This window comes from Lacerta agilis, chromosome 4 (genome assembly GCF_009819535.1).
Source record: "Lacerta agilis isolate rLacAgi1 chromosome 4, rLacAgi1.pri, whole genome shotgun sequence".
Classification (NCBI taxonomy): domain Eukaryota; kingdom Metazoa; phylum Chordata; class Lepidosauria; order Squamata; family Lacertidae; genus Lacerta; species Lacerta agilis.
In genome coordinates, this window is record NC_046315.1 from 75,844,016 (window position 1) to 75,988,194 (window position 144,179).

A 144,179-nucleotide genomic window follows, 5' to 3' on the forward strand; every position below is an offset into this window, starting at 1 on the left:
TCTCCATCTTTCTGCCAACATGTAACTTATTGTAGCAAAAGAAATGTTCCAAAGTGTCACTCTGCACTACAGCACTAGATGTTTAATCTTTGTAGCAAAGAATACAGAGCTTGACAATTCTGCAGTGCAGAATACTGTCTGAAGTAGAATATCCTTGCAGATTTCTTTAAAATAACCTGAATATTGCTAACTTCGACTTTCCTGTATGATCTCTAAGAGGAATATGTTCCATACCATTCTATTTTTAAATGTTGACTGTCTGCCATATTTAAAGTACTGGTATAGCTGTCACAATGTTGTATTTTTATAGGTAATGTATTTAAATGTTGATCTAAGAGTTAAATACAAAAAACTTGCATATACTGTTAGTCTTTAGTTTTTGATTATAGAGATTTTTAAACTTTTAGATTCTTGGAATGTTGTTACTTATGGTACGATAGCAATTTCAACAACTTTGTTCACTAGCTAAGGGCTCAGTCATAAACTAGTGATACAATAATTGGTAGATATTATGTGAAACTGCATCATAGTGTACAATTCCAAAAGTTTACTAGTAAAAATCATTAAGTGCAACAGTTTGATTCTAAACACTAACTACTGTGGGGCTTTCTTGCATACAGTATGTCCCTTCTCCCACAACTGAAGGGGAATTTGTCACAGGGTAACTTATGGTGAAGAACTGGCTTTTGGTGTCATAGTATTGAGGTTTCTATTTCTATGGCTGTGTTTGGACATAACACTAAGTCACAACTTAAGCTTTTTTGAATCATACTGCTCCCAATTTGCATCTCCCTTAGTTGTGTGAGTAACAAACCACAGATCAGCCAACTTGGTATTACATCTAGACCAGCATTCATGGTTTGTTCTTTCTCCTAATGCTTCATATGTGTGTTGGCTCAGATGCAATGCTAAGCCTGCTGCTCAGTGGTTTGTTAACCCATTCAGTTAAGGGAGGACTAAAGAAGGAACATTGCATTCTGCTCCTGTTCAGTGTGGTTAGACAAATCCTATTTGGGAGCCTAGTAATACAGCTGAGTACAGCTGAATTATGGGTGGAAGATGCACATGAAGATTCTTCCCTTTTTGTAGTATGTTCAACAGAATTCACTCAGATTGACTTCAGAATTAAATTGCATAATTAATGTAGAACACTAGCAAAGTTCTGCTTTAGACATATTCTATATTTATAGGTTGCCAGCATATACTTTACTTTCCCATTAAATTAAAAAAAAATTACCTATTGACTTCACATTCCCTCTAGTCACTGCATTTAAAAAGTGTTTCTTCAGATCAAATGCTTCTGCTGAAGAAAACAGTTGTATTGTATTGGTATTTGTGGCTTTACTGGTACACCAACACTTAAATGTTGTACAGAACATGTCACTGGGTATGGTGTGGTACAAAATTGGAGTCTAACCTTAATAAAAATGGTACACATTTAAGCTATCTCTTTCTGATGGAAGTGTGAAATGATAATAGTTACAAATTAATGTCTGCTAACTTGGCAAGTCCCAATGAAATAATTGGAATTTTATTCTAAACAAGCATGTACAGAACTAGATTGTCATTATTCTTACCTCGTACCTGAATCCTTTGTGGTATCATTGTCTCTAAGACTATTGATGAAAACAAATTTTAATATGTGCCTGAATGAATGGTTGAGTGAAGAATCACTGTAAAAACATCACTTTCAATGAAATAAAATGTCATGGTTCTTTTTATTGTGGAGTTATGCTTGTATTATTACACGTTCTTAGCTCAGATCTGGGTTGGAGTATCCCAACCTGGATAAATTATGACCCCCCCCCACTCAATTAGGATATGCAAGGTGCTATTATTTTCATGTTTTTCTTTAGGTTAAGCATCCTATATGGAGCTTTTTGCTCAGTGTCTGGCAAGTCAACATGTGTGGTGGGGTTTCACAACATGGCTCTAAGATTTGCTGACCTGGTTTCACAAATATTAGTCACTCCCCTGCCACTGCCACCACCATTCTTGGATTATCTGTTATGTATTTTTATTTAGAATTATTGAGTTGATACTATCTATATACGTAGATTTCTTAATACTGAATTGTCTGTAAAGGTTAGAATGTCATCTTTTCTCACCATTATTTGCTTCAGTTCTTTATACATTCCTGTCAGTTCACACACAGGTATCTGTCTGCCCCTACATCTTCTGTGATTAAGACAAAGAATTCATTCAGTATACTGTAGTGTATCTGCATCACTAATGCACATTTGAAAGGAGCAACACTTGCTAAAGTGTATGTGTTCCATTCTGGTTTTCAGCATTCAAAAATTAGGTCACTGGTTTTAGATTCACATGTACTGTTGAGTGCAACATGGTTCAAGCAATTATTATTCAACATTTATAAAGTACATTGCATGCCCAAAAATGTTCAGGTAATCCCTACCCATAGACGTATCATAACACAAAGAAAAAGGAAGAACAGAGGAAGGCAAGCACTGGAGCAACAGCTCCTTCACTGGCCAATGGATGGGACCAGGTTGGTCTCTTGCCATGATGATCTTCATGATGAGATGCAGGGGGTGCAACTTCAGTCCCAAATCACCTGCCTGGAGGAAGAGCTCAGATTCAGCTCTGCAGTCCCAAGCAACTGGTAGTTGGAGCAGTGTGTTCATTCTCATTGGGGAAGAGGAAGCAACCTCCTGGCAGCTGCTCCTTCATTGGCTAATGGATGAGTTAAAGTTGTTGTCTACTCTGGCCATGGAAATCTGTTGGGGAAGCTGTGTGTGCAGATTGCCATTGGCCTTTAGCACATTGGCTGGTGGCAGAAGCCAGAGTATGTCTCCCTTTAGTTCTGTATTCCTAAGGCAATATACATCTAAAAGCCATATTTAAGCATTAATTCTGTATTAAATAGAATGCATGAGTCACTGATGAAAAATGCAAGCATTCCCTAACATGCAGGCAATGAACAATAGATGTTTGATATCCTAGCCAAAGGTTGAATAGCTTCCCATTATGTTAAAGGTCAACTTTATTAAATACATGTGTGTGTGTGTGTGTGTAACCCTGATTAAGCTCTAATTCATTCTACTGTAAATTTTACTGAAGAAAGCCACAATAAAAAGCTCCAGCTCACATTCTTTCCTAATGAAACTATACGGTGTGTTTTGGTCAAGTAGCAACCTGGAAATTAGTGAAACCTGCTTGTCAAGAATCTAGGAGTCTGACATGCCATTGGCCTGATCTGGCAGGCACTGCTTAAGTCGGATGAGCAACCTGAATAGGCTTTTAATAGCAAGAAACTGAATTTTCTACCTGAGCTCTCAATAAATCTAATGGAATGAGTCTGGGAAGCTTTTTCCCACTTCCTTTTGTACTAATAATTTTGGCATCACAGATGTTAGGAAAATAAAACTACAGTAGTAGTAACATAGACTTCATCGTTCACATGTAAATAAATAGGATATGTGAAACTATGTACTGTTCTAACCTACTTTCTTTGCCAAAGTCAGCTTGCATGTTTTCATTTTTTTCCTGCTACATGCTCTCTAAAAATACCTGGTTTTTTGTTTTTGTTTATCACCAGTGATTCAATTACGTGTAGGTGGTAGGTGCTGGAAAACCAGGGAGAGGGAACATCAAAGGGAGAAGTTGTTGGAGAATGAAACAAAACTGAAATTCCCCTAAGTGCAGTTGTAAAAATCCCCACTAAGTAATCCATACGAACTTCGTTGATAAGGGTTTATTAAGCACCTGGGTTTTCTTTGTTTGGTCTCTTGTCCTGCAGGCAACCGCATGTCCCAACTATTTTGATGATATAGGACTGCATTGCTAAACCACACACCAAAAAGGAAAGTCCCAAAGGTGCTTAGAAATTTATTTTAATAGAATCTTATGCCTGATATGCTTTGAGTGTTGCTGGGTGTTCTGTAAGGAATTTCAGGCTGAATTGATTCCTTTTCTCTTTTCTTATTCTTTAGCTGTCAGTGAAGAATGGGTGTAGTGCAGTGGCTAATAGATTGACATATGAAAAAAGTACCTCCTAATGCCTAATTTGCCTTATCTCTGCCATGAGCTCACTAGGTAGTCTGTGGCCTTACAACTAGATGGTGCACAGAAACTGCTTTGGAACAGCTGAAAACACTATACAAATGTTAAATGTGATAATAATCATCATCATCAGCAGGTAGTTTTTGAAGATGATCCATCTGGGTTCAAAACATGTTTTGTGTTGGATATTGGTGGCTTTTTATGATTAAAAAATCATCCTGATCACACCTGGGATTTTGTGTGCATATGTACACATGAATTCTTGTAAGAGCCATAACCGCCAACCCAATTTTCAGAATTAAGAATCAGCACTGCCTATAAGAGTCTGGAAATATTTGAGGTCAGTAAATGAATACCAAAAAGCAGAAAAAAGAACACCACTCATGTTCCAGACAGAAAGCATTTGCTGATATGTTGCAATTCTGAGCTGGAACATGCAAAGAGCACTCATATATAATGCAGTTACTGGAATGTGTTGATTACGACTATTTGCTGTTCAGAAATCATTTTGTAAACTCACTGAAAAGGTCACAGCTTATCTTTCTTTTTTTTAAAAAGGCAGGGATGGGGGGGGGGGTTTGAAGCACAGTGTTGTTGTTTTATTCCCTAGCCTACAATTACTCCTTCTGCAGCAGCCTTAGCCAACCTGGAGTCCTTCATATATTTTAGACTACAGCTGTAAAGCTGCTGGAACGCATCAGGGAATGATGAGAATTATGCTCTGAAACATCTGGTGGGCACCAGGTTGACAAAGGCTGTTCTATACCAGAATGGTAGCCTCTGACTATGACACTTCAGTCAAATGACATATTTTTGTTAGATTCCTCTGCCATGTGCACAGGTTCTAAGTTGGCAGGCAAGTAAAGCATGGTTCCTCAAAGGCACAAAGTATAAAAACCACTGAGATGTTGTTGTATGAGCTATTAATGCTATAAAATACACATATTTTGTGGGTCATACTTTTAAAATATATATATATATAATCTAATTTGATGTCACAAACCTAATATTTATTATATACAAAAATCAAATATGTTAATGCTTGGCATTTGAGAACGGCTGGAGACAATCTGAAATCAAAATGTGTAAAGGAGAAGATGATTAGGTAGCAATTTTGGTCCTTCTCTAGTATGTATTCTGTAAACTGACACATCAAATAACCGACCTCCTATTGTATGATGTTGTGTATATTAAAATAATAATAATAATAATCCATAACTGTAGAACAAAAGGTGATTGGCGCTTCAGGAGAGTAGCTGTTTTGGAATCAATTGGCTGATGAGCTCACCACTATTAAAGAACTAATCTGAAGAACACTATTGCCTATTACTATTGCCTTTGATTGCATAGTAGCTAGTCTTGGGATGGTGGAGCTTGCTGTTGGGAGTGACACATACACAGCTTTTGTCCAGCTAGCATTTATCTCTCAAGATTTTCTGATTTTCCACACCTTTTGTAAGCTCTTAAACCATAAATATGTGTGTGCTCTGAATTGGTACAATATCTATTTGTATAGAGTACTATAGTTACTGCATGTGCACTTCCAATATTTCTGAGGATTATGTCACTGTGTTCCATTAGGATCATTTCAGCTGCCTAATAATACTCACTGTTTGAAACCCCAGAATATTATAGGCAATCAACTTGGCCAAAGGATGGATATTCAAAACGATGCCACAACCTCCCCGACTGCTGAAATCTGCCTTCAAAGGACTGGTCTTGTGTGATATTTGCATAGATGCTTCTTCAGATTCCCATAATGTTATTTAAAGGTGTATAAAGCCAATCAGTGCACATTCATTTACATATTCACATAATTCTTTCTTGTTTGATTTGAAGTGACAGCTGAAGCCCAATCTCTGTTTTGTTCAAACTTATGAGAAAGGAGAGTTTTAAGGAGGGAAGCAGCACAATATTCCTCTCCAAAATAAAGCTGGAACCCTCAGGGAAAGGCACACAAAGCTCTTAAATAGATCTGTGATGGTTTGGGAGTATTCAAAAGAGCAAGATTTGAGAAGCAGGCTTCAGCAGCCAGGTCCCTGCAGTCATTCGATAAACCCCAGATACACCCCATATGACAACACAGTGAACATTCAAAGCATGACCTGCTAGAATTGGTGGGATCCCCCAGCTATTTAAACAGACACAGGGGAAGGAAAAAAAACACGTTGTTGTTTGAAAAGGTTTTGCATGTGGAAGCAATTCTGAAAGCTGCTATGGCCACAACAGCCTTTTGGGAAAGCTAAACAGAGTAGACAGCTGGTCAGAGTCACAGAACCATCAGCATGGAATCTGGCATCTCGCCCCCAACAGCTTTTAAATTACCGGTAGATAAGCAAGCCTGACCAATGCTTAACTCTTAATCCATCGCCAATAAGCCCCAATCCCTCTGCACTGTTATTTCAGTGTTCAGTATGTGCTGGTGGAAATAGCCACAGAAAGGCCGTGTGTGTTTGTGTGTGTGCACGTAAGAGCAAATTGCAAAAACAAAAAAGGTACTATTTGATTGACATTACTTTTTTGTTTAGATTTATATTGGGATAAACATTTTAAGAGCTCCTGTTGTCTAAACTACCTACCCTAAATGATAGCCTGCTGTTACTGAGCAATAGAAGCTCTTGAATGTTTACAGTGAGGGTGATTATCACATTTTGAATTCCTAAGGAACCTAGGTCAATGAAGTCCTACTTGCTGTGAGCAACTTTAGTTTGCTTCACCTCAGAGTAGTGCAAAATGGTACAGAAAACACATCCCAAATGTGGAAAACCATTCCAGGAGTGTGGGAGTTGATTTTTCTCAGGGGGAAAAAATATAGCATATTCAATTAGTCTTGTATTGTTGCCATCTGGGCGGGGTATAAATAATAAATTATATAATAAATAATAAAAGTATTATTAATTATTATTATTACTTGTATGACTTGGAAGACAATGGAGAAATGTTTGCCTTTAGTGAGGTCTTACTGTTGGAAGGTTCCAGTGCCTGCTCTGGCTGTAGAGATCGATATGGGAGAGACATGTTTTGTTGCAGCTGGGGCAGATAAAGGCGTCCGGTTTTGCTGCTACTGGTGCACCATGGCGTTCTGCGCTCCTTCCAATGGTCATTCCTCCTCTGGACATTGCTATGGATACACAACCTGACTTGGCAAGTGATAAAGGTTTCCCTGTGCTACGTGCCTCCTCTCTTTGGCTGTGCACACACTCCCATTGACTCTGCAGCTTGTGTGCTCCCACTGCTGCTATAAGAAGCAGTATACACATGGCATTAACCATAATTAATATCTATATTGTTTTTATTATTGTTAAATACTGCACGTTGATGCATTCCCTCCCCCAAACCAGCTTCAATCTGAAATGAGAAAAAGAACAATACTGTATACACTATTGCTTTAAAGCACATTTGAAGTTATTGGGGTGTAGGGAGGCTGTGTACACATTAAGAGCTTAAAATGCATATACACTATTTAAGGCACTTTTTTCTTCTTCAAATAATTCTGGGCACTGTAGCTTGCCCCTTACAGAGTTGCAGTTCCCAAACTTTTAACAAACTACAGTGCTCAGTATTCTCTGAAGGAAATGTATGCCAGAGTGACTCACACACAATATGTTATAAAACTTCCAGTTTAATTCCATGTATGTATCTGAAGAAGTGTGCATGCACACGAAAGCTCATACCAGGAACAAACTCAGTTGGTCTCTAAGGTGCTACTAGAAAGAATTTTCGATTTTGTTTTGTCCATGTATGTATGTATGTATGTATGTATGTATGTATGTATGTATGTATAATTTACTTGATTTCTTACCTGCCCTTCATACTGAAGTCCCAATGCAGGTTGCAACAATTTAAAAATGTTGTGAGCCTGAATCCCTTCCAATTCCTGGATCCAGCAAGAATTCAATTGCTGGAATTGCCAGGACAGCTTCTTGGCAATGGCCTAAGTATGGGTTGTTAAGATAACAAAGGAAGCTCCCTCAACCGGCTAGTAATTAAAAAGATAAGTGTCAGTCAGAATTGTGTGTTTGAGCTAGAACCAGGCTGCAGTCTGAAGCCAGTGAAGGAGAGACATGCTTGATTTCTGCTGGAATCCAAGGCTGTGGCTAGAGTAGAAGCAATACCTTCTTGGGATGTTTTATGTCTCAGGTTAGGCTCAGGTCGTGTAAATAAACCATATATCTTGAAGGCACCACAGTCTCCACGGGCCCTCATTCCGAGGGAACCAAACCCTGGAACTCCTGGAATCTAGCACTGCTCAGAGATTAGGGTGGCGTGCAACAATACAATATTAAAACCAAGTTGTAAAAGGTATCCAACTTTCCTGAAAAGATATGCATGAGCTTAATGTGCATCATTAAACTGAGGAACTTGCACGTTTCTCCAAGATGATGTCACAGTTGCTGCTTCAAGACATTATGCTAGAAACACAAAGCAGCTGAAGATACTCCCTGACAGCTTTCAGATAAACATGGTTAGTCAACAACCATTCAAAGATTCAAAAGCAGGCAGGTATGTGTGTGCTGTGCAGAATCTTCCTGAGGCTTCTAGCTTTCAGTCTAAGAATAAAGCAAGATTCCATGGCTTTAGAGAAAATTCTGATAAAGTGTAGGCCATGCTTCTCTCTGCTGAAAGCTCAGAAACCCAAAGAACTTTGGCTTACACCTTATAGTAGTCAGAGAGCAAATCCATTTCCCATAGCTTATTCTGAATGCAAAATTTTGATTTACTTAGTCCAACAGAGTATGCATTTAAGAGCACAATGGTACTGATTAAAACAAGGGTTCGCCACAGAATTTATAAACAGTGAAAGCAGAAATGCTCTTACAATTCTCTCACTCCTGCCCATCTCTGGGAAACTACTACTACACCTACTCTCTAAACAAAGACAGCATTTTGTTGTTAACTGGTATGGGAGGAGGTGGGGAGCACTGCTATGGGGAGCTTTTGTCAAGAGGAAAAGTAACAGAAAAAACCCAAGAGAAAAGAGTTCACTGTTCCTTTAGCAACCAGTGTACCTTCCTTGGGCCCCGTTTAACATATTTAAGAGATCTGCATGCTGGTTACACTGTGAACGCAGAAGAGTTTCTTTTCCCCTACACTTTTTGAAAGCAGTGCTGAAAATATGTCTCTGAATTATAGTGACTAACATGTTCACTGCTATTGATCAATAGCAAGATGAAGCCAGCCTTGTTTGTTCTTCACATGTCTGAATATGAGGTGAAAGGTGCCCGATTTTTACCAAAGGTATGTGCAGCTGAGGGGAGCTCAACCCTCACCTGCATCCCCTTGCTATGGCACCATACACAGTTGCATAAAGTATTTCTCAGCCAGAGCAGAGGAGAAAACTACCTCAAGTGGTAAAGTAAGGAGAGGGAAGGGGATGGTTCAGCTTCCTCACCTACATACATCCGAGAAGAGGAACCTGTGGCCCTACAGTTGCTGCTGAACTGCAGCCATCATCATCCCTGACCATTTGGCAAAGCTGCCTGGGGCTAGTGGGAGCTGGGAGTCCAGCTGAAGGGCCACAGGTTCCAGACCTTGAGGTCCACAACTTTTATTATAAAAAGTAGACCACTATTTCTTGCTTTTAGGTGTGAATGGAGTAGAGACATGAAAAAGCAAATGTGGCTTGGCCTGTTGAATCTAATTTGCTTCTAAGACAAATAGGATGTGTGTCAAAGAAAGAAGAAAGGCATATAAATTCCTCAATTAAGTCAACGGTTCTTAAAAGTGCTTAATTTTTTTAAGGTTTGTGGCAGAGTTTTTGTTGTTACATAAAACCACATTCCTCTTAAAAGTCTTGAGATGTTTGAAATGATCACTACAGTAGTTTAGAATTTGTTTGGTTTTCTAATCTGTTCCAACACAAAATTTCACAATGGGATAATGCACTTCAACATTTCAAAATTCTGTCCCTCCAGCTTTATATACAATTTGGATAGATACAAAATGCCCTGCTTCTTACAGCAGTATAACCATACTGCATAATCTCTGTGTTAATAAAAGATTGGTTAAGTAAGTTGTGGGGTGACTAATCTGCATTTTGGTTCCAGTTGAGCAAATTCCTAGCAAGGTGAGTCTCTAGGCAGAACCCATTATTTTAACAGGGCAAAGAAGGGAGGCTAAGGCTGCAATCCTATAAATGCATACCTGAAAGTAAGTTCCATAGAACTCAATGAGGCTTACTTCTGCCCTGCATTAACATGTATTGGATGGTTCGTGCAATGCATCTGGTACAGTACTTAACTGTCTTTCTGGGTACACACCCAAGTTATCTAATGGACAATAAGTGGAGTTATTCAACATGCTTGTAATCTCCCTATGACAAATACTGGGAGGTGGCTCTTATTTATTACTTTAGCCCATGATTTTAAAAATTGTGCCAGCAGGGTGTTTGTGTGAATGGGGTCTATTGACAGATCCAGAGTGGTAGATTGGCAAAACTTCTTCATTCTGAATTAATATTCTGTTCCTTAATTCTACCCACATTCGCTTCTTTGCATTGGCTTCATTGGTGGATCTTGTGGCCCTAGTAGAAAACAAAGTGGATCCCACGAGCCTGACACTTGCCTAACTCTGTTTTACACAAGCTCCCTGTAGATTGGGAGTGGAGGGATATCATAATAACAGTACAAAACAAGTTGAAGTCCTGAGTCAGACTGTGTGGTTACCATAGTAACTTTTAATGTGCTCCACCCAAGCAGCACAGTAGCCTCTGCTGCATGAACACACCAGTGGCATGACAGACATGATGCTACTTGAATGCTTCCTTTCCCGAAAATATTACCGTAGTTAGATTAACTTCCCAACCACATGGTGAACTGACATCCCAAATAGGGCCAAAGTTCATTGTATCTTTATTCATTCACACTGAGAAACAAGATTGCAACACTTGGGGGGGGGGAAATCTCTTATTCTGACCTTTCCACTTGCTGCTTAGCCAACTTTCAGTATCGTTCACAAGTAGGAGAGACTAACTGATGACAGCCTCTTAATAAATCATAGCACATAATCTTCTAACGATGCTAACTGTGATTTGTTTGGAACATTCTAACTTCCTCTGTTTGCTAAAACAAACAAACAAAAACAACAATATTTATATATATATATATTAGCTTTATGTAGAAGAAAAGGATTTAGCTTTTGAAACTCTTACTACTGAAACTTCTTTCCAAGAACAGAACTTCAGCAGACTAGATTTTTCTTTTGCCTCAGCAAACCTCAAGGCCATGCAAAACGCTTAGAATAGCCTGTAGAAGTGTAACTAACTGCAGACAAGCGCCAGAGATTTCTCCAGCTCCTTGACACATATGCTGCCTATATGTCTCCCATATTGGGTTCTCTCAGTAAAGTCATTGTTTTTTCAGTGTTTTTGGCTCCAACAAGGATTTTAGGGATGCATTTAGGCTCTCTCAAATTATTCTTAAGGAGAAAAGCCAGGCATGTGTTTGGTGACACCTAACACCCAACCCTTATTTGGAAGTCAAAGCAGTTTCAAATCCTTCACCTTCATCCTAGGGTCACACCCACACCATAAATTTAAAGCACATGGCTTCTCCCAAAGAATACTGGGAATTGTAGTTTCAAAAGGTGCTGATAATAGTACCTCTGTAACAGGTATACTACAGTTCCTGGATTCTTTGGGGGGGGGGAAGACATGCTTTAAATGTAGATATTAGGGATGTATTTAGGCTGTCTCACCCATGCTCAGAGGTCTCCCCTCTTTATTATTTGGGTCTATGTTCTTGAGAGTCCTGGCTCATATTAAACTGTAACTGCACAATTTGTGATCCACCAAGCCAAGTGAAACCCACCAGTCATGTACAATGCCCCATCACAACTCAATAAACCACCAATCATTGCTTTGCCTAGATTATTTCAAAAATAGACTTACTTAGCATCTAGCTGGCCACAATGCATGAGTGATGTGATGCATACAAGGCGGAGTTTCACGGGTTGACATTATTTTGGCTGAGGTGGTATGCTAAGATTTCAGAACAAGCTAAAGGAGAATGCACTGAGCAAGGGGGACAGCCTTAAAGCAAGGAATGTGTTCTGAAAGTTCAAGGATGCACAAAGTGTTATCTGGCAATCAGGTGACATCAGGAACACATTCTTCAAAGCTGAAGGAGTGTATGAAGTGTGTGGGTTTGCTGCTGATTAAGCGAGTTAGAAAATGATTCAAGTTATTTATTCCTCTGGATATGTACACCTGGAAGATACAATTTTGAAACCATATTTAGAGTCCTTAAGGCAGTACAAACGGGATAAACCCTCTTGATTTATTCCACTTTTATGTCAGCTTGTGTCGAGGCAGTAAAAGCTAAAAATTCACATGGATATCTGCCCCCCCCCCCAGCTCAGTACTTTAGCACTCTTGACTGTGTAAACAGCGGAGCTTTTCTCTCAAGCCCTGTAGCTTCACAATGGTACAAAGAACTATAAGCTTCCCCTTTTTTTCAGCATGCAGCATTTTGTAAAAGCTCCTCTGACTGAGAGAATAAAGGCTTCTCTCAAGGGCAGAAAGGGTCTTCTGTATTTCTTCTGACAAACTTTGCATCATAGAAAGTTGTCATCTTTACTAAAATATTTGTTTCATATCACCCATTTCCCCTCTGCAATATTAATAAAATGTTTTTGTGCCTTGAGCAAGGCCCGTCTTGCCTTCTGTGCTCCTCCTTCAGCAGCCAGTGCAAAACAGCTGGTCTGGGATTCCCATTCAGCCAACGGTGGCACATTATAATGGATGTAAAGATGGAAGTTTTCTGCTTCCACAGATAGTTGGGCCCTGCTTTTACTGTTCAGAACAGTGCTTGCACTTGTGAGCCTCTCGATGCCAGCATGATGGGGTTTACAGGGGACATGCCCATGATGATTGCAGCAGTGTACTACTGACTTGCAGTGTAAAATGGACCAGTTTAAGGGAACAACCGAGTGCTTAACAGGCAGTGTGGTCAAAAACTAGAGAAGTCCTGTTTTGAGGGATCCCAGCTTTGGCTGCCCAAGTTTTATGAGGCAGTAGGAAAAGACAGATAACTTTCAGGATGATCCAATGGCCCTTGCACCAGGGTGTCAGAGAGTTAGGATTTACATTGGTCATTGCAAGAGCCATGAGATTTTCCTGTTAATTACTGCGCAAGAACTACTGGCTCCCAGGAAAAAACTGCCACAGATACAGGATGTAACCAAGGAGCAAAGCATGCTTTATGTTCATTCACTTTTTTTATTTTTTTTTACTGCGGGGTGCCTGACAAGGAATTTGCGCATTTAGAAAATCTGCTTTTTAAAAAACCCTCAATCTTGAAGTGCAGATCCTGCAGCAAAATAATCCTTCCCATATGACCTTGGAGCTTGTTGAATCTTGATTTTAAAATCTTATAAATTGATGACAGCAGTGCCAGGGATCTAAAGTTGCTGTTGCCGAAACTTGTAGTGAGTTTTGCTCCCATCAAGTTGCAGCTAATTACTCGTCCTTTCCTTATTCTTGGCTCAAGGCCCAATGGACTCATTTCTTATCCCCTCCAGCTACGACTTGGATTCTGCTGCTCGGGAACTTATTACATTAGACACCATCAGCGTGGTGCTGATAACACCAAGGTTGCAAGTTAGAGGATCCCCATATGGGGCAGCTGCATATTCCTGCATTGCAGGGGGTTAGACTGGATGATCCTCAGGGTCCCTTCCAACTCGACAATTCTATGATTCTATAATTTGATTTCAATCCTTCCCTGCTTACCCTGACCTGCCAAACACACACAACACAACACAACACAACACAACACAACACAACACAACACAACGTAAAGTATTTCTTTTGACTGTTACAGCAAGCATGTAATAATAATAATAATAATAATATTTATTATTTGTACCCCGCCCATCTGGCTGGATTTCCCCAGCCACTCTGGGCGGCTTCCAACAGAAATCAAATACAAAAATATCAAACATTAAAAACTTCCCTAAAAAGGGCTGCCTTCAGGTTTTTTCTGAATGTCAGGTAGTTGTTTATTTCCCTGACCTGTGATGGGAGGGCGTTCCACAGGGTGGGCGCCACTACCGAGAAGGCCCTCTGCCTGGTTCCCTGTAGTTTTGCTTCTCGCAGTGAGGGAACCGACAGAAGGCCCTCGGCGCTGGATCTCAGTGTCCGGGCTGAATGATGGGGGTGGAGGCGCTCCTTCAGGTATACAGGACCGAGGCCGTTTAGGGCTTTAAAGGTCAGCACCAACACTTTGAATTGCGCTCGGAAACGTACTGGGAGCCAATGCAGATCTCTCAGGACCGGTGTTATGTGGTCCCGGCGGCCACTCCCAGTCACCAGTCTAGCTGCCGCATTTTGGATTAATTGCAGTTTCCGGGTCACCTAGAGTCCTAGGGTTCCTTAATAAGGCCGGTAATGACATTCACCCTTCCTATTTCTCAGATAAGAGGGTATTGAACCAAGCAGTCGTGTTTTTATAGGTTTAGCTAAGAATTGCCAACAAAGCATTCCTACTTCATTTTTACATAATTAGGTGTACGGAAATGATTTACTAGAAAAGGGAGGATAACACAAAAATAACTGCCCACAGTCATGTTAACTTAATTAAGATATTGTTGAATGAATGTGAAGGCCAAGGATTCTAGTGTATTTATACTTCAAGATAAGTGCATGTGAATTTAGATCCTTCCTCTAGGTAAAGGTAAAGGTACCCCTGACAGTTAAGTCCAGTCGCGAACGACACTGGGGTTGCGGCGCTTATCTTGCTTTACAGGCAGAGGGAGCCGGCGTTTGTCCACTCTGCAGTTTTTCCGGGACATGTGGCAAGCATGACTAATCCGCTTCTGGCGCAACAGAACACTGATACCAGAGCAGCACACGGAAACGCCGTTTACCTTCCCACCGGAGCGGTACCTATTAATCTACTTGCACTTTTGGCGTGCTGTCGAACTGCTAGGTTGGCAGGAGCTGGGACCGAGCAACGGGAGCTCACCCCGTCATGGGGATTTGAAAGGCCGGCCTTTTGATCAGCAAGCCCAAGGCTCAGTGGTTTAGACCACTCCTCTATTTCTGTTTAAATGATTTTAGAACAGCTGCATATATGTGTGTCTGTGTGTACTATTTTTCTAGAAAAAGAGGAGCCGGAACTCTCCATGAATGCCTCCCTTGTTCTCTTATAATGGCAATGGCGCCCACCTGAGATGTGCCTGAACTCAGTTCCGACAGGTTCTGGCTGAAAAAAAGCCCTGGTGTGTGTGTGTGTGTGTGTGTGTGTGTGTGTGTGTGTTCCGACTTTTACAATAATTAATTACAAGATGGATTGCAAAACTCAAAAGCAATGAAAGCATCACATAATCAGTAAAAGCAATTCAGTCACAAAATGATCTGAAACGTGCCAATAAAATGTCTTATTAGAAATCATGCTAGCTTGCACATATTAAAGCTAATCATTAAAGGTCCTCCCAAGTGAAATATTTCCTAAGTGCTTATATGTATAAAGAGGGGTGCTACTATAGAAAAGTTGTGTCTGTGTTACTCACTTTGGTTAGCAGGACACCAGGAGCTGGAATGAGTAACTTTTTCAATTATCACAATGGACAAAAGTCAGCCAAAGACAAGTGCTTCTAAAGCCTTTTGAAGAAGAAATTTTAATACATTCTTAATGAGTGCAAGTTTGGCTGAATCATACCCATGTTTCCAGTTTGATGGAAAACCATAACTAAATTTCCTCCTTTCATATTCTAAATTGGGTTTATTGTTGTTGAATATTTCCTCCAGTTTCCATTTGAAAAAAGGAGAGTAGCTCAGTTAAAAACAGAAGAAAACAAAATGAGCCATGCAATATTTTCTGAGCATTCTCTTTGTGTACGACCGATTAGATTTATTGCAATGCCTGTAGTTGGGTTTTTCCTGGTAAAAGTGTAACAAATTTATTCATAAATAAAGAGTTGGCAAACTTAGCAAAGTTATAAACAATGGATAATTATATAATCAACCTTGTTTTCCTCTTGCATGTTGGTCAGGTGTGTTTACTGAACTGCCTAAAACCAGGTGGTTATGTAAAATGCAGAAGAGTTGTCAGGCCAGCTTCTAATTTTGTAAGATGCATACCTTAAATTATATGTATATTTAAAAATAACCAAGAATAGCCAGACAGCACTGCAGGCATCCTACTTCCTGTTCTGTTTATGTTAAGGTTAAGTAATGTAGACTTGATTAAAATGATTACCCAGAAGCATGTAATTCTCAAAATGAAAACCAAACAGATTAAGGGGTTGCCTCTCAGTGCTATTATTCTCTTTTATTAAGTATTGTTATTCATATCTATATTCCACCCTTTCCCCAAGGAAATAACACAGCATGCATGGTGTTTTCAGTTAATTAGGAAATGAATTCACATATTACAGGAAGGATAGGTATACACTGTACATATCATGGGCATGATTCAGTCAAGGTTAAGCACTGTCTGTTCTGTTAAAATCAACTGAGTGTTAAGCACATACCTAATTGCTCCAATGGAATTTAAAATTTCCTGAACTATTACTGGATTATTCCGTTTCCCCTCCAAAAAAACAAATGATCATTAGTATTTTTCACACAGCTTCCAAACAAATAGAATAGGGAGAGTAAATGTTTACTTCTTTTTACAATTCCTTACATATTGGAGAAGAGACTGGGACTCAGGATAGCAGAAATATATTTCACTGCAGCATGCCTTCAGCTTTCCACCTTAACAACTGAAGCCAGAAAATTTAATTGGAAAGAGACTTCCTCGGGCAGCAGCTGTAGCAGTGATTAGGATGGTTTAATTCGGTGGTTTCTCAAACATTTTGCCTTCAGGAAACCATTTCCACATCATCTTATCTGCTGTAAAATGGCTGTACAATTATTCCTGGGCATGTTTAAGGGTGCACAGTCAAGTTTACAGTTTCATAGCTTGGCAAGCCTCTCTGGTCACATTTTTGCCCTGTGTGAACTGAAAGACCATGTCCAGGACTCTCTCCTGTGATGTACACTGCAGGAGATTTGTGTCTTTCAAGAAATGTGTCGTATCATTACTAAACTTCTCATTCTGCTGGAATACCAGGGTTCCTTGAAACAAAGTTTTGGCTATGTGTTCCTCATTTTCTCTGTGGACCGTGAGTGTTCAAGTCAGGAAACTGTGGGGTAGTTAACACATGTATATCCATAAAGTTGAAGACAGCAGCATGCAGTGATGACTTGCATGTATGAATGTGTCATCCTTTATGTAAAACCACAATCTTTTCCATCTCCTTAAATATGTTTTTCAGCTTTCAGTCACCAAGTGTATGATAACGAGTGCAGAGAAATTAAGCTTGTAGTTCTATATGTGCTGACCTAGAAGCAAATCCCATCTTAGATTTACTTCTGAGAAGACCTGCACAGGATTGCACTTGGAATAGCACATGTGCATGTGTGAATCAAGCCTGTGGCTTTTGTACTTGTTTAATACTGTTGCTTCCCCTGAGCCCTTGGACAGAGCAGGCTGTGCAAACCTAATGTAAGAAATGCCAGTGAACAAGTACTGTTGATCTTACTGTTTTTGCAAAATTCCAGCAGACATTTGAGTTATTTGGATTTTAGAAAGAATCTTTACATTTGTGTTGTTTTTGTGCATGTGTTTAAATACTTTCATATTCTGAGCTGTCTTTCCATTTTTCAGGCTGCCAAGCATTTGTCTGCTGCCTAAGTCAGGGCCCCACCCATGGAAGCAAGGCTGTGCTTGCTTTGCATAGCCGATGGAAGCTGTCATGCCTAAAAATTCCATTATGGCAGGATTTATTGGAAATGAAACTCCTAATAACTAGCTACCATGCCAGCAATTTTTTTTTAAAAAGGTCAAGGCAGTGTTCTCTGTTAACTATAAATAAGATGGAAAATAAAGAGTGTATTCAAAACAGGAAGAAGAACCATTCTGTTTGACCTCAAACATACCCTGTAACATTAAAATTTTATTCCCATGTGATAATTCTGTTTAAGTTAGCGGTCTGCTCTCCCATGGAGTTTTTCTACAAGTCAATAATTCATCTACGCTATGCAAATCTTGTCTTGATATGTGTGTTTGTGTGTAATTAATCATTTGGGTTACCTTCCACGGAAAGAAAGCCTTGTGATCCAATGTGAAAAATATCACTGTCCAGATTGGCTTGCTGATAATTGGTGACACACTGAAGTTATTTCTGCTGAGAGCTGTAGATGGCAACAAGTAGTATACACCAGACATTCCCAGAAGAGTGAATATGGACCTAGCAAAGAATTGTGAGAGAAATTGGGGTGTGCTGTTTAGGGAATATTTTGTGCCTTTCCATAGTTACAGGTAAAAATTGCCCCAGGCACTATAGTGCCATCGGTTATTACCTTCCTATGTAATAAAAATGACGTTCTTGTCAAGGAATTCCAGGAACTTAGCAGCCAAATCAGGAGTAGTGTATGTGCAGGTTTGGGGATGGTGCAAGATGGGCAGCCAATGGTGTTGTCTCTCTCCCATTTGACCAACCCAAATCAATGCTGGGCCTACACACTGGCAAGACAATGTACTACCAGTACCTACAGGGGAGATTCCAGGAAAACTTCACTTAGATAGAGACTACGCCCTTGTGGACAGAGGCCAATAGAATCAGTCACACGTGTTCTTGTGCACTCATAATAGACAATTTGATCTAAGTTTATTAATCAGTTGGTTGCTAGTAGGGAGTAAAATTCAGAATGCAAGGTAGCCTTCCTTATGTTTACTCAGGATGGGGATAGGATGGAGAGTGTAGACAGGTTTCTGCAACATGCAATGAGGATTCATGAATGGTATACAGCACTAACTTAAGTGTTAGATGCAGAGTGTTTTTTTGGGGGGAGTGGTGTTTTGTTTGGGGGGGTTTTGGTACTGAACAATACTGGAATCTTGTACGTTTGCCAATAAAAGTTTAAGAATCTAACATTCTTGTCAGTCAAGTAGCGCCAGCCTAAGACATTTTGGCACCTGAGGCAAACCACAAAATGCCTCCTGCACCAGGGAAGAGGGGAGTGACGATCTATATGGAGAACAAGGGTGGGAGGAGTTTAGCAGCACCTCTTATTCGCCAAAAGGTCACTGTATTTTGGTGGGGGGAGGTTGTTGAGGAGGCAGCAGATCTGGCCTCCAAGGAGTGTCCCACAGCTGTCACTGCTACTGCAGCATTAGCGGTGGCGGCAGCAGCAGCAGGTGATACATTTCTTGGAGTCTGGAACTGTTACCCCTATGGATCCTGCTGCTCAAGGCATTTGATCAGGGCCGTCTCATCCATTTACTCTGGTGGCGCGGTGCACCAGGGCACAATGGCCTGGAGGGCGCCTCCGCCCTCCAGCCCCGCTGGCAGCGCCCGCCAGCAGCGCCCGCCAGCTGCCTGGCGGAGCGCGAGCTGTCCAGCCGCGCTGCACCCTCCGGTTACCCGGTGGAGCGCGAGCCGCCTGCGCCGCGCCCTTTGGCTGCCCAGCGGAGCGCGGGAGCGCGAGCCGCCCGCCCTCGCCTCCCATCCCGGAAGCACTGGAAGGGCGCGCAGAGCCCCGCGCCGCTCCAGTGCCACGCCCCTCATCCCCCGCTCGCCCACCCCCCTCCTGAGGGGCGGCAAGCGCGGGAGGGAGGCAGCGGAGAGGCGGCATGTCGGGGGCGCCGGAGGGATCGCTGCACCACGGCGGCCGATCTCCTTAAGAGGGCCCTGCGTTTGGTTCTCCTTGCATCATAGGTGGGCCAGCCCTGCAGTCAGGAGTATTTGTACACTGTTTCTCAAACTTAGAATAATGAAGCTTTAAAAAGTGAATAGCATTTTTTTTTAGCCTTGATTAGCTGGGGTAAGTGCGTCAGAAATATGCACCAGAAAGAAAAGCCAAAGCTGGATGAAGAATGCATGGTGGAGTGGTGAGTGTGTTTGTGTGCAAGTTCGTTTGGTGGTGGTGATCTTGCAGCACTATGAGAGCTTAGGAAAATATTTTATCTGTACTGTACAATAAGAATATTAATATTAGAGTTTTCTCAGATAAAAGGATTGAGTGAAAAATTAAGAAAATTGTATTATGAGTGTAAAGAAGGGTCACCCCTTCAGGTTGGTTTTTATAGAAGCTTTGATTTTATGTACATATTGATTGTAAAACTGAATGAACTGGTCGCTGCAATATTTGTGTAGAATTATCCAAGTACTCCCTACTCCAAAACAAATGCTGGCTTGCTAACTATCCTGGAATGCTTCACATTAGAGATGGCAATGAGACAGCACAAACTGGACACATTCCTTCACACAAAACTGCATCTCTAAGCAGATGAACTTGTCTGCTCATTGAACAAAGAAGGTCACCATTATTGTATATTCCTTCCACAGTTTGCTCTAAAGACGGCTCATGGACACTCTGAAGGCTGCATTTGGGACATTGTTTTAAGCTATATGTGTAAACAAAAATAAAATGCATAACACAATATGGAAGAGTTGCATGGCTATATTTCTTCAAAAGAGGGATGCAAAGTTAAAACTTTAAAGCAGAAACACATTTATTTGTCTTTTGCTATCTACTTTTCTTTTTGTTCTTGTCAAGGAATGTTTCTAGGGACAATCTCTCAATGTGAGGACACAAGTTCAAATCTCTAGTCAGCCATGAAGTGACTACAATCACCATCTCTTAACTAAAATAGCAATACTTCAGCTGCTCCTTAACCTCCCTGCTTCCTTGCCATAGCATTGTTGTTTCCGTTTAACATTTATGTTGTGTTGGGGACAAGGCCCTGAATCATACAAGTTTTGGGAATTATCACAGGAGCTGCAACCATACAGAGTTGCACCTGACAGGAACCCTGTTTCAGTTACTATTGATGATGATATGCAGCTAGTTCTGACCTATAGTAGTGAACATACTAAAAAGGTATCAGTAAAGACTTGTTGGTTAACACAGTTAATTACGCTCTCTCTTCTTTCCTAGAAACAGGATCTGACTGAAGGATACAAATTTACCTTGAAATAGCACTTCAGATTTCTGAATATATTTGAATATTCACATTTTGATCTGGAGCCAGATTAGTTTATTCCGAATTCCCCACCATACCACACAGGAAATTTGTGCTGGTCTGTTTATAGCACTGATTATATTCTTAGCTTAGTTGCCAGGGAACAAAGCCTGGCTAAACCCTTGTGTAAATCAAAATACAACCTCTTTTCTAATCCGGTTGCCTTACTCTTTATCACAATTCCTGAACCAGCCTTTACACATACTATGAAATTTACATGGAACTATTATTTCATTGAAACTGAGGAGGATCTGTGCTATTCTCATGGTGTATATCCTCATGGCATACCCATTTTGAATGAGGCACCAGAGCACATTTCGTATTCTTATTACTACTACTGAATAATATTTATTTATTTATTTACTTAACCTTTTGTTACAAGCTATCTGGGCAGAATTAAAAGTATCAAGTTATATATACAACAATAAAATAAGAATACAATAGAACATAATATATGAAGAATTAAGCTGCAAAAAAATGTTAAAAGCTGCAACATGGTTTAAAAAGCTTGTGATTTTTTTGCTGGAAAGTAATTAGAATAGCCATTTATAATAAAAAGTAATAGTAATATAATAATTTATCAGGGCTACGACTGTTATAGATACCACTAAAGTTACAATAATGTTTAAATGCATTTTGCTTAAGCTTGCCTAATTCCATGAGAATTATGGCCTGAAGCTGATTAACGAGGCCACTTTTAAATCACTGAGCCTAAGAGTTAAGGGTATCTGTGTTTCACATTTTTATCCTATATTTTCTTTCTGAGAGTAAAACTAGACCAAAAATAGGATAAAAACCCACATTTTGCTCTGTTGTAGCCCAGCCCAGATTGTGAGCCAGATACTGATGACATTTCAGCAAGTTACCTAGAGTGCATGAGATAGAGAAGGGTATAAATAGTAATTAAGTCACAAGCTGAACTTAACCATCAAAGGTAATCAACTAGGGAAAAGTGAGGGTGGATACATGTACACCATGCCCTCAATACACCGGCAACCGCTATTTAAAACTCACTTATCAATATATTGTCATAACTTTTCTCATTGTTTTTTAAAAGAATTGGTCAACTGAACCCTGAATAAGAATGTCATTTGTGTTTATAATTTCCTTTGCTCCTTAAAATAACATTGTAAATGTTCTTGGGAAGCCATGGTGCAATGGTTAAGTCTGCTGTCACCAAAGCCTCAACAGCATTCTTTTTAAAAGAAAGAACAGCGAGAAAGGTCACCAGAGACAGTACCATATTGTTTGTTGAGAATTACAAAGGACAAAAGAGGAGAGTCATTTGACTTTAGCACACCTACTGAAATGGTTGCCAGTCACATAATTAACCAGTCCTAGCAAGAAAAACAGAACAGTTTGACAGGACAGATGGTATCTATTAAAAGTTGTGTATTTATTTCACATACATTCTAACTAGCATTTTAAAAAATACTCCATAATTTGAAATGACTATCCAGCGATTTCTCTTTTTAAGTTCAAAACTTTTAGCTGATTAAACTATACCTAATTAAACTATTTTATGCTTTTTAAAAAAACATATAGACCCTGTCAACAATCTCCATGCACAGATTTCAGGATTTATTTTCAAGCAGGTGTTATTGAACAACACAGGGATAGACAATATGGTTGAGAGGCTGTTGATATGAGATGGTTATGGTGAATTAACACTTTGCTATAATCAGAAAGCAAAAGCCAGAATGTTTTAGATGGGTAGGCAGGTATATAGAAGTTTAGGACACTGCAATGTCATGCTGTTAGTGCAAGGGCTTTTGCCTGTGCAATGGGACTTAAGTCTCCCTGCCTCCAACCCAAATCTGATCTGGTGGGGAAAACTCCAGTACCGATGGAGGTGACTAAGGAGGGTGTGCAGGGAGAGGAGAGGTAGAGGATCTCCTTGTTGCACAAACAGAAGTCCTTTATTGGTTAAAACCCTGTGCCTTTAGCAGTTGCTACAGCCAACAGCCAGACCAATTTTGGTTTATGATCCAGCCCTAATCTCTGCCAAGGAATAGATGCTGACAGTATGGTTCCAGGAGGCACACAAGAAAATATACCATCCCTTTATAGCTGATGTTTCACTCAGTACCCTATATACCATCATTCTTTCCTTGTCCCAGAAGGATGAAGTTGTACCAAAGAAGGAAGGATAGCATGTGTGAAGGAAGACAGTGAACATTCATCATCAGGTTAGAATATGTATCATTAGCGAAACAGCTTTAAAAAAAAAACAGCAAAATACACAACATTAGGATGATTGGGCAGAAGGCTTGTTCTGATACCCAGTTAAATGCAGTCCATTTCTTTGCACTGAGAATGTATGTACTACATGTACACACACATACACTCAAAGAACCCATTATTGCTATTTCAACAATCCCAAAAGCAGACCTTGCTGGACTTTGACTTTAGAAGCACTTGGCTTTTGAATGAATTCAAAGCATTATTTAAACTGTGAAAAACAGAGGTGCACTCACAGATGGAGCGGGAGCCATTGTTGTCCCTGGTGACCCAAGTAACTGTAGCATTTCCCTACGTGTAAAGTTCCATCCTGTGTCATTTCTTGGTCGCACTAAGAATATGATGGAATGCTGTGAGCCAGATTCATTCTATAGCTAATTTGCATCTAAATATATTCAGAAAAATAATGAAAAATACTGGTATTAGTTTTTGCCTTTCCATCAGCTCTTTTAAATCCTAGATTGTGAGCTGAAAGTGGAAGATGGTTGAAGAGATTGGCCATGCTTAGTAACAGAAAAGTCAAAACATCCCATGTTTTCTTTGTTTAAAAGGACTTTGCTGGACCATAAAAATGAAGTCAGATTGTTCTGACCCCTTTAGATAATGCTGTTTCAAGCAAATATGTGTCCACTGCCACAGCTGAACATTCTTAAGTGCTCTGGCATCGCCTGCCTAGAAATTCCTTTGCAAGAGACTCCCACGTTCTGGCAAAATATTCACTATTTTGGTGTCTGCACATAAAATAATTTAAATGGCAGTTATAAGAAAAATACTGTGTTGTATGAATAGTTCTAAAAATGTCTTGAGTGATGTTAACAATAGTGCCTAAGAAGCGAAAGGCTGCTCAAATAGCTCATTGATAAAGTTTTTGCAGGCTTTTAACATAGGCAGGCTAGAAAAAGTCTAGATCACCAAAGTCCTTTTTTGTTGCAATTTTAAAAGGGAACACACTTGAGACATAATTACCGGTATGTCTTCTCATCAGTGGAAATGGAAGACGGCTATAGAGGTATATTAAAAAGAGAAACACCTGGTTCAGGAGAGCGCAGCGTTTAAAATAAAAATGGGAAAGTAGCTTGAATTTTGGAGATTGCCCTGTCAAAACATAACAAAGAAATAGGATCTGAGCAAACCCTACAAAGGCCTAGGAAAAGATGCCACTGGCAGAACTGTGAGAATTTTTTTTTTGTCTAAGTTAACGTGAGAGCATGCTGTTTGCCACGGTTGCCAGGGCTGACGGTTGCCTGACACATGCACATTCAATGACTGCAGCAAATTGTGACTTTGTATGTGTCAAGGAGCCATTAGGGATCAAACACCACAGACAGAACTTGCATATCACTTCATACACAATGCTTCTGAATGATACAAATGTGATAAAGTAATACATGTACATGTGTCACGCATGTACATTATGGTCTGCCTCGTTTTCTGCTATCAACAATAGATCAACATCTTCCTAGTTTTGTAAAAAAGAAAAAAAAAGTTAGGAAGCAGTAGATCAACTCCAATGCAAGCTAAATGCTAAATACTGCTGCCATCTAGCAGCTGAACTTAGCCACTATCCTAGAGGACAGCAAAAGCAGAGTATCATATCCAGGTTATTTTGTTCGGGGCACAATTAAGTGCTTCTAATTACCTTTAAAGCCCTAAAGGGTTTGGATCCAGAATCACCTACGTCTTTCGCCACTACTCTGCTTTGCTGCCCAAGATGTGGAGAGGCTCATCTCTGCCTCACCTATGAAGTAAGATGTGTGTCTGTGATAACTATGTCTATGCAGCTCCTCTTTAACCATCTTCTGCTCAATAGTTCAATATTTATTCCAGCAGGTTTTTGCCTGGCCCAGATGTTTTTATCTGTTTTTATTCTGCCTACCTCTGTTGCATAATATTGTTTGATATTGTTTCATGACACTGTGAATTTAATTGTTGACAGCTGCCCTGAGTAATAGATATGCACAAGAAGGGCAGGCTAGCTAGAAATTCTGTTAATTTTTTTTAAAAAATAACTTTTGTTCTCTCCCTGCATCAACAGTTCATATCGTACAAAATGTTACAGATTCCCATCATTAAATGTATTGTGGGATATGGAAAAGATTATTAGACATTATTAACAAAGCTCCAGTCCAGTTAATGCAAAGGAAATACTGATAAATTAATATATGTTTTCACCTAGCAGTGGTTAGTTAGGTCATGGAATACCCAAATTCAATCCATTGAGCTCCCTGAAAAATAGAGCTGGCAAATGTAACCACAAAGTGTCAAAATGTAATCCCATCCATGCTCTTGCTTTTGTTTTGTAAGCAGCTGTGTGTGTTTCGGAAAAAACCCTATTCTAGCAGGGCACAAATGCCAAAATAATACATATTTCTCTGTACACATTTTCCTGTCATGGAACATCCTACTTCTATATACTATAAATACAATATAATTCACTTACATCTGTTAAAATCATAGTAATGGAAAAATCCAGACCTGCAAGTTTTTACTTTCCCCAAGGGCATATGTCCTTATATACTTCAGAAAAACTAATCTATGATGAAAACAAAATGCAGATTAGGTGCTATTCTTATATAAGGGATCACACTGACCTTTTGGGGAATTCAAGCCATGTAAATATGTTGGTACACAGACAATGTTTTTGTTTCTCATTTAGCTAAATTAATTTCAGATTCAATTTAATTCTTCTACATCTTGGCTAGAGTATGCTTGGAATGGGCACCTCCAATTATTTTTATACTTCTACATGCAAATTTTAAGGCAGGAAACAGCCACAATTTTTTTTAGCAAAGCTGAAGAGCAGATGAAACAACTTATTTTCAAATACAGGTGAAAGTTTCACCTATAGCTGCTTGTATTGCACCTCTGAAAACTCAGGCTGCAATTTAAGCCACCAGCTTGTCTCTTCTGCAGAGAAAAAAGCTGTAATGAGAGCTTCAAACAAATCTCAGGCTGTCCAAATTCTCCTATGTACATACAAATCATGGGATAACGTCTATGCACTGTAAAGATAATCCCCACTTCATGTTGGCACACTTTTTAAAAAAATATACCAGTAATATTTAACAATGCTTACATTGGGCTGAATTAAATTAATGCCTTTGGAACTTTTCTATTTTATTACACCTTACATGATAAAGCAAGAAGTGTCAACCAGAAGTTACAAAAAAAAAAAAAATTTTTTGGTAAAAATCTATCCAGTGCCATAATACATAGGTTCTTTAAGAGTTATTATGCTCTGCTTAACCAAGAGGCTGAATCAGCAGAACAGTATCTTTGGACTTCATTTCACCTCTGGTAAAATAAAAGGCTGCACAACATGAAGGATGAGATATGACACCTTCACATCTCAAACAACAAAAGGATAGAGGCACCAGATTTCAATTGCTATGGGTCATGAACATAAGTAGTACTGTGGACTGGGAAAAACTGAACCAATTTATCTACCAGCTGAATGGCACAGCTGCCACTTCCTACACAATTTTGTTGACATCTAAATCCATTTCTCATGTAGAACAAGCAGATCATGTATGATGTAACCACATGTGGTGTTGAATTTGAATCACAAGAGATTTGTATAGATTACCATTTAATTTTCTTTTAAAAAATATTATTTACATTGTAAATGCACTTACCTGCATTAGAGAATGCACAGAAATCTGTACTAATTCCAGTAATAAATATCTGAAGTAATAAAAGCTGATGAAACATTACCTAATACATACAATTTAACAATTTCAATGCAGAGATTATTTTTTATTGTTAGAAGAATAGAATACAATGCTTAAAACACATTCCCCAAATTATAAACAATACAAGACAGCATATATATATGTCCAATACATCTGACATTACTCCAGCTATTTCACACACATTAATCTGCACTTCAAACAGAGTGAGAGCAGAAGCACAACTACTTAAAAAATCTAAACAAGCAAATTTATTGAGGTGCACAGATTTTTCCTTGCAATACTTATAAAAATGGTCACTACTTATGATTCAAGACAAACTACTATACTATTCCATGCACAGTTTAAAACAATTTCAGTTTTGTGATGTTTACACTAAATATTGAGCTATTCAATATATTTCAAATAAAAAACTGGATTTGGAGAGTTAACTGATTGGGCACATTGCCACATTTCTGCTATTCTAGCTGCTTATTTTAGTAATTTAGTAAATCATAGTGCAAACCTATGATGTTGGGAGGGTTAGAAAAGTGCAGGCAAGGTATAGCTAGCAGAATCTGGACAATTTAAGAACGTAACAAAACATATTGAAATTAAATTTCAAAGTGTTTGTGAACATGTCTCACAAGGTCTAGTGAAACTGAAATATTGCCCCAGTAAGAATATTGCTGACAGCATGACCAAGGCTTTCAAGTTTCAGAAACATGAGAAATGTTTGCAATTGGGTCTGAATAAGCATACTGTGTAAGTTTTTTGTATATGCTCTAGTTCTGATAAGGACTGAGCGGGGTGTTGGTATATGTGAAACTGAAACTAGTAGTCATTCCATATCTACACAATATAATGTAAAGTTTAAACAATATAGAAGCTGATGGCTTCAAGGTCAGAAAAACGAGGTAATGTTCACGTGCAGTGTGTCTCTGGGCCTAGATAAGACTGAAAGAGTGAGTTGAGTTTTTCATTTTCTCTCTTTGCTCTTCTTCCTGCTGTGAAGGGGAGAACCATCTCCAGATGCAGCATGCTAGTGACTGATGTATGGGTTAATGATGTACAAAATCAGGGGTCGGCAACCTTTTTCAGCCAAGGGCCAGTCCACCATCCCTCAGAGCATGTGGTGGGCCAGACTATATTTTTTGGGGGGGAAATGAACAAATCCCTATGCCCCACAAATAACCCAGAGATGCATTTCAAATAAAAGGACAGATTCTCCTCATGTAAAAACATGCTGATTCCCAGACCGTCTGTGGGCTGGATTTAGAAGGCGATTGGGCTGCATCTGGCCCACAGGCCTTAGGTTGCCTACCCCTGTACAAAATCATTAAGCTGCAAACCAGAAATAAACCTTACTGCCTCTACCGTGGGTGTGAAGTGAGTTTATTGCATCAGTGATTGTCTCCACAAAAGGCTTGACAACGCTGTGCAGAGTGGAGCATGCAGAGGAGCATGCTGGACACCTTGCGAGTTGGAAAAGATGCTCACAAATATTCAAATATTGCAGTGGAGAGGGCAAAAATGAGCTGTTTGTGGGGGCGTGTGGATCAGGGAATAAAAAGCCCACATTCCCTGTACACACCCCCAGGATGTAGGATGGAGGGAGATGCACACCACCTCTGGGCTCTGCCCCTTCTGTCTCTCACCACCTATAAACTTCTGCTCTGGGTAGTGAAGTACTGTCAGGGCTCAGAATCTGATAATTCTGTTGCCAGAGCATTTGTAATAAACCATTGACTGCTCTGTCCATGACTTAATCTCCATTTTTTGTTTTAAAAACAGCACTCCAAACAATCCAGTACAGACCTATTACTTTGGTAGTTCTGTGTTAACTATTTCTGCAAACTAATGGCTACAATATAGCACAGTTAAGCAAACTAGGGCCCATTCAAATAAATGAGTTAAGTGCACTTAATTTTGCATTTAATTGTGGCCATCATGTTTATTGTGACATGCTGATATAATTGCATAAAACAGTTCCACCGCATCACTGACAAGCTAATATTTTTGAAGATTCTCCAAAATAAATATGATTAAGTCTGTGGTTCAGTAAGTGATTCGATGAGTGATTCGTTCAATGGTTCGGTGCTATCAACTGGCACCTTACTGGCATCTTCACTCTGAGTAGGTGGCTCAGTTATGGTATCCATCTGTTTTTTATTGGCCTCTTCATTATGACGACTTTGGCAATGGGTTAGATGCTTCTTAAAGCCTCTAGGAAAGTTTGATTCAAAACTGCAACGTGGACATTTAAGCAAACTCTGACCATGAGCAGCAACATGGTTTTTAAGGTGAGATTCCAAGAGAAATGCCTTTCCACATATATCACACTTGTATGGACTGTGAACGTTATGCTTGTTAACCAAATGATGCAAAACAGCACCTTTTTTCATAGCCCGGCAGCAACAAATTTTGCAATAATATTTGCCTTTGCCACGCTTCATATATTTTGCTATTTCTTCTTCCGAGATAAAAGCTTCTTTTTCTTCAGTAAACTGCAGCACACACTGAGGCTGAGTAGGAGTAGCTGCATCAATTTTAGTGTCTTTATTGAGGTCAGAAGTTTCTGTATCAAACTGTTCTTGATCACTGTTTGATTCCTGCTCCTTAACTTCAGAGGTATCCATTTCATTATTTCCACTCCCACTGTTATTTAGGTCTATATTTTCAGTTTCCTGATTTTCCTTCTTCGGTTTCTTCTTTGGACAAGAAAATAATACTTCTTCTGTAGCTTCCTTGGCTTGTATAGGCTTCTCCTTTGGAGATAACAGACTACTGAATGGATTATCACCTTCTGGCTGTTCGGTGAAGAAATCTTTACCAGTTTCGGAATGTGCCTGCAAGTCTGAAAATATGGGTGTAGCAGACTGACTGAAGTCAGAGACAGCAGTTTTGTGAACTTCTCTGCCTGCTGTTTCCAGTGGTCTGTGGACATCAGAACCAAAGTTCTGCTTTGGATCAGAAGACATAGGAGCAGGTTTTTGGAGCTCAAGTGAAAGAGAACCCTTTGAAGTCTCAGCAAAGAAACCATGACGTTGTTTCTCAGGGGAACCAGGAAGTGCCTTCTGTGGTTCAGTGAAGCTTGCATGTTTCTGGATTTCAGGAGAAATTGAAGAAGCCTTCAACACTTCATGAGTAAGAACAGGTGGTTTCTGAGGTTCTCCAAAGGAAACATGCTCTGGAACTTCAGGAGAAACTGCAACATGTTTCTGGGGCTCTGGGAAGAAGGCATGCTTTGGGGCCTCAGGTGAAACAGGAGGTGGTCTGTGAGGTTCAGAAAACAGGGCATGTTTTTGGACCTCAGGAAAAGACATGTGAGTTTCATGGAAGAATGGACGTTTTTGCACATCAGTAGGAGGAGGAGGAGGAACAGATTTCTTAGACTCTGGAAAAAGTGCCCGTTTTCGGGGTTCGGAAAACAAAGCACGTTTTTGGAACTCAGAAGAAACAAAAGGAGCAGGCTTCTGAGTCTCTGAAAAGAAAGGAGACTTCCGAGAGTCAGAAGGGAATTTCCAAGGATCAGGAGACACAGGAGCTGGCTTACGTTGCTCAGGAAAGAATGAAGGTTTCCAAAGATCAGGTGACATTGGGGGAACAGGCTTTCTAAGCTCTGTTGGCATGGGATGTGCAGAGGGTGGTACTGCTGGTGATGATCTCCAGGTGTCAGGAGACAAGACGGGTTTCCAGCCTTCAGGATAAACAGAAGAAATGGGTTTCCAGGGCTCTGAGGAAACAAGACTAGGTTTCTGAGACTCAGGCAAGGAGGTAGATTTCCAAGGCTCTGGCACAAACTTCTGAGGCTCTGGGGACATCAAAGAACCTGGTCTTCGAGGTTCTGAGGCAGGCCTCCTAGACTCCATTGACATAGATGTGGGAGGTTTGGGGGACCAAGGTGACACAGTAATAGAAGACTTCTGTTGTTCGTGGGAAATATTAGGAGCAGGCCTCCAGGGTTCTGGAGCAATACTAGGAGCTGATCTCCAATGATCTGGTATTGGTGGTTCAGGTTTTCTTAGTTCAGGGGAAAGCGCTGAAGCAGGCCTCCGCATTGGAGGAATATGCCTGCGAGTTTCTGAGGATATAGCCGATGTAGATTTCTTTAGCTCAGGAGACACAGCTGGAGAGTGCCTGCGGGGCTCAGGAGATACTGCTGGAGAGTGCCTGCGAGGTTCAGGAGACACAGCCGGAGAGTGCTTGCGAGGCTCAGGAGACACAGCTGGAGAGTGCTTGCGAGGTTCGGGAGACACAGCCGGAGAATGCCTGCGAGGCTCGGGAGACACAGCCGGAGCAAATTTCTGTGGTTCAGATGCAGCCACAGGTGGAGATGCAGGCACAGCAGACTTCTGAGGTTCTGGAGATACAGGTTGTAGGGGTTTTTGTGGTTCTAGAGAAACAAGTGATGCAGGCTTCTCTGACTCTGAGATAGATACATGCAGTTCTGGATGTACATTAGAGAAGGGTTTCTGTGGCTCAACATATGTGGCTGTGCCAGGTTTCTGTGGCTCAGGGGAGATAGCACATACAGGTTTTGATACATCTGAGGACTCCACTGGAGTGGGTTTCAGGGGCTCTGGAGCCACAAAAGTGACTGGTTTCAATGGCTCTGATGACACCACTGGAATAGGTCTTGGAAGCTCTGGTGATGCAACAGAGATGGGTTTCTGTGGCTCTGGGCATGCAACTGGAGCAACCTTTGGTTGCTCCACAGATACAACTGAAATGGGCTTTTGTATCTTGGAAGATAACCCAACGTCAGGCTTGAGGGGTTCAGAGGGAGCCAGCTTCTGAGATTCGGGAGAAACAGTGGGTTTCAGTGACTCAAGAGATGGAGAAGACTTCTGAGGTTCCACAAACAGAGGTTTCTTTACAGTTTCTGCACCTGTTGCTAACAAAACTTTTTGCTCTTCTTTCCATTTGTCAGGCATTGCATGGTGTGCTGTGATGTGATAATAAACATTGCAATACATTTTGCTGGTAAAAAAACATTTGTGGCAGTGGAACAACTTTGCACTTTTCTGATAAAATATAAGTTTCCCCAGTCCTGCAGTATCCATTTCATCACAAAACTCGGGGTGGATAGTACCCATATGAATCTGTATGTTTTCATAGTCAGACCCTCTGAAACTGCAGTGATCACATTCCAAGCGCTCTGTTGTTTTACGCAGGATCTTCAACACATCCATTTTTCTATTGTCAACTTGCATAACACTACACATGTTTCAGACTGTAAGCTCCAGTATTCCTGAAATAAAAGTTAAAAAGTTAGCACATAACATACAGAAAAGTTTGTTCTTATTAAAGTAAAATTAACTAAATGAACACTCAGCTGAATAATTATATCTCCTAAGAAAAATCAAATCATCTAACCTTGTTAAGCTGTATATCACAATCTTCCACTTCGGAGGGAAATCACCCTATGTACAAATACTTATGAATATAAATCTCTTCATTGTTTACAAAACCATTAGTTGCTGAGGGCAATTTAATCTGTTTACCAATGCCAGATGGTTCTTTCTGTTGCAGAAAGCCTAACAAAAAACACAATCTGCAGAGAATATCCTGCTAGTTCTAGACCCTTTTATCAGTTGTAAGGTACGGAAAAATAATTTGTATTATGAATATTTTGCTTTGTGCCAGTAACATTCACTCTTAAAAGGGTTAAACTTATAGCTCTTTGCAGGTGTTACTATCTCCCATGTTCAGCAACATGGAAGCAAGGAAATGAGCCACGCAGATAAGTCCCACTCCTAATGCCACACACTCCATCTAGTGCTTCCCCCAAAATTTATGCATATAGCATAGACAGCTGCAGTGAGTGGAGGGGTCTTAGTCACAGCTGGAGCAAGGCAAACCATAAGCCCAGGTTCAGATGCAATGCTATGTCAAAGAATGACTTTGTTCCGGAGGTAGCATGGAAGCAGGAGGCCTGGGCAAGGAGCACAGTGACTGCAATCTTCCCCCTAGGAAACTACCGTACATATTTTTTCATTCATGCTAAGCCACGGGGTCACAGTAACCTTCATTCACTATTCCATCAAAAATAAAAACTAACCAGAACTTTTGATTTCCATGTTCACTGCTACATGGGACACCCCAGGATGCATCCTTAATGCCATTTCTCAAGGCACCATATACTACTCAAGAGTATTTAGAATATTAAAATATTTGCATTGAAACTATTAGCAATGTACAGTGGTACCTCGGGTTACATATGCTTCAGGTTACATACTCCGCTAACCCAGAAATAATGTTAGGAAAGATGGAGGGCACAAGGAGAAGGGGACGACAGAGGATGAGATGGTTGGACAGTGTTCTTGAAGCTACCAACATGAGTCTGACCAAACTGCGGGAGGCAGTGGAAGACAGGAGTGCCTGGCGTGCTCTGGTCCATGGGGTCATGAACAGTCGGACATGACTAAAGGACTAAACAACAACAAATATGCTTTCCATGAGACTATTTAAGCAATGATATTTCCGCCAACAGAATAAAGCATGTCTTGAAATGTGCACCCCACTGCTGCAAAATCCAAGTCGATGTTGGCCTTACACCAAGGATGCGGTACCTGTGGTTCTCTTGATGCAGGTGGTCCCCAACACCCAATGGGGCCCGATAACCCCCAGGCAGGAATTACTCCTAATCCCAAATAACTGAGCCTCGTAGTCCAGCCTTCAGGAAACAGCAACGACCTGCTACTGCGCATAAACGTTGCGAAGGGCGAAAGATCTTAGGGCCGACAAGCCCAGTTGAACACGGGGGGGGCATAAAGTATTTGATCGTGTGCACGCACGTTTAGCAAATTTGCCAGCAACAAGCTATTTGCAGAGACGGTAGGGGAGGGAGAGGTATCAATGGGTGAGGGAGGGAGGCGACAGACAAGAGGAGGTGTGTGTACGCGCGCGAGCAGAGAACGGAGATGGGGAACGCGCAACCGAGCGCGCGCAAAACGCTATGTGAACGGAAAGGGGGAGGGGACAAAAGGCTACTGTGGTGCGTTAAAAAGAAAATAAAAAGGGCGGGTAAGCGAGCCGAGCTTTTCACACATGAGGTGAAAAGACGTCCCTCTCCATCACCCTTTTAAACTGGGCGGTAAAGGTGGGGGAGGAGTAGAAGGAAGAGGGGGCTGAAGAAACGGCAAAGTACCTACCGGGGAGAAAACAACGGCTACGGGGAGAGAGGCGCTTCCCTACAATGGCGGCTGCTCTCACAAGCCAGGGTCCATAGGGATGCCGGAGACTGTGGCGCGCGCAGGGTAGGGGGGGGGGAGGGCGGCTGAAGGCGCCAGGCGACGGTGCTGAGGCGGAGCGGTGGGTAGGCCGCGCGGCCACACAGGCGCCCTTTCATTGGCTCGCGCCTTCCAGCTGCTGCCCAACGGCTGCTTGGAGTTCGCCCCGCCCCCGGCTGTAGAATTCAGCGCAGGCGCGTGGCTGCGAGTATCGTCGTTTGGAATGACGCTGTTGGGGGGGGGGGAAGAGTCTGCTGGAGGCGCCATGATGCCTTCATCTCCCTGTGCTTCCCGACCCGTGAGGAGGAGATGGGAGTGGGACTCCTCCGTCGTGGAGTTTACGTGACAAGAGATTGCATGCTGCTTAGTTCTCGTGACTAGGTAGTCATCCTACAAGTTGGGGGCTCACGTGATCGGAATTATAGTATAATGTAATATAATATATTTTTTTCTAGCATTTGTGTGTTGGTATATATGAATAATGATAGAAAAGCAGAAGGTTAGCTCCTTGTTCTCTGATGTGCTATTTTTCAGTTTCCAACGCGTAGGAAATGCAGGCGAGAACTAGACATAAATTGTATGGCAGCCTCTCCATATATAACAACCGCAGGGAAGTTTACCTGCATTCACCAGCCTGCTGAGGAAGCCCTGGGGTGCCACAGCATTTGTTGCATTTTGCAGAGGATTCTGAGGGAATGGGCACACGTTTACATCCTTTCATTTGTATGCTGCCTTAAAATCGTGTTGGAGTCTGCTTACAACATTTTTTTTTTTAATTACTTGATTGATTGAATCTTTATACGGCCCTATACTATGGGGTCTCAGAGTAGTTCACAGAATAAAATCAAGATATAAAACCACAAAATACATAATAAAAATAAAACCAACAACCCAATTTGTTGTTGTTTAGTCGTCTTAGTCGTGCTCGACTCTGTGATCCCAAGAACCAGAGCATGCCTTGGAAACTCTCACTTCTCAAAGCTTCTCTTTTTTATGTCCATGGAGTTTTCTTGGCAAAATACTGGAGTGGTTTGCCAGTTCCTTCTCCAGGTGGATCACATTTAGTCTAAACTCTCAGCTATGAACTGTCCGGCTTGGGTGGCCCTGCACGGCATAGCTCATAGCTTCTTGGAGTTATTCAAGCCCCTTCGCCATGACAAGGCAGTGATCCATGAAGGGGGAAAACCCAAAAGGCCCCCCCCAAAAAAAACATTTTAAAAGTAACCAAGGTTGTCATAAACACTAAATAAAACACCAAAAAGTACACAACCAAACTGAATGCATTTCATTTGTTGGGGGAGGGGAGGCTCCACAACTTTTCTCCATAATGAATATGTGTGTGTGTGTGTGTGTGTGTATACACACACACACTAGCAGGCTTGTACCCAGCATTGCTTTGGAACTCTAAGAAACCGAAAAATCTGTGAAGTTTTGAAAGGTTCAGTCTTGATTCAAAATGGTGCCCAATTGTATCCAAACACAACACAGATGAAAACCTTGATCTCAGGAACCACCACACTAAATTTGGTTAAAATTAGTGCGATTTTGAAAGGCTCAGTCTGCCATCTTGATTCAAAGTGGCATGCAATAGTATCTAAACGAATAAAAAAAACTGTATCTCAATAACTATGCAAAATTTGGTTATAATTTCTTAACAGCTGTCCAAATACATAAGACAAACAACTTTTCAATATATATTCAATATTTGGCAACTGATAATACTACCTGTAAATAATAATGCATCTGATAAATTAGAGTCTAATTCCTAAATGCTTATACCTCAATATTCCTGTTAAGTTCTTAAGGTGCCACAAGATTATACGTGTATTCATTACACACACACACTGATTCCTCAAAGTGCAGTGTTTGCTGACCTCTACCGGCTGATAACCTAAAAACAACAGTAACAAATTAGAGCTGAACATTTGAAACATCCTTATTTGTATGGGGAATAAATAATATATTTCTGCAACTAAAAGAGTATAATTTGGTGTTCTTATGTTACAAGAAAGGAAACTATTTTTGTTACTTTGTTGTGTTGCTGTTACTTTTAAAAAAAAACTGCTGTGATTTATTATTTCTGCTACTTTGAGTGATCTACACATAAAGGAGCATCTTTCCCATTATCAACAAGCAGGTAAGGCCTTGCTTGTAGTGCTATTGGCAGATGTGATCTGTGCAGTGCTGCAGTGCAGGGCCTCTTCTGTCATGGTGCCTTGGTTGTGGAATTTGCAGTGGTGTAGCAAGGGAGGGGCAATGGGGGCAGGGCACCCCGGGTTCCAGGGGAGGGGGTGACACTCTGCGGCTCCTCCCACCACTCCCCAAGCCAAGCCCTGCTGCCCAGCCCCCCGTCCGTGCTGCTCCACGGATGGCCGGAGCAGCCCCACGAGCCACCGCTCACCTGGCAGCGGCCGAGCAAGCGGTGGCCCGTGGGGCTGCCCCGTCCGTAAAGCAGCACGGACAGGGCAGCCCCATAAGCTGCCGCCTGCCCGGCGGCCTGCTTGGTCGCCGTGGGAGCAGCAGTGCTGGGCCGGATTGTTGTTACTAAGGAATATGCAAGTCTCTGTAAGTAACTAAATTATTTTAAACTTACCTTGTAGTCTGTGGTCTGTTGTATTGAAAAGGGAGCCAGCTGCCCTAAGGAGCTGGAATATAATAAATCTTTCTTGTTAAAAAAAAAAGGTTTAAAAACCTTTTCCTATACTTCACAAAATCTGCCTAATGATGGAATGTAAATTCTGCTACTTTATGTGCAAACCCCACATATTAAAAACAGATACACATCGTTTTCTTTGTGTTAACCTACACACATGGATTTGTGGAGGATTAAATATGGTAATATATACTCTTACTAATATCCTTCAGCGCTAACTACCAAAAGCCTTGCAAAATAGGTATGTTAAAACCATAAAACCAATACCCATTGACAAGAACATTTCAATAAAACAAATACTCCTAAAGCAGATAAGCTAGTTATTGAACTCATCCATGTTCAAAGGAACAGATACATCTTCACCTGATGTCTGAAAGTAACCAATGGGGTGGGGGACATGTGTCTCCAATGGAAACAAATTCCCAGGGGCGTAGGATGCCGCTTGGCCGCCCAGGGCAGTGCGCGGAGGCACCCCCTGGGGATGGAGCGTCGTGACGTCACGATGCATGCGTTGTGATGTTGCGACACATGTCAGGTGGACAGCGCATGCGCAGAAATGCCGCATGTGAGGGATCCCACTCCCTCACCCTTTTCGATTCTTCCCCAACCGTGACTCTCCCTAGCTTTCACTGTCCACTAGGATGAATCCTTCATTGGTTATATGGGAGTGTCTCTGGGGTACCTCAGTGCTTTACGTTCTTAAAGTGAAACTCCTGCCACCTTGGGATCTCCCGCCCTGGGTTCCCAAACTGCTGCAGCTTGCCCTTTCGTTCTGGCAACTGCGTGGCACCTTTGGCTTCCCTGCCCAGTCCTCTGTGTGTTAGGTAAATAAGCCACCCGTCCCTTTTACCTCAAGGAAACCTCTCGTGCTTTTCCCCTCAACCACACCTCTAGAGGTACTGACGCACTGCCACAGTCAGCGAACGTTTAAACACTTTTAACTTTATTAAGGTAACTTGAAAACATGGATATCTTGAGTCAGTACTGGTACAAATCTTCTTATATAATTCAGCTCAGTTACAATCTTTCCTGCATCCCGTTAGCAATGGTAAATGACCTTTCCTCCCATTCCCCAAAGCCTAACCTCGCAGTTTCTCTTTCTAAACCTCCACACCCAACTGCCAAACCCCCAACTGCCTTTCCAGGTTGTTCCCCCTCCTTTTAGAATCTCAGGTAGCTCCGCCTCCCAGGGAACACCCACCTAACATGGGAGTGATAGGTTAACCCATGATGAACCAGGCCTTATTCCGCCACACCGCACATGCGCAGTCCATCCGGCCTGGCGCTGCTGCTCCCACGGCGACCAAGCGAGCGGTGGCCTGTGGGGCTGCCCTGTCCGTAAAGCAGCATAAATAAATGACTAATAAACTGAAGTTCACTCAATATAAAATAGAAGTTTTTAATAGGCAGAAGCTACTACGTAGTAATGGTCAGGGGTCCCTTTACCTTTTACTACGTACTAGATGTAGGTTGCCTGCTTGGGTGGGGGCTAAAAGTCACAGCTTGGCCATCAGAAGCTAGCCAGTGAACAAGATGAAAATCTGAGTTTTTGCAGCTGGTTGTTCTAAGGCTGTGTATTTTTGGGATGACGACAACAACTGATGTTCCTTTAACAAAATTCATTGTGTGAATTAGTTGATGATTGCTTGTTTGATTTTGTATGCTCCGTGTTGAAGCCTATAAAAAAAAGATATTTAATTTTTTTTTAAAAAAAAAAAAAAGGAAAGAAAAATAAAAAGTGCTGTGTTCTTCCAAGGTAATTGACCCCCTGGCATCTGTAATACTACTCCTGGAAAGTGGGGAGTGCAAAACATGCTTATGAAACCAGTGGGACTTGAAAAAAACAATGCATGCATAGAATTAGGCTGTGTTTTTTGTTTGTTTTTAATATTATCCTCCTGGTGATACAAATATTGAACACCTGAGTCCTCCTTGGGTAAAGAACCTGAGTTCAGGAATGCAAACACTAGCCAGCCATGTATTTATAGAGCACGTGGAGTGGGCTGAAGTCAAGTCCTTCTTGTATAGAGTCCATAGAAACAACCTTGGGAGTCTGTGATCTCTATTGCAAGCTGAAAGCAAGTAGACAGAGTCAAAATGACTTCCCTGCTGCAGGAGAAACTCTATGAAGCTCACACTCAGGCACCTCCTCCCAGTAAAGACTTCCATCACTTGACCATCACAAAAAATGAGGTAAAAAATAGACAGATTTCTTGCTCTCCCTGGTTGGAATGTGTTTTACTGAAGAAAGCCCAAGAGAGGTGAGAAATCTGCATTTGTTGGATAGCTGATAAAGGCACAGGGTCTCTGCCAGGAAGAAAAAGGTGGGCAACCCCAAGCATGGTTGTTCAGGCAGATCTGCTAGGGAAAAGCAAACAAATGGTGGCAATCCCATCATTGTTTGCTTTTCTTTTTGTAAGCAATGCAATTGATTAATTACTGCACAGATCTAGGTCATGACAAAGTCCTGCATTTTCTGCTTTACTGTATATCTGGACTGACTAGGCTTTTGACAAAATAAAATAGGACATAATAATGCTCAACCTGACTCATTATTTTAAACCTGAATTCTTTAGGTTATCTGGCAGTCCTGGAGGATTACATTTCGACCAGATCGAGAAAGGATTTGCCCAAGAGAAGTGAAGAAACCCCATAAAGATTTTCTCTTGGATGAACCATTACACAGCAAGTATTGAGTGGGCAAAGAAATAATAGAATTTTGATTACCGACCCCTCTGAAGAAAAGGTTGTTGTGCTGTGTCTAATGGCCATATTCCTGCTTTTACAACCTAATCATGTGCACGTTGACTCTGAAATAAACCCCAGTGAATTCAATGGGACTGTCTTATAACAGACTGATCCTATGTATGTTTACTTGGAAGTACATTGCATTGTTGAAGAGGATTTATTCACAATATAGGGTGCATAGGATCACACAACCTTGGGCTGAATATTTGGGCTGCAATCCTAAACATACTTCCATGGGATGAAGTGCTATGAAACTCAGTTTGGGATTACATCTGAGTAAACTTGCTCAGGATTGGAATTCAGGTCTTCATTTTTTAAAAACTTTTCTTATTAATAAACTTTGGCTGTGCAGATGGAACAATCGTAAAAGTGAAACACTGAATTCCATCCACTTACTGGGAGTAAGACCTATTGAATTCAATGGGACTTATTTCTGGGTAGACACAGTTAGGATTGCAGCCTTGGTTGTTTGTGAATCGTCAGTTACCTAAATGCTCCAAGTGCACTAGAAACATAAAGTTAAAGGACCCCTGGCTGGTTAAGTCCAGTTAAACTTGACTATAGGGTGTGGTGCTCATCTTGCTTCAGACCAAGGGAGCCAGTTTTTGTCCACAGACAGCTTTCCGGGTTATGTGGCTCACATGACTAAACCACTTCTGGTGCAACAGGACACTGTGACAGAAGCCAGAGCTCATGGAAATGCTATTTACCTTCCTACTGCAGCGGTACCTATTTATCTACTCGCATTGGTATGCTTTCGAACTGCTAGGTTGGCAGTTTGAAATATAAAGTGAGATCACAGGACTGTAACTGAAAACCTCAGATAATTCCCTAGTAGTCCATTTCATTGTTTTTATATTTGTATTTATATTTTGGATTTTTAATGGGTTTGTTTGTTAAACTCCCTTTACATTCCTTCAGGGGATAGAGAATTGAAACTACAAATTATGTTTTAAGAAGTCAGTCTGAATTTCAGATCAGTATTGGATGGCTAATGTAAATAAACTGGATGGTAAACAATTGAGAATGACTGCATCGGGCTCTCAAAGTAAAATTATTAAAATGCAAGGGGAGACAAATACACAGTGGTTAAACATACTAAGCTGCAGCATCAAAATACTTTTAAACAAGTGAAAAAGGAAGTTAGTACTAAATGTCAAACTTACATGAATACTAAAAAGGGTTATTTTTTTTCTCCAAGTGTGCACTATTGATGGACCAGGTCTATAGAAATTATTGTCTAATATTCCATTCTGTAGGGCAGGGAATATGTAGCCCTTTAGGTGTCATTGGATTCAGATTCTCATCAGCTGCAGCCAACATAGCCAATGGTCTGGGATGATGGGAGTTGTAGTCCAGGAACATATGGAGGGTACCATGTTGGCTACCCCTGATATAGAGGACTTTTTTTATAAAAACACTGCTAATTCCTTGTCACCTACTAAATCACAGTTTAATTATTTCTATTTAGTCAGCAGTTGCATTATTGACAAAAGAGTTTCACTGACAAAGTCCCAAGGAGAATGACATCAAGACCTACAACGCATTGGCTTACTTCCTTGTCTTCCTGTTTCCTGGCAAATAGCATAGTATTGCAGTATGCTGAATAATGTTATCAACCAAGGTCATGCCATGCATTAGAACAGAATGTTTAGTCAGAGAAAAACAGAACACTTTTAGCGGATTTTTAAAATGTAACCCTCAATTTGCAAAAAGAAAAAAAAAAAAAAACTATCAGTAGCCAAAACAAAAAAAAACTATCAGCTATCAGTAGCTGTCAGGTAATGCTTAGGTGTAAACTAGGCATAAACTAGTCTTGCTATAACTGATAATCTCTCCTCACTTATTAGGTCGGTGATGTTGGGGAAGATGAAGTTAGTGAGCGGGGAATTTCTAAAGGAAAAGGAAAATGGGAGGTGTGCCTTAATGGATTAATTGTTAGCTCCACTGCAATCCCCAATATGTAAATCAACTTTAATTTTTATTCAGTGGGAGAAATATGTCTTATAAGATAAAAAGAGCATTAAAAGTCAAATCTCTACATTACTTCTTACAACCACCAGTGACATGTCAGGGCAGGTGTCATGGGGTCTTATGAGCTCTCCGCAAAGAAACGCTGTGGCTCTCGAGGTACATATATACAGGAATTTATTATGTACAAAAGAATACAACGCAGTCCATGATTCACACGTCCTCTCAATCAGTTTCAGATCCCGGAAGTGGTTGCTTCCGCGATCTTTTCCAGCAGATACAGGTGGGTAGCCGTGCTGGTCTGCCATAGTCGAAACAAAATAGAAAATTCTTTCCAGTAGCACTGAGTTTGTTCTTGGTATGAGCTTTCGTGTGCATGCACACTTCTTCAGATACACTAAATAAGGATCTGGTGACTTCTGTTTCAGTGTATCTGAAGAAGTGTGCATGCACACGAAAGCTCATACCAAGAACAAACTCAGTTGGTCTCTAAAGTGCTACTGGAAAGAATTTTCTATTTTGTTTTCCAGCAGAGTAATCTGGGTACAGCAAGACTCCTCTCTCTCTTCCCTGCATTTGGCACTTCTGCGCAGTTGCGGAGAAGGGGCTGCTACCTCCCCTTCCGTCCCAGAACTGCTCAAGTTTGCCTACGCTCTCTAGGGCTGGAGACCCCCTCCACCATCGGGCTTCCCTCCTGCCTGTCTGATGCTCGACTGCTCTGATCTTGCTCCGACTCTCCAGCATCTGAGAGCCCTTGCGCCACCCCACTCGGCTCAATGCTGCTCCCTGGTGGTCCCCAGACATCCTGTCCTCTGCCAGTTGCACGACAGGCTGATGTTGCATGCATAACTCCACCCAAGTTGCTGCAAGCACTCAAAAAGCAACACTTGCAGCAGTGTGTAAAAAGTCAATCCAGGAAATGTTCTGAGTGGCACTAGCCTTGATTGAAAAAAAACACCTGGGGTTGAAAAAAGCCAACTTGTAAACTACGCTACAAAACAGATATAATCAGTGCTTTTTTCTTTAAAAAATGTTTAGGGGTACTCATTATCCTACTCATATCGAAATACTGCCCCTCAATGAGGCCAAACTTAGATTCACAAAATATTTAGGGGTATGCATACTGGTACTCCTGCGTCCCCCCAGAAAAAAGCACTGGATATAACATTGACTTTTGAGTACACAGGTGTGTTAATGGCACTTAACCAGCATAAGCAAACAATCTTGGGGTGGTTACCATTTGATCTCAATAGGGTTTCTGTTGGTTTGTTTTGGCAAGTTAACACTACACCTTTTTTCTTTCGCTTTTGTCACCACTTCTCCCTTTACCAAATGCCCATTGCACATGGCTCTTCCATGACACTTGTAGAATCAGATCTTAACTCTGACTGTTTCCAGAATGTCACTATTTTCAGGAGGGATTCAATCATATACTAGCAAATTAAAGTTAATTTGAAACTTTTGCATAACATACCTGCTTTGTCAGAGGATTGAGTTTTTTTCTGGAAAGGAAAGCATGGGACAACACTTTTTGACCCAATGCCATCCAATCTCCCCGCAAACCAATCAGGATGAAGACTTTAAAACAGGTTGTCTGGAAGTAGCCTTACTTGCATCAGTTGGATGTACTTTAACTGTATGGTACAGATCTCCCCATTTCTCATTTTTTCCATGGAAATACTTGACACTAATGTAATGCAGTGTCAAGTGCCAAGCAGTTAGTACATTTACTCCATAGGGTTAAGTTTAAATTTGTTTTGTCCCCTGTTGCTTTTAAAGACATTCATTCATTCTATAGACTTAGCTGTTTGTTCTGGTTATGTACTTAATGAATAGTGCTAGACCACATGGTGTGGTAGCTATGGAAAAATCCATTTATCATTCCTAATACCTTAAGCACACACAGCAAGCCTTCGTGCCTTTCTAATTAATATAATTATACTTCAAGTCAATTTATATTTGGAACCTAAAAGGCTTCCAGAGTGCAAAGGGCTGCAGTGTGTGTGTGCGCATTGCACTTAAGAACAAGATTTGCTTTAAACATAGTTGGCGAGTGCAAATAATATGCCTTTCAATATGACATGCCTGGGCAATTCAGAATTGCCGGTAGTATTCTACTTAATGATTATCATGGCAGCTTGCCCTTTACTCTGTGCTAAATTGCCTATTCTTAGTATGATAGACTGAATTGCCCTTCTAGTATCAGGCTTTCCACCAACACACAGGACTTCTCCTTATCTGGCTTATGGGTGCTTCCAGACTGTTGCTGTATTCAGGCTTGATTCAATCACATAGAGGCAAATTCAGGCTGCAGAATTAAAGCTGATTTGGCGCTCTTGTGCAAGAAACCCACTTCCCCACAAAAATTGACTTTCTACAAGAAGGAAAGGGAAATGCATTGGAAAGTGTGAGATAACAATTGCTTGATGCAAACTATTTAACTTTACTATAAACAAATCAGAATGAATGCTCAATAAACAGGTCATCTGGAAGTAGCCTAAGTTTCAGTCTTCACAGTCATCGGGTATCAAATTAATTATATTTATTAATAGAACCATACAATCCTGTATATACTCGGAAGTAAACCATGTTGAGTTCAGTGAGCCTTACTTCCAGATAAGTTAGGAAACAGCAGTAGAATGAAGTTTCTCTTTCTTCCTCTTGGTGGTTTTTTTTTTTTTTTTTTGTATGTGCCCTTTCCCATTTAGCTTAGCACAGTGCCTTTCACTTTGGCAGTATTCCTGTTTAAAATCTGTTTGCTTGTATATTTTTTCTTTTACTCAGAACAAATGCAAGGTGTCTTTGGGAAGAAAACGCTAGACTACATTCTCAGCTTATGTCAAGGACACTATGACTTCCTCCATCGAATTCCTGACCATTTGATCATACACATCCTATCATTTCTTAATACAGAGGATATAAGGCAATTGTCACAAACATGTAAAAGGTTTCGGCAGGTAAAAATTCTGATAAATATGTAATGATGCAATCTAAATAATTTTAGTAATATATAGACATGGTTTAAATTGAGCTTTATAGAAGTAGCAAGTACGATCAGTTACCAGTGGCAGTTACCATGTAGAACCAGAATAATATGAGCTTAAGAGTAGACCAAAAGATTTGCAAGTTATGTTGTAGTCTGAAAAGCAAACAAATCTATTTAAAGAAAATGAGAATCTGGCCTACTCACATGTATTATGTATCATATATTGCAAATATTTATCTTTTAGCTATGCAATACTGAAGAATTTTGGGAAAGAAGAGAAAGAGTGCAAGATAAATACACTCTTGATATACAAACTGTCAAGGTTTCAGCTTATAAGAAGCCAACTAATTTCAGACAAAGACCAGGCTTTTTGCCAAGGGTGCAAAGAAGGCAGACCACATTCTTCTGAAATTGATTGCAGATTATCTTGCAAGACTCCTGCATTCCACTTCAGCTAAAATAATCTAGGTACAAAAACTGTCTTCAGAGGCAAGACTTGCTATTACAAAAGTTCACCGAGCTGGTACACAGGAATGAAAAAGCCTGCACCCAGCGATGCATGTAACAATATATAGAAGACAAAGCCGAAGCTACAAAGTGACATCGTAAAATCTTATTCATAATGAAGAACACACAACATAGAATGCATATGCATTTTTGGACAATAAACGCTTCACAGCATCAGTGAGCTTTGGATCACATAAATACTCTTCATGATGGAGAAGCACATGGTGTTTCCCTTTTCAGATGCCTATGCATCTGTGTGTTCTAGAAGTGGCAAGAGCTCGGTACACTAGCAGTAAATGTAGGGCAATGGCTTTTCAAGGTGCGTGTTGTTTACTTCTCAAAAACATGTTAAGATGTTGCAAATAATTCCACAATTTTTCTCAAAATCAGAGAAACAAGTCAGAATCATGTGTATAAATAATAAAAGTAATGTGAGATCCAGCAGGTTCCCTATGTTTCTGCCTTTCTGGGAGAAAGTGCACAATACAGTTTTAATCATATGCTGAAGACACAACTTTATCTTGGCCTTTGACACTTGAGATGTATATTTTTAGGCCCCATCATATAATTGTGAGAGTAATTTGTTTTAAATTCTTTTAAATGTATTTTAAATTGTGACCTGCCCTGAGGCCTTAGGGTGAAGGGCAGTAATACATCAATTTTGTTATTGTTGTTATTAACTTTTGGTCTAGTTTTTCTGGTTTATCATCTGGGAAACAAAAGAATATTTGAAATCGAGTGGAGAGTCAGATTAGTACAGTACTTTCAAAGCTGGTTTGGTATTTTTAATCCATGAATCCTATTTTTTAATTGTTTTTGTATAGTAGTAAAATACATCAGGCGAAGCACTATTCAGATGATCAGATTTCAGTTTAATATTCTAGTCGTTGAAGGTCCAGATGATCCCCTTTATTTACATTACAACAATCAAATGCTGATAGGATGACAGTAAAAAAAGGTTGAGGTCATGATGTAAAAAAGTAGTCAAAAGAAGATCTGTGTTTCAGGTAAACAAAAAGCATATCAGTATTGTCAGAGTGATGCTCTGATCTCAAGGCCTGTGCAGTTGCTTATCGAGGCTACTACGAACAAGAATATATACACAAAAAAATGGATTCTTAACAAGCACAATAAACAGAGGGAACGGTCGTAGCAGTTTATTCCCTCAAACACATTCTATTTCCATAGCTTTTACCTATCGACATAAGTGTTTCCATTGGTGACTTATGTAAAAACATACTATATGAAATATTAACATACAAAACAATGTCACTTATATCACATATTAAAAAGTGGCGAAACCTTTAAATATGCTATTTCATGACAGACACGGCATTAAATATTCAAGCTTTTCTCTGGTTTTAACATACAAAACCTTTTACAAGGCAAAAGCAGCTCGGAAACAAAAGAACACAGACACTTACCTGATGTTCTAGCAAATGAAAGAGCAAATTAGACATTACAACACCAGACCCACGAGTTGCTTCTGGATTCCTATAAAGCAGGATGGGCAGAAAGTGCTGACCCACTCCCTTCCCCCTCTCTCCCTTGAAACTGCTTGCCCAAAGCTGGTTTTCTTCAGATGGGGTTTTGAGTCTGAAAGTAACTCCTGATGGAAGAAAAGCACTTGGAGGCATGAGCAACTGACCCAATGGGCAGAGCTGCCACCCATAAGCTGCTTGCTGGGAGGGAGAAGCAGCTTTTGGCTAGAGGAAGGAAAGCTTTAGCACTCCCATCCCACCTGCACATGCTAGGCTTTAAATCTTCCCACTCTCCTTCATTGGAATTTGGCACAACCCCAAATATAATAGATGGATCATGCTGCCTTTCTGCCTAGTTTACCCCTGAAAACCATTGTAAATGGATTGAGGTACTGAGGCCTGCAGACACTGGACACAAATGTGCAAATTGTGCGTTTAAACCACCCATGATCCTGCAGTTGAGTACTGTCCTGTAATAATCATTTAAACATTATCTTAATTACAAAGGTAATTTGTTGTTTATAGTTCTTTATGTAGCAATGTACTTACTAAACTGGGACTTAACTCCTTACAGGACCAGGCTAATGTACTTGTGTGTTATTCTCCCGACTGATGTGAATACAGTTACACTCTGTATAATGCCTTATTCTCATGGTCTTGTCGTACCGAGACCTGTTAATGCAATTTATAGAACATAAAATGCCTCGGTTAAAACTGATGGAAATGCATGCTTTAACGAATTCCCCTAGAGTGGAACAGTGGAACATTTCAAAAAAGTTTTATGCAAAACACAAACCTCAAAATATGCTTGGTACTATCAGAAGCTTCAAAATTCTGAATTCTACTGTAATATTCAATAACATTGTGTCATAAATACCCTTCCCACTTCTCAAGCCACAGTATGCCCTATGCCTACGTAAGCCATCACTCCATTATGTTTAGAGGCACGTATTTTCATAACATGTCAGTGATAATGGCAATGAAATCCACCTGAAGAACAGCTTTTAAAATTCATGCTATTACTATCATAACATACCATCAAATATGTATCTATATGCATGGGGATGAAAAATGCCTTCACATGCATATAGCTGGAAACAGAGTAAGTGCACAGTGATGATATTCTCTTGTAACATTTAGGTAATGTTGCCTGTGGCCTAAACTTCTACTAGAAAACTATAAAAAAAGTTTTCTTGGTAATGGTGGGCCAATTCCGAGAACATATAGTATTTTGCGGGACACTAAATCTTAAATGCTGAAGTTTCTGTCCACGTTGTTTTATTCTGCCTCTTCACTCTTCTCAGAACCACCTCCAGGTGAATTGTCTGCTTCATACTTTCTATCATAAGCTTCTTCTGAAGACTTTTCAGTGCAGTCATAGGACCTACTTGTAGACCCCGTATGTGTTCGAATGCGAACTCCTGGCTGGTATAGTTGCATGGCTGGCCGATCCTGTGCAGAAAATAAGAAGAAAGGGGATTAAGGCTTGGAGAAAATAATTTATTATCCACACAGGAGATCTCAAAATGTCTTAACTGTTCTGCGAAAGAGGATTTTTTTGACAAACTGATTTAACAACAAATGGGAAAACTAGGTTATAAATATCTGGCGCTTATTACCTCACTTTTAGTCCCTGAGAGCCAAGTACTTTAAGCAAATTAAAAGAATACTGGACAAATTCTGATTGCTGTTTTGGGAGGAAAGTGATGCTTAAGAACACAGTACCAAAGATGAAAAATTTCATAACTCACTATCGAAATTTTAATCCGTTATAACAATTAGAAGAAATTTGGCTGCAATCAAATATGGACACAAACAGTTTCAAACATGAAGACAGTCCACAGTTTCCAAGGTATAGAGGTAGCCTAATATCTTAATAGCTAACCTATCAAAGTAGAGCTTGATTTAATAATCTGGCTAGCCAGTAAGGGCTTAACCATAACTTCTTGTTGACACAAACTCTCCCAGCTCACTAAGCCCTATTACCTCTTCTGCTTTAACACCTTCTCTTCCAAGTCTTCCTCCTCTTTTCCCACTGCCACTCATCGTTGTGCCACAACCACTCCCCAGGCTCTCAGCCTTCTTCCCTTGGTGATTCCCTAGCTGGTTCCTCCCACCATTCCTCTGTCGCCAACCAGTGAATGACGAGGCCTTACAGTAGCGTAAGACCAAAGCTGCAATTCTGAACAAACCTAGAAGTGAGTGGGACTTGATTTTCAGTAAACCTGTTTAGAATCATGCTGCACATCCCTGATAAATTGTAGTTAACAGCACAATCTCAACCATGTCTACTCAGAAGTATGTCCTGAGGAATTAAATGTGGCTCACTTCCAGGTAAGTGGAGTTGGGATTCCAAATGACAAGCAGCATTGCTGGGTTATCTAATGCACAAACCTGGAGGTGATTGTTCCAGTTTGTGAACATTCTTTGTAACCTGAACTTCCTCCACGGTTCTGTGGCTTCCGATTGGCTGCAGGAGCTTCTTGCTGTCAATTGAAAGCCGTGCCTTGGTACTTGAACATTTTGGAAGTTGAACGGACTTCTGGAACGGATTCTGTTCAACTTCCGAGGTACTGGTGTATTAGTTTCTGCTTCTTTTTAAAGATAACTATATACTCAACTGAAGTAATGATCATGGTTTCCACCTCCCATTATTCAACTGGTAGCAATGTTACTTCAACTTGGATCATTTGGGCTATTGATTCCCTTAGCAGTAATACAGTAGGTCCAAACAAAAGGGCACAATATTTTTGAGTGATTAGATGAGTATAGATTATCAGGGAGAGCATAAGTATTCTGACGTGTTTATTAAAACAGATAAACATTTTTTAAAACAACCCAGATTCTAAGAACTGTGCTTCATACAAGCATGCATTTTAAAAATGCAAACACAGACCTCATTAGCAGCAAAGACAGATTCCAATACCTATCACTTTAACCGCTTTTGCTGAATTAAAAAATGGAGGTTTTCATTTTAGTGAAAATCAAATGTTTAAAAAGTTCATGCTGAGATGTCAAAAGCAAATCTTGTATGACCTTGAAGTAATTTTACTAATGAAAGATTATCCTAAATGAATAAAAGAACCTTATTTCTTATGCGCTCCTTTTTGGATGCCATGTCATCACACTTGTCCTCTTTACCCAGTTTGTCTACTGTGTCCACAGTGAAGCTGTAGTTGTAGTTCACTTTCTTCCCTCGATCTTGGCTGTATCCTTTTCCCCACTTCACCTCATCTTCATTCCTTCTCACAAACTTGTCAAATTCATAGTGACTTCTGTGCTTTCGGCTATCATCGAGTCGATACCTTTGCCTCTCAGGTTCTTTTTCACGAAATCTTCTCTCTGAATCTCTTTGCTCTTTATCGCTATCATTTTGAGACCTGTGTTGTTTAAAAAAAATGAAAAATCCAAACATAAAAAATAAACTACTTAAAACTCAGGTAACAAGGCATATGATGCCTAAACAAAGCTCCCAGTTTATTTAGTGGTGTTGGAGTAAGGGCCAGCTATGCCAACAGTGCAATACTAAGTCTATTCAAATATAAGTCCCATTAACTTCAATAGGGCTTACTCCTAGATAAGTAGGTATTTACTTCTGAGTATGCACAGGATTGTGCTACATATCTTGTTTACAATTATTAAAGTAAAAAAGGAGGGGTTTTGGGAATTCAATAATTTTGTATAAGGTAAAGACTTACAAATCCTAGGAGTCCCAGAATGTCAAGAGTTGGTTACTCCTTTTTTTCTATAACTTGCCTAGCTTTGGATGCCAAATGTTGGTTATTTATTTGATTGATTGATATAATGACCTTCATCCTAAAATCGGGGGGGGGGGGGGTGTTACAGAATAATTTCAGCTCCCGGCAGTGTGATATGAGCATGTTGGATGACAGAGGAAAAACTTCATAAAGCATGAATTAAGGTTTGTTTGTTTCCCATAATTAAGACTATTAATATAGTTTATTGGATTCAGATGACAAGCTGTTGTTACTTTTGGAAAAACACAGAGGTTTGAAGTCAAAGGCATGTACCAATATAAACTGCCTTGAGGATGCAACTCTATCTTCAAGGTAAAGCACTACTTACTTTTCCTTAAGTTCCTTCAGCGAACCTTCCAGGGGCTTAGATTTTATACTCCCATGCCCAGGTGATTTCTCCCATTTACTCTCGTCTATGTCAGCTTTTTCTTTTTCTCTGTGCTTTTCTGTGGCTTGCTCATCGCCTTTCTCAGGTTTCTTAAGAAGCTAATAAATATTTTTGTAAAATATATGACTATTATAAACGTGTTTTCTACATCTTTACAAATATTAACATATTACATAATACACTGGCATGCAGGCAAATCCACTTATAGCATACTTGTTTGATGTGTCCTTAGCCCTACTCCCAAAAACCCCACTCATATGACATCAGCTTTCAAAACCAATTAAAAAAGATGTTATCACGATGCAGCGACAATTAAGCATTTAAACAAGTATGCCTAATTTCAGTGAATTAACCACAGTCCAAGGTATCGCCCGCTGAAATAAACTACATTTTATAACTGCTTAGCACTGATGAAAGAATCTAGAGTTTCCACATTCTTGATGCAAGGCAGTTCTGCTGTGGGTCTGAAATATACAGAAACCCTCAAGAAGAAATGTCGTATCTAGACCTAATAACTGAACTGTAAAAGTTACCAGTGTCTCTTAATACAAATTCAGCTAAATATATAAATAAATTATAGATATGGAAACTGATTGACAAAGCATTAACTCCCTCTAATGTTCTGGCATTTTCTGTTCAAACATGCTCTTCAAATATATTGCATTGTTTAACTATAATAGTATATGGTTAATGTTTAGAATGCAATGAATACACCATAAATGTATGATATTGTGTGTGTATACATATGTACGTATGTGGAAAGATATCCCTCTGCTTTTAAATGGGCACAATTCATTCTGCCAGAGATGGGATGCTCTGTCCCCTGGACTTTTTCTAAAGAAACTCAAGAGGGATCCACAATTATTACCACATGTATTAATTCATGCAAGGATATATTTTATTAAGTCCCTGATTTTTATTTGCCTTTTTATATGCTGACACTGATCCTAATGTAAGATAATCTAAGGAAGTTCACAGTAGGAGTTTCACATTTCCCCTATAACCTCTGAAAAGCCTCTCTGGAGACCCAGGGGCCCTCCTGAACAATGTATGATGGCACCCAGGAGCTGCTAGGTGGAGGAGGGAATTGAAAACTTTTCATTTGTGAGCTTCCTTAAATTGATGTATCTTTTGATCCAAGCCTAATTTTGGGTAATTCCACCATCCCACACGGGCGTACCCAGGATCAAAACGGGGGGTGGGGGCAAGCCATGGTCGTTCAGGCTGTGACATTTCAGCACAGAAAAGGCGAATGAAACCAAAATTTTAAGAAAATTATATATAATTATAGCAGTGCTTTATTATGGTAGTTATTACAATTATTTGCTTGAAAAAAATTAATTTTTATTCTAGTTACATGTCTTATACTAATATCATTTTTTCTTGGGTTTGAAGAAAACTTGTTCAAAACTTTCATTTCAATCCAGTTATGATTTTCCTTGAAGAATTTCCGATGGACGCTCATCAAACACAACCCAGTCAGTCTGTCCTCTCCCACTGAACATCTGAGCCAGGTCTTTACCCTTCGAAGGGCAGTGTTTTTCAACCACTGTTCCGCGGCACACTAGTGTGCCGCGAGATGTTGCCTGGTGTGCCGTGGGAAAATTACTTTATGTATAGTCAATATAGGCACAGAGTTAAATTTTTTAACATTTTCTAATGGTGGTGTGCCTCGTGATTTTTTTCATGAAACAAGTGTGCCTTTGCCCAAAAAAGGTTGAAAAACACTGTCGAAGGGTACTGAAAGATCGTTCAACAGTAGCCGTGGTGGATGGGAAAGCACTTAAAATACTGATCAACTAGCGGCGGGCAGCTCAGTTTATATAGTGATGTGGAACTCACAAGGCCCCTCTAGAAGATTCCCTCTTCTCTCTGCTAGAGCCCTCTAGAGACCTCTCACTCCCTTGAATCCCACTGGCTGGCTGACATAGATTCCTCTACCAGTCGCTAGGTGGCTCTAGATACTTCTCGGTTTTTACACCATTTCAGTGTGGTAAACAACTGATTATTCGCCTTCACCCTACCTAATTTTGTTTCGTTTCATCACTTTATAACCATTTAATTTTTTTTGCTGGGGGGGGGCAGCTGCCACCCCGCCCCTCGCTGGGTACGCCCATGCCATCCCACATCACCCCCTCCCTTGCTCAAAAGGTTTGGGGGCAGGGACTCAGGCAGTTGTAGGGATAAAAAGAGAGGTGGAAAACTTCATTCTATAACTTCTTTAAGTTAACTTATCTTGGAATTCAAATCACTGTTGTGATGTTTCTCTGTTCTGTATATTAGTGGGGGGAAATAGCTTTAAAATAATAATAATAAAGATCTGATTATTAGTTTTGCAACATAAAATTTAATTCTGCTTTTACTTTCATGATTTCCAGAATTTGAAACCATATTTTACTGACACAGATAACTGCCAATGACAATGGTTCAGTTTAAGAACTTCAAAATGGTAACTACTTTCTTGAGTTAGGAGTGGGAAATTTACACATCTACTTTGCAATGCAAGACATAAGCCTAATGCAAGACTCAAGAAGTCAGATTCTACAAGTGCTCAGATAGGTTTGGTCCGCTACAAAAAAAAAACCCCTCAAATTAAAAATTCTGTAATAGGGAATCTAAATACTTGGCTGAACTCAGTGACTTAAATATACTTCCTGTGTTCCTAATGCTATAGTCCTAAGCTAGTGACATGGAAGCACTGAAATCAATGAGACTTCTTCCACATGCACGCATTTAGGGTAAGGATACACATCAAGCTAACCTACTGTAACTCTGGTACATCTGAAAGATAGGAGATAGCAGGAAAATAATACCTTGATCCTTATTTCTTTTTCAGCCATTTTCTTTTGCTTTTCAGCTTCTTTTCTTTTACGCCTTTCTTCCTCTCTGCGCTTCCGCTTCTCATCTTCCCTTAGGCGTTTCTTTTCTGATTCTCTTCTCCTTCGTTCTTCCCTTTTCTCTTCTCGGATTCTCTAAAACATTATAAATGTTTAATGTAGATTTGTAGAAATATTTAAAAGAACTTAAAGCACAAAGTTTAGGGCTTAGTCCAAAACACAAACATACCTGTTTTTCTAATTTTCTATTTTTAATATATTCCAAAAGTGGTGTTGTTCTTCTAGCTAAAACACAAAAAGTGATATAGTATCTCGTTTCTAATACGTAAGATTGATTATAAATGAGATTTTTTTTGTCATTCAAGCTTTAAAAATGTAATTACTATATGACAATGAATATGATTTCATAATGGCCATATAGAAAGTCCCTGTTACTCTGTTACATAAAAACCACTCATTTCTTATCATAATAGTTTAGAAAATCAGTAAAATTAGACAAGTATCTGAGATTATGTGATGTCTATATCATATTTTATTTTTCTTTTTAAAAAAATTTATGGATGCAACCATTTAAAGGAGGAAAAAACTGTGCTGCACAATACTGTTGTACCATCTTCTACCTGACTGGTTGGCGTTTTGATTGTATGCCGTGGTCTTAAATTAGCCTTGAAAAGTTTGCCATTAATGAAATACACATTTGTGTAAAATTCTTCCTACAGATTTGTGCAAAAGTAGCATCTAGTTAATGGTTAAACTCCTGAAAACAGTGGGGGAAAGATTTACCTGTGTACACAATCATAATTTTAATCTTGATCAAACAATGATAGAAATGAGTGGCAAAAGCATTGGAAAATCAATCTGCACACTTTTTTCTGATTAAGTGTAATGTAAAATTTAGCTTCTGGTGGTGCCTATACTGATTCCTGTACGTTTTCACTGTAGACACAGCAGGTCAGTTGCAGGTAAAATCAATAATAATTTCTAAAGTGCTCAAAACGCTTCTCATATATTTTCTCTACAATCCTTATGACAGGTGGATTAGGGAGAACTGATTCTGACCTGAGGGCCAGATTGTTCTCTCCGCACCCATAGTGGGCCAGGTTTGACAGGTAGGTAGGACAGTCCACCTGTCAATCACCCGATGATACAATGATGATACAATAATGATACAGTGCCAACACAGGTCTCGCAGAGCGCTTTTTATGAGACTTGGCAACACCCAACAATCAGCTTCAAACCTCCTTTCAGCTGAGCACGATCATCTGCCCCACATCTGACATTGCATATGACAGCTGTTGGGATGGTGCCTATGCTTTGGCTGAAATGGCTTCGTGGACTAAATGGGGAGGCCTGGCGAGCCTAAATAATCTATATAAATAAACAGACCCACAGACAGAAGGTTCCCTACACCAACCCTGTAAGGCAGTCTGTTATAATAAACATTATAGATCTGGAGCCGAGAGATAATGGTCTAATGGGAGCCAGTGAATCCACAACTGGCTAAAGATTTGAATCACGTATGTCAAGCATACCTTGTGCTCTTAACTACCAGCTTATACCAGCACACATATTTAATGCTGTTTTGAACCATAGTTAATTATCTGTATAGGTAAGTCCTTAAATGTATGCATTTTGGATTAAGATATAAGTTTGTGTAAATGGATATCAAAACTACTACTCCACCTCAAGTCCTATAAACATCCAACTCATACATTATTGGAGCAGCATGGAAAGCAGTTCCACATTATCAGATCACCCACATTGGTTTGTTCAATGGTATGGTTCTTTGGCAGACATAAACTGTTCAGCAACCTAATGATAAGTAAAACTGTCAGTTCAGCTGACCCACGTTCCCTTTTTACAGGTGTTATTAATGTAATACAGGACTGGATAATGGGTTGGGGGGAACTGTGGCTCTCCATATATTGTTGGAATACAACTCTCATCATCCTTGAACATGCTGTCTGGGTCTTATGGGAGTAGGAGTCACATTATTCACAAATCTGTCCTCTCTTATATACATAATTAGGACTGAGATGTAATGGAAATGCCTTGTTATCTCTTTTATTGCACTACATGTTATTTAGATATTTTCCACACTCCATTTTATTAACCATCTGATTATAGAATTAGGATTTCTTCCACAATTTTGGTAAAATAAGATTACAGTACGTATTGAAGATTATAAATACCCACAGAAATGGTATGTATAATGTTTTTAATAATTAGGGAAGTTACTAATAACAAGCCAGGAGTTTCATCATCAGCATTCAATATTGAATGCTTATTAACTGCTGAATCTATATAAAGTAGTAGTTACTGTGTTGTTAAATGAAATATTTTACCATGCTGGTAGCATTTTGACCCCCTCTCCAATTCCAGACCTTGAGTTTGCAAAGAGTTTGTTTTTGTCTCATTTGCTTTAATTGGGATCAAACTCCAATGCAAATCCCTTTAAGTGAAACTTTCAATTTTAAAATTAGCATAATGGAAGACAGGGCTGAAACAATAGAGCAACCTCTTCTTTATTGTACAATAATCTCTTGATTATAGGAGAAGTGGCACAGGTTGGGGAAAAGTTTTGTGTATTTCTAATAGCCAACTGGTGCCTTTTATGATCTCAAATAAGTATCAGTGTTATAGAGGCCAGTGTAACACACAAAACTTGCATTACACACAATGAGTTATGAAATTAAGGAGTTTTAGGTTTAAAACCTTTTACATTTATACCCCTAGCCCACCAACAGTTCATGATCATAAAATACCACTAACAATATCTCACAAACCAGTACAGGCCTGCAGCAGAATGCTAGTTTTCCAAATCTGTTGTTCAGCTAATGTTTGAAAATAAACAGGGGATGTTCTTTTTATTAAGAACTTCTGAAATGGTGCTAGAGATAACCATAATTTAATGAATGTAACCTCAAGAGTGCTAACGTGGGACTAATAAAAACTAATAAAATATGATCATATTATTCAGAAGCATTCACTAATGGAGGAGATCAGCTTAACAGACCAATGAGTTCTCTTGTTTTTGCCTCAATCTCTCCCAACAGAGTCTCAGGGTTAGCACATATTTTTTCTTCTTCTGCACAATAACTTTCTAAAAATTTTCTGTATTCTGGATCTATGAAAGAAAAAAAACCATTGAAAAGAAAGTTAAGTGTTGCATGTCAAATATATTACATGAGAAATTATCCATTAAGTGCAGTAAATCAGGAAAATGTTTTCACCGTGAAAATGAGCTTACCATCTTCTATGCTTCCAGCTTTTGCATCTTTCTTCTTCAGCTTCTTTTTAGAAATCTTTTGGAATGGTGCAAATTCAACAACAGCTGGATATTCTAAACCTTGAAAGAACCACACATTGGCTGAATGACTAAAGGTAAATAATATGCACATTTTGAGACAGAGAGGAACTTACTCCCAGGTCCTCGAGTATAAAAACCTGAAATTTTATTTTTCACTGACTTCGTTTATGACAAACTGCCTTGATCCAGAAGAAAAAAACTGTAGGCAAATACAAGCACAGATAATGCCAATGCATACAGATATGTGTTGGGTTGGTCACATCTGCATCACAATGTTTATTGAAACTTCACTACTCTAGCTAGATACATCTCCTAGTGGAAATGTAAATCTCAATCCATGGTCACTAGTATGCTTATAAGTAGAGGTGGACTGGAGACAATTTAAACGGCACAAAAACCTTTTCATTTTTATTTCTTTAAACCTGGCAAAAATATGTAACATAGCTCAAAATAATTAATATATCAACAAAGATGCCAATACTGAATGATCAAAACATTTAGATAATGTATGGTATGGTTATACTTCATTTTAAAGTGATTTATTCAGTCTCTTGTAATTCATAGGATAGAATTCCTACTTAAGGGTGAGGGATACATCATGTATAAATTGATAAAATATATCAATAGCAGTTCACTACATAGACATTAACCTTATCTGAAAACTTCAACTGATTTCAAAGTACAACCTTGTCTTTCTCAATCACAGACCTATCAAGATAATTTCCAGCTATATATACAAGGGTCCCATCACTGGAAATGAATGTGCATAAAAGAATGGCTTTGGGTAGGATTCCTGCTACTGAGAGAACCTTGAATGATAACCAGCAAGGCCCCATCTAACTTTGTGCTCTTCTGAGTTTACCATAATGAAACGTAATGCAACATTTTAGAAGTCAAGAAAGAATTCTCTGAAACCTTGACAACAGCATACACAAACATGATTTCTAAAACATGGTACACCTTTGGCAAGTCTGAACTTTGGAAATATTGGCCTAGCTTTTCTTTCATTACATGGCAAGATTAGCTATTGTTTAAGAAACACAAGCCATCTACCCTTTGAGCATGTAGAACTAATGTGGGTCTTAGATTTCTGGCCATAATAAGGAATGGGTTACCTTTACTGTCTATGAAGACATAGCCATCAAAGCGATCTCTAAAAAGAAGGATGTCATCAGGATTTCTAAAATTAATATATGCTCTTGAGTAGAGATGAGGATAAAGACTGAAACAAAAGTGAATGTTTTGTTAGTTATGTTTATCTTCTAAAAGGAAGAAAGCTAAAAGTATAAATTACATTAATTCTATTAATATTGATGTTTATCCACATTAGATTGGCATTTCAAAGTAGGCATGCTTTATATTCCTCCACATCAAATGAAATTGTTGTTGTTATTTTTATACAGCCCTTCATTCACAGATTTCAGAGCAGTTCACAACAATGAAATAGTGATAATTACAATCAAAAATCATAATGAAATAGAAATTTCTTAGCTAACAAACTCTTAAAAGCCATGAGACGCTTTGTTACATGCACAGACTAAGGTGTGGAATGTTTGGAGCCTAAGTTCAGTAAGTATAACTCTCCACTCAGTGTCTAAGACTGTTGAGTTCAACCAGCCCATCTTTTAGTCACTGTCCACCTGCATCTCACCTTCACCTTCAAGGATACAGTGTTTTCTAGGCTACAGTGAATCCACTCATCCTTTGGCTGAGAGTAGTCTGAGTACAAAGGGCCTGAGGAACCATGGATGCTGTAAGATCCAACATGGGAGGGCTTCAACTGAAAGATAATGGAATGGTTTCATTGCAACGTGCCTAGAAGAGCAGTGCAGCAGACACGGAAGCATGGTAGGGAAGGATATTTCTAATGAATCCTCTCTGCACCTTGCTTTCCATGAATGCAGGGTATAGGATAGTAGCCATAGACTCCATAGCAAAATCAAACAAGACCAAATGATGTGTCTGGATCAGAACTTCTATTTCGTGCCAGCGCTGTTTTGGTGTCTATAATTTGGGTTTCCAATATATCCCAAAATGACATAACAAAAGCTACTGAGATCCCACTTTCAGCAGGGATTACATGACCAGGCCACTGCAATTCTACAATCATGTAACTTAAAAGCCTCATATCCGTACAAAATTTGCAAATATTGGCAGTGTTTCTAAGTTTTGCTCTTTCTCATAGCTTAAACATTTTGTTCTATCTGGTCACAGCCTAGAGAAGAAAAATAAGAGATGATAACTCACAGAACATGAGCTCTGAGAGGAAGGTAAAAGAAGAACCATCCAAGCTTTAGAGCTCTTATCACCTGTTCAAGAAAATACTAGTCGAGCTAGGACGACCCCTGCTTTCTCAGAGGCTTTGTAAGGACTTGTATAGCCTGAGGGGAGGTGAACACATATGAACTAGCCCTAAATGTCTTTAAACACACAAGTAGCTAGAGTGTGGCTCCAATAAGCACAATATATAAAGTAGATTTTTAGAGAATCTTTCATCATATTCTCAAAGGTCAGTGTGTCACATCCAGACTAATGGGAAGAAATCCATGATGTCACAGGCATACATCATGGTAGATAACAACAATAAGGCAGCTGCATTTCACACACATTCAAATCTTTAAAATGCTTTAATATTATATATGTCATTACCGTGCAACAAAATGTATTCATAATTCTGCTTGTTTTTAAAAGTGTAATATAGAAGAATATGGATGCTGTTGGTATTAATGGCATGGTGCAAGCACGATTAAGATGCCTCCCTTTTTTAATAGAGACAATTGACTATGTTCTCACCTGGGATCAGAGGTACAAAATTCAAAATAATCGTGAGCAGGAAGTGGATGGAGCTGTTCCTCCAGCTGCTCCTTGGTAAAGCTAGGAGGTAGCCGCCGTATAACTACCTAGAAAGCATCACATGTAAAAGCGAGGACAATCATTCAGGAGTATTCATCTCATTATTTTTATTCCGTGTTTGGATAAATAAACACCTCCCATTAGTATTACTCAGAATTGCAACCAATTTCTTAGAAGACAAAATGATTCTAGTCCCCCAGGTCTGGCCTCAACACATGTATTCCTGTTATGGAATTCTACTCAATAGTGATCCAGAGCAGAACTCCAATGTATAGTTAGCAGAGTAAAAACTTAAACAAATGAGCATAATGGTCTGCCAATCCTGAATGTATTGGATTTGTAACCATTATGCTCATTTGGCTTTAGTAACAGTAAAGCTCTGTTGGATGAAATGTTAATTGCCTCTGGTCAACTCTCACAATTCCTGGCATGATGCATTACGTTTACATCCCACCTTTTCCTCCAAGGAGCTCAAGGTGGCATACCAGCTCCCCTTCCTCCCTACAGCAACCATGTGAGGTAGGTTAGGGTTAAATTCCTTGGCCCAGTGGGGATTTGAATCCCAACCGCCCATCACTCTAACCACTACACTGCACACACTTTTTTAACAATGACTTGGAATCCCCTTTCGATAGTGAATGGGGTGGGTAATGGAGGCTAAGATATCGCCTGCCTCTTTAACCAAATGCGGAGGAGTGTCTGAAGCAGGTCATAGCTTGTCCAAGGTGACAAAGGTGGTCTGTGCCTTGTGGAAAGCCCTCCCATCAGATGTCAAGGATATAAACAACTATCTGACTTTTAAGAGACATCTGAAGGCAGCCCTGTTTAGGGAAGTTTTTAATGTCTGATGTTTTCTTGTATTTTCTTGTATTTTTAGTATTTTGTTGGAAGCTGCCCAGATTGACTGTGGAAATGCAGCCATATGGGAGGGGTATAAATAAATTATTATTAACCAAGGTCCTGAGTCCCCTCGGCTAAAAATCTGGGCCAGCAGGTGGATGAGAGCGCATGCGTTTTTACCTGTCCGCCGGCCCTTCTTTCCCTCAGCGTTGCTCACCTTGGTGCGCGCGCACATACACACACAAGGCGCAGCTACTGCCCCGCCCTCTCTCTCGCGCTGTCCCTGGTGCTGGAAGGGAGCCCCGCCCACCTATTCCGCCCCGCCCCTCCCCCCCTTCCCAACAGCTTCTCACTTTACTCAGAGCCGCTCTTTTCTCCTCCCGCTGCGGTTTACCCGGCAGCGGCGGCAGGCTGGATGGCGGTGGTGGCAGCGGGGGCGGCGGCAGGGGCGGAGGAGGAGGGGGCGGCGGCTCCGGGGACGTCGGAGGGGTCTCTAGTACCCGACGCGGGGATTCCCGCTGAAGCGGAGCCTCCATGGGGAGCAAATTGGCGGCCTCTCACAAAGCCCTCCGCCGGCCGTCAGCGACGGTTTCTCTAGCGCGCATCAGCGCCGGTCCGACCTCTCTCAGCGTCCTCATCCTCCCCCACCCTCCAGTCAGCCAACCGCCAACACTTGCCGGGAAGCCTCGCGAGAGCCAGACCCCTCGTTCCTCGGGAAAGTCTCGCGAGAGGTGAGAGGAACGGGTCGACAACCTATAAGCGTCTTCGGAATCTCCCTCCGTTTCCGCCCCGCCCACGACTGCATTTCAAAGATGCGACTACCACCTGTGCATCTATTCGGCCTCTCTTTCATGCGCGCAGGCGGGGCGGGGCGGGGTTTAGAGCACAAGGGACTATTGTCCCGTTTTGATTAGAATAATCGAGGATCTTTGGCTTATATCTTTTTAAATTATTGGCTTGCGGTAGGGTTTTTGTTGCTCTTGATTTTATTATGTATTTTGTTTTTTTATCTTGCATTTTAAAGCTGTGAACTGCCCTGAGCTCTACGGGTGAAGGACAGCATACAAATTAATACGAATATTTAGTTCTGAAAGTAGCTTACATCACAGTAACACTTAATCACATATTGAGACATTCAATAGCAGCAGAACAGATCTAAGTGCAAAAACCCCACCTGCTGCATTTTCAGAATTCTTGTGCAAGAGCAGCTCTCTCTCCCCCCTCCCCCGGTTCTTTTTGCTGTTTTACATAATGAGGAATGGGTGGGGGCTCTCCAGATGTCACTGGGCTCCTGATTTCCCTCAGCTCCAGCCTACATGGCCACAATGCTCGGGGATCAGGAGAGTTTGTAATCCATCAGCATCTGGACAGCTGTCTCAACTGGTTCCCCATCCCTGATAAGAGATTATGTTAAAGAAGCATGATGTGATAAGCAGCCCTTTCAGTTCAAAAGGCTCACTCTAGAAATGTGGCTGGCAAAAATTATTTTTGAGCAAAGTACATTAATATGCAATGACCTTAGTTTTGAATTAGGGAATTCTAGCTGGGCAGCACAAAATAAGCATGAGGCCACCCCAAATGACATATCCACACCACCAGGTAAACATCCCCTACAACATGCCATAGAAATGAATCTCATTGTCAAGCGCACTGCCCCATTGTTGATAATAGCTAGTAACCTCACCACAGCAATTATTAACATTAGGCTGTAAATATTGTAAGCATGACACATTGTGTGCCTTCAATACTCTAGTCAATCCGGCACCTCCATGTTAAATATTATTGTAAATACTTTAAGAATGTTTTTAAAGTGGATTGGGGGTTTGCTTTAACTTCTTGTGGTAGTTCTGGGCTGTGTACACATTAACATGTGTGCAGAGTGTGTTCCCACCTTTGGGGTTTGAAGCCAAGTATGTAATGTTAACCACAATCCATTTGTATCCTGTAGTAGTTTGTTATTATTTATTTATTATTATTATTATTATTATTATTATTATTATTATTATATTATTATTATTATTTGTACCCCACCCATCTGGCTGGGTCCCCCCAGGCACTCTGGGCGGCCTCCAACAGATATTAAAATAATTTAAAATATCACAGGTTAAAAGCTTCCCTAAACAGGGCTGCCTTCAGGTGTTTTCTGAATGTCAGATAGTTATTATCTCTTTGACTTCTGCTGGGAGGGTGTTCCACAGGGCCGGGCGCCACTACTGAGAAGGCCCTCTGCCTAGTTCCCTGTAGCTTTGCTTCTCGCAGTGAGGGAACCGCCAGAAGGGCCCTCGGCGCTGGATCTCAGTGTCCGGGCTGAACGATGATTTGAAAGTGTAAGCAGCAGTTAAGCTGCAGTGTGTACCTTTGATTCAGCCATTGTGCATGTGCAGACAACAGTTTCACTGCAGAGTTATGTGCAGGGAAATAAATTCGGTAATGCTCATTGAGTGAAGACATCTTGCCTGCCTCCCTCTCTGGTGTGCACAGCAACATGAAGTGACTTGAAACACAGTGGCTCGAAACAACCTCACTGCATTTTAAGCCACTAATGTATATAGCCTAGATAGGTGATGATAAGAAGTCTTTCATGCCAGGAAACCATCAAAGCCCACTCTGAGGCTCCCAAGTGTATGTTGGATCTGCCACACATCTAATGTCCTAAAAGTGCAGGTTTTAGGAGACAGCCTCATGAGTAAAATTTGGATCTGTAGATTCTAATTAGGCCTGCAGGCTGAAGGCTCCTTATGCCTGTTGTAAACGTTTCTAGTGCAGCAGCACCTGAATTTTCATTTAACCAATAACCTGTGTTTGGATGTAACATGTGTCAGGAAGATAGTGTGAAGAAGAAGTAAGGAATCTAAAATGACAAATGAAGCTAGACAAGAGTACGTATTTACTTCCACACTTAAGACTTGGCAACAATTAAATTGGGGGGGGGGATGAATTCAAGTGAAAGAATCATTTTTTACAATTGTGTGTATGAGTCAAACAAAGCAATGAAAACTTTAATTCTGGTTTAAAGAATAAAATATAGTATCAAATCGTCAATTTTGCAGGGGGTTGTTATGACACATATTTAACATGGAAATAAAGAAAGTTAGAAAGCGAAGGCAGGAATTCACCAGCTCTTGGACACAGAAACAAACATGTTGTAAACTAAATATTTTTCAACATTCACAGTCTTTTCTAGTAAGAGAAATCACAGAATGCAGTGAAGAGTTTAAAAATACATATGATTATTTTGCATAATAAAATTAGTATTAACAAACACATTGTCACACTGTCACAGTCGTGGGCAGTTCTTTGATGTCAACAGCAGTTGAAGAAGGCATGAGGTGACAAAAATGCGCATTACACGATGATGAATCTATTCTAGCATTTTAAAGTCAAGTACTGTGATCTGACATTGATGTTTCTAACATCATATCACTTTCATTCATTTCAATTTCAAAGGTTTCATCTAATGGAGGGGGTGCTTCCGTAGTTCTCCTCTGATGTGGTGCTTCCACTGCCATGATACTACTTTCTTCTAAGGTTTGCCTTTCTATATCAAATTCCAATACATCCCACGCAGGTGAAATAATGTTCTTTAATGTCTTCATAGTATGCACATCAAAGTCATAGCATCTTAATTTATCCTTAATTGCAGTTCCTGAAAGAGATTGTTAATTTCTGCTATGAGATTACTTCCATGTAAAAATACTATTTCTGTCCAGTCCCATGGACTCTTAAAAGACGATGTTCACTATCTAAAGAATCACAGAATTGTAGGACTGGAAAGGGACCACAGGGACCATCGAGTACACCCCTCTATGATTCATTTTTCACATTATTACCACCATTTTATCCCATTTCCCCCCCAAGGTGCTCAAGGAGATGTACATGGTTCTGCTCCTTTCCATTTTATCCTCACAACAGCCATGTGACACAGTTTAAGCTGAGAAACGGTGACTGGCCCAAGGTCATCCAATAAGCTTTATGGCTGAGTGAGGATTTAAACCCTGGCCCTAAATACATCATATTGACTGTAACCTGTAGGTCTTTAGATATTTCAGAATGTGCACAGTAATTATTATTATGTCAAGAAAATTAATCTTCCGTTGGTATTTATTTATGGAACTCCCCCCCCCCGACCCCGTCATCATTAAACTTTAGCAACTGCAATGGTGAAAGAACCTCATGCAATGCATACTCTGCTGAGTAGGGAGGAGCAGAACTAATGTTTCCCAAGTTCAACCTACAGATTCTTCAGAAGGGGCTAAGAAAGATTCCTGTCTGAATCCATGGAGAGCTATGACTAGTTAGTGCTAGACAGCTTAGCTAGACAGTGCTAAGCTAGGTGAACCAATGGTCTGACCTGGTGTAAGCAGCCTCTCTGTTCTTAAACCAGCTGTAATTTCTTACTAAAATAATGTAATAACTCCATTGACCTTCTGCCTTCTGGGGGATTCAGCAAATAGTTTACTAGTGATAAGTGTAACAGTGTTCTTCTTGAATAAATGTGCTAATGCTCTACATGAGTGCACATATGTACTGACAGCCGTAGCGGTGTGGGAACATTTGAATAGCTATAGAGCAGTAACAAAATGGCAGCTTACCAATGTAGGCTTCAGAATCACCAATATACATTTCTATGCAATGTCCAAGCATAGTCACTGAAAATGTATCATCTCTTCTAAGACCAAGGGCCTGATTAAAAAGGAGAAATTACAAAATCAAGAAAAGTGAAAGATCATACTGAACACATCAAGCTTGACACCAATCCCCCCCCCCATTTTATAAAGATTACATACTGTATGAAAATAATCAATTGCACTTTCAAAATTTCCCATCAGACTGTGAATGTATCCAATGGAAGAATAAGTAGAAGCATTCTGAGGAATCAACACTAGAGCTTGACGATGGTATTCGAGAGCTTCTTCGTACTTCCTATTAAGAAAAACATGGATAAGGATATTGTTTCATTCACATTATTAGGAAATACAAATAGTAAACAATTGGCCATAAAAAACACATGGTACACTGGGCTTGTTCAGATGTTAAAGCACCCTCCTAACATGGAAAGTAATTTCAGCAGAAGTTCTCCTGCCGTTTCAAAGAATCTCAGCTTAGCAGCTAATTTTAAACCATGTGTAATGAAGCTGGCTTTTAAATAAAACCACTGGATTCACACTGTAAGGTGAGCGAAGCTGAAATTATTTAAAACTGAAAATAAACTCAGCAGTAGTCTTCCTACCAGCTGTATGAGTAAAGAAGAAAGGAGGGAGTGCATGAGCCTGACATTTCTTTAGCAATGCTTGTCCTATATGCTACTAAAACATGGCTTTACCATTAATGCAAACCAGCCCACAGGGTGAAAAGAAGAATGCAGAAGGAAGGAAGGAAGCCGTGAGATGAGGCGGGGTGGGGGTGGGGAAGGGTGTGTAAGTAGGTGTTGGAAAACTTTATCTATGAATTTTGAAGGACAATGAAGTTTCACATCCTGGCCTCAGTAACTCTATCCAGTACCTCAGGTCTCTGAGCTTTCCCTGTTCTATCATAAAGACTAGAAGCTTGCTTTTCTAAAAATGCAATAGCTGAGATGTTTAGAATACCGGTACCATATTCCACAGTACATTCTATTTCAATATATAATATTAACATGCCAGACAATAAATATATTAAATGCATACAGAAGGTTTAGTACAACTGGAATGCCATACCATTTAAGGATCAAGACTTAAAATACTAAGTACTGGTAAAAATCACTGTTCCACTTACTTAAGCTTTCTGCATACATGCCCAGATTATTCAACAAAGGTTCCCACTTGTCAACTGTCACCTGCAAGACAAGCATCACATCTAAAGATACAATTTTAATGCCTCTAAAACAAATCTGATTGAAGTAAACTAGCTATACCATTGGCTGATAAAAAAACCAACACCTATGCACCAAAGGATGACTTGCTGTTTGAAAACTTTGTGCAATATAAAACTTATTGGAGCATAGGTGGGAAGGTGTTGATCTACATATGTATTCTGGGATATGGGTAGCTTTTAAACAGAGTGCTTGGTGGGATTCTTCAAATGTAGCACTTTGGGGTCCTGCTTTCAAAACACAAACAGCTGAGATGGAATTATGGCCAACTCTATATCTACATCCATAGCTATATACAAATAAAAATAAAATACCTCATTCCCAATGGCTTTGATCTCTAATGCATCAAGAAACCACTTTTCTGCAGTTTTCCAGCTGAAAGAAAATAAGTCACTAAGATAAAACACATTTAGAGGTCTATGTCTTATGCATATGTCTCTTCAAATTAACAGCTTATCTATTTTATTACCTATAGGGCCTTGCGTACAGAAAATGCCATTAACATGCAGCATTGAAAGGTGCCTATGGGATCTCTTTTTTTTTAAGGCAGAGATGTATGTGTTTTGTTAATGATGCTTACTGTTCCCATGTAAAATAATTCCCATGAGATACAAAAGCAGTGATAAGTACTTCGCTGTCTTTTGAAAACTGCATCTGATCACTGAAGGAAAAAATAATATATTTATTAAATTACAGTTATCAGTGACTGTGATAAATGATGTAACTGCCATCGCATTGTCAACATGATATAGTTTATGTATGAAATAGCTGAAGTGACACATTAATGCTAGTACTAAGTTCATCAAGTGCACAAGTGGGCAACATAATGGTTTCTAGGATTTGGAGGGGGAGCTAACCAAGAAAGGAAATTATGCACAGATATCCAGTACAAAGACAACGCAAAGTTAAAAATGGTAACTTACTCTCCATTTTGAAATGCTACCACCCCAACTTCATGCATAACGAAAGGGTCTTCGGGTGCAATACTTAAAGCTTGGCTGAAAAACCGCTCAGCTAATTTTGAGTTGTTGGTCAAGCCATACTCCAGCCCAATATACAGCATTGGCAAATGACAGCTACAAAAATAAAGAACACGAACAGTAATTAAAAAAAACAAACAAAGACATGAGGACATTTAAGGCAGCACTGCATTTCATTTAAACAAATCTTTGATCTATAGTTTTAAAAATACTGCAAATACTTTTCAACAAGAAAAAAAGCAGAATAGTAAAGTTTCCTTGTTTTGACAAGCATATCCACAATATTGCACTAGTAACTAATGTAAAGCTTACTTTCTAAGAGAAATATTAATTTTGCTGCAAACACTGAATACATCTCTTACGGCAGATGTTTTTCCAGTAAATTATTATTTTTGTTTATTTTTCATCCAATATGAATACCCTTTTGCTAAGATGGTTTTATTGAACTACATCCCTATTTCCTGGCAATCTAATTTTGACCTACCCTTTCATCAGCTGGGCTGCAGTGAAGTAAGCAGCCATTGCTTGGTCATGCTCACTTTCAACTGCGAATGAGTGCCCATATGCTATCCATGCTGGTCCATATGTTCTCTCAAGGGTGGTGGCTTTGCTGAAACATAAAAAACCAGGTTCGTGAAATAAGACCCAATGAAACCTGCAATGCTAAATATAATGCTTAAAGCTGTAACTCTGAAGTACAACTACTCCAATAATAGTTATTTACTGAAGTGTGCCAATTCCAGTCTTCAGGCATACAGAAGGTTGCCTGGACCTTACTTAGCTAATCAGTGCTAACAGTACAAGGTTTCTTAAAATGGTAAACTTACAAGACAGCAACCCTTAGGACTAAAGAAGACTAAGTGAAACTTACCTAAGGTATCTTCTGGCGTGTTCATTTTTATGACCAACCATGAGATAATAACATCCTACAGCAAACCAGGACACCTAATCACCAGATAAAATTCAAGACACGTTAAAGCACACTACTGATATGACAAGTTTGTATGACCAGGTAAGCCAAATTATGTGTAAACTATGTGAGACTGTGCAAACATGGGGGTTCCTGGAGAGGAGGCTGCAGCTATATTGCTCCTCTGCAGTCCTTTTCACTACTGTGCCATGCTGAGTAAGAAAAAGGTTTGGCTTAGCATGCTGTTTGAACTGCAACTTGCGGTTAAGCACTCTCCTCACTAACCACAAGCTGTAGCCCAAAATAAGCCTTGGTGCAGCAGTAAAAAGGACCAAGGAGAAGGAAGGTGGCTGCAAGCTACTTTCTGTGGATGCGGATTGGTAAGCCGTGGTTTGGCTTACTGTGTCATGAAAACATGGCCAATGTAAGGGATCGGTTCCATTTAGAATGTAGGAACATTGTGATTTCAAGCAAACAGCATTAGAAATACATTCCTTTATTATCACATTTTTCAAAAGGTAGCAAAGAGACATGTATCAGTTAATCAACCTTTCACCAAGTGCAACAAGTGCACTGCAGTTACCAACATTTTATCCCTTTCCCAAAGGAAATGGTTCGCTGTACTGTTTCCTTATTTTTGTGGCACAGAGTCCACAATATTTTGTGGCTGAGAAAATGTGACTTTGTTGAGCAGCAGGTATACAATCTGTGATTTTCAGTGCTGTGCAAATTGGTTCAACAACTTGTGGATAGCTATTTGATTCCATGAGTGATGAGTAGTACAATCCCTTCTCTACCATGCCTACTCTATTTGTGAAATTTTAAAAGATTGGGGAGGTTGGTCGGAGCAAGGAGTCTAAGCATTTTATGTACCATTTAGCTGAGGAATATTCATGTAGCCTATACAGAAAAGTGGTACTACCAATAAGGCTAACACTATAATAAACTATTCATTACCATAATAATGGTAATAACATTTCACTTAGATGTATATGCTACTATATGGGTCCTAAACCTACCTTTAAACCTTTTTTATGGCATTCAGAGCACATTTATGAAACAAAGAACAGAAGTACAACTTACAGGATTATTTGGGTACAATCCACCAGTTTATGGGAAAGGTAGAAAAGTTCTAGGAAGGAGAATAAATATATTATGTTAAACATAGTATATAAGTTGCAGCTTGTGTTGAAATGCTGATAAAATAGTTATGCCTTTTGTTCACATTTTTATTGGATTGAAAATGATAAAGCCATCAACTATTCTTCCTAAACTACCCCATATGATATATTCTTATGTTTTCAAGTCTATTTTCAAAGGCACTTATTCACAAGTCATGCTAAGGCAAACTATGGTTTACCAAAACCATGCAAATATGTTGGTTCTTGGAGACGACAGGCATCCATTTTGCTTCTTGGCAGTCCTTTAAGCATAGTGTGGCATGGCAGCCATGCCAAGAAAACCTGGGCTAGAGATGATGGCTAAGGAGGAAAGATTCGGACATCACCATGGTTTAGCTGTTACATGCTAAAAGTTCTGAGCAGGTGGGGGAGCTCCAGGAGCCGGGACATTTGCGAGGTCCTAATGAGGCACAGTTGGCTTACCATGCCATATGAACCAGGCCACTGACAGCCACTCTAGCCTAGTCAGCATATTTGACAATCTTAACATAAAATATTCCGTAGACAATTTTTACTTAGCATGTTACGGTTTAGCATATATATCCATTTAAATAGCAGTACAGTAGCATTTGCATTAGTAGTGTGGTTACCAGTTTTCTTTACAATAGGAAGCCAACTTTGTCGCTAGAAACAAGGGTATCAGTAGTCCTCATCCCTTGGGGTGGGCCTTCCACTTAGCAAGATTCACATTTCATTTAACTATTTTCCACTATGGATGACTGACTTACAATTCTTTTCTGGCTCTCACTGAAAGCATACACATTTCCCCCTTAAAAATTAAAAAAGGAGGAATTGATTTTAAGTATTGTATAATATAACTTCTTAAGTAGCATCTTAATAGCTGCAAATTATAAAGGCATAAAATGCAAATCTACAGTCTAACAGGATGAATAATTTTCTGTCTTTAAATGGGAAAATGGGACTCATTTCTATTGCAGAACAGCAGAAGTGTGTAGCAGGAACTCATCAATGAAAGAGTGAATATTGCTATATTAATTTTAGTTAATATCAAATCCATCATATATAGATTAACACACCAAATATGAGTCCTTTTGCTTTCTTTATGACTACCCCATCAATATCTGCCTACAAAGCTCATATTTTATTTATTTATTAAGGCTTGCATTCAATGCAGCTTGTCTAGGAGAGGAACAGACTTCCACCCATGCAGCAGGACTTCACCTTCTCTTGCTTCCTCCTGCAGGTCCCTGTGCATCCTAAAATTCTGCTCCAGAAGCTGAGACACCCCTGCAGAGCAGATTTTGGGGGTGTGCAGGAGGAAGGAGATGAGGGTTAAATCCTGTTGAATGAGTAAAAATCTGATTGTTCTGTGTTGAATTCTGGCGTATGCAGCCAATCCTTCCTCCAAGTGGCAAGACATGGTTCTCTCCTATACTATTTTATTTTCACAACTACTTTGTGAAATAGGTTAGGCTTAGATACTAACCAAGGCCACCCAATGAGCTTCAGGGTGGAGTGGAAATTTGAAGACAGCTCTAGAACCCTGGTCCTAGTTCTACTCACTACACCATGCTAGCTTTTAACTCCTGAATTAGAGCTGAAAGGCCTAATTAAAGGAATCCCTTTAAAAATAATTAATATTCAATTTGTATTAAAACACCTTCTCACCATTTGCTTTATTCAGCTCCACAAGTGTCCCAATATGCACAGGTAAACAACTGGCATGGAATGGATCCTTTCCATTACTCTAAAATAAGCGGAAATAAACCCTCAAGGGAAAGTAACTTAATAAAAATTGAGGCGCACATTTAGATCATTGCATTTGCAAAATGTGGTAGAATTGTTTATTACTTTGTATCCTTCCCATCATAGAAAGGTGCCCTATACTGAATCAGACCATTAATCCATTTAGCTGAGTATTGCCTACAATGACTGGCAGCAGCTCTTGAGGGTTTCAGGCAGGAGTCTCCCCCACCAACACCTGGAGATACTGGGAAACTGAACCCAGGAAATTCTGAACACAAGGCAAAAGGTGGACCACTGAGCCACGGCCCTTTGCCGCTGGAGAAAGAAGATCAGACTCAGCATTCGATCAACAGGAGGCTCCATCCAGTCATGACTTGCTGACAAACGTTATCTGCAAATACAGTCATACCTCGGAAGTCGAATAGAATCTGTTCCGGAAGTCCATTCAACTTCCAAATCGTTTGAGAACCAAGGCATGGCTTCTGATTGGCTGCAGGAAGCTCCTGCAGCCAATTGGAAGCCGCAACAGACATATTTGGTAAATGAACAGCTAAACCCAGAGCTGGGAAACCTGTGGCCCTCCAGATGTTGCCAGACCACAACTTGCACTATCCCCAACCACTGTTCCTGCTGGCAGTAGTTTATGGGAGTTGTAGTCCAACAATATCTGGGGTACAAAACCTCACCAACCCTGATCTTATCAAAATTGTCATACAAGACAATGTGCTAAGCCCCAAACATTTATCCCCCAAACCTTTAGTAAAAGACTGAGAAAAGGCTAACAAGCAATGTGTAACTGATACAATGACAGCTGATGGGATTCCAAACGGTAGTGACCAACAATTAAGACATCCAGGATTCATCTCTGCTCTATTAAAAGATGCTTTCAGTAAAGAGTGAACAATTATCTATTGGCTTCCACAATTGAGTGGTTTCAAATAAATGCTATTTTGTAACAGGCTGATGATATATGTACTTACAGAGAAGTGAGCTTGTAGCACATCTTGAAATCGCAGTTATAGTAATGCCTTTCTGCTAAAGACACAACGACATCCAGATTATCTTGAAGACCATCTACAGATTCAGGGATCAACGTTTCACTGGGTTTATTATACTGAAAGAGAGAAGAAATGTCAATAAAGAAACATGTGGTTGCTCAGATCCATAATACCATTATTGCTAGAGGGCAATGATACATCTTCCCCCCCTCCCCATTATACTTTGGTTCAGAAGCCCCCCCCCCCTATTATACTTTGGTTCAGAAGCTTCCATTTTGTTTGGAAAGGTGGCTGGCAAGACCCAACAAGGTAGCAAGAACCGACAAATGCATTTTGCTCTAACACCTTCTTGTGTCCTTGTCCATTAAACTCCATTCTTAATCCAAACAAGGCCATGCTGTATCACCTATCAGTTGGCTACTGAGTGCCGCGAGACAGGGTATGCCATTTTAAAAAAACACTGTAAAAGCCTCATAAATTCAAAAAGTCCTGTTGTTAAGGGTGGCGGCGGGGGGTGGGGGTGGGGTTGGATGGGGTTGAGGCAGAGATTGCCATCCTTTCTGTTCACATGAAAGACAATCTACCAGGATCATTCCATTCTTCCATGGGTCTTTGTTTCTATAATAATAGCCAGATTGCCTGAATAGACCTATATGGTTTAGGAGGTAGTCTTCTCACACAATCAGGGTGAGAGCAGGGAAAAGGCAGCTAGAGCTGCCCTTCCTGCTATTCATATCAACAGCTATGTATTACAGGGTAAACATCTGCTGTGAGAAGCCTGCTGTACTTGTCGAGGCTCCCTGCACAATTAAGGTTCTAAACTGTGTAGGGAGCCTTCATGAGTATAGAAGACTTGCTGCTGCAGATGTTTGCCCTCCAATGCATCACAAGCGGCAGGGAAGTGTGATGGCAACATAGTGAAAGGTGCATAGCTAGTGAGAGCATCTATGCTCTCCACTGATGAGGTTCCAATTGTGTGAGGAGCAGAGTACTTGCGTAAGGCTACAGAGATTTCCAAATGATAATCTGAACCTGATCTTAGCTTTATATTTTGAAAACTGCATTGTTTCCATTATAGCCACTGAAAGCTTTTGAGGGGTGAATTCTGATTGATTGATTGATTAATAAATAAATAAATAGTATGCAAGGTCGCAATAACTGATGCTAAACTGCTAAGACACAAAAAGAAGCAAATCGTAGGTCCTAATATGCAAAATATAGGTTATTGGTTACATTAAAGTATATGTAACAAAATGTTATCAAATTTACATTTGAATCAATGTAGATTTTTTAAAAACTACAGTACTATTACCTTTTTTAATTTGTTCTCAAACAGAAAATGTAGCAATACTACTTCGTCTTCTGTGCACTGTTTTCCTAGAGGTAGAGATTCCAGCAGCTCTTTTTCTGAACACATCAGTTACAAAAGTGAATTCCAGAAGAATGGTAGAGAATAGTAAAAACACGATAAAACATCAAACATTAAAAACTTCTCTAAACAGGGAAGATAAGTGATACAATAGACTTGGTGGCATTGTATTTGTATGGTGTAATTTATATGGATCAAATGGCACATTGTTTGGGATGAAATTTGACATATTTGTACAATGGTATAAATGTGGTGCATTACTGTGATGCTTTTTCACTGAACATGAGATCTGCGGCAGGAGCAGTGCTCACGTAAAAATGTGCCAACTGCTACCACATACAGCATCATAAAACATGTTGCATTGAGATATAAGGTTCTGATATACAGTCAGTCTGTCTAGAGAATTAGGAACACTCTGTTACTTCCTATGTATGTTTACCTATCTTTGTCTATTCTGCTGAGAGTGACTGGGGAAATCCAGCCAGATGGACAGGGTATAAATAATAAAGTTATTATTATTATTATTATTATTCTATAGATATGTCTCCAAAACTTTTAGAACCTGTGCTTCCCTTCTGAATTTCCTCTGCCCTGTGCCTTTCTCCTCTCTCCCGTCCTGCAAATTTTACAATCTGAAACCAATAACCCATTCCAGAAGTGAGTATGTGAAGATATATGCCATCATATGCAGTTATGTGCCATTGATAGATTTGATTACCGGTGGAAAATAGAAGGGGAAGATTCCCCCCCCCCTTAAAAATCACATTCAGCAGCACTTCCTTTTCGGGATGATAAACAGCAGAGATTTGAATCAGTGTCTTTTTTTTCCAGGGAGGCATGAGTTCTACCCAGATCTTAGCTGGTAGGGTCAAAGGTTCCTAGAAATTCTCTCTCTCCCTATAATTCCTTCTGCCTTAGAAACACCATACCCAAAAAGGGAGGCTTGCTTCATAATTTAATAAACACTAGCCTATTCATTGCAGGGAACAGTAGAGAAGCAGGATGATAATGGCATTCATATGCCAGTTTGAAGGCTGTATTTTATATTTGGACTGATGAAATGCCTATCACTATGGCAGAAAAGAAGTAAAAAAGGGTTTGCAGGATCACCATCAGTGGGGAAGGTGCTGCTGGTTTTACCCCAACTGCAGCATTGCCTTCAAATTCATTTTCATGGGGGAAATAAAACAACATACTTTAGCCATTTGCTAACACAAGGGAAAGTAAGGACTACCGCATTCATGGGCACAACTGAGCTGAGGGCTACCACACTGAGCATGTTGCTATCACATGATGGCAGCAGTGCTGGCTTTGGAGCATTCTGAAGTCTACAGCCACTAGGAACACCACTGCTGGCATCTTCCATCCCAGGGGTGCTCCACGGTGACAGGACTTCCCTGCCAGTGGCAGAGTTGCCTCATTAGTGGAGGCTGGTGGCACCAGACAGTGCTGGGCAGGGGGACACCTCCACTTCAAAAATAAAACATAAAAAACCTCCAGCAAGGAAGATTGTGAGTTTGAGCTGCTCTGTCGGCTTTGGAGAATAATCAGCAAAATTTATGTATTTTGAAAACTGGTATCTCTAATCAATGGTTGATATAATTTAATATTTTATTAAAACAGTTTTTTTGGATAAGGAGAAAGAAAGTTTTAAAACTGGTGGGGTGGGGTGGGGTGATGAGAGTTATCCAAACCTTCTTCTGCTGTCAGCATATGGTGTGATGTTAAAAGGTCAAATGCTTCGAAGCAGTAAACATCAAGTTTCAAGGCCTCTTTGTAGCTGAATGTTGCCAGGGTTCTGTTATCAAGTGCATCGTAGATCTTCCCACGCAAAAGGCAAATAGAGCTCTTGATCTGATGGGAAAGGATAGATGGAGGTCAGAGAAGGAATTACAGTAAGTGTTTGTGGTTTGATACTGAGCACAAATTAAAACTTAGGAAAAAATGCATTTTATTAATCAGATTGGACCATTCACACTGCATCATACTTTATAAAATTCATAGTTAAGTGTGTTATACATCTGTACAGTGGTTAACCATGGCATAGCCCATGAGGTGTATACTTGATTCATGTGTGTCTTTACTCTATTTATACAAACACAAACTCTTTTAAAGACTAAATACTGTTTTTACAAAGCCAAAATTTAAAGACATAACACAAGACTATTGCAAATTAACATCACCACAAAGCCTTCTAGCTACTTTTTCTGCAGCCTTGAATACATCATATGCTTACATTAATTTATATCTGTCAATATGTTACTCACTGAAGATTGTGAAACCTCCCAGTCACTGGAAGAGTCCTTTGGACCACTTTCATCCTTACAATATTTTTCGAACAGCCTTTTGTTGATCGGTTCTTCCATGTCAAGAATATCAAGAGCCTGTTGATATTCTTTTGCAGCATACTATACAGAGAAACTCAAAGTTGTGTTATGTTTAAAGTGGCAATGCAAAAAATAATATTTATTTAAAGAGCTCATCCACCAGCAGGTTATATGCCTTACATAATTCATTCTGAACAACAACTTTACACATATAAACACACATACCACTTTTGGTTGTTATACAGGCATACAAAGCCTAAACCCATCTCAATCTCAACATCCACAGAGTTGCCTCTTTTTTGTTAGTTTCTTTTAGTCCCTACATTCTCTATTTCCCTTTAAACCTTTGCCACCACACCAAGACTAGCTTTCTGTGCTTATTATTTTGTTCTTCTGTTTCCCACCCTATTCCTACTGCATATTATTTAGATGTGAGCTTTCCAGAAAGGAATGTGTGTTTCCTTTACTCAATAATGTTAACTGTCCTGAACCTTCAATAAGCACAGATTTAAAATAATTATAGCATTTAAACTACCATTTGAATTGCAGTATATTTTAAGCTAGAAGTTACAAAAAAATTCAGGTTTTCACATTTCTATCTCAGCTGCAGAAATAACCCCTTCTGCCATGTGATTTTCTTATACATACTGGCTGCTTAGTGAAGAATCATTCTAAGGTAAGTAAATACTTACATGACATCTAGCAGCAAGGTATCGACATGCTTCATATAACTAAGGGAGAAATTAAAATTGTTTAAATAATTTTGCACTTTGAAAAGGTATAACTTTTTAAAGAATAAAGATGGTGATGCCTGACCTAGCATTGTGATTCTTATACCTCGTACTTTCAATTCACGAGTCTGTTTTTGTCCAGTTCCTTTAATATATTCTGCATGCCAAGAGTCAACTCTTTCATTGCCTTTCTAACTGAACTGCTCTCTATCATCTCCCTTCTGCCTACATAGATCCTGCTGACTTAATTAATCTTGAAATAATCCTATTTATCTATGTATTAAAAGAAAGAAAAAATCTAGGAAACAGAAGGAATGTTTTCAATAAAAATTGTCTTATACTACAGTACTTTGCTTTTCTGTAACCACTACCCACCGCTGGCTTCAGCAAGACACCTGTTAGCAGTTTATGTTACCACTTCTATGCTATTTGTATTTCTTACTTTACTCCCATTGCTTCTACAGTACTGCAGTATTGGCTTAACTGCTATCAGCACCTACAATTTCAATAGTTTCTCGTGTTCCATTCCATCTCATCCCCATTTGGTGCTTTGACTATTTTCTCATATGTTACCTAATTCATAAGGTATTACAGAAGGTGTTGCAACCAGCATGTCTCACAATGCTTGACTTAGCAACTTGTACAACATACCTAAAAGACTATAATGGAAGAAACAAGACTGGTCTGCAGTATCTTACCTTATCTAGTTTTCTTGACCTAAGGGCATGTGCTGCCCTGTGGTACTGAGCTGTGAGGTAAAGACACTGAGCCAGCCAATAGATATCCTGTGGGTCTTCTAAAAAAGAAATAGCCACACAATTTTATTAAATATGATCCCCCACAAAACTCATGTGCTTTATCTATATTAAACGGGATATATTTCGTTCACAGCACATTAAAAAACAGCAACACTTAATTTACCAAAAGTAAGTATTTCTATAATTGATTAAAGAACAATAAAAACTATCTTTGTCAACCTGAGAAAAATGTCAAAGCACTAAGTTAAACCAACCATTAGAATTTTGCATTGCATTTAACATTCTTTTAGACATAAGGGTGTAAACAATGGCCACATGACTGCAATTTTGGAGATAATGTGCATCAGATACAAGCATTACAAACATTTACTAGAGAAATAGATATACTACCCTGCAAATTCACTCTTTTTTTTTTTTTTACACCAATGCAAGCCAGATCAGAGTTACTGTATCTCAATGATGGTGAAATGCCACAATGTTGGAAGTTTTTATTCATATAAATCAGTTATGGAAAATCTCTGGATGTGGACCTAATTAGGCCTGCCATACCTCCCCATTTGGCCCACCGGCAGGTTTCCAACAAATCACACCCTCCTGCTCTGCATGTGATGTGATGCATATGACATCAGTTGTAGGGCTGGTAAATATTTCTCTCCCTGATAAAAGTGGGATTTGCAAGCACAGCCCATCACCAATCAGCTGACCATGAGTGCCTGCAAAGTGCTACACTATGCAAGTGCTGTTGAAAAGCTGATCATTGATGTTTGCAAAGTGCTGTGCCTTTACCCGCTCAGTGTGATTTCAAACTGTGCTGGCAAAGGAAAATGGGTCCCCTGATGTCACTGTGACATATAGTAGTTTGGTTTACAGGTGGGCAAACCCACCCACCTGTCAAGCTTTGCCTGCAGGTGGTGGAGCAAGTAAGGATCCATCCTGCTGGCTTGATCCAGTTTCCCACCTCTGCTGTAAATACAGTACTTCAAAGTTATCAACCCATGCAATCCAAGCCTGAAAGACATGTCATGGTCATTCTGAAGAAAATTAAACACAGTATAGGAAAGGGAAATTCATTTAGAAGACACTTCACAAAAATAGTTTTAGAAAAGTTGACTGCTGTATAATTAAAGTTAAATATGTAACTTACCATGAGACAATGAAGCTACTTTATCTGCCCAAAACAGAGCACTTTGATACTGTTGCTGTTTTTAGGGGCAAAGAAAGAACAAGCATTACACATGTTTTTTCCTATTACAAATTGTATTGATTACATTTGATTCCCACCCCTTATCCAAGGGACTCCAGGCAACATACATGGTACTCTCTTCCGCTGCCAGTTTTATCTTTTTATCTACTCTGTGAGGTACCAGTAGATTAGGCTGAGATAGTATGACTTGGCTCATGGTCACTCAAGAGAATTTTATAGATGAGTGGGGATTTCAACCTATGTCTCCCTAGTCTTTCTCTAATAAAACTGGATTATTGCATATACAAATAAGCAATGATTTTTTACTTGTCCACCAGGAGAGAACCAATCTGGAGAGAACAGATTTGATTATTTTGCAAATGAGGAATTGAAGCTAAATGACCCGCCCAGAACTATCAACACTTTGAGAAATTGATCTATCGCCATGAGAAGGACTGTCACTTTATATTGGAAGGGCCTCCTGTATGTTTACCTACAGCACGTAGGACAGAAACTGTGCCACTCACTGAAACCGCCTCTCTTCGCTAGAAAAGTCACATAGCTTCTAACAGGTAAGTAATGTGGCGGTGGCAACCAGCGGTGGTCGCTGCCCATTGGGACTGGTAGGGAGGAAAACAAGAGAGGTGAACCAGAGCCAACAACAGGCACATCTAGCTAATTCAAGTTTGATAGAATCACAGAACCTGTAGAGCTGGAAGGGGCCATGAGGGTCATCTAGCCCAACCCCCTGCATGGGCGTAGCCGGGATTTATGTTGGGGTGGCAGGCTTTATGTTGGCGGGCGGGGCAGAACCGAACTATTAGTTAAGGATTTCTATTCATTGATTTAGGTCATGACTCTCCTGCAATGGAGGAATCATTTGCCCAACGTGTGGCTCGAACCCACGACCCTGCTGAGATCTACAAGGTGTTGACCTTAGGAAGTGGCAGCTGACAACCTGCACCAATCCTTAGGCTGGCTGCAAGTAAGAAGGCGGCAGGAAATTGTTGGGAAGGGGAAAAGAGGAGGCTGAGCTTCCCGTCCAAAAAAGAGTGTGCAGTGACGGTCAAGGAGCGACGTTGGAGACCCCGAGAGAACGACAGGGAGGGAGCGTCTTCCCACCTTTCTCGCCTTGGCTCACCTGGTCTATGTACTGCCTCACCCGCTTCCGGAGGCGTTCCAGGTTCATTTCCTCGCACAGACCCCTCGGGGGAAGCCGGCGCCGCTGCCGAGCCTCGAGTTCCTTCCCGTTAAACAACCGCCGCTCGAGACTCCTCTGACAAGGTCCGCCGGCAATAGCGCTCCCCCACGACATCGCATTGGTGCAACCGTCATAATTGCGCCCTCATAAACGCTGGCCCCGCGCGCGACGTTCCGACAGTTCCTAGAGGCGTGGAAAATACAAAAAAAACCGCTGGCGTTTTTAAATTTGCGCGGAGCGAGCCACGGGGGCGGGGGGAGGGGTAAGTATTGTTTAGGCGGACGAAGAGGTTGTCGCTGCTGTTGATATTGATTTTTCCTTATCTCTCCCACCCCCACCCCCATCTTATGATTTATGTGGAAATATTGGTTTGTTTATATTTATGTGATGGATTGATTTATATACCGCCCTTCATCAGGGTGGTTCACAGACAGGGCCGGATTTAGGTTTGATGAGGCCCTAAGCTACTGAAGGTCATGGGGAGGCCCTAAGCTACTGAAGGTCATGGGGCCCTTTATATGTCCGGCTGTCCTTTGTCAACAACAAATTGTTGCTGGTTTTTGTGTTGAATAGATGCTATATGGTAATTTATGGACCTAATAGGTATTCAAAGCCATTTGCATATAACTAAATATTGTACTTTTTATTTTATTTGTTTTTTTATCTTATATTTTAGAAATGTACATCCAGTGTTTGTTGTTTCTTCAAAAAAAAATTGGGGCCCCCAAGAGAGTGGGGCCCTAAGCTATAGCTTGTTTAGTTTATACGTACCAGTAAATCCGGCACTGTTCACAGATACAGGATAAAAAACATGAACAGAAGTAAAACAAAACAGCAAAATGATAACACCACCCTTATTCCCACAGACACATATTTTAAAAAAGGCTGTGAGGATATCAATTAGCAAAAGGCCTAGTTAAATAGGAACTTTTTTTTGCCTGACGCCTAAAGATATATAATGAAGGCGCCAGGCGAGCCTCCCTGGGGAGAGCATCCTACAAATAGGGAGCCACTGTAGAAAAGGCTCCGTTCTCGTGTTGCCACCCTCTGGATGGTTTACATGGGGAGAGGAGGTCCTCAGGGTATTGCGGTCCCGAGCTTGATTCGGTTGTGTACTTTTGATGTGTTTTATTTATGGTTTATGACTACTTTTGTCCTGTTTGTGACTACGTGAATCTTTTTATGTTGTAAACCACCATGAGTGAGGTTTTAACTATGGAAAGGCGGCACACAGATAAAAGACTACTGTCAGGACAGGATGCAAGAATGAAGCAAGTTGTGGCTTAGTAGCAGCAGTCCCAGAAGGATGTGATGAAACCAGTTGGGTGGCATCGCTGTCTTCATCAGATAGCCAGGTAACTTCCTGATGGCACTGTGACATAGCAAGTCACCATAGATAACTCTGTTGCCCCCATTGTCCCATGGTTTAATCTCAGAATAGAGCAATATTAAAGAAGTTCATTAAGAAAAAAAATGAGGTGGGATCCAATCAAGTTGCAGATTAACAGTCTACATCAGGGATGGGGAACCTGGTGATAAGATTCTAACTCCCATCATCCCTGACTACTGGCTAGCTAAGGCTGATGGAAGCTGGAGTCCAAAAACATTTAGAGAGCCACCAGTGCCCCATCCTTTGTGCACCCATTTTCTACAACCAAGCCTATTCCATTTGTTTCGGTAGCAGCCCTTCCTCTGCATTTAACCTGATAAATCAAGATGGGGTCTCAGAAACTGGACAGGTTTGGGCCATTACATTACCACCTAGGTTTTTGTAGTGGACTCCAAAGAGAACACTTCATCTTTGCTGTCACCAGAGGAATACTTTCAACATTTTATGAAGACAACTGGCCTTTATTTCAATAGCACTTGCTTTCAAGTAGTATGTTTCAACTTTTGTTTTTATCCAATTCCACTTTACTTCCACTAAGGGAACTCAAAGCAGCTAACATTAGATACAAATAATCAAGACAATATAAAGAAGCATGATATAATAATAATAATAGTAATACCAATAATACTACAAATGAACTGAACAGATCATCAGTTCACCTTTTCCCAAAATCTTCTTAAGAGTCAGGTCTTCATTTGGCACCAATGTCAACATTGTTTTATTTCTTGGCTGAATATCTTCTTTAGTTGCTTAATTTCTCTCTACATAACTTGACATGCTGATTGAGAGTCAAAGGTGGATCGTTGAGACTGGTTGAAGAGCACTAACTAATTTCCTGCTCAGCTAACCTCCAACCCTAAGAACCACAGCCATGTGCCCCTGCCACTGAAGGTTGTGCATCCATGATGTAGACTAACTCAGTGCCCCAAAAACCAGGCACTCAGAATTGTTAAACAGATTATATCTGAGATGTATAAATCATAACGGATGGAAGCAAGATGTTTCAGTGATAATTGAATGAAGTTGGCTCATGAATGGAGAATCTCCCTTAAGCGTGAATAAAATATTACAATATTACAATTATTATTGTTGTAAGTTTTGTTTTGGTATAAATTCTTCATCTTTGGCTATAGTCACAACCCAGATCCCTGCACTACAGGGGGTTGGATGAGATGATCATTGTGGTCTCTTACAACTCTACAATTCTGTGATTCTATATAATTCACCCAACCATGCTTTCTTGGAAGTAATTCCCACTGGTTTCAATTGGATATACTTTCCAAGTACCGGTGCGTGTAGGATTGCTGCACTGGTCAGCTTGCTTATATGCTATATCTAAGAAGAATCGTCTAGAACATATTAAAAATAAAGATTCTAATATCTACCCTTAGTATAACCAAGATCAGTTCTTAATTATGCATCCTCTTATATCAGGTGTTCCGTTTAGCAATATCCATTATCTGGTGTGTCATCGTAACGGATGGAATCATACTTTTTCTACTGGATTTTCTCTTTGGTGATCATTACTTGGTTTTTTTATTTGATGAATCAGATCTTCTTCCTCTGGTTCCTCTGCTTTGTTTGTCACACATCTATCTTTCAGATCTCTTTTTTTCTTTCTGTCTCTTTCTGCTGTTGTTTTCTTTAATTTTAGTTCCTATGGAGGGACAAATAAATGATAAATTCATGTTCTAATAAATAGATGAATATTTTTAGGTAGACTTTTATACGACTGCTGCAAAAAATGCTAAACTACCTTTAAACTCTAAGAACAAAATATTATTAATCACAACTGTAAAACAAAACAAAACACCAATGTATTAAACACCAAGGAATTTAAATCAATAAATTGTTCTCTTTATTTGCCCTTTAGATGTCACATTAGGCTATATCTTGCACTGAGCTTTACTTTATCATTTTTGTTGCTCAGACCTGTTTTCTGAAAGCACATGCCATTGCAATCTGAATTGAAATATATGGTATTTACACCTGAGGTGTGGGGATTATTAGTTTAGTTTTCTTGTAAAAGCAGTGATTCATGGGCTGAAGAATTTGAGTTTCAAGAACGTTTTGCAATTTGTGAGAAATGTAGTATAGATGGCAGCTTTGCAACTTGAAATTCGTTTCTTATGTGTTGCATTTAAATCACCATTTGTTATATGAAGATAACAAGCTTAAATCCTTCTTAGGGGAAGGTGCCTTTCCTTTTCTCCAATGTCTAAAAAATTGCTTCTGCTGATCTTTGAAGCCAGACCTGAAAGCATTAGTTGAGAACATAAAAGCTGACCTTCGAGGAATGGGGAAGGCAAATGGACTCTCTCATTTTGGTGCTAATGGTATACTTCAGCAGAAAGAAAAAAAGCAGGAGTTAGAAAGATAAACGTTCTTCCTCTGACTAAGGAGAAAAGTGTAACCCTAAGATGTGGGGCATTGGTTCTCAAACTTTTATTTTCAGAATAAAAATTTCCTTGCGCCACGCCAAATATTTGTTGATAAGAAATACATTGGAAAGCAAAAATAAACAATTCCTAGCAGTGTTTGATTTATAACACAGAACACAACTACTTTATAATGTGATCATAGGACATCCAGAAAGTTTAAAACAATGCAGCTACCTAAGAACATTGAAACACCCTTTGAGAACCACTGGGGTAGGCAGGGTGTGCAGATTTTTAACCCACGTATGTACTTATTTTGTTCACAAAAATAGTTTTCTGATGCTCTGGAGTTTTGAGCATAATATATTTCTTTGTCCTATTTCCTCTAGTGTATGGTGTGAGCTTCATCTTGCATCATTTAAAATCTCAACACTGCCTATCAGTTAGCTTCTGCAAACTGCCATATTAATTGGCCCAACAATGGAAATAAACAGGCTAAGCAAAAAATGATACTGGAAGCAAATGCTGTTTCCATGCACATGCAAAATGTAGTTCATAATACTGAACCAACTGTTAATTGGAGCTGTGTCTATGAAATTATGTAGACAATATTCTTGCAAACGGATTTGGGTCCATGTGCATTTTTCCTACCTATGATGCATCCTTTCTAGCTTAATTAAATTGGCTCAGAAATTTTACCTGTGGTATGATTCTGTAACATTTAATCAATTGATTATTTGCTTAAACTGGAAAAATAAGAGGAGATATGGACTCAACAAACTGAAGAATTGTGTACATATTTTAAAACTGTACTTACCTTTTGATCCTGCAACTTGCACAACCCACGAGGATATCTTGCAATACTGTTCATGTAGTTTTCAGCCTTTTGCCACTCTTCATTCCACTTTTGGACCGTGTACTGAGGTTTGCAATTCATAATTCTTTCCAGGATGGCCTGATTCTCCTGGCTTACTTTTAGAAATTCTCGTTCTCGTCTTTCTCTGTTTAAGCTAAAGTGGGGAGGGTATTATATACTGTTGAAATAAAGATTCTATTCATAGCGTGGAGGGGAAATACACCTATAGATATTATTGGCAGCTACAATGCTTCATGTGCAGAAAAAAACGAAGATTGGTTCAGTCGAAAATACACAGACATAAATACTACACACACACACACACAGTACAGTACAGTACTAATATATTATGAGCAGCATATTATGGTTTGCCTTACCAAACCAATTTATAATAAGTAATTGAGTATATGTTTTATAAGAAAGATAGCATATATAGTACAATTTTTTCCACTACTGCTTGTGTCCCAGATGTTTGATATGAGATTGTTCCTTGCCTTAGGGAAATCTCTGGACAGCCAGCAACCAGCTCTGTGCCTATCCACAGTTGATTCCTTCCCTGAATCATATAGATATTGTGACACATCCCAATCATCACTTGAAATATGTTATTGGTTAATACACTTTTGTACTATTGGAGGTCTCAACAGGGAAAGATCCAAAATCTCAGTTTATTTTTATTTTTTAACTGTTTACAAATTTTAACTGTTTATAAATTTTGTGCACATGTAGGAGACCCTATGGATAGTATTAGGCTAGAACAACTTCTGTATTAGTCCCAGGTTAGTACTGAATCTAACCACCCCTTCGTTGATTCCCCTTCTCTACCAATACTTTTACCATCCTGCTCTGTTTTTGGACTATGCACATTTTTTAAAAACACACCTTTGTGGTTTTACAAGTTGTTTTTTTTAAAGCTTCGTAAAATGCTTACTGTCACTTTCTAACATTTTCTATGTTTGAAGACCCCTTCCTTTGGATGATTAAATTGTCAAAACTCCCCCCCCCAAAGGAATGGCAGCTGAAGTGGCCTTTACACAAACATTTGAAAGAAGGCATGCCTGTAAAACAGCCCTGAGCTTCTTGTTATTATACAGGTCATTAAAGGGTAAGTTATTAAGCGCCATGGTCAATGCTGTTAATGTAACTGGATAGCCTTATACCAGTTTGATTACAAGCCGTACCTTTTGGCCTCATACTCGTTTTTGTTGTCAATTCTTCCTTTGGTCCTCATGATACAAGACATCTTCTCTAGCAGCAAACAGTTCTCCCTCTCAATGATTGACAGGCGGTCCTTCTCCAGCTGAAAAGACAGGGGGATAATTAGGGAAACGAATTATGTTCCATACGTCCTCACTAACCAAGGACAGCTACAGCATTTGATTTCCCCACTCCCTTCATGCTTTTAATTTTGCATGCTGTGGAATATGACAGTAGAAATGCTATATTTCAGGATGAAATTCAAAAGTAGATGAGATCTGTACACACTTAGAACTTACTGAAATCGAGTCTTAAGTAATGCAGAAAACTTTTAAAGTTATCTGGGTTAATGAGGGGGAGGGAAAATAAAAATTGCATTTTTAAATCATACCAAAGACCCATCTGTGGCGATCACCCAAACTTAGGAATGGCATAGAAGGAGTTAAAAGGAATAACCAGTAAGAACCTTTAGGGGCGGAGTTATGTGGGCTATATAAACCCCTCCCGGGGGGGGGGGAAGGAAGGGGGTCTTTTGGGTCTTGTCTTTGGGTCTTGTCTTTTGTCAGGGTCTTGGTTTTTGTCTTGGGCTTGGGGGCTTGTTGTGGGTATTGAGAGGTTGGAAGGAGGGTGGCAAGGGAAGGAGTAGGAACAGGGGTGGGAGAAAACGTTGGGCACTGTTGTTAACAAGAACACAACCAAGAAAGAACTATTTATTCAGAAACCACATGCTTATGTACCAAACTTCAAATAAAACAGTTTTGTTCCAATATTCTCCTTGACTGAACTGAGTGAAGTAAATACCAGACAGACTGGTTGGTGGCAGCGGTTAATTAACAAAGTGGTGAGCGCAGGTATCAACGGACCGTTAAATGTCTGGGGGACCTGTGCAGGTTGAGTGAACCGCCACACCATCTCATTCATTATCCTGCTTCCAACAGTAGTCAGTGTATGCACAACTGTTATCTAGAGTCCCTCGGGTTGTTGTTTTTTACTCAGGCCTTTGGTAGTTAAGTTAGTCTATAGTGTGTTTCTCATCTTTTAATGGGGTGTCCTTATTGTGTTGTTCTATGAGCATTGTAGGAACTTTGTATTGTACATTCTTTTAAAGATTCTGGTTTTGAATTCATTTTACCTGTTCATATTTTATCTTATGTCACTCTGAGACCCTTTTTTGTATAAAACAACAACAACAATAAACTTCATTAAAAACTAAAAGCAGCAACATACCTTAAGTTTTCTTAACTTCAAATGGAGATGTCCATATGTTCGAGGAGTAGAGGTGTCCACCACAGGTTTGGTAGTCTGAATCTGCATTGGAAAACAAAACGCTCCTGGTTGTTAGTCTTTAAATGTGCCTATAGAATAGAAGGGAATTTCTTTAGTGATTTATGCGGCAAAGCCATTGTACACTATGCCCTCTCCCTAATCTTTGCTGATTGATTCTGTTATGACAGACCCCATAAGATGCACATAAGAACAGCTTGCTGAATCAGGCCAATGACCCATCTAGTCCAGCATCCTGTTCTCACAGTGGCCAACCAGATGTCTGTAGAAAAACCCAGAAGCAGAACCTGAGCACAAGAGCACTCTCTCTTCTTATGTTTTCCAGCATTCAGAAGCATTACTGTGGAGGCAGAGCATAGCAGACATGGCCATCGATAGCCATTTCTCCAGTCCTCTTTCAAAGCCACCCAATTGGTGGCCATGCCATCACTGTCTCCTGTGGAAGCAAGTTCCATAGTTTAACTATGTGCTCTGTGAATTCTTTCTTTTACCTGTCCCGAATCTTACAACATTCAGCTTCTTTGGCGGTCCATGAGTTGCTAGTGTTATGAGAGGGGTAGAAAAATGCCAAGTCCTACTTAACCATCTAGTCAGTAGGTGGGGGGGAATGTGTAGAAATTATAAACGATAGTGCAGTGCCAAAAACAAACAAACAGAAAGATTAACACAAATAAATGATAGCACCAGAGCAACCATATTTGACTACCCAGGGACCAGCATTCACCTCTGAAAAAAGAGGGAGATATTATTATCTAAATGCAAAAGCCATCCAAATTGAGCAAAGGAAAAGCCCTAAATCAAAAAGGTTAATTTTCACCTTGAGTGACAAACTCAATGACATATTTCCTTCTGTTTATATCAGTTTACAGCATACACACACACACGCACACGCACACATACAAAGAGTGATATCCAATGAGTTCATTGATTTCAGTGGGTCTGCTCTGAGTATGACAAATGTTGGCTATCACCCAGAAACTATAAACTCTAGAAAGCTAACATTTATCCAATGCTTAGTTCTCATGTAGGTTTTCTGACACTAATTAACCTTTGTGCGTGTGTGGCTGTATAATTTGTAACAGAAGAATAGTGGTGTGAGTTTTACTTTCCCCTGCTGACTCATAGCTTGGGGCAGCCCCCAGATCTATATTTGTGCAATAAAAAAACACCCACTGATAAAAAGCCATTGATAAATGCAACGCCTTTTCGTCACGGAAATTAAAGGAATGTAGGCAGTGGCCTACAGTGTTCGCGTGAAATGCTTATTAATTTTTCTTGGATGGAATGATTTTGAGATTGGACCATTTCTTTGTAAATAAATTCTTGGCATGGTAGCAATTCTTTGGTTTAAAGTGTGGAGGGGAGTCAAGAGGGAGCAATGTACAGTGCATACTAAAACAGCAAACTGAGCGGTGGCTAATTGTTATGTCCTTGGCAGAAATGCAAAGGCATTTCCTCTCAACAAGTTTGGCTTTGTGCACGAAGCAGCTTGCGATGTTATAAGAGCGCCACCACACTTACCTTTCTCTTGTGTTCTTCATACGTTGCTTTGTCCCACTTTTGCTGAAGGTATTTATTGCCACACGGCAAAATTGGCTGGTAGGATCGGTGCATCTTAAAACAACATGAAATATCTCTAAATCTGGACTACTTCAAAGAGAGTGCCTCATTGGCCAGAAGCTTCTTGAGCGAAGCTCTTAACAACTGTGGTGTGTTTGCAGCAGGTCATGTGGTGGTTGCTATGGCATCGCCGAGGCAAAAAGTGAATAGCTGGTGATAGCATTTTAAACAATATGTTTGGGAAGTAACAAGCAAGAACCAATAATCTAAGACTGCAATCTTGTACACACTTTTAAGGAAGTAAGCCCCACTGAAAACAATGTGACTTGCGTACTGAGAGTGTAGATATGTATAGGACTGAACTGTGAAACTAAGATTCCAAATGATATCCTTTTCAACACATTAATTTCTGGAACAATTACACTTATTTTTTCCCATTTCTGTGATCTTGGCTTAAAACATCAACAATTAAAGAAAAGCAATTACTCCAATAGTAATACCTTTATAGCATTGCAGGCAAGTATAGATTTGCACAAAAGTAGTATATCAAAGTCCAAGGCACATAATGAAATGTGCCCTCTGTCATTTGTTAAAAATGGTTCGCTGCTAAAGAATATATTGCACATTATTATGTGGAAAACACTCCCAGGTAGGTAGGAAATAATGAGAAGCAGCCTGTAGGATCATTGTGTGTGACAATCCCACATATATGGGATCTTTGTTGCATATGTGCACGGGCGGCCACTGCCAACTAGCACATGCACATACACTGAGAAACTCACATAATTGTCACACGCATCTGCATTGCATATAGAAAGCTTGCAACGTGTGTGTTGTGCAACTACAACATTTAATTATATATTAGAAACCTTTATATCCTATTTAAGGATGACATCAGAAAAGTCCAGCATCCTGTTCTCACACTGTCCAACCAGATGCCAATGAAAAATTCACACGCAGGAGCTGAGTGCAAAGGCACTCTCCCCAGTTCTGATTCCCAGCAAGTGATATACAGGGACATACTGGCTCCAATGGTAGAGCATATCCATCATGGTTAGTAAGCCACTGGTAGCCTTAACGCCCAGGAATTGTGATTACTTTTTAATGGTCCCAGAGTATCAGAAGCTACTAGGGCTAAGACCGGTCGGGAACCCTTGTGTTTTGATACAGCTGCTTCACGTGTTTCAGTTTGCTACCAGAGTTGCAGTTTAGGATATCCCTAGGTAGCTAGGGATGAACGGCACCCTGCATGATTCTGCCAGATTCTGCCAAAAAATTGTTAGATAGTGCCAGGTTTCACTTTGGAACTGATGTTGATGTATCGAATTCCAGCCTTGGCTCCACCTTCAACCCACCCAATTCCTCCGGGCTCCATCCCTGATCTCCCAGATTCTTTTCTGCGCTAGCTTTCACCCCACACTGCAGGACTGTATTTCTACCCTGCCTTAGTTCTGGCCCCACACAGAGCTATCCGCAGCCATGTGTCTTTTGTTTATTTATTGACTCTGCCCGCTGGAATGGGAATACTTTGTACAAAGGGGAAAGAGATTAAGTGCCTGCCAGGAACACTAAGCTAGGTGCTTTCTCTCTCTTGCTCTTTCCGTCGCTTTAAATTCTCAGAACATTGCTGTGCGGTTTGATGTGGAGAACTGCTGAACATCAGGCAATGCAGTGCATGCATTTATAGCAAAACTTTACACCAGAGCTTTTCCATTGCATTTAATGGCATTCCACAGCTGAAAGGCTGAATTCACAATTCACGCGCTCATAATCGTGTTAAAATCCTCCGGACTGGAACCTAACACATTGTATTTTGCAGGATTAGAGGCACTGAAAGAGTATGGAAAACAGCTCCCACCCATCAAAAAAAGAAATGTTGTGCAGACACACATAACAGGTCTTCTACATTTGTGGATGATATTCCTAGTCTAATTGATGTACAATTGGCAGAGAAGGAAAAGCATCATTCACAAGCCATCTTTATACCAACTTTACCTCAGAACCATTGTATTAAATGGCATAATTTTAAAAGGCAGGCAGTTTACAAGTTCATGGGTTAGCTCTGGCTTCTGATTGAGGCTATTGGTGCTCCTACCAAATTTTAAATAAGACGTGATAAAAGGTTTAATCCAAGGTTTTATTTATAAGGAAAACAAAGTTGTTTAATAATAATAATAATAATTTATTATTTATACCCCGCCCATCTGGCTGGGTCTCCCCAGCCACTCTGGGTGGCGTCCAACAAATACCAAAATACAATACAAAGTCACAAATTAAAAACAAATTCCCTGTTTAGGGAAGTTTTTAATTTGTGACTCTGTATTGTATTTTGATATTTGTTGGAGGCCGCCCAGAGTGGCTGGGGAGACCCGGCCAGATGGGCGGGGTATAAATAATAAATTATTATTATTATTATTATTATTATTATTATTATTATTATTATTATAAAACTTCCCTAAACAGGGCTGCCTTCAGGTTTTTTCTAAATGACAGGTAGTTGTTTATCTCTCTGACCCCTGTTTCCAAGTCTGAGGTGTAAAATATATCTTATATCGTATTTCTTGCATGTCTAACTGCTATCCCACCTGGTGCTGTTTTTAGTAGACATTACTGACACCCAAGTGGATCTGATTTGATTCAACTTTGCCTGCTTGGGTTCTTGGGGTGGCGCACAGGTTGGAAGGGTGTGTGTGCAGTTTGTATTCATCCATAGAAATGCCACAATCCTCACTAGGAAACCAACCTGTCTGGGAACCAGATGTGAATCTCCACTTGCTGTTGTGCCGGAAGGACATTTTATTGGTGTACTGTCAATCCTGTGGTTTTGGAGAACCCTTGAACAATAATCCCGGGAGTCTTAAATGTAGAAGCTGAGTCCACCTTATCTGGTCTGGCTCTGGACTTCATGGCCATCAAGACAACTCTGGATCTGCCTCAATGCATCACGGGTCAAACATATATTGCAGGTCATACTCTCAATTAGTCTTCAGTACAGAGCAGATTGGGAGTGATCTAGTGGCGAGAAGATGAGTGTCACCCCACTGTCATAGACAGATCACTCCCAGGTAAGATTAGGGTTGGCTGTGACTGAGTCTACAGGAGTAGGGGGACGGTTTTTGTTATGCAAGGGAGGGCCTTCCTGGTGGTGGTGCCCCAGTTCCTCCTGGGGAGGTGCGCTTTCCTCCATGTTAAAAACTTTTTGGTGTCAACTGAAGATCCATGTGTTTGTATGAACTATTGGGACATAAATAGAACTAACAATTTTAGCATCACTGTCTGCTGAACTATACTGTATTCTTCATTTTCTAAATATGTATTTTAGAAGTTTTAATAGTTTTGTGATGGTTGTATTTTGGAGTGTTGTGACTTCTATGGAAGGAAGTGCAGTACAGAAATATAATTCATGGTGACAATGATGTTACACCTCTTTTTTATTTTACATGTAATATGTAAATGTAGACCGTTATTGTTGTTGTTGTTGTTTAGTCGTTTAGTCATGTCCAACTCTTCGTGACCCCATGGACCAAAGCACGCCAGGCACTCCTGTCTTCCACTGCCTCCTACAGTTTGGTCAGACTCATGTTGGTAGCTTCGAGAACACTGTCCAACCATATTGTCCTCTGTCGTCCCCTTCTCCTTGTGCCCTCCATCTTTCCCAACATCAGGGTCTTTTCCAGGGAGCCTTCTCATGAGGTGGCCAAAGTATTGGAGCCTCAACTTCAGGATCTGTCCTTCCAGTGAGCACTCAGGGCTGATTTCTTTGAGAATGGATAGGTTTGATCTTCTTGCAGTCCATGGGACTCTCAAGAGTCTCCTCCAGCACCATAATTCAAAAGCATCAATTCTTTGGTGATCAGCCTTCTTTATGGTCCAGCTCTCACTTCCATACATTACTACTGGGAAAACCATAGCTTTAACTATATGGACCTTTGTCGGCAAGGTGATGTCTGTGCTTTTTAAGATGCTGTCTAGGTTTGTCATTGTATGTCATCCTATACCTGAGTGCAAGTGTCCCACAGTTAGAAACCCATTCCTGCTAGAGGGTGGCATCTTCATTGTGCAATCTGACTACCCACAAGTGGTTCAGCTTGGGCAGCAAAATATACTTTCGTTCCACAAAACATTGTTGGTAGAACATAGTAGCCCAAGACAATACAGAAATTGGCTATTCCTGATTTGACTCCTGGTGATAAACAGGAGAATATTAGTAGTGATTATCTCTTAACTGGTTTAAGCTTCAGCAGAAGCTGCAGCAAATACAGACACAGAATTAATCCAAAGCAGACCTCCTTATCCAAGCAGTATGTTGACAGACTTCATCTGCAAGATTCTGGTAAGCTCCCAAAATTGTTCACAGCATTCCAAATGAGACCATGCCAGTCCCAAGGTACTACTATTGCTTACTGAGTCACAGGAACGATGCCTATACAACCTAAAAATACCATTAGCTATCTGTACCGTAACAGCACATTGTTGTTGCATACCCATCTTCTGCCCATTTTGCTATAGTATACAGTACAGCAGAGTCGCAAATGCCATGGGTTTCATTCTGTCTCATTTTGTGAATGAGTAGACTGTGTTAAATCATTAAAATATTAGGCGATGAAGCTGTATTGGGTGACATGATAGCTTCGTCAGGGATGTGATTGGTTTGCTTTGGTGATGGGCCTTTGACAGCACCTAGGCATCACTTCATATTACATTTATTCAAGTGGTGAACATGCACATACAAACTCAGCCCAAATCTTCAGTGTGCTGGCTTTACAGTGCTGGATGTGCAAGCACAGTCAGTGCTGTGATACTCTCTGCATATAATAATACAGCCCATGTTTATACCACTTATCCTTGTTTTCTGATAATGAGAAAACTATTCCTGCATCGGCAGATGAGTATTACTTTGTTTGCGCTGCATGCAAAATGATACTGTTGTGCTTATCCCTGTGTTTGCTCTTAACGTTTGTGTTTCATTCATAGGAGGCTAACTATATTTTGGACTGAAACATATTTGAGATTTCACCATTTCCAGCAGGTGGTAGAAATCTAGGTAGAAATGGCTTGCTTATCTATTTATATAGCAATATTGTGCAATGTGACTTGTTTTATCCACAGTGATTAGACTGCATAATTGACACAGATTGGCAACAGCTGTAATTTATCTTTGTAACATGCAATTATCGTCCTAGGAATCAGAGAAAGCATGGAATTAAAGAACAACCCTAAAGAAAACAAATTCATTATATTAGGGGCTGTGCCCCTGCTCGCTTTGCTTGCTGTCTCCATCTACTCCTGCCAACCCCCCTCTCAAAACCACCCACCCCTCCCTTTGTACCTAGCCAAAGCCACTCCCCTCCTCCCTTCATTCCACACCAAAGCTAGTACTTTTTCCAGTCACTGTTCCTACAAAGCATATAAACTGCGTCATAGAAAGGGATAGGGAGAAATATAGCTCAGTTTGCATACCTCCCTAATTCACACTCCTTGAAATGATGTGTGAACTGAAACACAAGATATCCTTAGTAATCCAAACTTCTCTGAATTTTGCAGTGCATTTCTCCACCCAATTAATGTGTACAAAAATGTATGCACAGGGGTAAAGTGTGCACAAAAATCCATGTTGGATGTTTTATTCTGTTTTTCCTATTCTGCTGGGAGCCGCCCAGAGTGCGTGCAGAAACTCAGCCAGATGGGTGGGGTATTGTTATTATTGTTGTTATTGTTATTGTTATTAATATAGTTGTACCTTGGAAGTCAAACGGAATCCATTCTGGAAGTCCATTCAACTTCGAAAACATTTGGAAACCAAAGTGCGGCTTCTGATTGGCTGCAGGAAGCTCCTGCAGCCAACTGGAAGCTGCAAAAGCCCCATCGGACGTTCGGCTTCCAAAAATAATTCGCAAACCGGAACAGTCACTTCTGTGTTTGCAGCGTTTGGGAGCCAAAATGTTTGAGAACTAAGCTGTTTGAAAACCAAGGTACAACTGTAATAATGATGATGGTGATGGTGATGATGGTGAAGAAGAAGAGTTTGGATTTGATATCCCGCTTTATACCCAAAGGAGTCTCAAAGGAGTCTCAAAGCGGCTAACATTCTCCTTTCAAAAACATGTATATTAGGCAAAATTGCATTTAACAACATATACCTTGACTGGCCAGCTAAACCAGGCAAGGGTAGCCTATGGATCTCAAACCCTCAGTGAGTTAGGGACTTCCTCTGCATTCAAAGACTGCCTCCGACAGACTGAGCAGATGAAACCAATAGTGGATCAAACTGTCAAGAAGTGTTTTCTGCATGGGCTGTAGAGGGAAGTGAGGGGCAGATGGGGTTTGTCAACCTGGGAATGCAGCCCATCTAGGAGAAGGAAAACTCTGATCCTAAACCTCCACTACCTTCCAGGATATCTTTGGGAGAAGAAAAGGCTAAGGAGTAAACCCTACACAAATCCAGAGTGGAGTACCTAAGACGGCTGGATGGTGCCTTGTACGCCAAGCAACTGCAGCCAAGCTGGTGCCAAATGCATTGCTTTGGACCACATCAGAGCAGGGTCTTGTCGACTGGGCAGCCCAGGACCTCCATATTGTACCTGGAGGCGCACTCCCATTTTCTCTCAAGACAGATGGATGCCAACAATATATATAAAGAAAGCTACACTAAAATACTGACAAATTTTAATGGGGACCTTTTTTTTTTTTAATGCAAACTCATGTGGAAATGCAGAAATAATATTGGAGAAACCAGAAACTCTACCTCTGCTATACTTCCAGATTTGACATTCAAAACAGATTTACATCTAACCAGAAGAGGGCGTAGACACACTGCCTCCCGGATAGATGTATGAATCCTTTCTGAGGCAGGAAACAGTACAGTATCCGTGTTTCCTTTCAGCATAGGAATACTTAAAAAAATAAATTAATTATACTGTTGCTCCATGTTCTTGAAGAATATGTTTGGAGTATCTCCTTCTGGCAACTACATTGAAAATGTTATATCTAAGAAATGTTGATATGTTCAGCTATGTACACAGTGTTATGTGCTGTGTTCTCGTTAGTTGTTTCCATTATGTTAAAGTTAGGTAATTAGAAAATCTCCTAACTCTACTTCCTCTCAAGGGAAACCTCTCATCTAGATCACTGAAAGGAAGTGATTTCCTTGCCTGGCAGAAATGAGTCACAGAAAACGACCTTCTGTGTAAGTCTAATTGTGGCTTAATTTAGATTTCAGAACCCTCTGCAGTGTTATAATATGGATACATGTAGTTCTGAATGCAGAGCCACCGTGAAAGTTGGCCTCGATCCTGAAACTGTATAAATCCAGCAGAATTAAGAACAGAATTGTTTATAGGATACTGAAGTCAGGAAAGGAGATATTCTTTTTAGGTTCTTGTTTGAGAGAGCTACACACAGCAAAATTATATGGGGAGGGAGGGTGCCCTTAATTAAGTCCCACCACTGATTATACATGTATATTCCTGCTTCAAAACTAGGAACCATTTTTAATACAAACCTTTGGAACCGCATTGGAATTCAGTGGACAGCAGGATTTGCTGTCAAACAGAACTGCACTATGCATAGCACGGACTCTTGAAAGCACTGGGTTGTTCTGCCATATTTATGATATTTATATCCCACTCTCCAGACAGAGGTCTCCCCCAGAGCAATTAAAAAGCAGCAGGAGGTCAAAATGGAACAAGATAGACTAAAAATCAAATAAAAGCTTTGTGAAATAAACGGTGAATTAAAAAGGTAATTAAAACAAAACAAAACACCCCAAAAGGCTCAGCACTAGGCAAACCTCTTTGGAGAAACCACTCTATAGTCAGGATACCACAACTGTGAAGGCCCTATCTTTAGTCACCAGCATCTTTCCTCTGAGAGTAAGTGGGGGGGGGGTTGAAGAAGGAAGATCTTAGTAACTGGGCAGGGAAAAGTAGCCAGCCCCCTCAGACACTATAAATCTTAAGAGCTTTAAAAGGTAAGATCTGGAGACTTGTGTTCATTTCCGAAATCAGTACAGTTGTACTAAGGTTGATGAGGAAAGTTTCTTTTGCTCACTTTAGCCATGCATTTTGAATATTCCAAACTGTCTTCAAAAGCATCCACAGGAAAAAAAAAACCCTGAGTATTACCAGCACGTGAATAATTGTATTCAAGAGATCTCTGTCCTAAAGAGGCCAGTTTGCATTGCCAGCCTGTGCTGGCGAAAGGTGTGCCAGAGGGGATACTTGGGCATCTAAAGATATAATTGGACAAGGGGCCTCTGCCCCCAGCTCACTCCACTTCGAACCCCCCTGCCATCCCCCCATTAATTCCCTAGAGCTTCCCTTCCCACCCCAGGCAACTACTACACCCCCTTTTCACCTTCCAAACCCTATTTCTGAAGCCACTTCTCTCGTCTGTGCTGCAGCCCTGCTTTGAACCTGTTTCCATCTTCACCCCCATGTCCTTGCCTCCCTTCCTTTTGTGCAACCCCCTTACACTCGGACCACCCCATTAGTTCTGTATCTTCCTCCTCCCACACGTTGCAACTACTAAGTACCTTTTCACTATCTGTCCAGTTGCAAAGTCACCATCTTCTGTTATTCTGCCCCTTTTGTATTCCATCTTTCTTCATCCTTCTCCCCCCCCCCCCCCAAGATCTCACTTTTAGCTGCGGATTTTATTATGTTTGGATGTGCACAGGAATTCTGAGGACAACCCTACCTGTTTCTGCAGCACCTTTTCTCTCTCTCTTTCTATTGTTTCTCTCTGCCACCTCGCTCTCTCCCTCCCCTTCTTCAGTAAACTTATAATCGTCAGATAACCTGAACTTTTCAATTAATGAAACCATTCACAAAATCTGTAAACTCCAGCAGTGGCCTATTACCAATACTGTATATGCAAAAATGTTTTTTGCACTCCATCCCAGTTGTTACAGTATATATAACAAATTCTCATGCACCCCCTAGAGTGCCTCCTCTCTGCCCCCTTAACAAAACACTGGCTTAGGAATTTGCGTTCTCTTAAGTGTACTTAAGGAATCCAGTCCTTGAATCTAATTTCTTGGTGCTACTCCGAGAATCAGAAAGCTACAGCAAACACAGTCTAAGGGATGCAAACATTCCACAGCAACCAAATCACCTCGACTGACATAGAGAAAAATAATATGAATGATCACAATGTCATAGAATTCTAGGAGGAATCTCAGCTAGATCATACATGCCAGTTGGCTATCCAACCTCTGCTTAAAAAAAGAAAGATAATATGCATTCTTTTAGGGTAACAACTTGTGCAATTTATGTCCCTCTCTCCTCTTGTGTTGTTCTTGAGTGACTAGATGAGGATATTGGGTGCTTCACAGCCAACATAACAGGTCCCCAGCTTGTGCAGTGATCTTCCACACACCTGCTATGTAACTGGGGCAAGCCCAGGGCCACTGTGTACTGTGTAGCCTGCATAACCAAACAAACAACTTCAGTGAGAGTTTTGCAAGCACCACATATTACCTTGGACCTGGTTTTTAAATGAACTTTTTGAAAAGGCACTGATGTGCTCAGCTGATTGGGACTGTGTGTTGCAAGCAGAGGCGTCGGGAGCCTCTTGGGTGCCCAGGGTGGCATTGCCGTGCAGAGCCCCCCCCCCCCGGGATGGGGCGTCCTGACGCATGCGTTGTGACGTCACGACAAACTGTCCATCCCGTCGGCGCTGCTGCCTCAGCGGCAACCCGCCGAGGGAGCACCGGCTCCTGGGGCTTCCCCGTCTGTGCAGGGCAACCCCACGAGCCGCCGATCACGCGGGGCAACCTCATAGTGGCACTGGCAGGCGGACCCCGGATGGGCGGCGAGGCGGAGCGGCTTTGCTCCGTGGCTTGCTTGGGGCCCACCGGCAGGGCGGGGCTGGCCCAAGTGTCACCCCCCCCTCTCCTGGAACCCAGGACGGACTGCCCCCACTGCCCCCCCTCACGATGTCCGTGGTTGCAAGCTCCAAGGGGCACAAGGGAGAATTGGGGTGTTATTTCAATGCCGGATTAACAACTCCAGCACGTTTTCAGATATAATATCTGAGCCTGTACCTCCCTTAACTGATATATCTTGAATCTTGCACCATGACATAGAATTCATTCTCACTATGCTCCGTGGCTGAATTTCTTGTTGCTAGTTAAAAATAAATAAATTAAGGGTATGCCTGCATTAGTGTTCCTTGTTGTAGTACCTAAGAGGTTGCTTCTTATAGTTCCAGTACACTTTGTTCCTAGGCACTTCCTGCTTTCTTGAATACTAGGTTCCTTTTGGGGCAAGCAAAGGATACGTTTTTATTTCTAATGTTTATGTCCTTCTGCAAATCTTAACAACACACTTTTTTCTGAATAATTATAACCCCCTAGTTCCTCTGTGAATTTTTCACAGCTAACTTTCCCATGATTTTTTATCTTTCCCTGGGTAGTTTGGATTGTTTGGTACTTTGGTTGGAAAGGGAAACTTGCATATTACACAGCCACACAAGCCTATGTTTAGCACTGGGTGCACACTAACAGAGAGCCACAGCTAATCCTAGCTGAACGTACCAATACAAATTTTGTTTTCTCGTGCACTTGGCAATGACAAAGCATCAACAGCATGCTGCTTTTCACTATCAGTACCATCATTACAGTACTCTGCTATTTGGGTGACCAATGTTGCTTTGCTGGGAGCAATATCCTTAAACTTAACACCAATCCTCTGTCAGGAACAAGTCAGTAGTAAAATACACTGTGCAAGTTGGAGTGAACTGTTAGCAAGAACCCGATCTGCACAGACTTGGCAGAGTGTCAGACCAAATGAGTACAGCAGCTCACCCCTAGTAGGTCTTGCCCATGGATCAGTTGCAGTGGCTGAAAGTCCCTGCCTCCCCACAGCTCTCGAAGTACCCTCCTCTCCAGGGTTTCCCCCCTCAAGCAATCGGAGACTGCACCTGTGGGAAGCTAACTTCTCCTCTGCACTTTTTGTGCCTCTTTTGGAGATCTTCTAGATGCAAAATTTGCCAGTGGCAAAGTAAGGAACTCCAGCCAGCTGGTGGTAGCAGGGAGGCTGCAGCAGCAAATGGGGTGCATTAAAAGAGGGAACCCCAACAGGTGGCAGCAGAGAATGGTTTCTGTGGCTCTGCAGCTACAAACCAATAGGAATTGCCAAGCCAGTTTTAAGATAGTTCTAAGTTTTTCCTCCTAGGTGCATTTCCACAGTAGTAATTTTAGCCAGTACTGTACTGGTTCAGCCTGTGAAGCTTAGCAATCCCTTGAGTGAAGCCTTTCTACAGACCAGTTCAGCCCTTCAATCTTTCATTCACAAGCAGAAAGCACCCTGCTCTCCTTGGGCAGATATGTGAACCCTGCTTTGCAGAGGCAGCTTGAGCCAGCCTCAGCACTCATTTTGACTGACAAGGGGAAACAAGTGGCACCCTTCTGTTTGTTAAACTTATTCCAACCATTTACATCAAAGCACAGGGTGCGACTCTACCCATCATGCTCAGTCAGCGGAGCATAGCACTCTTAATCTCAGGGTCGTGGGTTCGAGCCCCACGTTGGGAGAAAGATTCCTGCATTGCAGGGGTTACATTAGATGACCCTCCACAATTCTATGATTCTCTGCCAGGGTTCCGACACTACGTTTTCCCTGCACTTCCCGCTTCCACCACTCGATGGAGTGTGCTGTTCCCTCCCCCCTCCCCGCCGCCGCCGCCCACAACATTCTACTGCTTTTGCACACTGTTGCTAGGATATTCTGGCATCAGGCTGCTCCGGATGACCGGAGCTCAGTGGCAAAATCGAATCACTGGGCCCATCCCATGCACAGAATTCTAGAATCGCAGAGTTGGAAGGGACCCCGACTCCCCGAGGGACATCTCGTTCAATCCCCTACAATGTAATCCCTCTCTCTCTCTCTCTCTCTCTCTCTTTAGTTGGTCTCTAAGGTGCTACTGGAAGGAATTTTTTTATTTTGTTTTGACTATGGCAGACCAACACGGCTACCTACCTGTAACACACACACTCTCTGTAATATATATGTTGCAGAATGGGGGGGGGGGGAGAGAGAGGACAGACAGACCCCTTTTCCCAAGTACCTGTACTACTGACTCACAGCCCGCGAACCGTCCTGTGGAAGTGCGGGGTAGTGGGTAGGGGCAAAGAACCTTCCAAGCATAGGAGCCGAAGTCCCTTCGTCCGTCCCCGTCCCACATAAAATATTTGAGGGGGCTGGGACGGACCCCCCCCCCAAAAAAAGCTGATGAGCATTGCTATTCAGACTGTGCGCGTGCACTCCTGCTTCCAAGGGGTTTTCAAGGAAACACAGACGACCCCGATCCTCCTTGGGCAGCCTTTTACTCGCGAGAGGCACGCCGCTCAGGTTTCAAGCGGGAGGCGATAAAGCAAAAAAAAAAATCTGGCTGCGGGCCATTTATTTGACTACTTTCCCCTCTCTCTCCCCCCCTCCACCACCACGCCTTCCTCCTTCAGCTCCCGATTTGGGCGGCTGCACTGAAGCAGGGGCACTACAGAAGTTAAAGCTGCAGGACGCCCCCCCCCCCGCCTCCGCCCGAGCACCCCCCCCCCTCCACCCACCAAGCTCTCTCTCTCTCTCTCTCCCTCCAGCTGTTTGGTTTTGCGCTACAAATCTCTCCCCGCGTTTCTCATTCTTTTCCCCCAATAGGGAGCGGCCCGCCCGGGCTGGACCAATGGAGGGCGCCGCACAGCCTGCCCCCCCCCTCAGCCAATGGGAGGGCGGCCGTGGGGGCGGCCGCTGCCGGAGCCGTGTGTTCTGCTCTTGCGAAGTGGAGCGCGAGGGTGGGGGCTGCCCAGTGCGCGCGCGCTCCCTCCCTCTCCCTCCCTCCCTCCCTCTTTCCCCGGGTCCCGCTTCAGACCGCGCATTGTATCTCTCGGCGCGCTGCAGTCGCGGGGCTAAGAAGGCAGCCCGACCCGAAGGCAGCCGAGCCAGCCGGCCTCTTTCCCGGCGGCGGGGGAGCTTTTTGCAAGAAAGAAGAAGAAGCCATGGCGGTGGAAGAAGAGGGGCTGCGGGTGTTCCAGAGCGTCAGGATTAAAATAGGTACCGGGCTCGGAGGGAGAAGAAGGAGAAAGGGAGGCGGGAGAGAGTAACAAAGGGAAGAACGGGAGCTGGGTGCTCCTTCCAAGCCGAGCAGGGGCTCCCCCCCCCCCCGCAGCTCCCGAGGAGCGGCTGCAGCCCGGTTGGGACGGGCAGGGGCGCCCCGTCGGCTGCCTGGGCTCCCCCACCAGCACCGGCCCGTCGCTCGCTCTTATCCGGCCCTCGTTCGTTTCTTCCCGTGCAACCCGTCCCTGAGGAGAAACGACGGTTCCTCCTCAGGAAAGGGTGATGAATGGCGTGAGTGGCTTGGGTGTGTGTTGGAGAGGGGCCCCTGAAGTTTATAGGGTGAATGGGGGGGGGGGATGCTGGCATAGGAGAGAGGCGGGCGAGGATGCTAAGGAGCGGAAGAAGGGATGGCAGTAACTGTAAAAAAGAAGAAGTGTGGTTGCGGTTACGGGGGTGGGGTGGGGTTGTCGCCGCTTGTCAACTCGCAAGATGTAAAGGCAAGTGGCTCGCGCCCAGTTTGCAGTTGGGAATTGCTTTGCTGGGTCTTTCTAGTCGTGCATGTGGTTCGTGCTCTTGCAGAAGCTCGGAGGTCGGTTTGCCACTCTAAAATGCCGTTTAATTAACATGTGGGGCGGGATTGCCAAGTACGGCAGTGGCATGCTCAAGTCTGTGGGGTGTTCTTGCTTGCCAATGGGTGTACACAGTTAATTTCAGTCCCTCTCTTCCCAACTCCGTTTATTCTATTTCTGATGACCGACTAGTTTATGCCTACTGTAGCTATATGGATATCTCCTCTTTTTGGTACTCTTCTTAACTGTCACTTACTGTGTTTATTTCCCCCCCCCTTGGGTTTCTGTTGTGCCAATGTCATCCCACTGCTGCTTAGTAGCTTCCTGTTGGCATTCCTGCATCCTATATGCTCAAGAGGCGACCCATCTTCTTGCCATTTCCTGTTGGCACAGTGTGATATGGTGAAATGTCAATTTTGGTTCCTCTTTGTTACCACTGTCACTCATGAGTCTTAAAGTCATTGTAGTTGTGCAGGGGGGGGAGCGGGTTGAGTCCCCTCCTCAAAAAACAAAAGTCTGTGTCATTTACACTGCAGTCCTATACACTGTATGTCTATTCAGTTCTTTGGGGCTTACAGCCATGTAAATCAGATGTATAGGATTGCTGCCACAATATAATTTTCATTATTATTTGTTGTATTTTGCACTTGGTTGTCCGTTACACTGTTTTTCACGCTTTTTTCGGAGTGCCCTCTGGTGATGGCCATTCTGATATTCACCTGCAAAGTCTTTATCAAATGTCTGACAAAGCTTGGACAAAGCAACATAAATCCCTTGTATCCGTCTTAAAATATAGATGGTGGTTTCTTCATATAAGAATACTTTGAGCACAAACCTATCTGCTTCAGTTTCTGGCACATCTTTGACAGCTGTGGTTGAAAGAAACATCTCTCTCTCCTCTCCTCATCTAGATGAACAGAGTTTGTGTCATATATCCCTGGATAGCTCTTTATTGTGCTTAGTTCTTTTGTTTGTTTGTTTGTTATTATATTTCCCGCTTTCCTTCATTAAATTCAAGGGCTGCCATATTCCCAAAGGTCAAAATCCTGACAGAGTTGTTGAGTTTTTGTTTTTTTTTGGAGGGGGGGGAGGCTTTTCTTTCAAAACCCGGAGGTATGACAAACCTAGGCATACATGGTTCTCCTCCACATTTTTTCAACACAGCAACCCTATGAGGTAGGTTAGGCTGAGAGAATGTGACCAGTCTCATGGCTGAGTAGGGATTTGAACTCTGGTCTTCCAGGTGCTAGTCCAATACTTTTAACTAATAGTAAGGGCCAGTGGCCAGGAATGGTAGGAGTCATCAGCATCTCAAGGGTTGTACTGTATGTAGTTTTGTCACAGAGCTGTCCCTGCCTGAAATGCATACACCTCCCCCCCCAAAAAAATCTCCTTATATCAAACTTTTGCAATTTTTTTGTAGTGCTTTAAACCTGCTTTAGCTGACTACAGTAGGTCAGGGGGGGAAATAAAGTGTTACATGTGTAGTACCAATTCTACAGTATTGGCTGTAATTCTCCGAAACTTCCAGCTGTTCACAGCCAAGTTGGTTTGAATGGTATGCGGTGCACATATACAAATAATACTGGTGGACCAGTTTTGTGCTTAACGTACTGAACGGATCCTGGGAAAGTGTACATAAAATGACTAGTGGTAAACATAATAAAGATTTCCTGTATTCCAAGCTGCCAATGCTTCAGTCTGCTATTGACAATTCACAGCAAGCAGTTGCTCTGTGGGTTTCACAGAAGGTAGTTTTAATTTGTTTGAGAGATGTGCTATTATTTTGACTGTTGAATGACTTCCAGACCACATCATTAGAAAGTAAGTGACAGATGTCGCTGTTGTAGATTAAAACTCTCTCTGGTATTATTTTGACTGACCTGGGTTACAGGGCAAGTGCTATACCCTTAACAAATTAAATCCAGTGGGAGGGCTCTATTCTGCTACCCCCCCCTCCGTTTTGCAGAAAGCTTGGCTTGTTGATGCATGTAAAAGCAAATTCACGCCCATAATATAATGCAAATCCGGGAGGGAAACTTACCCCGGTTTGGAAAAAAGATGATGTGAGAGCTTTCGCCAGAGTACTTTGATTCAGCATATGTTGTTTTGTAAAAATGCCATTTAAATACATTGGAAGTAGTCTGTGCAAGGCTGTTAAACCCATGCCTTTCAGAATGTTGATGAACCAGTATTGCCTTCTGGTTCCACAAATGAAAGAAGACCTCGTCATAGTGATCACTTTGGGTTGGTGAGCCTGTTCGTAAAGAACTGTTGCAGAGAAAAAGCAACACAAACTTGTTAAAAATTAAAGCGTTGGCTGATGAAGAATGAGAACTATCATTTTTTTTATCGGAGCAATGACTATATTGTCAGATGCTTATGGTTATAATATCCCAGTCCCACAATTCCAGGAGCAGCGGGGGAAGGAGTATTTCTTAAAACATGTGCACATGCCTACATTCTCAGTTCATGTGTCCTCCCCCAGGTTCCTTCAGAAGTAATTTTACTTAATGGGGGATGGGACACCAGTGGCCACCCAGATGCTGCTGGACTAAAACTGCTATTATCCCTAGCCATTAGCCTTTTTTGTTTTGTTTTGTGGTTTGACCATCAGTGTTAGAAACTTAGATATATACCGGTAAGCTAGGTGCCAAATGGATCCTTGAACCAAAGTTACAGTCCCCAAAATGGAATGTCTAGTTGCCATTTTGGGGCAAGACGGCTCTAAGGTCTTATTTTTCAAAAGATGGACTCACTGTGATTGATTCTTTTTTATATATATAATAATTTTTATTGAGTTTACACTATTTTCACCATAATCCCAATCCATTAGAATCATAACATCACCTATAGCCTTGCTCAAACTGAGCCTCGACTCCCTCCCCCCACTCCTTGGCTTTCATAAATATTCACTTACAACTTAGCATTTATGTATCAACCTATTTACCTTCTTTCATGCTTATAAAATTTAACTTGATAATTGTAAAGAGGTTCCGAAAGTTAACATTACAAAATATTTTAACTCAAACCTGCAACGTTTTCAAATGTTTACAACGTTCTCTCATATATTGTATAAATTTACTCCAGTACTTTTCAAACAGCTTGTTGCGCTGGTTTTGGATCTTCCCCGTCAGCTTAGCCAGTTCTGCATATTCCATCATTTTAGTCTGCCATTCTTCCTATGCTGGAAGTTCCTGCTGCTTCCATTTCTGGGCTAAAAGTATCCTCATGGCTGTGGTAGCATACATAAATAAATTTATATCTTTTTTTGGAATTCTTCTCCAAAAAACGCCTCTTGTTTTTTGATAAAGGTATTTTAAAAAACCTTTTTCAGTTCATTGTATATCATATCCCAGTAGGCTTTAACCTTAGTACAGTACAAGTCCACCACATGTGGAAGAAATTCCCCTCCTTTTACTTACATTTCCAACATTCCTTGTCTTGATTTCTATACATTTTAGCAAGATTAGACAGTGTCCAATACCACCTATATATCATCTTCATTAAATTTTCCTTAAGTGTCATACATGCAATAAATTTAATTGTTTTCGTCCACAATTTCCCCCACATTTCAAAGTCAATATTGTGACCCAAATCTTGAGCCCATTTAATCATAACCGTCTTTACTTCTTCATCCTTTGTATGCCATTCCAGTAATAACTTACCCGTTCTCGACAATGTTTTCCTTTTACTATCTAACAACTCAGTCTCTATTTTTGGTTTAGTATTACCAAAGCCATCACTGTGATTGATTCTTAGTTAAACATCTGCCTAGTTCAGATGACAACCTTGAGCTTGGTTAAGAACTTCGAGAACTTAAAAAGAAGAAAAATCACTTGATCCAGGGAAAGTCCACATATACTGGCCGATTCCCACCTCTTTTTCTTAATGGTGACTGCTCCTGCTCAGGCTGCACAGAAAAAGCAATTTGATTCCCAAAATTCATTCCGATTGTGCAGATAAAATATAACTTGATAGAATTCTACAGTACGTGGTATTAGTTTGTGAAAACAGCCCAGATCCAATGATCCCCAGGTGGTGGAGATGTCAGGTGCCACATCCTGGCACCCAGGCATCTTCACTTGGTCGCAAGTGGTCAAAAGACAGGTGCAAATGTGCCCAGGAACCTGGTTAATTTTGAACACTGCTGTTCATGTATTATTAAATTATTGGTGGGTGTGGCGCAAGACTGAATGTGCAGACTCCACCTGCACAGACTCCTTGCTGCATTGAGGGGCAATGCCTGAAGGGAGCTTTTAAGCATGTTTTCCTGAATGTCCTTAAAACCTCCCAGCAGTTGGGAGTGTCCTTACAAGCCCACTTCAGATCTTGTTGCTCAATGTGGCAAAATCAAGGATGAGGGTAGCAGAGCCGGTGTGGAAAGCCCCATCCGTACATGTTTACTACATTATAATACCAGAAGAGGTGTATGATCATTAATTCCTTAAGTGAATGATACATTGAGCCTCCTCTGGCCAATCATGCACACTCTTCTAAATATGAAAATGGGGCAAAGAGGTACATACCTAAGGAAAAGGGTGGCTGGACTCTTATTAGCTCCTTGCGTTTTATTTGCGTTCCTTTTTGTTGCCCTCATTCGGACAAGATTTTCATTTTCTAAATGACTTACTGCTTCTAATAGCTTATTTGCTCGTTAACCATACAGACAACTTCTTGGCTTGTTGGTACCTTCCTTGATCTGCCATACACATTCTAGCTGAGCTTCCAATGTTGTGATTTTAAAACAACTACGAAGTGTTTTGTAGAGCTTTGATCCTCTTGACTTTCCCTTTCAACTTCCCTTTAAGCTATCTCCTCGTTTTTTAGAAAGTTTTTCCTTCTTCTTTTGAAGTCACTTGTAACTGCGTTGGATTTTCTTGACACTTTCCCAATAACTTATTTATCCCGCTAAACTTTACATCGTCATAATTCTTTTTTATGGCTTCAGCATTCTGAGTTGGGAGTTTTCATTGAAATCTACACTTTTCCCCCCAGTGGTTGCAGTGATTGTGGTGACAGGATTCTTTTTGCTTTCCTTGTGCAGCATTTCACATTTCATTTAGTTATGCTGAATCTCATTTGCAGTTCTTTTCTCAGTGCACACTGAACTTTGATGCTTTGCAGTATGCTTCGCAATACTTACCGTCCCGAATAATTTGGTGTCATCTAAAAACGTAGCTAACTTTGCGTCCTGCCCAAGGAAGCTTCTGTTGGGTTGGCTATATGAATGCAGCTTATAAATTAATGCAAATAAATAATAATAATTTGACAAAGTTACAAAGCTATGTCTGGGAGAAACTACACCATTTATACCTCGATTGTGAAAACTGCCCATTTATTCCTATCCTGTTCCTCCATAGGATTTACAGCCTGAGTTTACTCAGCAGTGAATCTCACTTGCTTACCTGCTTCTGCCTGAAGTTCCTCCAGTTCCCCTTTCCCATTGAAACCACCTTCCTCACACCCTAGGCCTTTCCTTAGAGTCCCCCTCCCCTCAGAAGAAGCTTATTGTGCTGCAGCGGGAAACAGGGGGAAAGAGGGGGTAAGGGACTTCCCTTCTGTGAGTTCTGTGCATTTGCACAGCATTAAATACCACTTATGCAGAAGCTCTATTCACCTGTACCTATTGAAGCCGTGAGTGGCGCTGTGGGTTAAACCACAGAGCCTAGGGCTTGCTGATCAGAAGGTCGGCGGTTTGAATCCCTGCGACGGGGTGAGCTCCTGTTGCTTGGTCCCAGCTCCTGCCCACCTACCCGTTCGAAAGCACGTCAAAAAAGTGCAAGTAGATAAATAGGTACCGCTCTGGCGGGAAGGTAAACGGCGTTTCCGTGCGCTGCTCTGGTTCGCCAGAAGCAGCTTTGTCATGCTGGCCACATGACCTGGAAGCTGTACGCCAGCTCCCTCGGCCAGTAATGTGAGATGAGCACCGCAACCCCAGAGTCGGACATGACTGGACCTAATGGTCAGGGGTCCCTTTACTTTTACCTTTATTGAAGCCACTGCACCTTGCATTTGGATATATGGATTGCATATATGTCTAATAGACCTTTAAACAACACTTTCTGCCCATTGACCTGAGCTGGAAGTTAGGCTAAAAATTCTGTGCCTTCTGTTATCATTTTTTAAACGGATAAGCAGGTTTGTCACTTTAGAGGTGGTATAATTTGATTATTATTTTTTTTAAAACAACAACAACAACAACCAATTGAGAGTGTCTTTTTGGAAATGAAACCATCGGATGCCATTCAGCTTCAGAGACTTCTTAATTTGCCAGTTCCAAAATATCACACGCACACACACACATCCCATCACCTTCATTGTAATGTAGATTTTGCACATGCATTGCTAACGGTTGCTAAAATTTGCCCACAAATTTTTGACTTGCTCCAGTAGGAAACTGGAAAACTGTGGTCATTAGTGCCTCCTCTCCCTGTGTAGCAAAGTCTTGCTCCTGACCTCCATAGGCACTAGGGGCCATCTTCTAAAACTCTCTCTGGAAGTGCATCGTGAAAAGTGGTGCCATCTTTTCTTCCCTGCCTTTTGTGCTGAGGTGTGGAGGCCAGTAGTCACCTGCAGCTGTGCTGCAGGGCACCTTGGAGACAATCTCTTTCCCACCCTCTGCTTTTCCCACTCATCAGCTCCAAGATGGAGAGGGAGAGAGGGCCTGGGGATAAATTCACCTGCTCCAATGTTCTGGGACACTCGCCATGGTGAATGTGGGAAGTGGACCTTTGATGGTTGCAAAGGGGGGGGGTGGCTCCAGGTGTGAGTATCCCCTGTTTTAATCATCTGCTGTAGTGACGAAATGACATTTATTGTTTTCCGCAGTCAGTGCTGCTTTTATACCTTGAAATCCAACTGTAGTGGTAGAGAACACACTTTGCATTCAGGAGGTCTCTTGTTCAGTTCCTGGCATCTCCAGTCAAAAGGATCTTGCCATAACAATTGGGAAGCCTCCTAACCAAAGCACTGGAGAACTGTTGCTGGCCAGAGTTGGCGGTAATGGGCTGGAAGGACCCTAGTTTTTCCGTCTTGAGGGTGAAGGAGAAGTCGTCTGAATTTCCCTGACTTCCTTGCTGTATTGGCTTTCTGAAGTGTTTTTGCAACTAATCATAAGTTCTATAGTGTTTGGGATTTTTATACTGTCTGGTGCGTAAATGCACTGCATTTGTTTGCTGTATAAGGAACTTTTTCTAAAGTTGTTGTGCATGTTTTATGTTGTTCTGGATTGGTGGTGTTCAGCTTGGTTCAGGTTCTATATTTTGTTTTAATCCGCTCTGGGATCTATAAGATGAAAGAAATAAATACATTTTGTGTGTGTGTGTGTGTGTGTGTGTGTGTGTTTAAGGTGAAAAGATGTTCCCTAAAAATAGGTTCCATTGCACTGTACATTTAAAGCTCAAAGAATCTTGGGAACTGTAGTTTAAGGATGCTGGGAACTGTAGCTCTGTGAGTGGTAAGTTAGTTTCCCACCAAAATCCTGGGAATGGTGTGTGCTTTAAGTGTATTGTGTGGATAAAGCTGTAGTCAGTGTCTGGACTAAGGATTGATTCAGAAGTTTGTTGCATCACTTGATAATTCATCCTTAAGTGGTTTGTCTCTGAAAGTTTCTTGCAGCTGATGGTTAGAACTGTCTGTTGCCATTGAAAACCACTCTGTCTTTGATGTGTTGAAAGCTGCGTCTGATCTGTAATTGTTGTTCCACGCACACAGAGTCATGTGTAGCTGAGTGTTGATGAACTCGCTCTTATTCTAACCCCCTTTTCGGGAATTATTTTACAGTTGCATTTCTTTGGTTTCCTGCTTTTTTTTTTTTTTTAATCCCTGAGCATATTTCCGGGGGCGTACCTAGGTGCCGATAAGGTTGGCTCCCACCAAGGGCACTGGCCCCGGGGGAGACGACACAAAAATGGTGCCTCTCCACTCTGGCTCGGAGCCTGCATGTCTGCCCACTCTCCTTGCCAAGGGTGCAAGGGAGCCTAAGTACGCCTTTGTCTGCATGCTTTTGCTTGTGTGCTGCTCAGAGGAGATACTGAGTTCTGTTTTCAAGCATGAGCCCTTTTGTTTTGGTGCATAATAAGTAATGGTCAATGAATGAAGGCAGGTTCTCACTTGCTGTGAGTTTTTCAAGAGTGGTTCAAACCTGGTGTGCCAGTGGTAGCAGGGCTACCCGAGTTTTTCCTGGGCATTGACGCTGAGAGTTTTAGCATTGCTGTCCATTTCAGGGATCTCGGCAATTTACAATAACCAGCACGGAAAGTGATAAGTGTTGTGCAGTAATAGCCGGAGCACATTTCAGGATAAGCAGCTCCATTTCACCAGCTATCGGTAGGTGGAAATAACAAGACAGGTGCAGTAGTTTCATTCTCCGCTGTTGTGCCAACCGTTCTTAATCTTCAGCCCTTAAAATCCTTAGGATTTCACCTCTGCTTTCTACACCTACCTCTTTGTACTCTGCTGAGAGTGAGGTAATCTCAAAGCTGCATCTGAAGCACTTGTGTACCTGGCAGCGAGAGCAGCTTTGAACATTATGGTGCAACGTTATTGAAGTGCAAGTCCTGGGCCATGGGACCTTAAATTAAAGTTGCTTTAATTTTAAGTATGAGCCAACTCTGGATGCAGAAAAAAAAATAGCTTGTACACATTATGCAACATTCTTTCAATGTTACGGCAGAGATGTAGCTGGAGGGCTTGTTCAGTGTTCTCCCAATAACTTCTGAAACTGTTTTTGTTCTGTCGAAATGCAGAGGGCTGACTTCCATGTGAACATATTGGCTCTACAAGTAGCCTACAAAAAGTACAGTATTGTGTGGTGTTTGGGGGAAAGTGGAATGGTTCCGTAAGCGAAATTTAAATGGCTACAAAAAGTGCACAATGTTATGCTCCCATTAAAAACAAATCCCTAAAAATAGATGTGCTTGTTGCTAGCAATAAGTTTGCTCTGCCATCTGACTTAAAAATAATAATAATCTTGCAAATGTGACTGAACATGAAGGGCATGCCTTAAAAAAAAATCTAGATCATGTTTTGGATTAATATGACTACATTTTGCTGGTGCTGTTTGTCTTCAAAGGGCTTCTCTGGATATAGATATAGATATGCTCCTCTGCTGAAATAAATAGAATTTTGTTTTTTTGTTTTTCCTCAAATTCCTTGTACATAAACAAGACAGACGTGTCATGTGAGGCAAGCAAACACTTCCTACAAGATTGCCACTTTGTGGAAGTGTGTGGCTGTGACATTTCCATGAGTCAGTGTAGCAGAACCTCAAAAGAAAACAACATATGGCATGTGGCAAATGACTGGTTGGGAGAACTACAAAGAGGTTACTTTTGCTTGGCAACTTAACTTGTTAATAAATATCATTAGGCACTCCTTAATTGCTATACTCTTTGATGTAATTGCACAAGTGCAACATGCATTCTGGGGAGTTTTATCAAAACCTATAACTTGAAGTAGAGAACCGTCTTTGACCTTGCTCTTAACATTCTGTGGCTGTCTTGAAATGCTCTGTTTGAGACTTCCAGGCAGTCAAGTTGCGTTGCCATAGAGATCTTCTGTAGCTTTAATTTTATTAACCTTAAACCAGGAATGGGGAACTTCAGCTCTCCAGATGTTGTTAGACTCCAGCTTACATCAAACCTAGGAATGATGGGAGTTATAGACCAACAAACAACTGTAGCGTCACAGGTTCCCATCCCTGCCTTAAACTATACTGTGGATATATAAAACCGTACAATTCACATGCCCAGTTGAGGGAGCAATGCCAGCAATAGGTTTTGTCGTCATTCATCGGTTACTGTATGCAATGTGAGTTCTTGGTGCTTAGTGAACTTGTGATGGCCATTGAGTTGTCCCGTCCCCCCCTAATCAAGTAGTATACAAATTTATTCTATGAAATGCAATAGTGGATAGTCCACCTGAAGTCCTCTTTCTTAGTAAAATTTTTTCTAGCTAAACCATTTTAAATGACGAGGCACCATTAGAACTTAAGGTTTTCAATTTCCAGATAGAGTGATAAAGTCATTGTTGGTTTCCCTCCCTCCCTCCCATCTCTACATTTTGTTTTCGAGATTTGCCAGAAGTGTCAGCCATCCTCGTTGTGGAGGACTTTGTACGGTGGAAACAAGTGAAATAGTCATTCTACACTGTTGTTAAATTTAAACTTATTCTCTCTGTAGCATAATTTTCTATTGTGTTGGTGGGTGGTCCTGCAAAATCTGCAGTGCACAATGATTTTTGCTACCTCTTAATTTTCTCCATTGCACTTAACAACCGCAGCCCTCTTTCTTAAGATGTGTTGCATAGCTCTCCCAGTCTCGTAACAAGTGTGTAGGATCAAATCCTTTATTTGATGCCTTGAATTAAATAAGGCTCCCTTGAGAGCAAAACTTGTGTAGGTGGAGCGTTCATTATGTAGCTTGGCATGGTAGATACCTGTGCTGAGTAGCAACTAGGAACGGAAAAGCTAATAAGAACAGTTTGGAAACGCTGTGCTTAAAAGAAGGCAGTTTAATTTGTTATGTGGCAATACTCTCAGAAGAGGAGGGCAATAAATCTTTAAAATGATGTGTATGTATAATTGCATGTACTAAGTGCACCAGATGAATTAATAATTCAGAAACGCAGGAAGCTGCTTATCCCGAGTCAGACCACTGTTCCATCTAGCTCAGGATTCTCTGCGCCAGCCTTCGCTAACCTGGTGCCCTCAATGCTGTTGGACTAGAGCTCCCCATCAGTCCCCAATTAAATGTAAACCCTCTTGTTGAAAAATATATTGCAATATATGGAAAGCAAGAGGCAATGGAGTGCGGCCTCCGGCGTAAAGTCAATCAAAGTGACCTCCCCGGAGTGCAAGCCTGGACAGTGTGTATGGAGGGCCTAGGCTGTCCAAGCAACAAGACCCCTCTTTCAGCCTTGCTGTGGTCCAAATGAAAGCAGAGCAATACGTTCGGCAACAGCTTGGTGACAGGAGTTGCTGGAAAGAGGTGCTATCCAACCATCTTAGGGACTCCACTTCAGATTTGTCTAGGCCAGCTCCTTTGCCTGTTCTTCTCCCTAAGATATCCCACAAGGCAGCGGAGACTTAGGATCAGAGTTTTCCTTCTCCTAGATGTGCTACCCTCTCTTCCCTCTACAGCAGTTGCAGAAACTGCCTGCTTGACTGTTAGACCCACTACTGGTCTCGCTTGCTCAATCTGCTGGAGCCTGTCTTTGCATGCTGGGTGAAGTCCCTAGCTCATTAAGGATTTGAGACTCATTGGCTACCCTCACCTGGTTTAGCTGGTCAGTCACAGCCAGGCTTCCTCAACCTCAGCCCTCCAGATGTTTTTGGCCTACAACTCCCATGATCCCTAGCTAGCAGGACCAGTGGTCAGGGATGATGGGAATTGTAGTCTCAAAACATCTGGAGGGCCGAGTTTGAGGAATCCTGGTCACAGCCATTTCCCAAGGTGTGGTCGCTGTTGCATGCTGTGCAGCTTCTAGGAGCCACAGGGGAGAGCCGAGTACAGGGTCGGGGACCAAAGGTGGACCAACAACCCCAGAAGGAGCATGATGTGTCACCCACCAGAGGTGCCACCCCCTCCACCTGCACCCCATATAACCCACAAGGATGTAATGACTTAAGTTTTTGCAGAGTCAGTAGGTTAAAATATAAAGGCCAGGAAGTACTGGTTATGGTGAGTGTTTCCTACAACTGGCAGGAAACCAGATCTTTTTGGTATCAGAGAGAATTAGTCCTCCTGGCCTAAGGTGGAATGGCCCCCGTTTCAATGAAGGATTCTGAATTGCAACAACCACATTAGCTGGGTGCCTAATGCCTAATGAGTAGGCAAAATAGCTTTGTTATTTTTCTGTTCCACTCTCGAATTCCCAAAGGTGGCTTTACACCATTAGCCTTGCTTAACTGCATTTTATCGGTATAGGGTTCTTATGGTTATAACCTCCTTAATAAAGTATTGCATTTACTTTGGTGTGGTTTCTTGAAGTAAGCTTGGCTCTGAATCTGGTACCTGGCTGCCTGGTCATATGCTGCTGAGTAACTTAAGGGCTTGGGGCTGTGGCTCTCGCCTTGTGAATCCCAAGAACATCCAGAGAACAGCCTGAGCTTCCCCTGGCTGAGGATTTTGGGACTACAGAGGTGGCGGCTGTACTACCTGGCAAGGTTGTTTTTTTACTGGTCCAGTTTACATGGTGAACAGCTTTGGGAAATGGGCACAGAAAAATTCTGTACATGGTGGTAGTGTTTAAAACCTTTATTTGGCTGCTGTGTAGGAGGGAAGTGCTTTATATGGTGGCAGACTAGAATAACACTTTTTTTTCCCTGATGCAGCTTGGGATATAACCAAAACGTCTACACATCAATCACCCTTGCAATATTAAATATCTACTATGTGCACATATTAAATATATATGTATTGTTCTTGTATTTCATGATTCTTTGGATTCCACCCCCCTTTCAAATATCTGATGGCTGGCTATTCTTAATTGGAAAACAAATATAGGCAAATAAGGACAAGCCTTCCTATTCAATTCTTTCCATGAAGCGAAGAGTGCAGGTTTTATTTGTTACTACTTTGTTTATGTCAATAAAATGAAATGAAACTGCGGGGCTGTCGGAATGGGTATGTGAAATTTGAAGTTGCTGCTGTCTGTGTCATCAGAGTGGGATGTGTTTCTCTAGTGAATGTAGGATTGCTTGCATGGCTTTCAGTTTTAATTCAGGCTTCTATTTTGAGAGATCAAGGGATCCCCCCCACCCCCTGCCCACCCTTAGCCAAGAATACCTATCAGAATGAAAGATGTTTCTTCTGTGACACTAATCATGGTGGACAGAAACATTTGCTGTGGAGTTTTGCTGCTCCCACCTGGGAGAACTGTGAAGAAATATGAACCAAGGTCGCTGAAATGGCAAGTGCTCTTTAGGAACTTTTAGGCATGCATGGCATTTTATGAACGTTGCAGAGCAGTACTGAATTTTTAAAAAGTGGGGAAAGTTATCAAAACTTTTTTATTTTTTTTAAAAATGAAAATGACTTCAGTATTAGATGTAAAAAGAAAAGGATAAAGCTACTTAAAACCTAATGTTTTGAAAAGGCAGCTTAAGTGTTTTTTAAAAATGCCTGGAAGGCCAGCTGAGCTACATGTTACATTTTGCACAGGGAAGCTACCGAGAATAGTATATTCTGTGATGGGCTCTCTTCCCCCTCACCATAACATCTATGTGTACTTTACTGTGCAACTTGCATCTATCAGAAAGTGAGCATTTCTTTCTGTGCTCAAGTCCACTATGACTGCAGACCTGGGCATTACTATGCCCACATTACTATGTGATGCTACTTAATCACATGGTAGGATCTTGAAGACCAGTAGGATCTTGAAGACCAGGAGTGGGCCAGACACGCCTGTTTAGGCAAGCACCCCCCTGAATTGAACTTGTGATGATGTTGTTTTAATTGTTACAGTTTCAAATTGTTTTATTGTGTATTTTAATTAAGGATGCTTTAATGTGACATATTTTGATTATAGTTGTAAACCACTTAGAAGCCGTTCTGACATGTAAGCGGTATACAAATTTAAAAATAATCCATACAGCAGCGTGATAAAGTAGACTAGTATTATTATCCCATATTATTATCATCTCATATTGAGACCGAATGAGAGTGATTTGCATGAGGCCGTGTACCAAGTTCATGGCTGGAAAAAACATTTTCGGCCACGATAATTCGCCAGCTCTCAAACTTGCATATTTCCTTTTGTAGTGCACTATCAAAGCAAATTTCAAGTTAGAACAGTCTGTCTTTCACAGCCCTGTTCATAACACAGCTCCTACTCTGGATGGGCAGCATTGTCTTGTGGGAGGCAGCTGGCCTCTTGCAAGACATCCATGTTTCACAGGATTGGGTTTCCCAGGACTCCTATTGATTTGGCAACATCGCTACTTCCTTAGGTCCAGCAGCTGGCTCAGTGTGCCTGTGGAAAATAAATCTGAATTGTCCCACCCAGGACAATAGGGTTGTATTCCCAAATAGCTGAAAGACCAGCTGAAAAGCTTCCATAGGCCAGGTGTGGCCTGCAGGCCATAGTTTCCCCGCTTCTGTTGTAGAGAACAGGATGGGGGAGTTATTGCCACAGGGATACCATTTTTGGCAGTTTTCCTATTACAAATGTAACTCATAGCCCAGCTATGATTAAAAAACATTATAGACTCTCTTCTCAATGTGAGGCCCTTTGTGGTTGTGTTAGGATGTGAGTCATCCTTCTGCAGTATCAGGAGTAGCTGGAATGGAAGAACAAATAATTCCAGTCAAGAAGCAAGGAATTATTCTGCAATTTGACCAAAAGCAGGAACTGAATAGGTCAGAAGGGGGGGGGGTATTGTCAGGGCCATAGCTAGGGTGGTGAGGTGGGCCCACGCCAGGGGCGCAGGCGATGGGGGGTGGAGCAAAATCAGCTAAAAACATGTCCATAAATATAAATACTGATTATTGCCTCATAATAAATGGTTTTAAATAGAGGGTGAATTGAATGGGTGGGAGGGGGGGTGTTGGAGGAGAGGCGGAAAGAAGAGCTAATTTGTCCGTGGCTAGGGGTCGCAATTTGGACGGTTCTGCCAGGGGCTCAAGATCACCTAGATACGGTTCTGGGTATTGGAGGAGGTATTGTGTCTGATCAGAAAGATGAGGCTACTATACTTCTAAGTCAGGAAGGAGAAGGCAAATCAGTCACAGGCACCGAGCCAGCAGGTCTGTGCATAATCAGCATGAGGAGAAGTGGTTGCACAAGAGCTGAGATGTGCGCAGTGGAAACCAAACAAAAAGCTCATTGCAAAGGCAGAGATTTGGCCAACGGCTGGAGCTTAATCCAACTCACATTGATCTGACTGGAGGCTTCTATTACGATTTTTAAAAATATATACAGCATAAATACATTTAAACAGTATAACAATATATTAACCGTGTAGGCTGACATCGGATTTCAGGTGCTAGTGAGGAGAACATTTTGGTGCTTCGCTGGCATTTATGCCATCTTGGGGACTGTCCTTAAAAATAGTGCATCAAGGTGGCATATTATTTCTCCATGATTGCAAAGCCTGAAAGTTTGTTGTACCAGTTCTGGATATTCAGTCCTGAAGCATTTCCCCAGTGCATCAAAGCTTCTGTTATTGAACGGCAAGTGTGGCTGAGGAATTGCTGCAGATGGTTCACTGGAAAAAGGACACTGCCTTGATCATTACAGTTTTGGTCTGAAGAATCATTCATTCCTTGCTTGTGTGATTTGGGCCGTGACTCTTACCTTCTTTGGAAAAGATGAAGAAAAAGTGAAATGGGATTGGCTCTGGCTGATTAAACGTTTCAGTGATTCCCCCCCTATTTAGCAGGTGCAACTGAACAAGCAGTGGGACGCGGGTGGCGCTGTGGGTTAAACCACAGAGCCTAGGGCTTGCCGATCAGAAGGTCGCCGGTTCGAATCCCCGCGACGGGGTGAGCGCCTGTTGCTTGGTCCCTGCTCCTGCCAACCTAGCAGCTCGAAAGCACATCAAAGTGCAAGTAGATAAATAGGTACCGCTCCGGTGGGAAGGTAAACGGCATTTCCGTGCGCTGCTCTGGTTCGCTGGAAGCGGCTTAGTCATGCTGGCCACATGACCTGGAGGTTGTACACCGGCTCCCTTGGCCAATGAAGCACCGCAACCCCAGAGTTGTCTGCGACTGGACCTAATGGTCAGGGGTCCCTTTACCTTTACTGAACAAGCAAGCTTGCATTTAAGACCCTCTTCAGATTACCTGTGTGCCTGCACTTCCTACAGAAAATGGATGTGTAAATTATGGCAGTGTAATCTGGCTGTATTTCAATGCCCAGTTCCTAAACAGGAAAAGAGAGGTTTTGTTTCCCAAGATTCAACTCTAGATACAGACAATGGGACAGTAGATTTATGTTGTAGCCTGACAATGAAGAGAGCTGTTTCTACACACACACACACACAATTACTGAGCAGTCCACACCATCTCAGCTAAGGTGTTCCACTGAGGGACTGTATTGTGAAGTATGGCACCGTTTTAAAATAGTTTAAAAACAAACCTATCACTTCTGGGTTCCTTTGGGACAGGTTTTACTAGAGTATGTGCTGTGTAGCACGACACATCTAGCATAAATTTTTAATAGATGTAATGTGTAACTCATTTTGTATTTTACATGGAAGGAATATTGTTTTGACACTTTCACCTCCTGCTACAAGGTAGGTGAAATAATACTGGTGTAAAAGAAGCTCTCTGTCTTATGCCTAAGGAAAGTAATGTCCTCTTTTCTTGGAATGTTCCTGCGCTAAAGAAACATAGCGCATCAAGCTACATTAGCAACCTGTTGGGGCTTTTAGTATATCTTTTTTGTGAAGCAATTTAGAAGTAGAGGGTGTAGGGTTGTGGGGGTTGTGTAGGACCTGCTTAGCAGAAGAAAGCTAAGAGGCACAGGGCAGCCCCCCCCCAAAAAAAACACCACCACCCCCGGAAATGGAACAGGGAAAGAGACGAAAATGGGCAAAGGCCAAGACAAGTGCAAGATCTTCGCAAAAGTGTAAAATTCAAGGGGAGTTAAAGAGATCTGTTAACGCTTGGTGCCAATAGATAAGAAAACACATACATGCCAATGCTGAATAATTTGATAATTGTTTTATAATTGGAATTGTTTATAATTTTTCACAACTCTGTTACTCTTCTTCCTTGATGTATGACATTCAGGGTGAAAGATGGTTGGGTTGTTGGCTCCCTGAGACCAAAGTCAGGGAAGGGTGCTAGAAAAACTGGTGTGAATTATAGATGGAAGGAGTGAATTTGAAGGCTTCATGTGATTGGGAAAACAATCTCATTTCAGCGTTATTCTGCTCATGCAGATGGTCAGACCAGTTGTATTCTGGAAAATGTAGTTTTGAGCTGCTAAATGGCTGAAATCAAAACACACGTGCACCCTTGTCTTGGTTAACATGGTGTGATTGACTGAAAAGTATCGCATTTTGTTGTTACTGCACCTTTATAGATAATAAAACTTTGCTTCATTTTTAGTTCACTTTGCCCTGGAGCCAGGCCTGTTGACATTGTGCTTTTTCGAGATGGTTTCATAACCAGCAGCATTTGATTGGCAAAGTCTGTTCTAGAAGCCTCCACATCTTGCGCATGTGTGTTCCTGTTTTGGAAGAGAACTTGCAAAATTCAAGCGCATTAGATTACATCAATGGAAGAGGAAAGAATAGCCAAAAGTGCTGCAGGCACTCTTATGTGCTGCCTTCCTCAAAACCATTCTCCCTTTTAGGTTCATCATCAATAAGAATGTCTGCCACTCAGTTCTCTGTTAAGGGGAGATTACAGAAAGAGGGGAAGATATTCGATGATTACATGTTGCTTATTTAACTGGGTATGTTTTTAGAAGATGATCATAATTATATGACCTTGATAAATAAGACAAATATTAAAGATTATGATTTAATATATGCACAAAGCCCACTTATGTGTGGATATGATGTTAGAAGGTGTCACGTGGGCGACGCTGTGGTCTAAACCACTGATCAGAAGGTCGGTAGTTCGAATCTGTGCAACGGGGTGAGCTCCCGTTGCTCTGTCCCGGTTCCTGCCAACCTAGCAGTTCAAAAGCATACCAGTGCAAGTAGATAAATTGGTACTGTAGTGGCGGGAAGGTAAACAGCGTTTCCGTGGGCTCTGGCACTCATCATGGTCCTCCGTGCGCCAGTAGTGGTTTAGTTATACTAGCCACGTGGCCCAGAAGGCTGTCTGTGGACAAACGCCGGCTCCCTCAACTTGAAAAGTCGCCTTTGACTGGACTTAACTGTCCAAGGGTTCCTTACCTTTACCTTTACCTTTAGAAGGTGGCAGTACATGTGTGGTGGATTAATGTCCTACTTGTCTGCTGCTACAGAGTGACTGGAGGAAGGAGACCGTTACCCTCATATACATACTTCTAAACTTAATGAGTTTCTCACATGAAAATGCAAAACAGCTAATTAGCAGTTACCCTAGGGGCTTTTGATAGTGAGGTTTGTTTTGATATAATCTTTAAAACCCTTTTTCCTCCATAGCGTCTCCAATGTGTTTTTGTTTTTTGGTAACTGACCGCAGATGAATGCAGATGCTGATTTCATTGTGGAAACATTAAGACGTTTATCTCTGGTTTGTTATTTTCCTTTTAAAAAACAAAAGTTCCCCTAAGAAAATGGACAGTAGTGGCCTTCATAAGGCCTTAATTTGATTTCTGGCTTGTACCTCACAGCTGGTGTTAGGGTACATCTGGAATCTATGAAATTCCTTTCTTTGTTCATCATTTCCTGCCTCATTTGTAGCATTGTACGTTGATTTCTTGACGTTGACATTGAATTTTCAGGGTAATCTTCTCCAATTAATACCTCTTGTAGTTTCCATTGATACTCTCAAAAGGTCAAATCTTTTTATCTTGTGCTTATTACAGTCTAAGCTCTACTGCACTCTTAAAACATCGAAAATGTGTCTCTTCTAGTTTTCTAGTCAAAGTTGAGCTAACCCTAGAGTCTCTCTGGCAATATTTCAGCCTTAGGTAGAAAGAGGAAGAACAGTCTCTGCTACACTGCATGAAAGACTCCTTTCTTAATGCTGAGTAACTGCTGAACAGTCAGCAATGTGTATTCTTTGAAAATGGACCATATTTTTAGGCAATGTAAACTGACTTGGATGGGTTTATATCTGTAGTATAGTAATTGCAGTGCAGTAAAATGAATTCCAACACGAAGCATTCAGATTTTGTTTCTTAGATCATGCCTGAATATGGCTGGGGGGGGGGGGATCTGAAGCTTTGAGACAGAATACTGTTTTACAGGTGGATAACCTTTGGTCCTTCAGATGTTGTTGTACAACAGGTCCCACCATTGCTAACCATGCCCATTGGGGTACATTGATTGATTGATTGATCAATTGATTATAACATTTATATCCCACCCAGGGGTGTAGCAAGTGGGGCGTAGGGGGCAGACTGCCCCAGGTTCCATAATGGAGGGGGTGACAAATTATCAAGGAGCAATTACTGCCCTACTAGGGCGGTTCATAAAAAACTTTTTTTTAAAATGCCTGCTCCAAAGGTCTTATCTTACTATACTAGGGATTATATAGCTATATATGAAATTTCATGCATATCAGTTAATATCTTGACCCTCCTCCACCAAAATAGCTGTTTACTTGGCTGTTTTCTTATGTCGTGAAGGCTGAAATTTTACTTCAGTGGAGCACTTACTGTTCCCAACCCTAACCCTGTGGAAAGCCATCTAATTAGACTTTAATTTGATTTTGAGATGTTTTTAGGAGGTAATTTAATTATTGTTTGATTTTATACCAATGTTATGTATCTGATGTTAGCCACCCTGAGCCCGACTTCTGCCAGGGAGGGCGGCATATAAATCAAAGTTTATTATTATTATTACTTGTTATTATTCCTTTGTAAGAAAATATGAAATAACGTTAAACCATTTTTGCAGGGGGGGGGAAATCAATGGGGGGGGGTGACAAGAAATTTTCCACACAGGGTACCACCTGACCTTCCCACGCCTCTGATCCCACCTTTCTCCAAGGTTGCATATAACCTTCTCCCCCTCTCCATTTTATGACGTTTGAAGAGCCACAGGTTCCCCACTCCTTAGTGTGAGTGAAAGAGCAGAAATTATATAGTGCAATCTTACACACGCTTACTCAGAAATAAATCATACAGTGTTTGGTATCATTTAATTCCCTCTAAGGGAGGAAAACTATGCAGATCTTATGTGGAAGAGACGTAAGATAGTTTAATTAATAACAAATATTTACTGTAGATTAGTCGTCCCACTGGTGGAGGACTTTAGCAGTAGTACTGATTGATATGAAGAATCTTCTGTTTGATTATGGATTACTGTAACTGCAGATTTGCCAGCTCTTTGCTGTGTGGAAGACAATCCACTATTAAGACGGATCTCTCTCCTCCTGCTTGGAAATCTGGTCTTTTGACTTCATTTGTTTGTGTCCTCAGTTTCCTCATCATGGCGGTTTCCTGTGCTACATTACCACCAAGATCTGTGGCTGCTAGATCAAGATGTCTTTTGCACACAGCTCTACACACTCAGATGGCGGCTAACAGATTGAGGTTGAATCCTGACAAGACAAAAGTACTGTTTTTGGGGGACAGGGGGTGGCCGGGGGTGGGGGACTCCCTGGTCCTGAATGGGGTAACTGTGCCCCTGAAGGACCAGGTGCGCAGCCTGGGAGTCATTTTGGACTCACAGCTGTCCATGGAGGTACAGGTTAATTCTGTGTCCAGGGCGGCTGTCTACCAGCTCCATCTGGTACGCAGGCTGAGAACCTACCTGCCTGCAGACTGTCTCGCCAGAGTGGTGCATGCTCTGGTTATCTCCCGCTTGGACTACTGCAATGCGCTCTACGTGGGGCAACCTTTGAAGGTGACCCGGAAACTGCAATTAATCCAGAATGTGGCAGCTAGACTGGTGACTGGGAGTGGCCACCGGGACCACATAACACCGGTCCTGAGAGATCTACATTGGATCCCAGTATGTTTCCGAGCACAATTCAAAGTGTTGGTGCTGACCTTTAAAGCCCTAAACGGCCTCGGTCCTGTATACCTGAAGGAGTGTCTCCACCCCCATCATTCAGCCCTGACACTGAGATCCAGCGCCGAGGGCCTTCTGGCAGTTCCCTCACTGCGAGAAGCAAAGCTACAGGGAACCAGACAGAAGGCCTTCTCAGTAGTGGCACCTGCCCTGTGGAACGCCCTCCCATCAGAGGTCAAGGAGATAAACAACTACCTGACATTCTGAAAATACCTGAAGGCAGCCCTGTTTAGGGAAGTTTTTAATCTTTGATATTTTAATGTATTTTAATAATTGTTGGAAGCCGCCCAGAGTGGCTGGGGAGACCCAGCTAGATGGGCAGGGTACAAATAATAAATTATTATTATTATTATTATTATTATTATTATTAGTTGGGATTGTAAACTTTCTGCAGACTAATGAATGTAGCTCATATCCAAATATTGGTAAATCACCTGTCGATTTGCGCTATCTCTTGCTAGGGCTTAGTAGAGGCTCCTAAATAACTCCTTTTCTTAGTTCTTTGCCATAAAGTAGATCAGAAATTTAATTTCCCTCTGAACTCACTATTTGCAACCTTCCACCTGCTAAACTGAATACATAAATCAGTATCTCAGGATAATATTTCCATGCATGTGCTAAAGTGGGGTATAGTTCATGAAATCTTGCAGCCACAATAAAACTGCTAGCCTTTAAGGTTCCACGATACTCTTTCTTGTTTTTTGCTGCAATAGGCTACAATTTCCCTCTGGAAATTGCTAGTATTGTGCAGTTTATGGTGGTAAGCTAAAAAATGGCAAATGAAAGTCACATGGAGACAAATGACATATTGACCTTTATTCTGTTATACTTTGTCAGCTGAGCTCCAGAATTGTTAAGGGTTTCCTTAGGTGATGTCGCCCTTCTAAGAACCCTCCCAGTGGCTTGCTTCACTGTTAGGAAATCACGTCTCTTGAATGCATAGCATTTTTAAAAATGGGTCTCTTACAGAATCTTTCCCATCAGTAGCACCATAGAGACCAACTAAATTTGTTCTTGGTGTGAGCTTTCGTAGTGTTCGCTGCATTCATTCATTCATTCATTCAGTATTTCACCATAGCTGCCTGTTTAAACGGTGAATGTGTGGATATATTTTCCACAGCGGTAAATGTGCAGCGAGAGCAGAAGATAGTTCTGTAATGTGGAAATGAAACTTGTAGGTGCTAAATGCCACTGTGTGCCTTGTGCTTAATATTCCTTCTGCCATAAATAGAGGAAGTGGTGATTCATGTTTAGCTCTTGATTCAGAGCCATGAAAGAACTTAGTATCTCTGGGACTGATCAGGCTCACTTGAGGTCATGAGCGTATTGTGCAATCTGTCTGGCAAGTCACAAAATTCAATCCTATTTCACAGCTGGAATGAAACTCAGCAAAATGATTATTGTCCACTCTATTTTCATTAGCAATATTTTGCATTTCTTTTCTTTTTTTAAAAAAAATTCTCCCTGCAACGTCCCATTACAGGTCTGCATAACTAAGGTGCAGCAGCCTGATTGCTACTTGCCACCAGTCATTTATTAGTGGTCCACCAATGAATTGATAAAACTCCTGTTTTTGCTATCCTTGTGGCCTTGGGAAAATGAGCTGGGGTGTGTGGGGGAAGGTGCACACACAGCCAAATACAACATACTGCACACATCAAACATCTCCAGGTGTTTGGGGCAGGTCCTAAGTAATGAGACTAGATAGCTCTGTGGCTTGGGGGCTTGTCAGGGGAGCTTGGGATGCCTGTGGATTATTCTGATCCAAGACATTTCCAGAAAACCCCAACGTGCCCACCTTATGGTCCTACTGATGCTGGAGCTCTGATGTTGGATGGGCCAGGGCACCAGAGAATCTGGTGACATTAGAAAGAGATGTTCCAACATTCGACATCCCTGTACGATATTTGGATATGTTGCAATCTGCGTGCACTCTTACTTTTCTGATTAGAATTACTGGGCTTTTAAGAAGAAACACAATTTTTGTTATTACGGTGTTAACGGTAGGCTGCTTTCCCCTTTCATACTCAGTTGTTTTGAGTTTCACTCCCTGTCTAAATCTTGTTCACAGATTTTTATATTGATTTACTTGTTTTGAAGTTGCGTTAGTTGGCTCAGCCCGTTGAGAGAGGGCAGGCGAAAATCAAAATCACATAATTTCTTTCTAAGAAAAGGTCAAGGTATGCTATTTAAGGCAATGCAGCCCACAAAATCCTGGAGAGACCTTAAGTCCTTTGACCTTTCTGCAGCCATTAATCTGAGATTGGATTAGGACAGACAGAGGGCGTTATTGTTTACTAGGATATTCTACCACAAGGATTGGTCTACGTACAGTAAAAGTATAGGAATTATATATTCAGAGTTCCCCTGCTTTTGTCTTTGTGCATTGGAGATACTGTTTGGGAGGAATTGCTGTCATTTCACTACCTCTTAGGATGGAGCTGGGGAATAAATTTCCTAAGCTTCTTGACCAAGGCCATGGAAATCCTCCTATTTGATCATAATGATGAATGCATGCATGCCCAAAGCTTCCAAACCTTCAGGGCTCATTTCTGTTTTGCTAGAGGCATCTCTTTTCACTCCCTCTCCGGCTTAGTTTGATACACTCTGTTTCGTTTCGATGTTCTCCGTGGCCAGAGAAATTCAGTGTCAAATCATATCATTGCTTCTGTAACAAAATTTTATCTCCTTGTTTTTTTAAAAAAAAAATCTTGGTTTCCAAAGTACATGCTTTGCTTCTTTTTTCTTGTTGTACAGTCTTTCTTACAAATCAGTTACATTTGTTGTGAGACACATAATCAGCCACAGTAGGAGAAGCACAAATACAGGTCATGCAACTTGCCCTCAGGTGAAATCATTCGTAAGACTGATTCACAAGCCAACATCTTCAAACAGAAATGATAGGAAGAATAAACTCCCAACACTGTTGAATGATCCATCCTCCTCCTAATGTTTCACACAGGGTTGTTTTTTTAAAAAAGTTTTCAGTTTATTCTAAATAGACAATGGAGTTTGTGTGACCAAATGCTACTTAATGGAACTTGCCAGGCTTGGGTGGGTCCTGTCCAGTCATAGGGTGAGGTCTTGGGAGGGAGGCGAAAAGGCTGAGCAGGGCAAAGTAAGGCTTGCTGGAGATAAACTCAGCCAAAGTAGAAGTAAGGAAGAGTTGCTCAGCTGAAAGAGCAAGCCTGATCTCCTGAGAGAGTTTGATAGGGGCCAGGCCTTAGAATGTGTCTTATCCCAGTCTGTGTTAGAAATTAGCTAGGTGCCAGGTGTATTGTGCACCTGGCTATCGGTCACTTGTGATCAGGTGAAGATGCCTGGACACCAGGATGGCACCTCACGTCTCCACCATCTGGAGGTGCATACCTGGGGATCCGTGGATCTTGACTTTTCACACACTAATACCACATCCTGTAGAATTCTGTGTGTTATGTTTTTATCTGCACAGTCGGAATGAATTTCTGGAACCAACTTGCTTTTTTCACCATAGGCCAATATATATGTGGACTATCCTTGGATCAAGTGATTTTTCTTCTTTTTAAGTTCTCAAAGCTCTTAACCTAGCTCAAGGCTGTCATCTGAACTAGCCAGATGATTAACTGAGAATCAACCACAGCCAGCCCATCATTTGAAAAACAAGACTTTAGAGCTGTCTTTCCCAAAAATGGCACTCCATTTGGGCGACAGTAACCTTGGTTTAAAGAGCCATTTGGCACCTATCTTGTATATGAGTTTCTAACACTCATCCTAGTCTACTGCTGTTCAAGAGGCTTTTTTTTGCTGCTTGTGTTTTTCTTATGCTGAATTTGCCTACTTTGGCTAGTGCTTGATGCTGATGCTTTTTAGTTCAGTACCCACTAACTGCAGGCTGAAGTCCTGCACAGGGTCCAATGTAATCATGCTTCACTTGTGATTCATTGTTTTGGCCAAAAGTGGTCGGGGTTGTTTCAACTGTCATGCTGCCAGATTGCATTTTGTGGCTGAGTTCTGCTGCTGTGTAGGCAGACGAGTCACAGCTGAGACCAGCATGGTATGGAAAGGTCTGTAGCATCTGTTGGGTGCTTCCCCCACTCCAAACTTTGTGTGTAAAATAAACAGAGCCTCTCCTAGTGAAAAGTAAGGATTTCTATTCAGGCACTTGCTTAATTCATTAAATCAGTGGGGTTTTATTTCCTTTTTACTGGATCATGCTACATGCACGCATACGCAAACTGTGTCCTATCTCTCAGTCTCCTGGAGTCGCTTTAATAATGAGAGAGCGGGGGCGCCTAAATTCAACTACCTCTCCCTGTTATGGTGCCGTCTGTTTCTTCCTTCTATGGAGACTGTTGATAGCGATAGTAAATAAATCTCACTTTAGTGTTTTAATAAACTTCCCACAGCAGACCATGTTATTTGGATGAAGGGTGGTATACAACTTTAATTAATCGCCATCATCATAGGTCCTCCAGGGGAATTTTTTTTAAAGGGTTGACTTTCAACAGTAGGTGATCTGACCATGACAAGGGACTGAAGTTAATACCGCCCACTTCCAGATTACCCTCTTCCAGGTAAACAATCCAGTGTGGCCTGCCACATGTGCTTGGACCAGTGATATGTTGTGACAGCCCATGGTTTTCATGAAGTCCTGAGCTGCCACGGAGTTGGTGGGCCCAGAAGCAGCAGTCTTCGAACACCACCTCCCAAGACCAGCTGAGGAAGGGAGAGTGCTGCTGGGCAGCGAGGCAGGATGCCAATATAAGCCTTGATGAACATTGTCCTGTCTGTGGAGACATTTTTAGAATTCCCTCTCTGCTCGCAGGCCTTACTGCTGCAGAATGTTGAAGGGCAGATTATGGGCTTCACTCTTCATATGATGACAGACTAGAGCCACCACATTCTTGGTTTGTTAATGGTTTATCTCTTCTGTGTGACACACCCAGATCAGAGACATTTTATTCCATATCCTATTTTTAGCAAGCCCTGTAAAAGAAACTAAATTGTAGTCTCTTCTGAGCATGCAGACCATAAATGTGTTCTGTTGCAGTCTAGATTATACACTTTACAAAGTTGAGGCTATTTACTTGTGTGCCAAAAATTCTACCTTTTACTTTTTTGCTCAATGTAGTTTTGCTTAATGAATGTTAGGTTTTAAAATGTCACAAGATCTTCTGTGTGGTTGAAAGACTGTTTCCCAACAGTAGTGTGTCCTGTCTTTTCCTGCTGTTCAGTGGTTACTTACTTATTTAATGTTAGAGTTTGTGTGTGTGTGTGTGTGTGTGTGTACATATATAAGTTCCCAAGCGTTCCACTATATACATATTTGTGTATTATTAAGAAAATGCATCACACCCACTATTTTAGTTGAACGGATACTGTGCAACGCAGAGTTTAGCTAGACCCAAAAAGTGCATAATTAACTTGAACTGAATTACTTTCCCCTTCATTTAACATATCTCTTTATTGATGTACATGCAAGAACTTCCATTTCTCAAGCATCCAAAAGCTGGTGGCAGTTTCCCCCCAACCTGGTCTCCAAAAGAAAGATATCCAGAGAAAAGTTCAAGTATGTATAAAGCAATATGTGTCAGGGCAAATAAAAAGGGGGTTAGATTACAGAAATATATGCTATACAGGCATAAAGGTAGAGATAAAATAAGTTTTATGAACATTTGTCATCCGTTTCCTTTGCATAGGCAGCTTCCTCTTTAAGACAATAGGATAACTGAAAAGTAGGCTGGATTTGTTGCTGGCATATCTATATCTATATCTATCAGTCTATCCGTGTGTGTGTGTGTGTGTGTGTGTGTATTTGTCATGGGATGCTGCGAAAGCCAGTGGCAACCCCACCAAGAGCCTGTTGCAGTTGTTCTATTTGGAGGTCACTGGCAAGGTCATTGTCTTTGTCAATGCATGCCTTAGTTTAGAGTACCAGCCAAAGCTGGAAAAAGGCACAAGTTGGCACCTGTAAATCTAAGCATGGGTTCCAGATGGCAGTGGTACCTTGGTTCTCAAACTCAATCCATTCTGGAAGTCCGTTTGACTTCCAAAATGTTCGCAAACCAAGGCACGGCTTCTGATTGGCTGATTGACCCTGGAAACAATGCTGACAGCTGAAACGGATGTTCGGCTTCCAAAAAACATTCGCAAACTGGAACACGCACTTCCGGGTTTGCAGCGTTCAGGAGCCAAGCCATTCGGGAACCAAGGTACCACTGTATTACTGTTTTTACTTTTGTTGTGGCTGGTTATATACTATGCCAATCATATAGAATTTAGAAAGCCATCTACTACTAAAAGGAAGCCAGCTTGTGGGGGGGGAACAGCTTCAGGCTCTTGATTGATCCCTGTCACTTTGCTTTTTTAATAAATGGGATCATTCTGAAACAGCAGAACTAAGCTATCTTCCCCCTTTTCTACAGGGGATTCTCTTGTCTTGGGAGAAGACCCAATATCATCTGGTGGCTCCAGATTATCCCTTGAGGTGGTGAAACAATTGTAGGGTTTCAGCATTGTGATTGGTCTTCTGAATGTTATGACATGCCTTGGAGATTGTGGCTAACCGCCTCCTTTTCATCCTACAAAGTCTAGTCTGAGCCAGGAGTTAGCGAGTCCCAATCTGTTATGTGTCTGTATGATGCACTAAAGTGTTTAAATGCCTTGTCGCCATATGTCCATGAGGCAAACACACACTCACACCCTGCCTCATGGAGGTTTTGTTCCTAGTTAGCACTCCAGCTGCCAACCGCATCCACTACCAGGCCACATACTGTAATTTGTTTTAAATATTGAATTTATATTGTTGCAACCCACGCTGGGACCTGATGGTGAAAGGTAGGTGATAACTTTAACTATACTTAGTCAATTGTGGAACACTAGAAAAGGTAAACAGTTTATCAGTGCAAATATACTAAGCCGTGTAGGTTTTTTTTAAAATCTGGGTTATCATATCTGAAGGAGACAATGAACTAGCAAAAGGAGCTAAGCAATTATCCCAGGATCCCCTATTATTTAAGTGTTAATTAAAGCCACACTGTATGCCTCTGAAATATATAGAAAGAACTTTAAAGCAGTAGTAGGAAGAACTACTAAAATGTGGTGAATGAGCCAAATTAGATACAATTTCAGAAATTCTCGTTTTGAGACTGCCATTTCCGTTTTCACATTGTAAGCAGTTGACCTTCACGGTTGTGGGACACCCCCTTTGGAAACATGAGGACAAAACTTGCTAAGGGACTGGAAATAAATATCCAATTCGGCAATAAACCATAACTCTAGTTTATTTTTCATTGTGATTAAGCGTGATGGGTTGTATTCAGTGATGATTTACAAAGAAGAGACCCATTGAAATTAATGGAGCATGACTTAGTCATGCTCATTCATTTCCACAAGTCTACTCTTGAGTAAAATTTAGCTCAGAACCACTCTATGTATGTATTTGCTATATTAACCAATATAGAAAATTCTTAAAACATGTCTGCACAGGACCACAGATTCATATAAAGTTCATATTTAACATCGACTTTCATGTCACAATTTCCTTTGAGGTCTGAATCAGATTTCTAATTTGTCGGTGTAACTATCTGACTTGAAAAAAAGGAATTGAATTAATGACACCATCCTACGAAGCCTCCATCTTCCCAGGGTTCAAACTCAGTTTATTGGCCCTCATCCAGTCCACCACTGCATAAAGGCACCTGTCCAGAGCTTGCTCAGCCTCTCCTGATTCAGATGTTATGGAAGAAATAGAGCTACATGTTGCCAATTTACCGATGGCACCACGCTCCAAAACTCATAATGACACAGGGAGGAATGGAACCGCTGTAGAACAGTTCCTCTGATACCAATACCACTTGGTTGATCCAGGATACCATGATCAAAAGCTGCTGAGAGTAGCAGGGTTACACTCCCCTTGCCACTCTCCCAATACAGGACATCTGTCAGGGTAACCAAAGCCAGTTCTGCCCCCAAACCAGACCTTAAACCCCAACTGAAGTGGATCCAGATACTCAGTATATCATCCAGAAACACCACCACTTGGTTACAGGATGATGGGAGATACAAGCCAAGAATTTGGTTTGCATATGTAACCAAAGTAAAGCAAAACGAAAGGAAATCAAACCTGAAAAGAACAAACAAGTTGGGATAAATACACTTTTGCAGTTTGTTAAATATTATTTGTTAAATACTATTTACCGTATATACGTGAGTATAAGCCGACTTTTTCAGCCCATTTTTTGGGCTGAAAAAGCCGCCCTCGGCTTATACTCAGGTGAAGCGGGCGGCTGCAAAGGGACAAGCGGCAAGAAAGGGATCCTTTCTTGCTGCTTGTCTCCCCTGCCCTGCCGATCCCCCATCTGTGCCTGCTCTCTGATCCCTCGTCCTGTGCCTGCTCTGCGCAAGGCATCGGGGAGGGAAAAGCGGGGAGAAAGTGCTCTTAACCCCTGCCCATCCCAGCTCTGCCCACTGTAGAAACTGCGCTGAGACTCTATGATCCTGTGCCTGCTCTACCCCTGCCCATCCCAGCTCTGGCCACTGTAGAAACTGCGCTGAGACTCTATGATCCTGTGCCTGCTCTACCCCTGCCCACCCCAGCTCTGCCCACTGTAGAAACTGCGCTGAGACTCTATGATCCTGTGCCTGCTCTACCCCTGCCCATCCCAGCTCTGCCCACTGTAGAAACTGCGCTGAGACTCTATGATCCTGTGCCTGCTCTACCCCTGCCCATCCCAGCTCTGCCCACTGTAGAAACTGCGCTGAGACTCTATGATCCTGTGCCTGCTCTACCCCTGCCCATCCCAGCTCTGCCCACTGTAGAAACTGCGCTGAGACTCTATGATCCTGTGCCTGCTCTACCCCTGCCCATCCCAGCTCTGCCCACTGTAGAAACTGCGCTGAGACTCTATGATCCTGTGCCTGCTCTACCCCTGCCCACCCCAGCTCTGCCCACTGTAGAAACTGCGCTGAGACTCTATGATCCTGTGCCTGCTCTACCCCTGCCCACCCCAGCTCTGCCCACTGTAGAAACTGCGCTGAGACTCTATGATCCTGTGCCTGCTCTACCCCTGCCCATCCCAGCTCTGCCCACTGTAGAAACTGCGCTGAGACTCTATGATCCTGTGCCTGCTCTACCCCTGCCCATCCCAGCTCTGCCCACTGTAGAAACTGCGCTGAGACTCTATGATCCTGTGCCTGCTCTACCCCTGCCCATCCCAGCTCTGCCCACTGTAGAAACTGCGCTGAGACTCTATGATCCTGTGCCTGCTCTACCCCTGCCCATCCCAGCTCTGCCCACTGTAGAAACTGCGCTGAGACTCTATGATCCTGTGCCTGCTCTACCCCTGCCCATCCCAGCTCTGCCCACTGTAGAAACTGCGCTGAGACTCTATGATCCTGTGCCTGCTCTGCGCAACGCATCGGGGAGGGAAAAGTGGGGAGAAAGTGCTCCTCGATGCTTTTCCTCTCCTATGCCTTGCACAGAGCAGTCACTGCTCTGTGCGAGGATCGCCTCCTCCTCCTCCTCCTCCCGTCCCTTCTCCCCGTAGCGACGGGGGCAGCGGGAGCAGGAGGAGGACGAGCAGGCGCGCGAGCCGGCTCAGCCCCAGAGAGCCTGTTGCTTTTGCCCCCATCCCATCCCAGCTCAGTCCGCCATAGAAACTGCCCACCCTGAAACAATCAACCCCTGAAACCTTCCCAGAATCTGCCCCCTTAATTCCTCCCTGAATATGCCCCCTCCCCCTGAGCCCTCCCTGTAAAGAGACCCTTTCTTTCCAAGCCTTCCCTCTTAACCCCTGCCCATCCCAGCTCTGCCCACCCTAGAAACTGCCCACCCTGAAACTTTCCCAGAATATGCCCCCTTGCCCTTGATGCCCTCCCTAAATATGCCCCACCCACCCTGAAACCTTCCCAGAATCTGCCCCCTTCCCCCTTAATCCATTCCAGAATCCCCCCTTAATTCCTCCCTGAATATGCCCCCTCCCCCTGAGCCCTCCCTGTAAAGAGACCCTTTCTTTCCAAGCCTTCCCTCTTAACCCCTGCCCATCCCAGCTCTGCCCACCCTAGAAACTGCCCACCCTGAAACTTTCTCAGAATATGCCCCCTTGCCTCTCATGCCCTCCCTAAATATGCCCCACCCACCCTGAAACCTTCCCAGAATCTGCCCCCTTCCCCCTTAATCCATTCCAGAATCCCCCCTTAATTCCTCCCTGAATATGCCCCCTCCCCCTGAGCCCTCCCTGTAAAGAGACCCTTTCTTTCCAAGCCTTCCCTCTTAACCCCTGCCCATCCCAGCTCTGCCCACCCTAGAAACTGCCCCCATCCCAGCTCTGCCCACCCTAGAAACTGCCCACCCTGAAACTTTCCCAGAATATGCCCCCTTGCCTCTCATGCCCTCCCTAAATATGCCCCACCCACCCTGAAACCTTCCCAGAATCTGTCCCCTTCCCCCTTAATCCATTCCAGAATATTCCCCTTGCCCCCTGAAATGTACCCACAATATGCCCCCTTACCCCCTGAGCCCTCCCTGTAAGAGACCCTTTCTTTCCAAGCCTTTTATTGGTATTTATTTTTATTTTTGAAATTTACCAGTAGCTGCTGCATTTCCCACCCTCGGCTTATACTTAAGTCAATAAGTTTTCCCAGTTTTTTGTGGTCAAATTAGGTGCCTCGGCTTATATTTGCGTCGGCTTATACTCACGTATATACGGTATGCCAAATTGCTGTTTGTCCTTTGCATATTTAACTAGCCATGGCTTCATATCATATTGTGTTGATGACCTCTAGACCAGATTCCACCCCCACCTCCCCACCCCAGTTCCTAAAGTGTCACTGAGAATGACTTCAAACTTGGTAAACCAGTGGGAAGATTTGATCTTCCTCCTTGCATGCCTCTTTTGATTGTCCAGTGCTGAGTTTATACATCTCCCCCTGCCAAGCCCGACACAGAGAGAACACCCTCCTCTCACCATTATATCTAGGCATGGCAGGTTCAGGTGTTTCCTCTACCATAGGAGAACTTGCATGCTTCATTTTTCCTGCATGCTTTCAAAGCCTCTTTCAGCCCAAACCAAAGATGAATTGATAAACAAAATTGTTTTGTTTTGCTTTGTTTTAAAAATACTTTATATGCTGACCTTCAGTTTGTTTCTGTGCATTTACAGCTTGCCATTCACTGTGCAGTCCTTTAACACATAAAATTTCTTAATGCTGTGCTCATCTTCTGCCACCCCAAAGTCCTAGGCAAAAAAGATGCTTCTTGACTTGTGGTTGAAATGTATACAGTGATGAGGAGAGGCATGTCTTGGAAGGGAGGGCATTCCACAACATGGGCCCACCACAGAGAAGGTGTTCTCGTGGACCACAGCCCCACAAACTTTACGTGCATGCATTTTGACTTTCCCCCCTCTTTAAAAACAAAAGTAACACACACACACACACACACACACACACACCACCCAATCTGAGTTGAAATGTTCTGTTCTAATAACCATAAGGTAAAGGTAAAGGGGCCCCTGACCATTAAGTCCAGTCGTGTCCGACTCTGGGGTTGAGGCGCTCATCTCGCGTTACTGCCCGAGGGAGCCGGCGTACAGCTTCCGGGTCATGTGGCCAGCATGACAAAGCCACTTCTGGCAAACCAGAGCAGCGCACGGAAGCGCCATTTACCTTCCCGGAGGAGCGGTACCTATTTATATACTTGCACTGGCATGCTTTCAAACTGCTAGGTTGGCAGGAGCTGAGACAGAGCAATGGGAACTCACCCCATCGCGGGGATTCGAACCACCGACCTTCTGATCAGCAAGCCCTAGGCTCAGTGTTTTAACCCACAGCGCCACCTGTGTCCCATAGTGGTAAAAAAATTTTACTTCCTGACTACAAAGAGTTAAGGAGGGCAAAAATAAGTAAACACATTCATCTTTTACTTAGAGATAAATGAACATTTGTGAAGCAAAACAATCTTAGCATTTGGCTTTCATCACATTCAATATACTATAGGATGAATCAGTCTTGGTTGGAGTTCATTTCTCGGATCAAGACTCATGTGATATTTCGTCTCTCGCAGAGTTCAAATTAGTCACTTTTTGGGAGAATGTTGCGTTAAAAATGCATCATGCTGTGCGTTATTTGGTGTTTGATTTACAGTATGTGTTGAGTTTCTATGGCTGCTGCTTTCAGGCAGAGGAAAAACTATGCTTATTTGTAAGAATTTGGAATACGATTTGGTTGCCCTTTGCATAATAATATCCTTTTTATATTTTTATATTTTACAAGTGGAATGTTTTGCCTTTATGCACATGAACCTTCATTCCATATCACTATTTTTAAAGCTCTCCTAATATTCAGCATAAATATTAGTGTTCCCTAGGGTTTTTTTTGTCACCATAGTACATATAGGAAAGTCTATAGAAGAGCAGAGCAGTGGGTCTACGTATAGCCTACTTATATTTACTTGGAAGACCCATATTATTCAACAACAGGACTTGCTCACAAGTAAGTGTGCATAGGATTGGAGCTTCAGACACGGACCACTGTCCTCATCAAGTGTATACAAGCAAACTGGCAACCATTAGAAGTTAAAAAAATATCTCCAGTTAGTTGTTTCTTCTCATTCAACCTGTGGACAATGCAAACAGAAATGTATACTTTGGATGAATTCCGTGGGTGGGGATAGATAAAAAACTGGTTTCTAAAACAAAGTCAACTTCTATTGCTAGCCAATGTCTGAAAAACCTTCTGTTGCAAGGAGGTCATTCCAACATTGGATTCAAGCAGAATGAAGCTGGGATTTAAGTTCTTAGAGGTGTGCCTTTAAAAATAAATAAATAAAATTGATAATGACCCCATATTTTTTGCAGCAGTTGTGCTTGCTGCAGGAGTTAGAGTCCAGTCATCATTCTTGAGGTGGCCCTGTACAAACTTGTTACGCAGGGCCCCTCCCACACATGATCCCATGCCTTAAGTACAATACCATTACTCATGGAAGAAAGAGGTTTATTTTTAATTCTGAAATAACACCAAGGCCCATTCGGAAGCTTTTTTGCCGTGCACAAAACACACACTTGGGCACCAGGTACATAGACACAGGGAAATAATTTTCCATAAATATCCCCAAGAATGACTTAAAACCAGCTGTCATGATAAACGACGATTGTGACATGGAGACTCTGTGGTTAAAATAAACGAGAGCCCACCACCATACTTGTGGGAAATGCCAGCCTTCAATTCCACTTGCTTCAAATATGCCTCCATTTGGTTTCTGTTTAGTTACTGAAGGCTGGATCCATAAAACTGCCCATTCAGGCTATTGCAGCTATTTCCAGATAATCTGGTAATTTGAAATGGCAGTAGCCTGTCGGGTACCAAACATTTTGGCAAATCCTGTACAATCCAAACCTGCCAGTTTGGAAGGAAACTCGTACTGTGGAACCTCCGTTTTCGAATGTAATCCATTCCGGAAGACTGTGCCTCAGAAGCTGTTCGACTTCCGAGGAACGTTCGAAAACTGGAGCACTTACTTCCAGATTATTGGCGTCCGGGAGCCTTAAATGTTCAAGAACGAAGCTGTTTGAATTCTGAGGTTTGACTGTTTGTGATCTATCCCATGGGAAACACTGTGAAGGTTGTGTACATTTCAAAGCCACAAATATAAGAATTTGCTTTATTCTGTTTTAAAACCAAAACACCTCAGTCCTTCTGTTGTTCTCTTTTGTTCTGAATGGCTTTGAACTTGCCTGCCAGCTTTTGAATGGTTCAGGAGTGATGTCTCTTAGCATTTTGGCAGCGCCCTATACTTATGAGAACACATATCTTATTTGGGTCAATACAGTCTGATTTTTGCCTGCCCTGATTATGTAGTTCATTTATCCATGACAAAGCAGTTCATTGGCAGAGATCAAAAGAGAAGCAGTTATCTCCTCTGAAAGTGGGCCATTGAATGCAGGACAGCTTAAGTGGTAAAATTATTAGAATACTAAATGAAAATTAGCCAAAACTGCTGAATATCCAGATTAATTCTATTCTGCCTTCCAACAGCATTTGTACCATATAGTATTTTATGGTGCAATTTGGTTTCTTGCTAAAGTGAGATTTCATCACGTTGCATTTCATATTTTACAACAAATTTGATATTCAGATGTTTGTTTATACTTTAGGTTCTGTAAAATTCACACAAACTTTTATTGTAAATATAACAAAAGCTGAAATGTTAGTTGGATGCATATAAGTGTCTTCTAGGAAAAAAATAATGGTATCCACTAAAGCAGTTTTCTGCTATGAAGAAGTTTGCACATTGTTGCAGTACTTTAATAAGAGTTTAAATGACGTGAATAGCAGAAGAAAAGAGAAAAAAACATCAACATTATGAATGTCATTAGCATTCAGAATGAAATTTCCTGTTGCATCTAGAAAGCTGGTGTAATAATGAGGAAAGAAAGTATATTGTTGGGTTTGGATGTGAGAAACTCATAAGTGGATCTGGGCAAGTCAACATTCAACTTTATCAGCTCTTTAAAAAATAAAATCGACATTGCGTTTCTTCAAGAGTGGGTGGGGGCAAAAAGATTTTTTAAAAAAAATACTCCACAAAGGAGATGTATTTGGTTGGTATATGGAACAATGGTGAATAGCAATGGACACTTATTCCATAGTCAGGGAACTATGAATTCCTGGAGTAGGTCCTGTTCAGTTCAATGGGATTTATTTCTGAGTAGACATGCATGTAATTGCATTGTTAATCTTACAGTATATAGGTCTTTAAATGCAAGATTACATGGTTTTTTTTCCAGGAGGGCCAAGTTGCATGAAGCAATTAATTGATATCTTACAAGACTAGTCATATATTGGCTTATAAGCTTTAAACTTATGTTCTTTTCATACAATGAAAGCAGCCACTGGACAGGAGAGATAGTAAATTGTTACATGTGTATGGACAACCCCCCTACCCCCACCCCAATATATCTAGTCTGGGAGTCAGTTATCAGGTAAGAACTATGGCCAAAGTCTCACCAAGGCAACAGAGTCCCACCCACATGGGTGCTATGAGTTTGGTGCAGTTGGCACTCGGTCTATGAAATGATGCACCTCTGGCCCACACAGTCTTTACAAAACTCTATCCACATTAAATGATGTGATCAGCAATGAGCTGGACTGTTTGCCCAGTGTAGCTTTAGCTATAGCAGTACTTCCTGCCACCACCGAATGACTTCCCTCACTGTGGTACAGATGTGTATGTTTATACCTCTTGCTTTCTCTTCATAAAGAGAAGAACCACAAAGCTGATACGTATGGCTCTCTTAATGTCTAGCTTTTGCCACACACACACACACATATATATGGGTACTTCCTTTTAGCAGGGTTTGCTAACTTAGCGCTACTATTTTTAAGGGAAATCAGCAAAAGGGACGCTGCCAGTATGTACAGATTTTCCCGAACATTTTGCCGATTTCCACCCAGACACTGCTTTGGACTGCAGTATTCCGGGTATGTATGAGAAATTCCTGATGCAAGGCAACCCTAGCTAACTAAACTGCGGGAATTTTTTTATTTTTATTTTTTTAAACAAAAGCAATTTAACAATTAGTAACATACGGTAATAATGTCTGGTGTTCACTTGCTTTTCACTTTTGTGGCATTTTCTGTTAGAGAAAATGCTCTTTCTCTATGAGAGCATCAAGTGTTCAATGCAAACATCTCTGAGCAGATTTGGTGGGATGCATAATTAGCAAGAGAAGAATTGCTGGCAGAGGCAACATTTGACAGCTTTTATCATGTCTAGAAAGTCTTCCTGATACTTGACTTGGTAGTTTCCTGTCAGTGTATGGCTTCATAAGTACAGTATTCTTACTCTTACAGCCTTTGATCTAAACTTGGTGATTTTGTAGCTACTGTCTTAGAGCAGGTTTTGCTAAATTTGATGTGAACTCAGGAATGTGGACGTTGCTGCTCTGCTCAAAATCCCATTAAGGAAATGATCCCCCCACCCCACCCCGCTGTGCGTGTTCTAAAATGGGCAGCTTTACTTACACAAGTCCCAGAGCCCAGTGCATATGCAGTTGTCATTCCTGTATGTAGGGAACCTCCATTGGACGCCAAAAAGAAGTCATTGTGTAGAGAGGGGGCCGGTTCAACTTTAGTGTTCAAAGCAATGTGCTGAAATTTATAGCTTCATGAAGTTGGGGATAGGAGCTTGGCATCTCTGAGGCAGATATCCTCTGAGAGTTATAGGAAGGCAATCACATGATTTTGAGTTCTTTATCTTTCTCATACCTCAGAAAGAGAATACTGGACTAGATTGGATTCTTGTTCTCATGCAGCTATGCTGTAAATTTCTGATCGCCATCCTCTTATAAATGACAGTTTGGGGATCTAGGACTGTAGTCAGAAATACTTGAATGCCTGCAGTTTGGATCTATGTCAAATTTAGGCATGCATTAGTAGACGCTTAAGTTTCCTGTCTCAAACCGTTCATCTAAAAATAACTTTCATATGGTCACATTTAATTCCAAAAGAGGAAACCTCGGGGGGGGGGGAAGCAGGTTAGTTAAAAGGAAGTTGGAAGGGAGAGCTTGGAGGATCCAATCTCTTCTGGATCTTGAAGATCATTTAAAGCCACTATAATAAAAGCTTAGCTAGAATGCACACCACAGATTAGGACAGGCACAGACAACTTCAAGAGGACACCAGCGTGGTTAATACGCTAAGTCAGAGAAACCATAAAATGGCAAGACAGCGTATGACATTTATTGTGGGCTCAAATAAGTCATTAGCAGTGCAATCCAATGCATGTCTACTGAGATGTAGTCTCCATTGAATTAAATGGTGCTTACTCCAGAAAGGAGTTTATATCAGATGTTGAGACCCTTCGTCCCTCCGAGATGTGGCTGAACTACAACTTCCATCCCTAATATTGGCTTGCTGGGGCTGATCCAAGTTGTGGTTCACTTGCACCTGGTGTATAGAATTGCAGCCTTAAGCTTTCCAGAATCATCACCACCATTTGTATCCTTGCTTAAGAATATCTGCTGCCTGGTACCCAAAAGCTGCTTCTGATTCTTCGGGAGCATTGGGCACCAGTCATGGTATTCTGGATTCATAGGCGTGGTATAAAGAATGTCAGAGTGAAATCAGTTTTCTTGTGAATACCCACAAGAACAAGTTTCTCTCTTCCCCTAGCTGTTTTGGTTGTGGCACCAGGATTTTTTTTTTTTTACAGAACTCAAAATGCTCTCTTGTGAAGACCTAGTTAAAGAAGCATACTCTTGCTTTTTGTTTTTAACCAATTATGTGACTTTGATGTGCTTTTGTTGTATTTTTGTTGTAAACCACTCCAACCCTTTTAAATAGGAAAAAAGTAGGGTATAAATATCAAACAAAGTAAACTAGACAAAGTCTCTTGTGTCCAGTGGGGCTTATTGCCAGATAAAAGTGCACTCCCTATCTTTTAGCATCCATAACAGCTAATCTTAAAGTATTGCAAAATGTGAGAGATGCCCATCTCATCTTAGTCTAGGCAATCAGATAACACAAGAGGGGAAATGTTCTCACTCAGCCCAGAGCTTTAAAAGTACTGAAATTAGCATCTGTAAAAAAGCCTTCAAGCTGAGAGACCACGATAATGCCTGATTAGGAAAGCTTAATATATGTGTATCTATCTGTGTGCATAAAAATGAACTGAGAAGATTTTCACAAGCTTTAATGCTATGCGTGTAATTAACACGCTCCACTTTTTAAATAACTGCTGCCAAGCACTGCTGTGAAACTTCTAACAAGAACATCTGACCGAAAATAGAAAATGAGATCACTGTTCCATGCTGTTAAGATGTCGATATCAAGAACAGTGGAAATGCTAAAATGGCATACAAGCTGTGAAAGAGTAGTTTGGAATGATATTTATTGGTCTGGCTTGGTGGTGGAAATGAAAGAACAGCGGAGGCTTTTAAGCCCCATGCAGTTTTTCAGGCAATGCCGATGACAGGTTAAAAATAGGGTGCTGGGGGGCCAAGTTGTTTAACTGGTTCACGTATGTCTGAACTTGGATAGCAAAGGAGCTCCATTAGAGGGGACCATGAGAAGCAATATTTCATTGCATTTACTAGGAATACGGTGCTGTTACATTAAGCAATTGTACTTCTTGAGCAGCCCAGAGTTCACCCCCCACCCCCTTACCCGCCTTTGCTTCCTTTGGGCCAATTCCCAACTGTACATGCAGGAAACATTAAGTCAGAATTGAAAGGAAAACCCACTGTGGCTTGCCACAGAAAATAAAACGAAGAGATAATGCACATGTGCTTCATTTAAAAATAAATCTATGCATGTTGGCTTTAATGCTGCTTTGGTTCACATCCTATATAATGCTGTCTGGTCCCAGTTCTTTTTTTGTTTCATTCCAGGAAGTGTACCTTTGGAAGCAAAATAAAATCTGCCGTGATCATGGGTGTTAGCCAGGAATTTTGCTAGGGGGTGCAGGCCTTTTGTTGGATGGGAGCAGAACCACAGTTAGCTATGTATTTTTATTTATTTTTGTTGATGGGGGGGGGCAGCTGCCCCTCCCTGTGTCCCTCCCCCCCTTGGCTGCCCATGGCTGTCATATTAAAATGGTGGTTCATTTTAATAAGAGTTGTGATTAAAATTAGTGCATTTCCTTAACTGGGATTATCTCTGGTGGTTTATTTCTAGATATTAAATAGAGCAAAAATCCTTAATGTGTGTGTATGGATGCATGCATGTGCGCGCGCGCACACACACACAGCCTCTAACTGTTGAAAGGCAGGCAGTATTAGGTTTCTAAATCAGGTCATGCACACAGCCATCTGCATACTGATTCGGCAGCCAGAACCCTAGATTTTCAACTGACCTGTTCCTAATGTGAGCATTGCCTGCCAGCACCTTGTTATGCAGTGAAGCAGATTAAATTATGAGGTTTAGTGTGTGGCTTCCGCCACACAGGGGTTTGTCTTTCATGCCTTCCTATGACACACATAAAAATCCAACTCCCCGCCTGCTATTCATTAAAAGAAAAAAAAGATTTATAAGGAGAATTCACTTCTTGGATATCTATTATATGATTCTCTCCCTTCCCCCCCTCCCCGAATTGCATTCCATCCACCCCAGGATAAGATATGAGCCCAGGCTTTTAAATGGAGCCGGAAGTCACCAGAACCCAATTTTGGGACTTAATAAGAACATTTAAGCACATGCAGAGTGCCTTTCCCTCACTTGTAAGGAACTTGCTTGTGTGTCGCAGTTGTGTCACAGGGGTTTAGTCGATTGATTGATTGTGCTTTTATATCACACCATTCTTCCATTGTGAGGTCTCTGACAAGGTCCTAAAGTCCTCCTGCCTCTTTCCCAAAACCTAGTCAGTGCTTTCCCAAGTTTGGGAAAGAGGTTGGAAGGTTGTAGGGTCCAGCCAGAGCGTCGCTTCTCCTTCCCAAAGACTGGTGCCTCAGCTGGGAAGGTGGCTTTGGGCAGAGAGGTGGGGTCAGATCTTTGCCTTGCCCCCTGAGCATGCAACAAGGCCATGTGCAACCTGTGGGTTCCATGTCAAAGTACTTGGTATGAAAAGTTGGGCCGCTCTGGCATAGTATTATTATTTTTTTCCAGTGCACACAGGTTCTGTGGCAGAGAAGTCAATGTGAAAAGCATTCACCAACACTAGGGCACTGGTTTCAATTTTTCTAGAGCACCTGAGGCAACATCTATGCAGTTCACACTGCATGGCAAGACGGTCTTATTAATGGCGGCGGTCTCCAGGATTTCAGAGCATCACTGTAATAATCCATGGAAACTGGAAATGGCTTGAGCATTCAAGAATATCTCACTGAAGAACTGACAAATTCCCACACATTACTGAAAAGACTGTCTCGTTTTTCAAGATGACGTGGTACTTCCTTTTTTTATGCAGTCATTTGTTAGAAAGTTAATCTCTTTCTTTTACTAATGTTCTGGTTTCAGGCTTGCGATGAAAAGTGTGAAAGCATTCACCTGACATAGGCCTTTTGAATTGACTCATTCAAATGTTTTGGGGAATAGGATGGAAACGTATTCTCAAAACAGTTAAGTAAATGCAAGCCCTTTTTGGGCATTCGGGTTACAACCGTGCAAGAGGGGAGCAAGCTCTAGTCTAGTGTCACCCTCCTCCCAAGTTCCAACTCTCCTGGAATTTGAAGGTAAACATTGAAGCAGGGAACCTCCTCTACTTGTGGCAATTCCCCATGCAATCCAAAACCCTGACTGGGGAAAAGAGATGTGCTGGAGGAGGCGGGGCTTGGCAGCATGCCCATGCTCACCCCCATATGTTTACTAACATGCAAGTAAAAAAGAACACTCAAATAGGACTTATAGTCTTGGGTAGAACCTAAAAGGAATGGTATAAGGAGGTATTGGCTCAATAATGCAAGATAGATAGTTTCTCATTAAAATTCAAGCCAGATACATTTCCCCCACCTTATCTACGGCAGATATTGTACATAGTTAGGTAGTATCACTTGACTCACTTGGGCCTATTGTCGTAGTTATCGGCTGCTGTTGCTAGTCTCTCTCCAGTTCCTTCCTCCAGTTTCGTTGAAACTGGGTGGTAGTGCATAGAGTGGATCCAGCCTGCCGTCTAAATGGTTCCAGTTGGAGACCTGTATCTTAACACATTCAGACGTGGCTGCAAATAAGATTCACCCGCCCATTCACAAACTGCTTTCCCCTGGTATCTTATCAAGAGAGAGCATTCTGGGTTTTGTGTGTCACCTGATGATAATCTCTCTCTCTACTGCAGAAACTCAATAAAACATAGAGCACTTGCTTCTGGAAATCCTCAAGGGAGCAGAAAAGGCTTCTCCAGCCAGTGTGGTATAGTGGTTAAGAGCGGTAGACTTGTAATCTGGTGAACTGGGTTCGCGTCTCCACTCCTCCACATGCAGCTGCTGGGTGACCTTGGGCTAGTCACAGCTTCTTTGAAGTCTCTCAGCCCCACTCACCTCAAAGAGTGTTTGTTGTAGGGGAGGAAGGGAAAGGAGAATGTTAGCCGCTTTGAGACTCCTTCGGGTAGTGATAAAGCGGGACATCAAATCCAAATTCTTCTTCTTCTTCTTCTTCTTCTTCTTCTTCTTCTTCTTCTTCTTCTTCTTCTTCTTCTCCTCCTCCTCCTCCTCCTCCTCCTCGAAAGAAAGCCATTTGCAAGTTTCAAGGGGTGAAAGGGAAAGTTGAATTCGTTTTCTAACGGGCTTCTGACTTCTGCACCAAACCGATGAGTGGACCCTTTCTGACATGATGACTGGATCCTTTCTGACATGGAAGCTGCTGCTCTATGGCTCCTTGTGCTTGTGGAGGCAAAATGGCACCAGTCCTATGAAACGTGGTACAAATCCACGTTTTTTACACTTTTTCCTGTGGCAGAAGTGGTTGATGCCGCTTTGATAAGCTGCTGCACTGAGACTTGCAAAGGAGTGTGGTTTTGTTGGCTCAGATAGCCTAGTATTGGCAGTTGTCAAAAGTAACGGTTTAGAGCGGTAGCTGGTGCAGTTTTAAGAATGAGATGGCATTTTAAAATTACATGCAGTATTCTATGTTCCCAGTCGAATGTG

The 144,179-nt window shown here is 41.4% G+C and overlaps 6 protein-coding genes across 7 annotated transcripts in view; 2 read left to right on the forward strand and 4 right to left on the reverse strand.

Annotated features, from left to right (window-relative positions):
- Window positions 1-28,865: 28,865 nt before the first annotated feature.
- CHAMP1 (chromosome alignment maintaining phosphoprotein 1) lies at window positions 28,866-34,204 on the reverse strand. The gene is made up of 2 exons (XM_033147698.1): window positions 34,105-34,204; window positions 28,866-32,201 (listed from the first exon to the last, which is right to left on the reverse strand). Exon 2 carries the CDS (start codon window positions 32,173-32,175, stop codon window positions 28,993-28,995), a length of 3,183 nt encoding a protein of 1,060 aa, XP_033003589.1. The 5' UTR covers window positions 32,176-32,201; window positions 34,105-34,204; the 3' UTR covers window positions 28,866-28,992.
- A 4,395-nt stretch (window positions 34,205-38,599) lies between these two features.
- LOC117046019 (F-box only protein 36-like) lies at window positions 38,600-45,488 on the forward strand. Its single transcript, XM_033147701.1, has 4 exons — window positions 38,600-39,028; window positions 39,412-39,520; window positions 44,339-44,511; window positions 44,785-45,488. Exons 1-4 carry the CDS (start codon window positions 38,933-38,935, stop codon window positions 44,947-44,949), a joined length of 543 nt encoding a protein of 180 aa, XP_033003592.1. The 5' UTR covers window positions 38,600-38,932; the 3' UTR covers window positions 44,950-45,488.
- A 410-nt stretch (window positions 45,489-45,898) lies between these two features.
- On the reverse strand, window positions 45,899-61,151 carry UPF3A (UPF3A regulator of nonsense mediated mRNA decay). 2 transcript variants are annotated; one of them, XM_033147699.1, is made up of 10 exons: window positions 60,868-61,151; window positions 59,615-59,721; window positions 57,937-58,043; window positions 56,762-56,860; window positions 56,528-56,638; window positions 53,741-53,796; window positions 53,488-53,646; window positions 50,615-50,772; window positions 49,614-49,908; window positions 45,899-47,980 (listed from the first exon to the last, which is right to left on the reverse strand). In XM_033147699.1, the coding sequence occupies exons 1-10, from the start codon at window positions 61,048-61,050 to the stop codon at window positions 47,807-47,809; spliced, it is 1,449 nt and encodes a 482-aa protein (XP_033003590.1). In that variant the 5' UTR covers window positions 61,051-61,151; the 3' UTR covers window positions 45,899-47,806. The 2 variants fall into 2 exon arrangements, with proteins under 2 accessions (XP_033003590.1, XP_033003591.1); XM_033147700.1 differs by having other exon boundaries at window positions 49,670-49,908; window positions 60,868-61,147.
- Window positions 61,152-63,484: 2,333 nt separating this feature from the next.
- CDC16 (cell division cycle 16) lies at window positions 63,485-79,757 on the reverse strand. Its single transcript, XM_033147703.1, is given in 21 exon segments — window positions 63,485-64,160; window positions 65,107-65,197; window positions 65,302-65,437; window positions 66,269-66,293; window positions 66,296-66,329; window positions 66,680-66,740; window positions 67,289-67,441; window positions 67,830-67,955; window positions 68,217-68,290; window positions 69,339-69,355; window positions 69,358-69,387; window positions 71,066-71,132; window positions 71,898-71,910; window positions 72,124-72,257; window positions 73,454-73,548; window positions 75,205-75,364; window positions 75,778-75,918; window positions 76,530-76,568; window positions 77,267-77,364; window positions 78,471-78,525; window positions 79,651-79,757. Coding segments are annotated over 21 exon segments (1,863 nt in total). The 5' UTR covers window positions 79,699-79,757; the 3' UTR covers window positions 63,485-63,894.
- A 2,642-nt stretch (window positions 79,758-82,399) lies between these two features.
- Window positions 82,400-88,651, reverse strand: CFAP97D2 (CFAP97 domain containing 2). The gene is made up of 5 exons (XM_033147704.1): window positions 88,337-88,651; window positions 86,759-86,839; window positions 85,516-85,634; window positions 84,296-84,488; window positions 82,400-82,757 (listed from the first exon to the last, which is right to left on the reverse strand). The coding sequence occupies exons 1-5, from the start codon at window positions 88,427-88,429 to the stop codon at window positions 82,587-82,589; spliced, it is 657 nt and encodes a 218-aa protein (XP_033003595.1). The 5' UTR covers window positions 88,430-88,651; the 3' UTR covers window positions 82,400-82,586.
- Window positions 88,652-101,295: 12,644 nt separating this feature from the next.
- RASA3 (RAS p21 protein activator 3) overlaps window positions 101,296-144,179 on the forward strand; it is a 129,915-nt gene continuing 87,031 nt past the window's right edge. The window contains 1 exon segment of the mRNA XM_033147705.1: window positions 101,296-101,424. Within this exon segment, the coding sequence (XP_033003596.1) occupies window positions 101,370-101,424 (55 nt within the window). The 5' untranslated portion in view covers window positions 101,296-101,369.

What these genes read in the sequence shown, in the direction of transcription:
- CHAMP1 (XM_033147698.1), bottom strand. Translation starts at nt 32,175, where the DNA reads ATGTGTAGTGTTATGCAAGTTGACAATAGAAAAATGGATGTGTTGAAG.
- LOC117046019 (XM_033147701.1), top strand. Translation starts at nt 38,933, where the DNA reads ATGACTTCCCTGCTGCAGGAGAAACTCTATGAAGCTCACACTCAGGCA. An exon ending in TGACCATCACAAAAAATGAG is followed by an intron (nt 39,029 to 39,411) that starts GTAAAAAATAGA and finishes TGAATTCTTTAG; the next exon opens with GTTATCTGGCAGTCCTGGAG. An exon ending in CTTGGATGAACCATTACACA is followed by an intron (nt 39,521 to 44,338) that starts GCAAGTATTGAG and finishes TCTTTTACTCAG; the next exon opens with AACAAATGCAAGGTGTCTTT.
- UPF3A (XM_033147699.1), bottom strand. Translation starts at nt 61,050, where the DNA reads ATGGAGGCTCCGCTTCAGCGGGAATCCCCGCGTCGGGTACTAGAGACC. An exon ending in TTTTGTACCTCTGATCCCAG is followed by an intron (nt 58,044 to 59,614) that starts GTGAGAACATAG and finishes CTTTTGTTTCAG; the next exon opens with TCTTTATCCTCATCTCTACT. An exon ending in AAAAACAAGAGAACTCATTG is followed by an intron (nt 53,797 to 56,527) that starts GTCTGTTAAGCT and finishes TTTGTGTTTTAG; the next exon opens with CTAGAAGAACAACACCACTT.
- CFAP97D2 (XM_033147704.1), bottom strand. Translation starts at nt 88,429, where the DNA reads ATGCACCGATCCTACCAGCCAATTTTGCCGTGTGGCAATAAATACCTT. An exon ending in ATGAAGAACACAAGAGAAAG is followed by an intron (nt 86,840 to 88,336) that starts GTAAGTGTGGTG and finishes TTTCCAATGCAG; the next exon opens with ATTCAGACTACCAAACCTGT. An exon ending in AACGAGTATGAGGCCAAAAG is followed by an intron (nt 84,489 to 85,515) that starts GTACGGCTTGTA and finishes TCCCCACTTTAG; the next exon opens with CTTAAACAGAGAAAGACGAG.